Source organism: Coregonus lavaretus, assembly GCF_964263955.1.
Source record: "Coregonus lavaretus genome assembly, chromosome: 12".
Taxonomy (NCBI): domain Eukaryota; kingdom Metazoa; phylum Chordata; class Actinopteri; order Salmoniformes; family Salmonidae; genus Coregonus; species Coregonus lavaretus.
In genome coordinates, this window is record NC_139999.1 from 38,743,285 (window position 1) to 38,887,463 (window position 144,179).

General features: G+C 43.4%; 5 protein-coding genes across 6 annotated transcripts in view; 2 read left to right on the forward strand and 3 right to left on the reverse strand.

Moving 5' to 3' along the window:
- Positions 1-6,259: 6,259 nt before the first annotated feature.
- Positions 6,260-72,665, forward strand: LOC311138993 (lysyl oxidase homolog 2A-like). Its single transcript, XM_084173814.1, has 14 exons — positions 6,260-6,424; positions 20,549-20,888; positions 22,333-22,508; positions 51,255-51,463; positions 53,166-53,382; positions 54,007-54,190; positions 59,774-59,925; positions 62,346-62,513; positions 65,447-65,612; positions 67,092-67,332; positions 67,647-67,762; positions 67,866-68,002; positions 69,834-69,945; positions 72,205-72,665. The coding sequence occupies exons 2-14, from the start codon at positions 20,594-20,596 to the stop codon at positions 72,276-72,278; spliced, it is 2,247 nt and encodes a 748-aa protein (XP_084029940.1). The 5' UTR covers positions 6,260-6,424; positions 20,549-20,593; the 3' UTR covers positions 72,279-72,665.
- On the forward strand, positions 27,029-33,317 carry LOC311138278 (vesicle-trafficking protein SEC22b-B-like; the record flags this gene model as incomplete). Its single annotated transcript, XM_084172960.1, has 2 exons — positions 27,029-27,080; positions 32,740-33,317. The coding sequence occupies 2 exons, from the start codon at positions 27,029-27,031 to the stop codon at positions 33,315-33,317; spliced, it is 630 nt and encodes a 209-aa protein (XP_084029086.1).
- A 14,399-nt stretch (positions 72,666-87,064) lies between the features above and the next one.
- LOC311138408 (golgin subfamily A member 7-like) lies at positions 87,065-94,383 on the reverse strand. The gene is made up of 6 exons (XM_084173079.1): positions 94,294-94,383; positions 93,760-93,885; positions 89,857-90,009; positions 89,507-89,608; positions 89,250-89,309; positions 87,065-88,922 (listed from the first exon to the last, which is right to left on the reverse strand). Exons 1-5 carry the CDS (start codon positions 94,300-94,302, stop codon positions 89,262-89,264), a joined length of 438 nt encoding a protein of 145 aa, XP_084029205.1. The 5' UTR covers positions 94,303-94,383; the 3' UTR covers positions 87,065-88,922; positions 89,250-89,261.
- Positions 94,384-108,758: 14,375 nt separating this feature from the next.
- Positions 108,759-113,521, reverse strand: LOC311138738 (large ribosomal subunit protein uL10). 2 transcript variants are annotated; one of them, XM_084173541.1, is made up of 8 exons: positions 113,384-113,521; positions 112,757-112,863; positions 112,229-112,404; positions 111,277-111,364; positions 110,703-110,849; positions 110,054-110,239; positions 109,465-109,605; positions 108,759-108,998 (listed from the first exon to the last, which is right to left on the reverse strand). In XM_084173541.1, exons 2-8 carry the CDS (start codon positions 112,808-112,810, stop codon positions 108,843-108,845), a joined length of 948 nt encoding a protein of 315 aa, XP_084029667.1. In that variant the 5' UTR covers positions 112,811-112,863; positions 113,384-113,521; the 3' UTR covers positions 108,759-108,842. The 2 variants fall into 2 exon arrangements, with proteins under 2 accessions (XP_084029667.1, XP_084029668.1); XM_084173542.1 differs by having other exon boundaries at positions 112,727-112,863; positions 113,384-113,412.
- A 3,460-nt stretch (positions 113,522-116,981) lies between these two features.
- LOC311138409 (paxillin-like) overlaps positions 116,982-144,179 on the reverse strand; it is a 50,124-nt gene continuing 22,926 nt past the window's right edge. The window contains exons 2-11 of the mRNA XM_084173080.1: positions 134,771-134,961; positions 134,480-134,535; positions 134,240-134,370; positions 133,855-134,050; positions 132,885-133,029; positions 123,152-123,310; positions 122,283-122,456; positions 120,704-120,785; positions 120,357-120,505; positions 116,982-119,644 (exon numbers count right to left, since the gene is read on the reverse strand). Of these exons, the coding sequence (XP_084029206.1) occupies positions 119,378-119,644; positions 120,357-120,505; positions 120,704-120,785; positions 122,283-122,456; positions 123,152-123,310; positions 132,885-133,029; positions 133,855-134,050; positions 134,240-134,370; positions 134,480-134,535; positions 134,771-134,961 (1,550 nt within the window). The 3' untranslated portion in view covers positions 116,982-119,377. The remainder of the gene's footprint in view (positions 119,645-120,356; positions 120,506-120,703; positions 120,786-122,282; positions 122,457-123,151; positions 123,311-132,884; positions 133,030-133,854; positions 134,051-134,239; positions 134,371-134,479; positions 134,536-134,770; positions 134,962-144,179) is intronic.

Consider the following 144,179-nt stretch of genomic DNA (forward strand, 5'->3'; position numbering starts at 1 on the left):
GCTACCTTTCCAACAAGTCAGTTCGTCAAATTTCTGCCCTGCTAGAGCTGCCTCGGTCAACTGTAAGTGCTGTTATTGTGAAGTGGAAACGTCTAGGAGCAACAACGGCACAGCCGCGAAGTGGTAGGCCACACAAGCTCACAGAACGGAACCAGTGCTGAAGCGCATAGCGCGTAAAAATCGTCTGTCCTCAGTTGCAACGCTCACTACCGTGTTCAAAACTGCCTCTGGAGGCAACATCAGCACAAGAACTGTTCGTCAGGGGGGCTTCATGAAATGGGTTTCCATGGCCGAGCAGCCGCACACAAGCCTAAGATCACCATGCGCAATGCCATGCATCGGCCTGAGCGGTTTAAAGCTCGCCACCATTGGACAAATATGGGTTTGGCGGATGCCAGGAGAATGCTAACTGCCCCAATGCATAGTGCCAATTTTAAAGTTTGGTGGAGGAGGAATAATGGTCTGGGGCTGTTTTTCATGGTTCGGGCTAGGCCCCTTAGTTCCAGTGAAGGGAAATCTTAACACTACAGCATACAATGACATTCTAGATGATTCTGTGCTTCCAACGTTGTGGCAACAGTTTGGGGAAGGCCTTTTCCTGTTTCAGCAATGCAATGCCTCCGGGAACAAAGCGAGGTCCATACAGAAATGGTTTGTCGAGATCGGTGTGGAAGAACTTCACTGGCTTGCACAGAGCCCTGACCCCTAATCAGCCAACATCAGTGCCGACCTCACTAATGCTCTTGCGGCTGAATGGAAGCAAGTCCCCAACAATGGTCTCCCCAACAACAGCTAGTGGAAAGCCTTCCCAGAAGAGTGGAGGCTGTTATAGCAGCAATGGGGGGGACCAACTCCATATTAATGCCCATGATTTTGGAATGAGATGTTCGACAAGCAGGTGTCCACATACCTTTGGTCATGTAGTGTATTTTAGCATTAAACAATGTCTTACTGCAGTAACACGCAGTAAACACTCAATTTCAACAGTGCCACAAATGACTACTGAAAGTGTGAAATATACAGTACTGAGTACATAAACACAAAACCTATTATAAATGCTTAATTTTAATTTGACTAATTAATGTGCATGCTTAAGCTAAATCTGTGATGTAAATTCTACTTAGTTTAAATAAGTTCACTGAGAAGCAGAATTGTTGTGTCGACGTTTGACAAATAAACGTTCAACAAAGGGAAATATTTACATTACAAACTCCAAGCAATTAAAGCAGTAGCAAGAACATATCTGGGTCAGCGCCCGCAAGGTCCGTGGGCCTCCCGAGTGGCGCAGTGGTCTAAGGCACTGCATCGCAGTGCTAGCTGTGCCACTCGAATCCAGGCTCTGTCGTAGCTGGCCGGGAGACCCATGGGGCGGTGCACAATTGGCCCAGCGTCGTCCAGGGTAGGGGAGGGAATGGCCAGCAGGGATGTAATGTAGCTCAGTTGGTAGAGCATGGCGTTTGCAACGCCAGGGTTGTCGGTTCGTTTCCCACGGGGGGCCAGTATGTAATTTTTTTTTTAAAAAAGATTATGCAACTAACTGTAAGTTGCTCTGGATAAATGACTAAAATGTTTTTAAAAAAGGTCCCCCTGCTCAAGAAAGCACATATAAAGGGCCGTCTGAAGTTTGCCAATGAACATCTGAATGATTCAGAGGAGAACTGGGTGAAAGTGTTGTGGTCAGATGAGACCAAAATGGAGCTCTTTGGCATCAACTCAACTTGCCGTGTTTGGAGGAGGAGGAATGCTGCCTATGACCCCAAGAACACCATCCCCACCGTCAAACATGGAGGTGGAAACATTATGCTTTGGGGGTGTTTTTCTGCTAAGGGGACAGGACAACTTCACCGCATCAAAGGGACAATGGACGGGGCCATGTGAGAACCTCCTTCCCTCAGCCAGGGCATTGAAAATGGGTAGGGGATAAAATACTTTTTTCCCTCACTGTACATGTTACCAGAGATTTGATGTACTGTATTCAGGATTTCAAGCTGAAAGTCTGCACAAAACATTTTTCCAATTCTTGATTACCTTTACTGAGGTAATCAAGACCAATGTAAATCATCTCACCCTGACTATCTAGAGGCCAGGTGTGTGTGATGACTGGGCAGACTGACCACTGGGGATATCGGACTCTGATCTCTCCTGTTTGTCTCTGTGGACAAAACATGAGATTATACACCTTACTCTGTACATACAGTACCTGGACACACAAACAAACACACAGGTTTATAAATATCATATGGGCATATGATTATGTGCTGTATTTTAAGATATAGCTCTTGTATCTCTGTTTAGTAGATACGTCTTTCTTGCTGAATTTAAATGGACGTTTCATAGACTGGTTACTCTTCATGGGAACACAGCTGGGTGGAGGGGAGTCTCGTCTTTCCAGCTGGATTGGGCTTCAACACAGCAGAGACCTTCAGTCTCTAATCTATTCTGTCTACTGATGATGTAATATACAAACTCAGAGCATAAACGCTACAGTGTACTCACGCATGCACCCACCCACCCATGCATGCATGCACACACTCACTCACTCTCTTTCTACATTTCCTGCCACCTTTTAGCTTTTGTGTTAGTGTCATGTTCCCCAGAGAGATTCATCTTAGAGGCAGTGCACCGTCCTCTCTCAACCCCACAGAGACTCATCAGAGGCAGTGTCCCCCTTCTCTCTCTCCCTAGAGAGCCTATTTGAGCCTAACCAAAGACATGCAGCGTGTGTTAAAATGAATCAATAATACACACAGCCATAAAATAGTTATAAAACACAACAGCTGAAGCAAAGTACAATGAAGCACAATACAATTACCAATAAAAACGTGCTTATGGAACAGTCTTGATAGGGATCATTTGGGAATATGGATTACCTTTTGTGGGTGTCCATTTCTATTTCTATTGGAGATTTTTCTGTGTATTGTTCTGTTTCCTCTTCTCATGTTGTCACGCCCTGGCTCGGGGGACTCTTAAATGTTGAGCCAGGGTGTGGAGTTTCTGTTTCATTTTCTATGTTTTCGTTCTAGATCGTTTAGATCTATGTTGGCCAGGGTGGTTCCCAATCAGAAGCAGCTGTAGCTCGTTGTCTCTGATTGGAGACCATACTTAGGCAGCCTGTTTTCACTAGTTTAGTGTGGGATCTTGTTCCGGAAGGTTTTGTGTATAACCTAGGACTTCACGTATCGTTTGGTTTATTGTTTTGGTTCGTGTTGTGTACGCAATAAAGTTATCACGCTGCGCCTTGGTCCGCTTCTGTCGACGAGCGTGACAGAAGATCCCACCACCAGAGGACCAAGCAGCGTGCCCAGGAGGAGAAGTTGGCGATGTCCCAGGTGGGCGAATGGTGGTCTTGGGAGGACATATTCGCGGGCAGAGGGCCACGGGCAAAAGTAAATGCCCAGGCAGGAGAGGAGAAACGGCGCCAACCGTTCCGACGACGGACAAGCGAGAGGCAACCCCAAGTAATTTTTTTTTGGGGGGGGGCACACGGCGTGGACGACGGGGCTGCTGGAGGCAGCTACAGGGCGAATCGGCGGACTAGGAGAGGAGGCCACCAGGTTTGGGGGGCTGGAAGGGTGGTTGGCGGAGCCTAGAGGTAGAGCAGAGCCAACTCCCCGTACTCGGGCTAGGCAGCGTAAGACTGGGCAGGTTCCGTGTTATGCGGAGCCACGTACTGTGCCGCGAATGTTCCGACACAGTCCTGTACGTCCTGTGCTAGCACCACGCACGTGTCGTGCTAAGGTGGGCATGCAGCCAGGACGGAGTGTGCCGGCTCAACGCTCATGGCCTCCAGTACCCCTCCTCGGTCCCGGATATCCTGCGCCAGTGCCACGTGCTGTAGTGCCAGTACGAGTGCACAGCCCTGTACGTCCTGTGCTGATGGTCAGCTGCTCCACACCGGAGCCAGAGCAATCCGCTCCACCGGTGTCCAGTCCAGCTCCGTCCAGCGGGGCCAGAACAGGCGCTACGGGGGGGTAGAGAGAGAGTGGTGGTCACGCCCGGAGCCGGATCCGCCTCCGAGGCGGAATGCCCACCCGGCCCCTACCCCGTTGTGTTGGTGTGGTGCGGTCGCAGTCCGCGCCTTTGGTGGGGGGTACTGTCACGCCCTGGCTCAGGGGACTCTTAAATGTTGAGCCAGGGTGTGGAGTTTCTGTTTCATTTTCTATGTTTTCGTTCTAGATCGTTTAGATCTATGTTGGCCAGGGTGGTTCCCAATCAGAGGCAGCTGTAGCTCGTTGTCTCTGATTGGGGTCCATACTTAGGCAGCCTGTTTTCACTAGTTTAGTGTGGGATCTTGTTCCGGAAGGTTTTGTGTATAACCTAGGACTTCACGTATCGTTTGGTTTATTGTTTTGGTTCGTGTTGTGTACGCAATAAAGTATGTACGCTTATCACGCTGCGCCTTGGTCCGCTTCATCTGTCAGCGATCGTGACACATGTAGTGAATTCTTTATTTCTCTGATTCAAGCTCAATGATACAAACTGTTGCAAGTGAAGTGCTTTATCAATATTGTATCAATAAACCCAAGCCACAGTCCAGTGAAACAAACTGACACCTTGGCATAAGTACCACACCAGTGTTTATTATTTTAGCCTTTTCTTGTATTTACTTTACTAGAATAATTACTGTAAACTTTTTGTTTGTAGGTTGTGCTCTATCTAGGTAGAGAATGTGACAATGTTGCACTAGATAAAGTCCTTATCTCCATTGTGCTGAAAGCTTTCCTTCCTCTGCTACGTTACTAGAATCAGACAATACATTTCATATGTTTTCATCATTAGTTGGGTCCTTACCTTGTGGTCTGGAATCACAACCAGAACATCAGGACATCAAATCACTGAAATATCTTTATTTCTGTTTTGAAGGCAGCTTGAGAAAAGTTGTTTGTCCACCTCTGAAGTACAATGTAGCTCTTTGGCCTTTTAGGTGGCCTTCTCTGGTTTCTACAACTCAACTTTGGATTCCATGATACCAGCAATAAATGATGACAGGTAAAGTTCTGGGTGTACATTTATTTTGTTATGATAATTAATAACTGAAGTAAATATCCAAAATCCTTTACCCAGCATTTCCCAAACTCGGTCCTCGGGACCCCAAGGGGTGCACGTTTTTGTTTTTGCCCTAACACTACACAGCTGATTCAAATTATCAAAGCTTGATGATTAGTTGATTATTTGAATCAGCAGTGTAGTGCTAGGGCAAAAACCACAACGGTCACCCCTTGGGGTCCCGAGGACCGAGTTTGGGAAACCCTGCGTTTAACCTTTAAACACCAACCCAATATGCAGGCTGACTCCACTTAGATTGCTTGAGAAAATATTTTTGATAGTATTTTATTAATTTTTTTATTAAAAGGAATCCACAGAGCAGGTGTGAAGGCTCCAGCCAATGTATTGGGTATGATCACACTCCTGCAGTAGCTTACTCTCTGTTGGCCACTTGATGGGGGAACAGCACAGCAATATTAACTTCAGGATAGAGTAGGCTCAGTCTGTTTGAATACCATTTGAATATTTTCCTTCCTTGTAGAAATCACAAATCTGACATGGTAAAATGGTGAAAGCACTGGAGTGGAATACATGATATCACCTATTGACATACACACACACACATACATACACACACACACACACACACACACACACACACACACACAGGATCATTGACAGATCAGGATGAAATTATGTATTTTAAAGTTCCTGAAAGACACCATAGGACTGACACCTACGTGTCAGAGTCAGACACCTGAGAAACTCAACAAAGTGAGGTGCTGGGCAGCCAATCTATCTCAAGCATCGGGTCTTTATGTTAAAAACTTCCATCACATTTCCCAGATCTACATCCAGGGGTTGTCACTTCAGAAGCTTATTGTACACAGGATATTTTTTACACTTCTGGAATTGTTTTTGTTTTCAAGCAGCTGTAAATTATTTTAATATTAGGCTCATTGAGGTGAGAGAATGTGTTTGTAGCTGATGTAGCCTATGATGTAGGGCAGGCCTATGCCTACTAGTCTTTTATATTGGCTGGTGTAATGTAATGTCTATTTTGAGGGGATCCATTTAGCAAGCCTTTATGGAAATATAAACTATTTGTTTTCCCCTAGCAACTGGCAGAACTTCATACTAGTGCTACAACAAGCCAAGTTCAGTTGCTTTCGTAACCCTCCTGTGGACAAGGGGGCGGGAAGGATGCCGAATACGTCATGACTGCAGGACTCCGCTTCTATAGATATTAAGGGAGGAGAACGTTTCGAGGATTGACCGGAGTGAGAGCGGTTATAGGACTGAAGCAGAGGTTGGAGGGAGGCTTGACAACATCTTCAATAAAGGGACCAAGTCACTGCTGCAGCCTAGACACCGAGAAGCCCAATTCAATTGAAACGCTGCTCTTTTTGGCGCGAGGTCATCTTCTGCATTTCTTCAAGTAAGTGGGTCTTTTCTATGCATATTATAGTTGTTATATTTCAAGATGCAGAGCATTTTAATTAAATAACGGGAAAATCTTGAATTTATACGCGCATTATAATCGTCAACTTCATAGCCATGTTTGATCAGGCTATGGTTGTTGGTTCTGAATAACACAGTAACTTCGACTAAAGGTAGTTGAAGGGAATGATGTTCCATTATTCCCGTAGTTAGTAAAACTGCTCTGTATTTAAAATGTATACTTAACTTTTTTTTTTCAATTTGCTTAACCTTTTTCTTTAAAAGCCAATGTCAATTATTATATATTAAAAGACTAGACACATCAAAGAGCAGGTGTATACCAAATAGCCTACTTTATTAATTAAACATATATTTTGGTACTCTTGTTGTAGCCTAAAAGGGCTTTACATGTAGACTTTCAAGGCAGTTATGCCTCAAACTGCTTCCAAACGTGATTGACGTTGATTCTGGATTGTGAACAACCAAATCAAGTTTTCATATTAAGCCTGTAAGCCTAGCACCTTCTACAGTCATTAACTTTTTTTAAACTTCTTAAAGGTGGAGAAAAGAGAACATTTACTCACTTAAAGGTGGAGAAAAGAGAACATTTAATCATACCGATGAGATGTAGGGTACTAGGGGGTAACTAGCCCCCTGTGGCAACTGCCCCCCCCTGTAACTCACATTAAGACCACAAGATGTCACCAAATTATTTTTCCAACACTTTCCCTGGCTGGCACTGCTCTTGCTAAAAGAAAAGTCCTCTGTGTCATCTTGTGGTAAATTGATCAAATTTTGAAAAAGTTGTAGATATATTGCAATGAAGTTAGATCTATAATGTTTTTTTTTTATATACAAGTAGGAAAGCCTTTAGAGAAATAATCCACTTGTTTAGAAAGACAAATTTAGATAATTTTTGAGTAAAGTAGTAATATGTTGGATGAGTGTGTTGGCGGGGCTAGTTACCCCTTTATGGTTATGAATGTGTTTCTACCTGTCATTTAGACAATGACAAGCCCAGTTAGCGCTAGTTTATGCTAACTTGCTAGCTAGCAACTTCACTAGCAGTCAATGCTAGCCAGCTAGCTAGTTACCATAAGCTGCTAGGAGTGCTAGCTAGCACCTTACTACCAGATCGTCTGAGGTAAAATACATTACAAAGATAACGTAACTTAATTGTAGTTGTAAATGTTTCCACTAGTGACTGATAGCTTTACAGTTAATGTTACTTTATAGCCTTTTAGCTATTTTACACAGCATTTTATGTCATATAGCTAGAAAGCTAGCTACGTTTTTAAGAGAGAGCTTTTCCATTGGCATCTCTACCCCTGTTTTCAGTCACTGTCACGACTTCCTCCGAAGCTGCCTCCTCTCCTGGTTCGGGCAGGCTACGGTGTTCGTCATCACCAGCCTTCTAGCCACTGCCGCTCCTCATCTCATTCCATTTGTTTTGTCTTGTTTATTACACACACCTGGTTCATATCCCCTCATCAGTACCTGTATAAGTGTTCCCTCTGCCCCCTTGTATTTGTGTGTGATTGTTTATTGTGAGGAGAGTGAAGCTCGGTTGAGCTCATTGTATTTTGTATTGCCAGGTTATTTTCTGCGTGTGCCTAGTTGGTTCCAGTGCGGCTGTTTTGAGCACTGGACTGTTTTGACACATTACTGCGTAACTCTGTATTCCGGAATAAATCCTGTTATTCTGTGATTTATGAGTTGTGCTCCAATTTGACTGGGGATAGCTTTATTTGTGACCTACAGCATGTCACATGCGCCGAATACAAGAGGTGTAGACCTTACAGTGAAATGCTTACTTACAAGCCCTTAACCAACAATACAGTTTTAAGAAAAATAAGTGTTAAGTAAAAAATAGATAAGTCAAATATTTAAACAAAACAAATAATTAAAGAGCAGCAGTAAAATAAAATAACAGAAGGGAGGCTATATACAGGGGGTACCGGTAAGGAGACAATGTGCGGGGGCACAGGTTAGTCGAGGTAATTGAGGTAATATGTACATGTGGGTAGAGTTAAAGTGACTATGCATAGATAATAAACAGAGAGTAGCAGCAGCGTAAAAGAGGGTTGTGGCGGGGTGACTAAAACGGAGCTTTTTGGCCATCAAGGAAAACACTATGTCTGGCGAAAACCCAACACCTCTCATCACCCCGAAAACACCATCCCCACAGTGAAGCATGGTGGTGGCAGCATCATGCTGTGGGGAAGTTTTTCATCGGCAGGGACTGGGAAACTGGTCAGAATTGAAGGAATGATGGATGGCGCTAAATACAGGGAAATTATTAAGGGAAACCTGTTTCAGTCTTCCAGAGATTTGAGACTGGGACGGAGGTTCACCTTCCAGCAGGACAATGACCCTAGGCATACTGCTAAAGCAACACTCGAGTGGTTTAAGTGGAAACATCTAAATGTCTTGGAATGGCCTAATCAAAGCCCAGACCTCAATCCAATTGTGAATATGTGGTATGACTTAATGATTGCTGTACACCAGCGGAACCAATCCAACTTGAAGGAGCTGGAGCGGTTTTGACATACCCCAAGAGACTTACAGCTGTAATTGCTGCAAAAGGTGGCTCTACAAAGTATTGACTTTGGGGGTGGTGAATAGTTATGCACGCTCAAGTTTTCTGTTTTTTTGTCTTATTTCTTGTTTGTTTCACAACAAAAAATATTTTGCATCTTCAAAGTGGTAGGCATGTTGTGTAAATCAAATGATACAAACCCCCCAAAAATCCATTTTAGTTCCTGGTTGTAAGGCAACAAAATAGGAAAAATGCCAAGGGGGGTGAATACTTTCGCAAGCCATTGTAGGTGTTCCTTTTGTCCAGGTGGGAAAGGGCAGTGTGGAGTGCAATAGAGATTGCATCATCTGTGAATCTGTTGGGGCGGTATGCAAATTGGAGTGGGTCTAGGGTTTCTGGGATAATGGTGTTGATGTGAACCATGACCAGCCTTTCAAAGCACTTCATGGCTACAGACGTGAGTGCTACAGGTCGGTAGTCATTTAGGCAGATTACCTTAGTGTTATTGGGCACAGGGGCTATGGTGGTCTGCTTGAAACATGTTGGTATTACAGACTCAGTCAGGGACAGGTTGAAAATGTTAGTGAAGACACTTGCCAGTTGGTCAGCGGATCCTCGTAGTACACGTCCTGGTGATCCGTCTGGCCCTGCTGCCTTGTGAATGTTGACCTGTTTAAAGGTCTTACTCACATCGGCTACGGAGAGCGTGATCACACAGTCGTCCGGAACAGCTGTTGCTCTCATGCATGCTTCAGTGTTGCTTGCCTCGAAGCGAGCATATAAGTAATTTAGCTCGTCTGGTAGGCTCGTGTCACTGGGCTGCTCGTGGCTGTGCTTCCCTTTGTAGTCTGTAATAGTTTGCAAGCCCTGCCACATCCGATGCGCGTCAGAGCTGGTGTAGTATGATTCAATCTTAGTCCTGTATTGACACTTTGCCTGTTTGATGGTTTGTCAGAGGGCATAGCAGGATTTCTTATAAGCGTCCGGGTTAGAGTCCCTCTCCTTGAAAGCGGCAGCTCTACCCTTTAGCTCAGTGTGGATGTTGCCTGTAATCCATGGCTTCTGGTTGGGGTATGTACGTACAGTCACTGTTGGGACGACGTCATCGATGCACTTATTGATGAAGCCAGTGACTGATGTGGTGTACTCCTCAATGCCATCGGAAGAATCCCGGAACATATTCCAGTCTGTGCTAGCAAAACAGTCCTTTAGCTTAGCATCCGTGTCATCTGACCACTTCTTTATTGACCAAGTCACTGTTGCTTCCTGCTTTAGTTTTTGCTTGTAAGCAGGAATCAGGAGGATAGAGTTATGGTCAGATTTGCCAAATGGAGCGCGAGTTAGAGCTTTGTACGCGTCTCTGTGTTACCCCGGTACTTAAAATAAACACCCCTTTTCTAAAAACAACATTTCATGAAATAACTAAAAAAGTGTAAACTGTAGCAACTTATTTACATTTATAGTTTATTCGCCTAAGCATGACCTTCATCCACATAATTTATTTTTTCCAAATGTTGCTTTTTTGTGTCAGCAATTAGATATTGTTCTTAAATGGGGCTAGTTACCCACTAGTACCCTTATAGCTATCCAAGTCAACTTTAGAAAACGACCTACCCTTGCACTGACTTTGTGGAGTGGAGCAGGGGGGACTGGCCATCTGCCATTTCAGGCAAATGCCAGAAGGGCTGGTCTACTTTTAGTCTGGTGGGTGGGCCTGTCTAACTTGTTTTTATTTTTGGTCAAAATTTGCCAGATTTTTTTTATTTTTATCCTTGTCTTTTGCTGGGAAACGGTTGCCAGGGCTTTGATACAGTTGAAGTCGGAAGTTTACATACACCTTAGCCAAATACATTTAAACTCAGTTTTTCACAATTCCTGATATTTAATCCTAGTAAAAATTCTCTGTTTTAGGTCAGTTAGGATAACCACTTTATTTTAAGAATGTGAAATGTCAGAATAATAGTAGAGAGAATTATTTATTTCAGCTTTTATTTCTTTCATCACATTCCCAGTGGGTCAGAAGTTTACATACACTCAATTAGTATTTGGTAGCATTGCCTTTACATTGTTTAACTTGGGTCAAACGCTTCGGGTAGCCTTCCACAAGCTTCCCACAATAAGTTGGGTGAATTTTGGCCCATTCCTCCTGACAGAGCTGGTGTAACTGAGTCAGGTTTGTAGGCCTCCTTGCTCGCACACGCTTTTTCAGTTCTTCCCACACATTTTCTGTAGGATTGAGGTCAGGGCTTTGTGATGGACACTCCAATACCTTGACTTTGTTGTCCTTAAGCCATTTTTCCACAACTTTGGAAGTACGCTTGGGGTCATTGTCCATTTGGAAGACCCATTTGCGACCAAGCTTTAACTTCCTGACTGATGTCTTGAGATGTTGCTTCAATATATCCACATAATTTTCCTTCCTCATGATGCCATCTATTTTGTGAAGTGCACCAGTCCCTTCTGCAGCAAAGCACCCCCACAGCATGATGCTGCCACCCCTGTGCTTCACGGTTGGGATGGTGTTCTTCCGCTTGCAAGACCCCCCTTTTTCCTCCAAACATAACAATGGTCATTATGGCCAAACAGTTATATTTTTGTTTCATCTGACCAGAGGACATTTCTCCAAAAAGTACGATCTTTGTCCCAATGTGCAGTTGCAAACCGCAGTCTGGCTTTTTTATGGCAGTTTTGGAGCAGTGGCTTCTTCCTTGCTGAGCAGCCTTTTAGGTTATGTCGATATAGGACTAGTTTTAGTGTGGATATAGATACTTTTGTACATGGTTTCCTCCAGCATCTTCACAAGGTCCTTTGCTGTTGTTCTGGGATTGATTTGCACTTTTCAACCAAAGTACGTTCATCTGTAGGAGACAGAACGTGTCTCCTTCCTGAGCGGTATGACGGCTGCGTGGTCCCATGGTGTTTATACTTGCGTACTATTGTTTTACAGATGAATGTGGTACCTTCAGGCGTTTGGAAATTGCTCCCAAGGATGAACCAGACTTGTGGTCTACAAATTTTTTTCTGAGGTCTTGGCTGATTTCTTTTGATTTTCCCATAATGTCAAGCAAAGAGGCACTGAGTTTCAAGGTAGGCCTTGAAATACATCCACAGGTACACCTCTAATTGACTCAAATGATGTCAATTAGCCTATCAGAAGCTTCTGAAGCCATGACATCATTTTCTGGAATATTCCAAGCTGTTTAAAGGCACAGTCAACTTAGTGTATGTAAACTTCTGACCCACTGGAATTGTGATACAGTGAATTATAAGTGAAATAATGTTTGTAAACAATTGTTGGAAAAATTACTTGTGTCAGCTGTGTTTTTGGTGTCGAAAGAAGGATGGATGTGCAGGAAAGAACCTTATACCTACTGTAAAATATGGTGGTAGATCTTTGATGTAATGGGGCTGTTTTGTTTCCACTGATCCTAGGGCCCTTGTTAAGGTCAACTGCATCATGAACTCTACCAAGTACCAGGACATTTTAGCCAAAAACCTGCTTGCCTCTGACAGGAGGCTGAAACTATATCTTCCAGCAAGACAATGACCAAAGGATATCCATGATCTGGAAAGATTCTGTATGGAGGAATCGCCTAAGATCCCTTTCAATGTGTTTCTTAACTTGTTAAATAAAATCAATTTCTCTGAGCAATTGTACAGTGGGGAAAAAAAGTATTTAGTCAGCCACCAATTGTGCAAGTTCTCCCACTTAAAAAGATGAGAGAGGCCTGTAATTTTCATCATAGGTACACGTCAACTATGACAGACATAATGAGAGAAAAAAAATCCAGAAAATCACATTGTAGGATTTTTAATGAATTTATTTGCAAATTATGGTGGAAAATAAGTATTTGGTCAATAACAAAAGTTTCTCAATACTTTGTTATATACCCTTTGTTGGCAATGACACAGGTCAAACGTTTTCTGTAAGTCTTCACAAGGTTTTCACACACTGTTGCTGGTATTTTGGCCCATTCCTCCATGCTGATCTCCTCTAGAGCAGTGATGTTTTGGGGCTATCGCTGGGCAACACGGACTTTCAACTCCCTCCAAAGATTTTCTATGGGGTTGAGATCTGGAGACTGGCTAGGCCACTCCAGGACCTTGAAATGCTTTCTTACGAAGCCACTCCTTCGTTGCCCGGGCAGTGTGTTTGGGATCATTGTCATGCTGAAAGACCCAGCCACGTTTCATCTTCAATGCCCTTGCTGATGGAAGGAGGTTTTCATTCAAAATCTCACGATACATGGCCCCATTCATTCTTTCCTTTACACGGATCAGTCGTCCTGGTCCCTTTGCAGAAAAACAGCCCCAAAGCATGATGTTTCCACCACCATGCTTCACAGTAGGTATGGTGTTCTTTGGATGCAACTCAGCATTCTTTGTCCTCCAAACACGACGAGTTGAGTTTTTACCAAAAAGTTCTATTTTGGTTTCATCTGACCATATGACATTCTCCCAATCCTCTTCTGGATCATCCAAATGCACTCTAGCAAACTTCAGACGGGCCTGGACATGTACTGGCTTAAGCAGGGGGACACGTCTTGCACTGCAGGATTTGAGTCCCTGGCGGCGCAGTGTGTTACTGATGATAGGCTTTGTTACTTTGGTCCCAGCTCTCTGCAGGTCATTCACTAGGTCCCCCCATGTGGTTCTGGTATTTTTGCTCACCGTTCTTGTGATCATTTTGACCCCACGGGGTGAGATCTTGCGTGGAGCCCCAGATCGAGGGAGATTATCAGTGGTCTTCCTAATAATTGCTCCCACAGTTGATTTCTTCAAACCAAGCTGCTTACCTATTGCAGATTCAGTCTTCCCAGCCTGGTGCAGGTCTACAATTTTGTTTCTGGTGTCCTTTGACAGCTCTTTGGTCTTGGCCATAGTGGAGTTTAGAGTGTGACAGTTTGAGGTTGTGGACAGGTGTCTTTTATACTGATAACAAGTTCAAACAGGTGCCATTAATACAGGTAACGAGTGGAGGACAGAGGAGCCTCTTAAAGAAGAAGTTACAGGTCTGTGAGAGCCAGAAATCTTGCTTGTTTGTAGGTGACCAAATACTTATTTTCCACCATAATTTGCAAATAAATTCATTAAAAATCCTACAATGTGATTTTCTGGATATTTTTTTCTCAATTTGTCTGTCATAGTTGACGTGTACCTATGATGAAATTTACAGGCCTCTCTCATCTTTTTAAGTGGGAGAACTTGCACAATTGGTGGCTGACTAAATACTTTTTTCCCCCACTGTATCAGTATAAAATAATATAGTTTCCCCAAAAATAATTAGCATACAATATAGCTCAGTATTTGTATAATGTATTTTATACAGTCTTTTTTGCTTATCTTTATCAAGGGTGCCAATCATTTTTACTTCACTATTTCATGAAATCAAGTTCCTTGTTTTACTGCTGCTGAAGTGATTGCAGCTTGGGAATCTGAAATCAGAGCCACATTGTGGTTGCAGACAGTTACGGTAGGTAAGGGAAAGATTGAAAGCCAGTCAGAAATTTTGAAAAAGTGCTGACAAATCCCTTTTAATATGTTCCATATAAGAAACGTCTGGGTCAGGGCCGGTTCGTGTCGTTCTACCGCCCCCCCCCCCCCGCAAAACTAGAATAGTCCCAGTAAGCAAAATGATGTTGAAAAGACGTGTAAAAAGACGTATTTTCCAGACGTTGAAGTTAAGTTTAATTTAGGTTCTGAATGAAAGGTGAAAAGACACATTTTCTGTATGTTTAAAATACATACCCTACATGACCAAAAGTATGTGGACACCTGCTCGTCGAACATCTCATTCCAAAATCACGGGCATTAATATGGAGTTGGTCCCCCCTTTGCTGCTATAACAGCCTCCACTCTTCTGGGAAGGCTTTCCACTAGATGTTGGAACATTGCTTCCATTCAGCCACAAGAGCATTAGTGAGGTCGGGCACTGATGTTGGGCGATTAGGCCTGGCTCGCAGTTGGCGTTCCAATTCATCCCAAAGTTGTTTGATGGGGTTGAGGTCAGGGCTCTGTGCAGGCCAGTCAAGTTCTTCCACACCGATCTCTACAAACCATTTCGGTATGGACCTCGCGTTGTGCACGGGGGCACTTGTATTTATTATGAATCCCCATTAGCTGCTGCCAAGGCAGCAGCTACTCTTCCTGGGGTCCAGCAAAATTAAGGCAGCTATACATTTTAAAAACATCACAATACATTCATAACAGATTTCACAACATATTAAGTGTGTGCCCTCAGGCCTCTACTCTACTTCCACATACAGTGGGGAAAAAAAGTATTTAGTCAGCCACCAATTGTGCAAGTCCTCCCACTTACAAAGATGAGAGAGGCCTGTAATTTTCATCATAGGTACACGTCAACTGTGACAGACAAAATGAGGAAAAAAATCCAGAAAATCACATTGTAGGATTTTTAATGATTTTATTTGCAAATTATGGTGGAAAATAAGTATTTGGTCAATAACAAAAGTTTCTCAATACTTTGTTATATACCCTTTGTTGGCAATGACACAGGTCAAACGTTTTCTGTAAGTCTTCACAAGGTTTTCACACACTGTTGCTGGTATTTTGGCCCATTCCTCCATGCAGATCTCCTCTAGAGCAGTGATGTTTTGGGGCTGTCGCTGGACAACACGGAATTTCAACTCCCTCCAAAGATTTTCTATGGGGTTGAGATCTGGAGACTGGCTAGGCCACTCCAGGACCTTGAAATGCTTCTTACGAAGCCACTCCTTCGTTGCCCGGGCGGTGTGTTTGGGATCATTGTCATGCTGAAAGACCCAGCCACGTTTCATCTTCAATGCCCTTGCTGATGGAAGGAGGTTTTCACTCAAAATCTCACGATACATGGCCCCATTCATTATTTCCTTTACACGGATCAGTCGTCCTGGTCCCTTTGCAGAAGAACAGCCCCAAAGCATGATGTTTCCAATCCCATGCTTCACAGTAGGTATGGTGTCAGCATTCTTTGTCCTCCAAACACGACGAGTTGAGTTTTTACCAAAAAGTTCTATTTTGGTTTCATCTGACCATATGACATTCTCCCAATCCTCTTCTGGATCATCCAAATGCACTCTAGCAAACTTCAGACGGGCCTGGACATGTACTGGCTTAAGCAGGGGGACACGTCTTGCACTGCAGGATTTGAGTCCCTGGCGGCGTAGTGTGTTACTGATGGTAGGCTTTGTTACTTTGGTCCCAGCTCTCTGCAGGCCATTCACTAGGTCCCCCCGTGTGGTTCTGGGATTTTTGCTCACCGTTCTTGTGATCATTTTGACCCCACGGGGTGAGATCTTGCGTGGAGCCCCAGATCGAGGGAGATTATCAGTGGTCTTGTATGTCTTCCATTTCCGAATAATTGCTCCCACAGTTGATTTCTTCAAACCAAGCTGCTTACCTATTGCAGATTCAGTCTTCCCAGCCTGGTGCAGTTCTACAATTTTGTTTCTGGTGTCCTTTGACAGCTCTTTGGTCTTGGCCATAGTGGAGTTTGGAATGTGACTGTTTGAGGTTGTGGACAGGTGTATTTTATACTGATAACAAGTTCAAACAGGTGCCATTAATACAGGTAACGAGTGGAGGACAGAGGAGCCTCTTAAAGAAGAAGTTACAGGTCTGTGAGAGCCAGAAATCTTGCTTGTTTGTAGGTGACCAAATACTTATTTTCCACCATAATTTGCAAATAAATTCATTAAAAATCCTACAATGTGATTTTCTGGATTTTTTTTCCTCATTTTGTCTGTCATAGTTGACGTGTACCTATGATGAAAATTACAGGCCTCTCTCATCTTTGTAAGTGGGAGGACTTGCACAATTGGTGGCTGACTAAATACTTTTTTTCCCCACTGTATTCCTTGCCACCCATTCTGAAACTAACTGCAACTTTTTGTTAAGTGTTGCTGTCATTTCAGTCGCTGTGGTAGCAGACGTGTATAGTGTTGAGTCATCCGCATACATGGACACACTGGCTTAACAATCTTTGTCGTTAGTAAAGATTGAAAAAAGTAAGGGGCCTAAACAGCTGCCCTGGGGAATTCCTGATTCTACCTGGAGAGGCTTCCATTAAAGAACACCCTCTGTGTTCTGTTAGACAGGTAACTCTTTATCCACAATATAGCAGGAGGTGTAACGCCATAACACATTAGTATTTCCAGCAACAGACTATGATACATAATGTCAAAAGCTGCACTGAAGTCTAACAAAACAGCCCCCACAATCTTTTTATCATCAATTTCTCTCAGCCAATCATCAGTCATTTGTGTAGATGCTGTGCTTTTTGAAACAGGAAAGGGCCTTCCCCAAACTTGTGCCACAAAGTTGGAAGCACAGAATCGTCTAGAATGTCATTGTCATCAACTAAGTGGCCTAGCCCGAACCATGAAAAACAGCCCCAGACCATTATTCCTCCTCCACCAAACTTTACAGTTGGCACTATGCATTGGGGCAGGTAGCGTTGTCAAACCCAGATTCGTCCGTCGGAGTGTCAGATGGTGGAGCGTGATTCATCACTCCAGAGAACGCGTTTTTACTGCTCCAGAGTCCAATGGTGGCAAGCTTTACACCACTCCAGCCGACGCTTGGGATTGTGAATGGTGATCTTAGGCTTGTGTGTGGCTGCTCTGCCATAGAAACTCATTTCATGAAGCTCTCGACAAAAAGTTATTGTACTGACGTTGCTTCCAGAGGCCGTTTGGAATTCGGTATTGAGTGTTGCAACAGATTTTTATGCGCTACGCGCTTCAGCACTCAGCGGTCCTGTTCTGTGAGCTTGTGCGGCTGAGCCGTTGTTGCTCCTAGACGTTTCCACTTCACATTAACAGCACTTACAGTTGACCGGGGCAGCTCTAGCAGGGCAGAAATTTGACGAACTGACTTGTTGGAAAGGTGGCATCCTATGACGGTGCCACATTGAAAGTCACTGGGCTCTTTAGTAAGGGTATTCTACTGCCAATGTTTTAGCCTATGGAGATTGCATGGCTGTGTGCTCAATTTTATACACCTATCAGCAATGGGTATGGCTGAAATAGCCAAATCCACTAATTTGAAGGGGTGTCCACATACTTTTGTATTTTATACATTTTATGAATGCCCATCCATGTGGTAGGCCCACCATTTGTAAAAAAATATATATAATAATAATAAAAAGGCTGTTGCATTGGCTTTATTAGTCCTGATTCCTGTGACTAATCAATTTGGCTATTTAAGCTCTGAATATCAGCTACCCAACTTTATCAGGAGCTATTGTGAGCCTATTTACAATGTGTTTACACAGCGGGAAATGCAAAAGTATTTTCTTTTTCGCTATGATCAGCTTGTCAAAAATGGACGGATACAAACTTGAAGCCGCTGATCATGACAATGGTGTGAAACTCCTCGACAACAGTTGTGATTGTCCATTCCATATTGTCCATTTTACTTTGATCTGTCGTGTTTTTAGGATATGTTGTTTGTTAATATGACAGTTCATTTTTTATTTGATTGGGCGCCCTTTAGGTTAGGCTATTTGATCGGAGAAACCTGCATGATGTAAAAAGTGTCTGTCTCATTACAATGTCATACATTTGATCTCCAGTCTGTAGGCTACAGAAAAGGCAACATACTCTTTATACCATATCCTATATCTGCTACATGATTTATGTTATTAGATTTTTTTGACGGAACGTTGGTGGAGCGCCGCAGCGATGCGTCTCTCCAACAGCACCCTGGAGAGGCGCGCTGGGAATGGGCAAGCTAAATATAGTGGCTTGCGAAAGTATTCACCCCATTGGCATTTTTCCTATTTTGTTGCCTTACAAGCTGGAATTTTTGGGGGTTTGTATCATTTCATTTACACAACATGCCTACCACTTTGAAGATGCAAAATATATTTTTTTGTGAAACAAACAAGAAATAAGAAAAAGAAAACAGAAAACTTGAGCGTGCATAATTATTCACCCCCCCCAAAGTCAATACTTTGTTGAGCCACCTTTTGCAGCAATTACAGCTGCAAGTCTCTTGGGGTATGTCTCTATAAGCTTGGCACATCTAGCCACTGGGATTTTTGCCCATTCTTCAAGGCAAAACTGCTCCTTCAAGTTGGATGGGTTCCGCTGGTGTACAGCAATCTTTAAGTCATACCACAGATTCTCAATTGGATTGAGAGGGCTTTGACTAGGCCATTCCTATTTTGTGTATGTCCATTACATGAAATCCAAATAAAAATCCATTTAAATCACAGGTTGTAATGCAACAAAATAGGAAAAACGCCAAGGGGGATGAATACTTTTGCAAGGCACTGTATTTTGCGCCCCTGCCTTTGACAAAGTGGGCACTGTTTATCACAGGGCGCCATCAGTGCTCACCTAAAAAGCCCATATTCCAATGGTTGAGAGAAACTGTCATAGTTTTTGGGCATAATTATGTGATGTTTATGTGTTGTTGTTGGAGGTGTGTCTTGGTCAGTTTAGCTCAGAAAATGCTGCCTCGTCAATCTGCCGCCATAGGCGGCCACCTAATCCTGCCTAATGAGCAGGCCGGCTGTGGTCCGGGTTATATATAATATTAAGGAAAAACAAAGATATTTATGACTACTTGATTAATAAAGGGTGAACATTTTGATCATTGCCCCCTCACCCCATGACGTCAACAGGGAAAGTTGCCCCCTGGCTGGGGCTTACGTGCAGGGCTGTCTCCTCTCCCCCCTCAAAGACCTCTCGCCGTTGACACTTTCATGGCCTGGCTGAAAAGAGAAGTAAAGCAAACATTCCCTTTATCTGGTTCCACAGCCCTGAGGGCTAGTTGAGTCCCTGTCTGGGGCATGTTGTTCCCTTCCGCCCAGCAACAGGAGAAAAGCCTGCACTGCTGACAACCCTACACATACTGTACCTCTGTCAGTAAATGGTGAAGCAAAGCAGTAACATTTCCATAACATAGAGGCAGCAGTTGATTTATTTCTCTAAAATGTATTATGGTGTATTATGGACTTTGAACTGAATGGGGAAATCTTCCCATCCACCCATCTATCTTTCGATCAATCCACCCATCTATCTATCCATTAAACTAAAATCTCTCCTCTGCTGTAAACATTGCTCACCGTGAGATAGATTTGTTTTGCTCCCACCATCCCCAATCCTCCAACATTGCTCAGTCTACCCTGGCCTGGAATTGTGGAGAATTCTAGATTGTTAGAGAAGGCTGTGAGGCTGAATGTCTGCCAAATAGCCAGTCTCTAATGATTTGATGACTGACGACCACCCAAACTGTAGCGGTCCATTGAATACGTTTCTGTTTTCTGTTGGTATAGAATAGATGTTTTAGAATATATTTCAGAAATCCCTCAATTGTTAAAAGGTGTAAAAAGAAAAAGAAACTTTTGATACATGAATATCCCTTCATATTCAAGTTTGCATCCACATTTTTAATTTCTGCAACCCATAGCATAATACAATGGTCTTCAACTGGCGGCCTGTGGTCCAAGTCCGAGTCGATTTGATGTGGCCCGCAAAAGTTGCCTAAATGTAGTTAAATACCTATGTAATAATACATTACGTTGCTTATTCCAGTAATTCATTGGTCTCTCTGGTCTGTGTCTCCCTCCTCCAGGTGGTCTACAGTACAGTGTGGTGAGTTCCCTGCTCATTCCTAGCAATGCCGTCTCCTTGCTCTCTCCTGTGCCGACTGGCCACGCTTCTCTGTGTGTGGACACTATGCCAGGCCCAGTTGGACACCAAACCACCCCCTGGCACCCCCATCATCCAGCTGCGTCTGGCAGGGGACAAACACAAGCACTACGAGGGCCGGGTTGAAGTCTACTATAATGGAGAGTGGGGCACGGTGTGCGACGATGACTTCTCCATCCATGCGGCCAATGTCGTGTGCAGGGAGCTGGGCTACGTTGAGGCTGTGTCTTGGTCTCCTTCCTCCAAGTACGGCAAGGGAGAAGGTAAGGAACACAGGAAGAAGAGATAGTTCAGTAACATGTTGGAATCTGAAATCCACTCTGACCATTAAGACTTAATTAAAGGGATAGTTCAGAGAAATTATATATTTTGAAACAAATACATTGTATTTTTTTGTCATTTAGCAGACGCTCTTATCCAGAGTGACTTACAGGAGCAATTAGGGTTAAGTGCCTTGCTCAAGGGCACATCAACAGATTTTTCACCTAATGGGCTTGGGGATTCAAACCAGCGACCTTTCGGTTACTGGCCCAACGCTCTTAACCTGTTCTATTACAGCAGAAAGATACATAGGTGAGATACAGTATGTCCCTCTTTGCAGGAACTATGATTAGCATAGCAAGGAGACGATGTCTCAATGGGAACACATGAGTCATTAACAGGGGCCGGTTGTGTTAATAACATCAATCATCTAGCTTTTATAGAGAGCAGCTGGAGCTTCATACAGCTCCATACATACTGTTTCATTTACAACCTTCAATCAGAATTATGGAGTTGGGAAAGTAATTAGACATATGACAGTACTAGAGATCTTCAAGACAAGGGGGATGATGAGATTATGTCTATGCGTCTGGCTTAGTGTGTTTCCAGTTGCCAGTCGTTTTCCCCACGTAGGGTTTGATTGGTGTGTATCAGATAGACTGTAATGGGTAAAACATTGCTTTTTGAGGGATTAGGGTCCAAGACAGGGTAAACATTAGTCCCGGGATTTCCATAGAACATATCACTCTGTTCTGAGCTGCTGAGACAGAAGTCATATAATGTCAGTGGTGTCTAGTTCACTGCATGTGCCCAGATGATTTATTGATCTTGAAATATGTAGACTGAAGAGTTGTTAGCTGGGAAAGCTAGACTTATTTTTTCCAGGTAACATAGGAATAAGGTGTGGATATCCACCAGCATAGGGCCAACATCCCCAGAGCAATTCTGCAACATTTATCATCTCAAAAGGCTGAGTTAATATGCCCTATCAGAACCTGAATGGAACATTATCAGAATGTGAAGAGAACGTTAGACCATTTAGATTAGTCTAAAGAGCCATAAAACTTTTTTTGACAAGTGATGGCAACTGGAATTCTGTAACACTTATTTCTTGCACGAATGGTCAAATTTGGCCATTCTAACCTAAGCAATAGGTGAGTTGTCAGGAACTTAAAAATGGATTTGATCAATCTCATGGCCTGCTTTATGAAGGTCCCGGACCCAGATTAAGCCTAGTCCTGAATTTAAAATAATGTTAAATGGAGAATATACTGTACATTGAAAGTTGATAACTAGACAGGTCCAAATTGTTACCCAAAGGTGTTGTCTGTTGAAGCCTAAAATGGATATAGGGTGTTGCTGTTGAGAATGGAGAGGGTTCCCTTACCTTCATGTGTTTCATGTGTGGTCATCAGAGAATATGTCTCTGTCCCCCATTGTTCGTAGGTCGGATCTGGTTGGACAACGTCCACTGTTCGGGACGAGAGAGAACCCTGGCCCAGTGTGAGTCCAATGGCTTCGGAGTGTCTGACTGCAAACACTCTGAGGACGTGGGAGTGGTGTGTAGCCAGAGACGAATCCCCGGCTTCAAATTCATCAGCACCCTCACCAACAATGTGGAAGTAAGCCTAAAAACATACAGACACACGTGTGAGCACATAGAAATGCACACACGCACGTTCATACACACAATTATGTACGCATGGCTGCGCACACACACACATGCCATCTACATGATTGCATCATGTTATGTTGCTTGTGTAGCAATTTCACAGCAATGCAGGACAGATGAGAATATGTGTTTAAAGTTTGAATAAACAACAGAGTAATAATTCTAGTGTCGAAATGTCTTACAGTTAGGTCGGTTTCAGTGACCGTATAACCACCACACTGGCAGTCATGAGTCATGACCGCAGTGAAATTCCACTGGACATGCGTTGGTAGTACCTAACTCGCTAACGACCGTCAGGTCGCTAATGGCCTGGCACTCAGCGCTCTATTGTCCCTCTAACCACTCTGACATCAATGTAAATGCAATTGAAAATCACATCAAACACTTATCATCAAAACAGTATCATTCTTTAAAAATCACCTCACTGTGATGATCAATTTACATTTACATTTACATTTTAGTCATTTAGCAGACGCTCTTATCCAGAGCGACTTACAGTTAGTGAGTGCATTCATTATTTTTTTAAATATATTTTTTTCATACTGGCCCCCCGTGGGAATTTGAAGAAAGAAGTTTAAAAAACTGGTTGAAACTGAGTGGAATTTTTTTTTTGGCTACTTTCTCAAATCATCAATAGCCTATAGTCACACCATGCAGCCCATATATGTTTTGATTTCTAAGACAGTCTAAGGTTTGTATCATTCACAACTAAAGTTGCCAAATAACTCTAAATCTAGCATATAGGACCTGTTTCAAATGATCACTTCTACGCTCAACATAGGCACACTTGTTCCGGAATGGGAAAAATATCCTTTCTATTTTATTCAGCTAGGTTCAATTATATTCTTCTTACTATAAAATCATATAATATTAAATAATGAACGGGACTTATAAGCATACCTTATCTGCTAAATTAACTAGATAACATACAGTAGGCCAACTCATATTCTGTTCTTCTGAAATACATTTTCTTCATATCATGTTTATTTAGACCTGCCTAAAATAAATAATGGATTTATTGTGATGGTGTACAGGTATATTAAATGGATTTATTATACTTTTTTAAAGATGTAGATGTTCCAAAGGCGCACATCAGCGGCTTGTATGTGTGGAGGCCTGGAGATGCTAAACGTGTTTATGTTAATTAACGGTCAATTACTGCGAGACAATATTTTGCATGACAATACTCAGCTGACAAAATGTCATGACCGCCACAGCCCTACATACAGTAAACCCTTTCATTAAACCTAGTTTCCATGCTCTAACCTGTTGGAGGCAGGGAGGGAGGTGGAAGGGTAGAGCAGGGAGGGAGTTGTAAGGGTAGGAAACAGGAGGATGTCTGAGTTATCTTTAATGAGACATGAGAAATGATATCACATTCCATCCAAACAAGCAGAGGTGGTTCCCGCGGGTGGTTTTATTTCGCCCCCCATGTTTTCTGAGCAAAACAATTAAATATACAGTACCAGTCAAAAGTTTGGACACACCTACTCATTCAAGGGTTTTTCTTTATTTTGACTATTTTCTACATTGTAGAATAATAGTGAAGACATCAGAACTATGAAATAACACATATGGAATCATGTAGTAACCAAAAAAGTGTTAAACAAATCAAAATATATTTTAGATTTGAGATTCTTCAAAGTAGCCACCCTTTGCCTTGATGACAGCTTTGCACACTCTTGGCATTCTCTCAACCAGCTTCATGAGGAATGCTTTTCCAACAGTCTTGAAGGAGTTCCTACTTATGCTGAGCACTTGTTGGCTGCTTTTCCTTCACTCTGCGGTCCAACTCATCCCAAACCATCTCAATTGGGTTGAAGTCGGGGGATTGTGGAGGCCAGGTCATCTGATGCAGCACTCATCACTCTCCTTCTTGGTCAAATAGCCCTTACACAGCCTGGAGGTGTGTTGGGTCATTGTCCTGGTGAAAAACAAATGATAGTCCCACTAAGCGCAAACCAGATGGGATGGCGTATCGCTGCAGAATGGTGTGGTAGCCATGCTGGTTAAGTGTGCCTTGAATTCGAAATAAAATCACAGACAGTGTCACCAGCAAAGCACCCCCACACCATCACACCTCCTCCTCCATGCTTCACGGTGGGAACCACACATGCAGAGATCATCCTTTCACCTACTCTGCGTCTCACAAAGACACGATGGTTGGAACCAAAAATCTCAAATTTGGACTCATCAGACCAATGGACAGATTTCCACCGACCTAATATCCATTGCTCGTGTTTCTTGGCCCAAGCAAGTCTCTTCCTTTTATTGGTGTCCTTTAGTAGTGTTTTTTTTGCAGAAATTCGACCATGAAGGCCTGCTTCACGCAGTCTCCTCTGAACAGTTGATGTTAAGATGTGTCTGTTACTTGAACTATTTGAAGCATTTATTTGGGCTGCAATCTGAGTTGCAGTTAACTCTAATGAACTTATCCTCTGCGGCAGAGGTAACTCTGGGTCTTTCTTTCCTGTGGCGGTCCTCATGAGAGCCAGTTTCATCATAGCGCCTGATGGTTTTTGCGACTGCACTTGAAGAAACGTTCAAAGTTCTTGACATTTTCCGGATTGACTGACCTTCATGTCTTAAAGTAATGATGGACTTTCGTTTCTCTTTGCTTATTTGAGCTGTTCTTGCCATAATATGGACTTGGTCTTTTACCAAATAGGGCTATCTTCTATATACAACCCCTACCTTGTCACAACACAACTGATTGGCTCAAACGCATTAAGAAGGAAAGAAATTCCACAAATTAACTTTTAACAAGGCACACCTGTTAATAGAAAAGCATTCCAGGTGACTACCTCATGAAGCTGGTTGAGAGAATGCCAAGAGTGTGCAAAGCTGTCATCAAGGCAAATGGTGGCTACTTTGAAGAATCTCAAATATAATATCTATTTTGATTTGTTTAACACTTTTTTGGTTACTACATGATTCCATATGTGTTATTTCATAATGATGTCTTCACTATTATTCTACAATGTAAAAAAATAGTAAAAATAAAGAAAAACCCTTGAATGAGTAGGTGTGTCCAAACTTTTGACTGGTACTGTATATCTTTTTTTCGTTGTTGGCCATGAAAGACAAGGAAATCAGCTCCAGGTGATTTTAATTTAAGAAATCAAGTATTCCCATGCATAATAGAGAGACACGTGATCGTATACAAATGTAAGCATGGTTTGAAATGATTATGTTTTAGTCAAACATTATATCTGTTTGGGTTTCTTGCAGTTAATTTGCAGTCTACAAATTATTTGTAATTATGTTCCGGCCCCCCGACCATCCACTCAAGAAAAATTAGTCCCGTGGCTGAATCTAGTTCATGATCCCTGCCTTAAAAGGTCTGGACTGTGATTGTAAGGATGAATCAACCAAGAGTTCCTGTATGGAAAGTTTACTTAGCACCAACAGAGACACATTTAGTTGGCAATGTTTGTTCATTGAGAGGGTCTGTGTGACTTCAATCAGCATGTCCACAACACTAAAGCTCGAGTTTAGTTTAACTCAAGTTTGACTCTATCTGTATTGATTTTGGCAGTTCGCTGGGAGTTGAAAAACAGCCTTAGCTAAGTTTAGGGATCACACAAAGTTTTGACTTAGAGTGCCCTGAACACACAGAGAGAAGCAGGTTTTGCAGTGGGCCGGAAACGTGACATCATAGAATGTCAACAGATGTGACACAGGTGGGCCACATTTTAGATCTTCCACTAGTGCTCTCACATTCGCCTACAACAGTGTGCTATGGTCTGTCTGTGGCCTGATGACTTTCCCACAATAGGCCCTTCTTTCTGGCATCTGGGATGCTAACTAGGTGACTCACAGAGAACCAGACTCTGACTGGTGTGGAGGAGATAACGACAGTGTGGATGACACACACATTCACACACACACACACACGCACGCACGCACGTGCACACACACACACACACACACACACACACACACACACGCAAACACACACACATACATACACACATACGCACAGGGGGAATACCATCCCATTCCATCACGTTGATGAAAGCACTTCTGTGCCAGACGGAAAGTCTGCGTGGGATTTATATACCTAAAGGGAGGAGGGAGGCATTTCTGGTTTAACATGGAACACTTCAACACTAATCTAAAACTGCTGCCGTTCGACAGGAGCAAGGAAAAGCATGAGTATGGCCATTTATATTTATATGAGCCTAGCTCATCCAGGACTGTTTGTGTTTCCCTTGAATGTGTTTGGAATGAAATAAGAGTTTAAAGTCATCTAAAGCTGAGAGCCCAGTCTGTGGTTTATCTTTTAAACAGCAGTTGAGAGCAGCAGGATAGTGAAATGCAACAAACTGCGCTAGACTAAAGAATTGGCAGTGTTGCCCGGATTCAAATTCCAGTGGATTCTCCCTCAGTGTCTGTGTTTTCACTAGGCTTCATAAGATAACAAGGCTCTGGAGGATGTCTCCGATCCCTGTGTGTCTTTCTCATTAAATGACCAACTCCGTGAGAAAGGATGAGGTAAATGGAGAGTGGAGGAAGAGAGGTATTGAAATAGGACACGTGGTCATGACATGAACTACTACTTTCAAGGCTTAATGAAGCCTTCATACACCCTTTATAAGGCCTATATAGATGCTTCAGAAATCATTCATAAGCTTTAGCGTGGAATCTAAATGGGCAAAGCTAGTTCAATAGATGAATCCCTATCCTCAAACTTTACCCTCTTCTTTTAATACCTAGATGTCTGCTTTACAAGTACATGGCACCCTCCCGCTGTTTATTTGTGCCCTGTTTATATTTACCTCTCTATGGGTGTTATTACAGCTAACTGTCCCCACACTGTCAATATTTCCCTCGACTGGCCAGAGTCTTTCAACTAGCAGGGGAGTGGAATGGGAGTGGAATGGGAAAAGGTGTCGTTTCGCCCCTTCACCAGGCCTGACCTTGCGTCAGAAACAGGCACAAGCAGCTCCTGTGACTGACTGTCTTCCATTCATTCATGGGATGAAATGGTATTCTATTCAGGGTTTCCAACCAGGTCACGCCCTGACCCGACTGTGTCAATATGACTTTATGTAGCCTAGTTAGACCCAACCAGACAAAACTGTGCTACATGCTAATTCAGTTATTCATATTTCCTCAGAGATATTCCTATCTTGTAATGCTCTACCCTGTCCTGAAGTTTAAAAAACACTATTGAGAAAGGTATATGAGTGTTTTGGGGGTTCTCTGCTTGTCAAAGGCTTGTTTGTTGTGTGTGTGTGTATGTATCTGTGTTTACTTTACACTAGTTAGTTGTCAAAAAAGAACACAAGACCACACAGATCTGGCAATTAAATCAAGCCTTTACCACAAATGATAGGTTGTCCATATTGAAGACATGAATACTGCAGCTGACTAAAAGTTGTCTCTCCATCATTTCAGATAAATCAATGCTCTTTCGGTGGAAAGACACTGAATTATTGTCATCTTCTGATAATCGTTTCACAAACTCACAGACATATTTTTTGTTAGTTAAGCAACATTTTAATGTCATGATATAGTAACTAATGACCATTTCTTCCATCTCACTTTACACGGGGACTTTTAAGTGTCTCCTAGCATTTAGTCCTTCTCAGTTGTTTAGCTCTGGTCCAGGCAGATTCTCCTTGTATGTGTTCCCTATCCAAGCAGCGCATTCCAGACCCCGGTCATTTAGCTATTTCCTGTCAGTGATGCTAACCTTTCTTTAGTGCCGCCTCATATTGACCTTTTTTGGTCAGTGTCAGCCATGTTTTGACAATGGAACTAGATGGATAATGTGCAAGACTCCGCTCTGCTGTGCTATGTAGCTAATGAGAATCACTCTACTTATGCTTACGCTAGTGTTGTATATCTTAGTAGGAGTCGTTGTGTGATATTTGGTCTCTGCTTTGTATAGGCCTGTTTGTCCTCTGTTTGGTTCCTCCAAGAAGCCAAAGAATGAAGCCAAAGAATGAACTGAATGAAGTAATCTAATGGGGGCTTCTCTCTTCAGAACCAAACATTAGTAGGTAGGCAGAAAGCGTTGTTTATCATTAGCAAAGTAACGCCATGATTCAACAAGGACAGCGGCTCACGCAATAGTTCACATGCACGTGGGGATAATGGCTTGCCATACGTGGAACCAATCGCCAAAGGGGCCTAGGGAGTTGGCTCTCAGACAGTCAGCTGGGAGGTGCATCTCGATGTGGAGGGATATTCCATGGGTCTTATTATACACTGTATGGGCAATGTATCGTATGATGCTACAAAACAAAATCGTCAGTGTTCATATCCTGGTGAAAGCTGTTTTGGTGTTGATGTGGTGTTACTTTGTGTTATTTTGAACGACCTGAACGCCAGCTGGTGTTGCTTTTTAAGCTTTTGTTAAAAAATACTGTTGTTCAATCAGGGTGTCAAATTGGCCAGTGTTACCTAGTGTTGATTTTTCAGTTGAACATTTCTAGTGTTGATTCAGGTGTTAAATTAACTCTGTAAGTAATAAATAATTAGCACTCATTGGTGTAAAAGAACCCCAGTGTTGGTGTTAATAACTAGTGTTACACCAAAACCAGACCCATCATTGTCATATTTCCCAGCATGCTCTATTGCAGTTAGATCTTTTTTAATTGTTTGTTTCAATATCTATGTTTTTGCATGTACATTGATTGCACCCGTTACTGAAATGGTTGTTCCAGTTTAGATGCTTAACGTAGCATATCTTAGGCTTCCCAACCCGGCAGTCATTCTGAATGCAGGTTGCGGGTGAATTTCAAATTCCAAATGTTGGATATCCCCACTCTCGCTGGATTCCAATCGGAATTGCACATCACTTGGCAAGCCAGCATAATGTGACTTGCAAGTCTGATTTTGCCTGTAAACCATGAGTTTCAGGTCACTGTATTAGGGTAAAACTAGGCCCTGAAATAAGGCCTCATGAATTATGTGTTGTATTGTGTGTGTTAAAGAATGTAATTTTAATAATACATATGTGCTTAGGATCTCACTTGGTGAAGGCCAAGGACTGAAAATGGATGAATGCAACAACTCTGTCACTAACAAATATAGTCATGGGTGGTAACTCTACAATTCACTAGAAAGGCAAAGCACTATGGGAAATGCAAATAAGGCTTTACACTAAGCAGTGTGTTAATTTAAAACTGAAAAGTGTGGACCCGTATAGACACTGGATCAGTGTTAAATTTAACACTATCCGTGTTGATTTAACACTGGATAATTTGCTGTGAAGGTATCAGTGAACACCATAATAATGTACATTTAACACTGACCTAGTATAAACATTTAATTCTAAAGTGTTAAATACAAGGTATTAGTGAACACCATAACAGCATAACTTTAACACTGAGTTATTGTAACATTTTAATGCCACTGGTGTTGGAAAGTATCAATGTTCAAAGGACAACACTTTGAAAAGTGTAAATTCAACACTTTCTGATGGTTCTCACATAAACACTTCAAAAGTGTACCCACAGTGTTCAATTTACTGATATAATTTTGCTGTGTAAGTATAGGTTTATAATTTAATTAGGATGCACATTCGCTAACATTTTATTTTTCTTTGTGTTTTTTAAATTAGCCTACCAACAGTATCTACAACGTATTTGATTACGCTTCATGATCGTGTATGATGAATTTTCAGCAATGATCTTTTCAGAGACACACCAACACCCATGCAATATTAACTATTTTGAAGACTCTATGGTGTGTCAAAGCCTTAAGGGGGTTGTTTCCTGGACCCAGATTAAACCTAGTCCCGGACAGAAAATCATTCTCAATGGAGAATCTCAATTAAAAGTGCTTTTTAATCCAGGACTAGGCTTAATCTGTGTTTGGGAAATCATCCCTAAGAGTGTAAAGTCTTTGCAGGTTTTGATTAGTTCTTCTTTCCCCGAGTCATTGCAGGTCTTGACCGAGAGGTCTTCCCCAAAGTACTTATGAGTTATGACAACACATGATGTGAAGTCCTTCCATAAAAAGAGCGAAGCAGCAGCTGCTAACAGTCTCCAGATGTCGGTAACGATTGTGTCTGTTGCTCCCGGCCAAACATATTGTCAACAGACTGCCTAGCGGCAGACCTTTGAGGTCCATATACAGCTACGGGGGGGGGGGGGGGGGGCAAATGTTGCATTTTTCAACCAGGCAAACAAAGGTGTTTACAAAATTCAGATTTTTCACATGCTCCCTACAGTACAACAAATGGAAACTCAAGCTCTGTGTGACAAGATGGAGTTGGAGGGTTTGAGACAGGCTTCAGAGGAGCCTCATGAGTGAAGGGAGGAAGGAATGTTGCATATTTGGCTGAAGAACAAGGAACATGTATTAGATGGTTGTTTCCCTTGGTGGCAATCGGACTAGAATGTCCTCCCTTACTGCATTCGCTAACGTCTCACATGTTCGACAGCTGTACCAAATCATTCAAGTTGTAGTATTTCCTCCGAATTATGATGCGTAGCTAGCAGGCAATGGTGTTGTTTCCCATGTGTTCATCCATGCTTGGCACGTTGCACTCATAAACAACCCTGGCCTTATGTGCTGTTTTTATCATAGGAAAATGTGTAAATGAGATGAGGCAAAAGCAAGCTGTGGAAGTCAATGTGAAGGTTTTCAGCCTCAGTTTATCTACACTACAGGACTGCCTAGGCCTAAGGGGTAGAGGCTAGGGGTCAAATTGGAGTTCTTGGAAAGGCTTGCCAAGACGATGCTGCTGCTAGCTCTGAAGATTCTGTTGCTAACAAGACTCCCCTTAGTTAGATTCCTCCTGGTTTTTTGTGTGTGTACTATATAGAAATAATGATAATAAGACTAATAAAATATTTGATAACAGATTTTATATACAGTGGGGTCTGAAATTATTGACACCCTTAAAAAGATGAGCAAAAATGACTGTATGAAATAAATAATTCCAATACTGAGCTACAGTGCCTTGCAAAAGTATTCATCCCCCTTGGCATTTTTCCTATTTTGTTGCATTACAACCTGTAATTTAAATGGATTTTTATTTTGATTTAATGTAATGGACATACACAAAATAGTCAAAATTGGTGAAGTGAAATGAAAAAAATTACTTGTTTCAAAAAATTCTAAACAATAAATACCGGAAAAGTGGTGCGTGCATATGTATTCACCCACTTTGCTATGAAGCTCCTAAATAAGATCTGGTGTAACCAATTACTTTCAGAAGTTACATAATTAGTTAAATAAAGTCCACCTGTGTGCAATATAAGTGTCACATGATCTCAGTATATATACACCTGTTCTGAAAGGCCCCAGAGTCTGCAACACCACTAAGCAAAGGGCACCACCAAGCAAGCGGCACCATGAAGACCAAGGAGCTCTCCAAACAGGTCAGGGACAAAGTTGTTGAGAAGTATAGATCAGGGTTGGGTTATAAAAAAATATCAGAAACTTTGAACATCCCACAGAGCACCATTAAATCCATTATTAAAACATGGAAAGAATATGGCACCACAACAGACCTGCCAAGAGAGGGCCGCCCACCAAAACTCACGGACCAGGCAAGGAGGGCATTAATCAGAGAGGCAACAAAGAGACCAAAGATAACCCTGAAGGAGCTGAAAGCTCCACAGCGGAGATTATCTGTCCATAGGACCACTTTAAGCCATACACTCCACAGAGCTGGGCTTTACGGAAGAGTGGCATAGATAAAAGCCATTGCTTAAAGAAATGAATAAGCAAACACGTTTGGTGTTCGCCAAAAGACATGTGGGAGACTCCCCAAAATATGGAAGAAGGTACTCTGGTCAGATTAGACTAAAATTGAGCTTTTTGGCCATCAAGGAAAACGCTATGACTGGCGAAAACCCAACACCTCTCATCACCCCGAGAACACCATCCCCACAGTGAAGCATGGTGGTGGCAGCATCATGCTGTGGGGATGTTTTTCATCGGCAGGGACTGGGAAACTGGTCAGAATTGAAGGAATGATGAATGACGCTAAATACAGGGAAATTCTTGATGGAAACCTGTTTCAGTCTTCCAGAGATTTGAGACTGGGACAGAGGTTCACCTTCCAGCAGGACAATGACCCTAAGCATACTGTTAAAGCAACGCTCAAGTGGTTTGAGGGGAAACATTTTAATGTCTTGGAATGGCCTAGTCAAAGCCCAGACCTCAATCCAATTGAGAATCTGTGGTATGACTTAAAGATTGCTGTACACCAGCGGAACCCATCCAATTTACCAGAGATTACCAGAGCCAGGCTAAGCAGCTGTGCCGCAAACTAAATGCCCAGAGTCCCAATAGATGTACTCTGGAGGCTGGGGTTATGTCCTTCCACTATGTAATAGAACACGGCGTGTGCTACTTGGCCTTGTGTGAAGCTGTGTTTCCCAAGAAACTGGTCTTTGGATACCTGGAAGACCTCCAGACAGAATTCAATGAACAGCATGGAAAGAAAGTCTCCACAGTCTCCAGGCCATACTCTTTCATTGAGTTTGACATGTACATCCAGAAGACAAAGAAGAACTACATTGACAGCAGGGCGCGGAGGAACCTGGGCAGCATCAACACAGAACTGCAGGACGTCCAGCAGATCATGGTGGCAAACATTGAAGAGGTCCTGCAACGAGGAGAGGCCGTATCTGCTCTTGACACCAAAGCCAGCAATCTGTCCAGCCTTTCAAAGAAGTACCGCAGCGACGCCAAGTACCTCAACACCCGATCCAGCTATGCCAAGATAGCAGCCGGGGCAGTCTTCTTCATTACACTCATCGTCTATGTGCGTTTCTGGTGGATCTGATGGATTGGCATAAGGGCTTTGAAAGAGGAGAGTCTGGATTCCCTTTAAACAAATATTTAAACTCACTGGTACCTATTCATTATAGGCTACTATATTGGTGGTTTCTGTTAACAGCAAAGGTTAAGTTCCTACATGGATGCCTTAGGGAGAGACCTTGTGAGTATTGGATGAGTGTAAGTCGCTCTGGATAAGAGTGTCTGCTAAATGACTAAAATGTAAATGTAAAACTTGAATGAGCTGGAGCAGTTTTGCCTTGAAGAATGGGCAAAAATCCCAGTGGCTAGATGTGCGAAGCTTATAGAGACATACCCCAAGAGACTTGCAGCTGTAATTGTTGCAAAAGGTGGCTCTACAATGTATTGAATTTGGGGGGGGGGGGGGGTGAATAGTTATGCACGCTCAAGTTTTCTGTTTTTTGTCTTATTTCTTGTTTGTTTCACAATAACAAATATGTTGCATATTCAAAGTGGTAGACATGTTGTGTAAATCAATTCCAGGTTGTAAGGCAAAAAAATTGAAAAATGCCAAGGGGGGTGAATAGTTATGCACGCTCAAGTTTTCTGTTTTTTGTCTTATTTCTTGTTTGTTTCACAATAACAAATATGTTGCATATTCAAAGTGGTAGACATGTTGTGTAAATCAATTCCAGGTTGTAAGGCAAAAAAATTGAAAAATGCCAAGGGGGGTGAATACTTTCGCAAGCCACTGTATATTGTATGCTCAATAAAACTGGGAAATTATATTATTTTGTACTAATACAATTGCTCAGAGAAATAGATTTTTGTTTAACAAGTAATAAAACATATCTCAATAGGTAGATTATTGACACCCTTGTTTTCAATACCTTTCAAAACCTCACCTTGTGAGGATAACGACACTGAGCCTTTGTCTAAAATGTTTTATGAGTAGGAGAACACATTGGCAGTAGTGGAAAAAAGTACCCAATTGTCATACTTGAGTAAAAATAAAGATACCTTAATAGAAAATGACTCAAGTAAAAGTGAAAGTCACCCAGTAAAATACTACTTGAGTAAAAGTCTAAAAGTATTTGGTTTTAAATATACTTAAGTATCAAAAGTAAATGTAATTGCTAAAATATACTTACACTACCAGTCAAAAGTTTGGACACACCTACTCATTCAAGGGTTTTTCTTTATTTTGACAATTTTTTACATTGTAGAATAATAGCGAAGACATCAAAACTATGAAATAACACATATGGAATCATGTAGTAACCAAAAAAGTGTTAAACAAATCAAAATAGATTTTATATTTGAGATTCCTCAAATAGCCACCCTTTGCCTTGATGACAGCTTTGCACACTCTTGGCATTCTCTCAACCAGCTTCATGAGGTAGTCACCTGGAATGCATTTCAATTAACAGGTGTGCCTTCTTAAAAGTTAATTTGTGGAATTTCTTTCCTTCTTAATGCGTTTGAGCCAATCAGTTGTGTTGTGACAAGGTATACAGAAGATAGCCCTATTTGGTAAAAGACCAAGTCCATATTATGGCAAGAACAGCTCAAATAAGCAAAGAGAAATGACAGTCCATCATTACTTTAAGACATGAAGGTCAGTCAATACGGAACATTTCAAGAACTTTTAAAGTTTCTTCAAGTGCTGTCGTAAAAACCATCAAGCGCTATGATGAAACTGGCTCTCATGAGGACCGCCACAGGAATGGAAGACCCAGAGTTACCTCTGCTGCAGAGGATAAATTCATTAGAGTTACCAGCCTAAGAAATTGCAGCCCAAATAAATGCTTCACAGAGTTCAAGTCACAGACACATCGCAACATCAACTGTTCAGAGGGGACTGTGTGAATCAGGCCTTCATGGTCGAATTGCTGCAAAGAAACCACTACTAAAGGACACCAATAAGAAGAAGAGACCTGCTTGGGCCAAGAAACACGGGGAATGGACATTAGACCGGTGGAAATGTGTCCTTTGGTCTGGAGTCCAAATTGGAGATTTTTGGTTCCAACCGCCGTGTCTTTGTGAGACGCGGTGTGGGTGAACGGATGATCTCCGCATGTGTAGTTCCCACCATAAAGCATGGAGGAGGAGGTGTTATGGTGTGGGGGTGCTTTGCTGGTGACACTGTTGGTGATTTATTTAGAATTCAAGTCACACTTAACCAGCATGGCTACCACAGCATTCTGCAGTGATACACCATCCCATCTGGTTTGGGCTTAGGGGGACTATCATTTGTGTTTCAACAGGACAATGACCCAACACTCCTCCAGGCTGTTAAGGGCTATTTTACCAAGAATGAGAGTGATGGAGTGCTGCATCAGATGACCTGGCCTCCACAATCCCCCAACCTCAACCCAAATGAGATGGTTTGGGATGAGTCGGACCGCAGAGTGAAGGAAAAGCAGCCAACAAGTGCTCAGCATATGTGGGAACTCCTTCAAGACTGTTGGAAAAGCATTTCAGGTGAAGCTGGTTGAGAGAATGCCAAGAGTGAGCAAAGCTGTCATCAAGGCAAAGGGTGACTATTTGAAGAATCTCAAATACATTTATATGTAGTGAAGTAAAAGTAAAAGTAGTCAAAAATATAAATAGTAAAGTAAAGTACAGATACCCCCCAAAACTACTTAAGTAGTACTTTCAAGTATTTTTACTTAAGTACTTTACACCACTGCACATTGGGAGGGATCTTAGACCATTCCTCCATACAGAATCCTTCCAGATCCTTGATATCCTTCGTCTGCGCTTATGGACTGCCCTATTCAATTCAAACCACAGGTTTTCAATGTGTTTCAAGTCCGGAGATTGAGATGGCCATTGCAAAATATAGATTTTGTGGTCAATTAACCATTTATTTGTGGATTTGGATGTGTGCTTGGGGTTATTGTCTTGCTGGAAGATCCACTTGCGGCCAAGTCTCAGCCTCCTGGCAGAGGCAACCTGGTTTTTGGTTAAAATGTCCTGGTACTGGGTAAAGTTCATGATGCCGTTGACCGTAACAAGGGCTCAGGACCAATGGAAGCGAAATAGCCCCATAACATCAAAGATCCCCTACCATATTCACCCTGGTCTCATAGACTAGACATAAAATAGTACATGTAAATCCGGGACACTCAAATTAGTAAGATATGTTACATTTGGTATGCTTACATAAGACATAATTATACTAGTGGTTGGATGAATGGATAGGTGGGTCTATAACGCGAACGTCTATCAATTCAAAGGTTGCGTGTGCGAATCTCATCATGGACAACTTTAGAATTTTAGCTAATTAGCAACTTTGCAAGTACTTACTACTTTTTAGCTACACTGCAAATACTTAGTATGTTAGTTAACCCTTCCCCTAATCCTAACCGTAACCCTTTAACCTAACTCCTAACCCTAACCTTTAACCTAACTCCTAACACTAACTTTAACCCTAACCCCTAGCCAAGCTAAAGTTAGCCACATAGCTAACGTTAGCGTTAGCCACCTAGCTAACGTTAGCCACAACAAATTGCAAATTCGTAACATTTTGTACGAATTGTAATTTGTAACATATCATACGAAATGGATGATGGACATCCCCAATTTAATACATACCATATGAAAAATAACATATCATACTAAATGGAGTGTCTTGCATTTACGTACAGAATCATACGAAATGCTCTGAGACCAGGTTGCATACCGGCTTTATTTCTGTATTTTGAAAGTTATGTATCTTGAAAACTTGATTGCTGGCATGAAAATCATTTTGGGACTATATCTACAATGGACTAATGAAACAAATACCAAAATATACTTTTTGGGTGGGGTTTTCCTTTATGAACTTTAACCAGTACTTTGACATTTTAACCAAAAAACCTGGTTGCCTCTGCCAGGAGGCTGAAACTTGGCCACAAGTGGATCTTCAAGCAAGACAATAATAGCAACGGGAAGTAGGGGTGCTGAGTGTGCTACAGCACCCCCTTAAAGGTCTGAAAAACATCCCCTCCCCCCGTGGAAAATTTTTTCGCAGCACCCCCAAACTACTTCCCGTGGCTATGAAGACAATAACCCCAAGCACACAGCAAAATCCACAAATAAATTGTTAATTGACCACAAAATCAATATTTGGCAATGGCCATCTCAGTCTCTGGACGCATTGAAAACCTGTGGTTTGAACTGAAGATGGCAGCCCATAAGCACAGATGAAGGATATCAAGGATCTGGAAGGATTCTGTATGGAAGAATGGTCTAAGATCCCTCGCAATATGTTCTCCAATCTCATAAAACATTTTTGAAAAAGGCTCAGTGCCGTATATAAAAAAAAGGGGTGTCAATAATTTTGATCACTACCTTTTTGAGAAAAAAAATGATTACTTATTAAACAAAATCTCTTTCTCTGAGCAATTGTAGTCATATAAAATAATATAATTTCCACATTTTTTGAGCATACAATATACCTTGTTTTAATTATTTATTTTATACAGTCATTTTTGCTCATGTTTATCAAGGGTGTCAATCATTTTGGACCCCACTTTATGTGGCACAATTTTTTTCAGTACTACGTCTCCATTCACTCATCGAGGATCTAAGGGCTACCACTGTAAAAGCAGTGTCAGACTGGAATGTGACGACATGCTCTGTGTGTGTGGTGCTGTCCACTGACTGGACACAATGGTTTAGTCTGCTGCTAGAACTGATGGGACTTGGCTTTGCTGAGCTTGTCCATGTGTGTGTGGGGGTGATGGGTGGGGGGGGGGGGTTCCTTGTACATTCTGTCTTGGTGTTACACAATAATAGATATTCCAGATGCGAAACACACAAACGCATGAACGTAAGCACACACACACGCACACACACCGCCAGAGCCAGTCCTTCGTTCCAGTCATTTATGGGGGAAAGCCTTGGAAACGGCAGGGCTAGGGGCAGATGTGAAAGTCATTTCAAATAATTTATTTTCTCTGGCTTGGGCTCTTTTGCTACTAAACTGTTGCAGCATGATTAACATTAATTTCCCCCATGTTTAGTACAAGTAGACAGGCACGTGTAAGCCCAACGTGAAGCACAGTCGGGCAGTGGGGTGAATAAGAGGAAAGAAATGCACAGTAGTTTCAGGCTGAATTAGTCAATTACTGGAATGACTGTGGCCTGCCTCACGTTCACCTCCAGATGGATGGGGAACCCAGACAGATAAACATTCTGCCTTGTTCCAGGTGGCTGCTGTGGAAATGGTTGAGTAATCAGTAGGGTATTAAACACTCTAACTTACATAAGGACATGTCCATTCCAGTAGTAATACCATTTCAGAAGTCCATTGTACTGGAAATGACCATTTTTGGACATATTTACTTGTACGTAAGAGTTGTAAGATTTATATTGTTAGTGAATAGTCTTAGGATGAATCATACAAACAGGCTTGATGGGCCCTATCGGCGAAAGGTCAGTTCAGGTTAGCATTAGGTTACACAGATGAGAACTGAAAGGATAAACAGAAAAAGATTAATAGTTTATTTGCATATTTGTTTCCCGACACAAGTCTGTTGACCCAAGTGACTCCCACAAACACATACGTTTTTAGTTATTTTCTGTGATATTATTGAGTTCTGCTGGAAGGTCAACATGAAGCTTATGAATGTCTGCTGCTATTCCCATTAACCCTGAGGAGCTAAGGGACAGACACTGTTCATCCAATTTGTAAGTCGCTCTGGATAAGAGCGTCTGCTAAATGACTTAAATGTAAATGTAAATGTAGTTATGACCTAATAAGGGACAGTACGAAAGTTACTGGGGAGTGGGGGCTGGTCCAAAATAGGGGAGGATTGTGTGTTTTTTTATTGGGCACAGGGAAGGGTAGTGTGTTTTTCCTGATTTACATTCACCATTTTATATAATATGCCATTTAGCAGACGCTTTTATCCAAAGCGACTTACAGTCATGTGTGCATACATTTTTACGTATGGGTGGTCCCGGGGATCGAACCCACTACCCTGGCGTTACAAGCGCCATGCTCTACCAATTGAGCTACAGAGGACCACATCATGGTTACAGGTTTACTATACTGTATAATGTCTTCCATATAGCCACATTTCCTCATCTGCTTGCATGCACCTCCCCTATCAAGGTGTTTTAGTACTACCCTTATGCAGTACGCGTTTCCACAGGTCAGTATTGTCTATCAGTCAACTGTCTATCCTGCCCTCTATCAACCATTCATAGTGACAATAGTGGTAGGTGGGTCATTTGTCCAGATCTGCAATAGGCTAACTAGCAATTATACCACACATAAAATCAGTCACATCTGCACCAATTTTCAATATAAATCCACAAGATAGAGGAATAGCTGATAGGAAGCGAAGAGGCCATGGTGCGTCATTGCACATGAAAGAAAAGTGAAGACACGCAGGTCAAAAAGCTCCCCTATTGATCTTGTTTAGGGACAATAGAATTATCCTACATAGGCTGGCCTACAACACCACAATCCAATGAATATTTCCATTATTGTTTTCAAGGCAGTACAATTGAGTACAATTCTACTCTAGGCTATAAACTGCAGTCCATAAACTACAGACCGGTATCCCTTCTTTCTTTTCTTGAGCGTGCTGTCTCTGACCAACTCTCTCGCTATCCTTCTCAGAACGATCTTCTTGACCTTAACCAGTCAGGCTTCAAGACGGATCACTCATCCGAGGCTGCTCTTTTCTGTGTCACAGAGGTTCTCCGCACTGCCAAAGCTTACTTTCTCTTCTCTGTTTTCATCCACGTAGATCTATCCGCTGCCTTCGACACCGTGAACCCTCTCAGGGCTGGGCGTCTCAGGCTTTGCACACTCTTGGATTGCATCCTACCTGGCAAGCCGCTCCTATCAGGTGACGTGGAGAAGATCTGTGTCTGCACCATGTACTCTCACTACTGGTGTCCCCCAGGGCTCGGTTCTAGGCCCTCTCCTCTACTCTCTATACACCAAGTCACTCGGCTCCGTCATATCCTCACATGGTCTCTCCTATCATTGCTATGCGGATGACACTCAACTACTTTTCTCCTTCCCCCCTTCTGACACCCAGGTGTCGACACGCATCTCTGTGTGCATGGCAGATATCTCAGCTTGGATGTCGTCCCACCACCTCAAGCTCAACCTCGACAAGACGGAGCTGCTCTTCCTCCCGGGTAAGGCCTGCCCGCTACGAGACCTCTCCATCATGGTTGACAACTCCACGGTGTCCCACTCCCAGAGTGCAAATAACCTTTGCATTACCCTGGTCAACACCCTGTCATTCTCTGCAAACATCAAAGCAGTGACTCGCTCCTGCAGGTTCATGCTCTACAACATCCGTAGAGTACACAGGCGCAGGTCCTAATCCAGGCGCTTGTCATCTCCCGTCTGGACTACTGCAACTGTCTGTTGGCTGGGCTCCCTGCTTGTGCCATCAAACCCCCACAACTTATCTAGAACACTGCAGCCTGCCTGGTGTTCAACCTTCCCAAGTTCTCCCATGTCACCCCGCTCCTCCGCACACTCCACTGGCTCACATTCGAAGCTTTCATCCACTACAAGACCATGGTACTTGACTACGGAGCAGCAAGAGGAACTGCTCCCCCCCCCCCCCCCCCCCCACCTTCAGGCTATGCTCAAATCCTACACCCTAACCTGAGCACTCTGTTCTGCCACCCCTACAGGAGGGCAGCGCCCGCTCAGCCCAGTCAAAGCTATTCTCTGTCCTGGCACCCCAATGGTGGAACCAGCTTCCCCCTGAAGCTAGGACAGCAGAGTCCCTGCCCATCTTCCGAAAACATCTGAAACCCTACCTATTCAAAGAGTATCTTAAATAGTCCAACGTCACACCCCCTTGCACCACCTCCTCTCCTCCTCTTACTCGCACTTGACTTTTTTTTCCCACTTACTAGCTCTGACTTTGCTTATAGCTACTGTATTGTGGCAAAATGTACTTACTATGACTGTGATATGTGGTTGTCCCACCTACAGTGGGGAGAACAAGTATTTGATACACTGCCGATTTTGCAGGTTTTCCTACTTACAAAGCATGTAGAGGTCTGTAATTTTTATCATAGGTACACTTCAACTGTGAGAGACGGAATCTAAAACAAAAATCCAGAAAATCACATTGTATGATTTTTAAGTAATTAATTTGCATTTTATTGCATGACATAAGTATGTGATCACCTACCAACCAGTAAGAATTCCGGCTCTCACAGACCTGTTAGTTTTTCTTTAAGAAGCCCTCCTGTTCTCCACTCATTACTTGTATTAACTGCACCTGTTTGAACTCGTTACCTGTATAAAGGACACCTGTCCACACACTCAATCAAACAGACTCCAACCTCTCCACAATGGCCAAGACCAGAGAGCTGTGTAAGGACATCAGGGATAAAATTATAGATCTGCACAAGGCTGGGATGGTCTACAGGACAATAGGCAAGCAGCTTGGTGAGAAGGCAACAACTGTTGGCACAATTATTAGAAAATGGAAGAAGTTCAAGATGATGGTCAATCATCCTCGGTCTGGGGCTCCATGCAAGATCTCACCTCGTGGGGCATCAATGATCATGAGGAAGGTGAGGGATCAGCCCAGAACTACATGGCAGGACCTGGTCAATGACCTGAAGAGAGCTGGAACCACAGTCTCAAAGAAAACCATTAGTAACACACTACGCCATCATGGATTAAAATCCTGCAGCGCACGCAAGGTCCCCCTGCTCAAGCCAGCGCATGTCCAGGCCCATCTGAAGTTTGCCAATGACCATCTGGATGATCCAGAGGAGGAATGGGAGAAGGTCATGTGGTCTGATGAGACAAAAATAGAGCTTTTTGGTCTAACCCAACCGTGAAGCATGGAGGTGGAAAAATCATTCTTTGGAGATGCTTTTCTGCAAAGGGGACAGGACGACTGCACCGTATTGAGGGGAGGATGGATGGGGCCATGTATCGCGAGATCTTGGCCAACAACCTCCTTCCCTCAGTAAGAGCATTGAAGATTGGTCGTGGCTGGGTCTTCAAGCATGACAACGACCCGAAACACACAGCCAGGGCAACTAAGGAGTGGCTCCGTAAGAAGCATCTCAAGGTCCTGGAGTGGCCTAGCCAGTCTCCAGACCTGAACCCAATAGAAAATCTTTGGAGGGAGCTGAAAGTCCGTATTGCCCAGCGACAGCCCTGAAACCTGAAGGATCTGGAGAAAAAAATAAATAATTTTTTTTTTGTCATTTAGCAGACGCTCTTATCCAGAGCGACTTACAGTTAGTGCATACATTATATATTTATTTTTTCCCCCTGTGGGAAATGAACCCACAACCCTGGCGTTGCAAACGCCATGCTCTATCAACTGAGCTACATCCCTGCCGGCCATTCCCTCCCCTACCCTGGACAACACTGGGCCAATTGTGCGCCGCCCCATGGGTCTCCCGGTCGCGGCCGGCTACGACAGAGCCTGGATTTGAACCAGGATCTCTAGTAACACAGCTAGCACTGCGATGCAGTGCCTTAGACCACTGCGCCACTCGGGAGACTGGAGGAGTGGAGGAGGTCTGTATGGAGGAGTGAGCCAAAATCCCTGCTGCAGTGTGTGCAAGCCTGGTCAAGACCTACAGGAAACGTATGATCTCTGTAATTGCAAACAAAGGTTTCTGTACCAAATATTAAGTTCTGCTTTTCTGATGTATCAAATACTTATGTCATGCAATAAAATGCAAATTAATTACTTAAAATTCAGACAAATTGATTTTCTGGATTTTTGTTTTAGATTCCGTCTCTCACAGTTGAAGTGTACCTATGATAAAAATTCAGCTGTCGCTGGGCAATACGGACTTTCAGCTCCCTCCAAAGATGTTCTATTGGGTTCAGGTCTGGAGACTGGCTAGGCCACTCCAGGACCTTGAGATGCTTCTTACGGTGCCACTCCTTAGTTGCCCTGGCTGTGTGTTTTGGGTCGTTGTCATGCTTGAAGACCCAGCCACGACCCATCTTCAATGCTCTTACTGAGGGAAGGAGGTTGTTGGCCAAGATCTCGCGATACATGGCCCCATCCATCCTCCCCTCAATACGGTGCAGTCGTCCTGTCCCCTTTGCAGAAAAGCATCTCCAAAGAATGATTTTTCCACCTCCATGCTTCACGGTTGGGATGGTGTTCTTTGGGTTGTACTCATCCTTCTTCTTCCTCCAAACACGGCGAGTGGACTTCAGACCAAAAAGCTATATTTTTGTCTCATCAGACCACATGACCTTCTCCCATTCCTCCTCAGGATCATCCAGATGGTCATTGGCAAACTTCAGACGGGCCTGGACATGCGCTGGCTTGAGCAGGGGGACCTTGCGTGCGCTGCAGGATTTTAATCCATGATGGCGTAGTGTGTTACTAATGGTTTTCTTTGAGACTGTGGTCCCAGCTCTCTTCAGGTCATTGACCAGGTCCTGCCATGTAGTTCTGGGCTGATCCCTCACCTTCCTCATGATCATTGATGCCCCATGAGGTGAGATCTTGCATGGAGCCCCAGACCGAGGATGATTGACCATCATCTTGAACTTCTTCCATTTTCTAATAATTGTGCCAACAGTTGTTGCCTTCTCACCAAGCTGCTTGCCTATTGTCCTGTAGCCCATCCCAGCCTTGTGCAGATCTATAATTGTATCCCTGATTTCCTTACACAGCTCTCTGGTCTTGGCCATTGTGGAGAGGTTGGAGTCTGTTTGATTGAGTGTGTGGACAGGTGTCCTTTATACAGGTAACGAGTTCAAACAGGTGCAGTTAATACAGGTAATGAGTGGAGAACAGGAGGGCTTCTTAAAGAAAAACTAACAGGTCTGTGAGAGCCGGAATTCTTACTGGTTGGTAGGTGATCACATACTTATGTCATGCAATAAAATGCAAATTAATTACTTAAAAATCATACAATGTGATTTTCTGGATTTTTGTTTTAGATTCCGTCTCTCACAGTTGAAGTGTACCTATGATAAAAATTACAGACCTCTACATGCTTTGTAAGTAGGAAAACCTGCAAAATCGGCAGTGTATCAAATACTTGTTCTCCCCACTGTAGGGCTGTGGCGGTCACGAAATTTCGTCAGCCGGTGATTGTCAAGCAAATAACTGTCAGTCTCACGGTAATTGACCGTTAATTAACATAAACACATTTAGCATCTCCTGGATTCCACACATAGCCTACAAGCCACTGATGCAGACCTTTGGAACATCTACATTAAAAAAAAGTATAATAAATCCATGTAATATAGCCTACACCTTCACAATACATCCATTATTTATTTTAGACAGGTCTAAAGAAGCATGATATGAAGAAAATGTAGTCTATTTCAGAAGAACAGAATAGTGTACTCCGAGTTGTCCTTATGTTAGGTCCTGATCTGGCTATGCCAAATGGCTGTGGGCTACACTAGTTCATTTAGCAGACAAGATTTGCTTAGAATTATGTGGCATTATTTTATAGTATGAAGAAAACAACTGAACAAAGCTGAATAAAATAGAAAGGTTATTTTCTCCAAACGATTTGAGGGAGTGCGCACCTGCGGCTATTCTGTGTTGAGAAGTTAAAAAAGAAATAGTTATTCCTATATGCTTAATTTAGTGTTAATGTAACTTTAGTTGTACTACAAACGTTGGGCTATATGTTTTGAATTTTAATACATTGTAAGGCTGCATGATGCGACTCTAATGATGATTTGAAAAAAGTTGCTTGAAAGGCATGAGCTCTGCTTTGTTTTTTTACGCAGGCTGTAAACACTACATCAGTCACTCATTCACAATTTGACAAGCACTTGATAATGCCTAGAATTTCACGTCAGCATCCCCTTTGTGTGGCCGTAATGCACCCTAAAAGAATCCATGCCGTTTGCGGCCAGTGGCCGTTGTGCCCTTCTCATCTTGGTTTTTGTCAGGCATTACCGGGACCATGTCGTCCAAAAAGTTATATGCTTTTTTGGCAAACTTGAGTCAACTTTTCGGACGAGATGGGTCCCATTATGCCTGACGAAAACCAAACACTGCATTCCACAGTAAGAACATCATACCAAAGATCAAGCATGGTGGTGGTGGTGTGATGGTTTGGGGATGCTTTGCTGCCTCAGGACCTGGAGGACTTCCCTTAATAGAAGGAACCATGAATTCTGCTCTGTATCAGAGAATTCTACAGGAGAATGTCAGACCATCCGTCTGTGAGCTGAAGCTGAAGCGCAGCTGGGTCATGCAACAAGACAATGATCCAAAACACACAATCAAGTCTACATGAAAATTGCTAAAAAGCAACAAATTGGATGTTTTGGAATGGCCTAGTCAAAGTCCAGACCTAATCCCAATTGAGATGTTGTGGCAGGACTTGAAACGAGCAGTTCATGCTTGAAAACCCACACGTCACTGAGTTAAAGCAGTTCTGCATGGAAGAGTGGGCCAAAATTCCTCCACAGCGACGTGAGAGACTGATCAACAACTACAGGAAGCATTTGGTTGGAGTCATTGCAGCTAAAGGTGGCACAACCAGTTATTGAGTGTAAGGGGGCAATTACTTTTTCACACAGGGCAATTGGGTGTTGCATAACTTTGTTTATGAAATAAATGAAATAAATATGTAATTGTTGTGTTATTTGTTCACTTATGTTCCCTTTATCTAATATTAGGTTTTGGTTGAAGATCTGATAACATTCAGTATCACAAATATGCAAAAGTAGAGAAAATTAGAAAGGGGGAAAATACTTTTTCATAGCACTGTACTAAATAATATATCTGTGAAATTTGTTTTGATTTAGAATGGACCATTATCATGCACCTGTATCGAAACAGGGGCAGTGGATAAGTCACTCTGGATAAGAGCGTCTGCTAAATGACTCAAATGTAAATGTAAAATGTCATTTGAATAATGGCGCAAAAGCCCTGTTATTTGAACGTTTCATTCCATTTGGATCAGTTGTGGGTCTACTCTCGACAGATTATAGAAAGGCACAGTAGCAGGCCAGCCTGGCTGTTGCCGATCATCATTCTCCCAAGTTGTCCTATATGGCCACATACAGTGCCTATAGAAAGTCTACACCCTATTGAACTGGGATTGAAATAGATTTAATTACATGTTCTTGTCATTGATATACATCAAATACTCCCTAATGTCAAAGTGAAAATTCTACAAATTTTTACAAATTAATATATTTTTTATAACTAAAATATAGTGGTTGCATAAGTATTCACCCCTTTGTGTAGGCAAGGCTAAATTAGTTCAGAAGTACATTTTGGCTTAACAAATCACATAATAAGTTACAGTGAGGGAAAAAAGTATTTGATCCCCTGCTGATTTTGTACGTTTGCCCACTGACAAAGACATGATCAGTCGATAATTTTAATGGTAGGTTTATTTGAACAGTGAGAGACAGAATAACAACAAAAAAATCCAGAAAAACGCATGTCAAAAATGTTATAAATTCATTTGTATTTTAATGAGGGAAATAAGTATTTGACCCCTCTGCAAAACATGACTTAGTACTTGGTGGTAAAACCCTTGTTGGCAATCACAGAGGTCAGACGTTTCTTGTAGTTGGCCACCAGGTTTGCACACATCTCAGGAGGGATTTTGTTCCACTCCTCTTTGCAGATCTTCTCCAAGTCATTAAGGTTTCGAGGCTGACGTTTGGCAACTCAAACCTTCAGCTCCCTCCACAGATTTTCTATGGGATTAAGGTCTGGAGACTGGCTAGGCCACTCCAGGACCTTAATGTGCTTCTTCTTGAGCCACTCCTTTGTTGCCTTGGCCGTGTGTTTTGGGTCATTGTCATGCTGGAATACCCATCCACGACCCATTTTCAATGCCCTGGCTGAGGGAAGGAGGTTGTCACCCAAGATTTGACGGTACATGGCCCCGTCCATCGTCCCTTTGATGCGGTGAAGTTGTCCTGTCCCCTTAGCAGAAAAACACCCCCAAAGCATAATGTTTCCACCTCCATGTTTGAAGGTGGGGATGGTGTTCTTGGGGTCATAGGCAGCATTCCTCCTCCTCCAAACACGGCGAGTTGAGTTGATGCCATAGAACTTGATTTTGGTCTCATCTGACCACAACACTTTCACCCAGTTCTCCTCTGAATCATTCAGATGTTCATTGGCAAACTTCAGACGGGCCTGTATATGTGCTTTCTTGAGCAGGGGGACCTTGCGGGCGCTGCAGGATTTCAGTCCTTCACGGTGTAGTGTGTTACCAATTGTTTTCGTGGTGACTATGGTCCCAGCTGCCTTGAGATCATTGACAAGATCCTCCCGTGTAGTTCTGGGCTGATTCCTCACCGTTCTCATGATCATTGCAACTCCACAAGGTGAGATCTTGCATGGAGCCCCAGGCCGAGGGATATTGACAATTATTTTGTGTTTCTTCCATTTGCGAATAATCGCACCAACTGTTGTCACCTTCTCACCAAGCTGCTTGGCGATAGTCTTGTAGCCCATTCCAGCCTTGTGTAGGTCTACAATCTTGTCCCTGACATCCTTGGAGAGCTCTTTGGTCTTGGCCATGGTGGAGAGTTTGGAATCTGATTGATTGATTGCTTCTGTGGACAGGTGTCTTTTATACAGGTAACAAACTGAGATTAGGAGCACTCCCTTTAAGAGTGTGCTCCTAATCTCAGCTCATTACCTGTATAAAAGACACCTGGGAGCCAGAAATCTTTCTGATTGAGAGGGGGTCAAATACTTATGTCCCTCATTAAAATGCAAATCAATTTATAACATTTTTGACATGCGTTTTTCTGGATTTTTTTGTTTTTATTTTGTCTCTCACTGTTAAAATAAACCTACCATTAAAATTATAGACTGATCATTTCTTTGTCAGTGGGCAAATGTACAAAATCAGTAGGGGATCAAAAACTTTTTTCCCTCACTGTATATGGACTCACGCTGTGTGAAATAATAGGGGTTGACATGATTTTTGAATAACTACCCCTTCCTCTGTCCCCCATACATACAACATCTGTAAGGTCCCTCAGTCAAGTATTGAATTTTAAAAACAAATTCAACTACAAAGCCTTATAAAGAAGTGTAGTGATTGGTAGATGGGTAACAATAACAAATCAGACATTGAATATTAAGCATTAAGCATGGTCAAGTTAATAATTATACTGTGGATGATGTATTAAACCACCCAGACACATCAAAGATGCAGTCGTCCTTATGAACTGAGTTGCAGGACAGGAAGGAAACAGCTCAGGGATGTCACCATGAGGCCATTGGGGATTTTAAAACAGCTAGAGAGTTCAATGACTGTGATGGGAGAAAACGGAGGATGATCAACAACATTGTAGTGACTCCACAAAAATGACCTAAATGACAGAGTGAAAAGAAGAATACAAAAATACAGAATAAAAACATATGTATACAACAAGGCACTAAAGTAATACTGCAAAAAAACATGGCAAAGGAATACACTTTTTGGCCTAAATGCAAAGCCTTATGTTTGGGGCAAATCCAGCACAACACATCACTGAGTAACTGCCTCCTTATTTTCAAGCATGGTGGTGGCTGCATCATGGCATGGGTATGCTTGACATCGGCAAAGACTGGGGAGTTTTTCAAGATTAAAAGAAACGGGATGGAACTAAGCACAGGCTAAATCCTAGAGGAAAACCTGCTTCAGTCTGCTTTACACCAGACACTGAGAGAGGAATTCACCTTTCAGCAGGAAAATAACCTACAACACAAAGCCAAATCTACACTGGAATTGCTTACCAAGAAGACAGTGAATGTTCCTGAGTGGCCAAGTTACAGTTTTGACTTAAATCTGCTTGAAACTCTATGGGAAGACTTGGAAATTGCTGTCTAGCCATGATCCCTAACACTTTGACAGAGCTTGAGGAATTTTGAAAAGAATAATGGGCAAATATTGCACAATACAGGTGTGCAAAGCTCTTATGAGACTTACCCAAGAAGACTCACAGCTGTAATCGCTGCCAAAGGTGTTTCTAACATGTATTGATTCAGGGGGGTGAATACTTATTTAATCAAGGTCAATTTGTGTTTTATTTTTCATTAATCTTTACAAAAATATAATTTTGTTGAAAATCTGATTTCCCTCTAGCTGATCATTGTCTGCAGTCAGCTCTGATCGTAGTGTGTGAGTGAGCTCCTCTGTGGTGATCGGTGAACCCTCAACCTTGGCTAGGGTGATAACAATGAATTATTAATGAAGGTCACTAGTTCTGAGACATTTGTGTCTGAAACTTCCCAAAAGAGTGTTTCTACATTCCTAAACAAGGTGTAGTTTTAGGTGGGCCTTGAGCAAACTGGCTGATGCCGGTGTTATGTCTGGTGGTCTCGTTTCGGGGAAATTAGTGTATATGCATCCCAGCTGCAGGTCTCATGTGCCCCCCTTCCACCTCACATTCTCAGCCCTTTGCTTTCCTTTTGGCCATTCTGCCAAACCAAACACTGAGATGGTTTTAAGAGCCCCTACTTCAAACCGGCTTCCCCTCCTCCCGTCATGTATTTACATTAGAGAGAAACCTCGCCCATTTTGCGTCTAGAACATCAGAATCCTTTCAAGGCCCTCTTCCCATGACCACATGACCACGTTCATCCTGCCTTGCTCTGCTTTGCTGATGGAAACTCACAGTTATACCGTGACCGTCAGGATTTAAATTGATGAAAGACTGTCTTCTCTCTTGCCACTGTGGTCAATAGTCGGGTAACTGGGGTCACTGGGGTCACTGCAACAGTCTGACTCAGTCACGTCTTTCCCTTCACCGCTACATTTTTGGCGTCGAGGGAATCCGAACGTTCCAAGAGGCTGACGCCATTTCAGGAAACCACCCCCATTTTTACTAAACGCTAATGTTTCTGGATTCACACAGAAATGTTGGACTGTCTTTCTTAGCAGGCGAGATGACTGGCTGTTGAAGAAAAGGCTGAGCTCAGCATTCATGGTTTAGCAAAGCCGTTTTTAGAGGGTTGGCACTGAGCACTCCGTGTCCCCACAATACACATTACAGCCAGACCAGCCAGGAGTTAGACTGCTGGTCTATGGTTCTATGTGCTTATGGGGCTGAACAGAGTCAGAGGTCAGATGGATGAGTAAGGGAGCAGGGAGCAGTCTTCACACGCAACCTGGAGGTCAAAGATTCAGCGGGGTTAAATGTGGAAGACACATTTCAGTTGAATGCATTCAGTTGTACAACTGACTAGGTATCCCCCTTTCCCTTTCCCTCAAGGGTGAAGACGCCGCTCTCCTTTAAGGGTTCTTAGGACAGACAGAGGAGGGTAATTGAGGACCATGACCCCCCTACTGACTGGTTGGGTTTAGGGTTAGCCCCATACTTTAGGGTTAGAGTCAAGGGTTAGGGGAACACCCTCAGCCTACTTCAACCCTCAGGCAACAGCTTTTGTCTTGACTGTTATTGTAGCTTGGTGAAAAGGACACACAATTCTCATTTTTGTTGTGTTGGATCAAGATACCGTAAAACCGTGATTTGATACATGTGTTTTTGCAGCCCCACTTTGTATTTTACTGATTGATTTTAATTGAGAGAAGATCAATGGGAAAACATAATTTAATGATTGATTATGCAAATTGAAATCCCCTAGTCCCAATCACTTTTATTTTCAACGTCTCATTTACTTTCTCAAAAGTTGCGTAACATAGGCCTACAGGAAGTGAAAAGTCACCAAGTAAAACAGATTGATGATGCGTGTGGTTCAAAGGTTATCTCCCTGTTGAGAAGCCCATCTGTGCTGCCACTGTGTATCCCAACCTGGCCCTTGATACACCTTACCCTGAACTTACCTCTCTGGTCAAATTGGTGACAGATCACAACAAATTCCAGACATTCATATGGTTAACTAAGGCAGTGCAGTTTAAAGGCAAATATGCCCTAAAAAATGAAAAATAAGGTCTCAATAGGGCTCCATACCATGGCTGCACTGTCTTGAATCTTTCATTGATAATCTTCAAGTTAAATAATACCTGATTGAATGACTGTGGCTGATCCAGGGTCTCTGTATCTCTCTTTCTGCAGAGTCTGAATGTCCAGGTGGAAGAGGTGCGTATCCGGGCCATCTCGTCCCAGCGTAAAAGGGTCCCTCTGACGGAGGGCTACCTGGAGGTGAAGGACGGGGGGAAGTGGAGACAGATCTGTGACTTGGAGTGGACTGAGATGAACAGCCGGGTCATCTGTGGGATGTACGGTTTCCCTGGAGAGAAAGGATACAACACTAAAGTCTACAAGTGAGCAGCATAAGAGAAAAGAGGGAAAGATACATGTAGACTTCATGAAGTGCTCCCAAATGTGTGTGTCTCTCTCTCATCATATTCCATTTAGTTGGACTCGAGTGATAGCCCGTGCATGCGCACACGAAAAGTTTTGCTCAAGCCCAACAGAAAAATGTAATATAACGTTGCGATAAAGTTTGGAATTACACAATTTCATGTGTACAACATCTAAAGACCTGCACACTTCTATATCATGCCATTTACATCCAAAATACAGATTTAGTAAAATAAAATAAAAAAAGACAAAAAAATGGGAATCTCTCCTTTAAATGTGCCAGATTGTTTATTCCAGCAGGCAGCCATATCATTCTGGCCTGTATCCCTCTATTGGCTCTCTTCTAGGGGAGGGGGTCGGTCCTTGCACCACCAGATGCTGTTGGAAGTAGTGTGGGGGGCCAGTAGGGGCACTCATCCCATTTGGTGGCCCTACAAAGGGTCCTGTCCCTCACATGAGACATTAAACTAAAGCTCTGACTCTCAGTGGTCACTAAAACTCATGTGGCACTTGTGAGAGAAGTGGTGTTAACTGGAGCAGAAGAGAAAGTGGTTGGGCAACAATCACACTTTGTGTGTGTCCACTAATATTCCCACAAAAGTATTTTGTTTCACACTTGGACCATGAATGACTTGGACCATGAATGACTTGGACCATGAATGACTTGGACCATGAATGAGAAAACATCTCTACTGGGAAAACCTTACTATTACTGGTCCATTACTGTGGACTAGCCCCTTCATCTTTTACAGGCTATGAGAGCAGAGTCAGGAGGGTCAGCTTGTAAAGTTTAATATTAGCACTCCATCAACCCTTAAGACAAGATGATTATAACCTAAAATGTTATATCTTGTGTTCACTTCTGTTGGTCTGACTGCGTCTGTGCAGGATTTGATAGCTTGGACCTAAGGCTTTAAATGTAGGACATGCTGTTTTCATTAAATACTCTAGTTGACTGGAAGGAAGAAAAGCCCTGGGTTACGTCCCAAATGGCACCCTATTCCCTACATAATGTACTACTTTTGACCAGAGCCCTATAGACCTTGGTCAAAAGTAGTGCACTATAGGGTATAGGGTACCATTTGGGATTAAGCCCTGGCCTCTCTTCCTAGCCCACTATAGTTGAGCTGAGCCCCTCTGACCTCCTTGACAGATTACTTCCATTTGACTCTTAAAAGGACTGGTAATGGGAATCACAGGGGGTGGGACCTTAATTGGGGAGGACGGGCTCGTGGTAATGGAATCAGTGGAATGGTATCAAATACATCAAACATATGGTTTCCATGTGTTTGATGCCATTCCATTTGCTCCATTTCAGCCATTATTATGAGCCGTCTTCCCGTCATCAGCCTCCACTGTTGGGAATTGCATATCGTTTTGACTACAATACTGCCATTGTACTTTGTACTAAAACAGTCAATAAAAAAAGTTTACAATTCCCAAGTTGAACTGGGGAAATGTCTTAATTCATGAGGGGTAGGGTAGTGTTTTATGTATTAAAAAACAAAACATTTTGTATAATGTTTCCTCATCAGGTACTGTAGACAATATCATGTTTTCACAGCAGGCTAAAAGATGAAAATGTACCATTTCAATTCAGTGCATTTCAACTAAATTCTATTCAAATCGACTCAACTCAATCTCTTTGTTCTCCTGTCTCAGGCTGCTGGCTAAGCGCAGGAAGAAGAACTACTGGGGCTTCGGGGTGAACTGCACGGGGAACGAGGCTAGCCTGCACGGCTGTAAGCTGGGCCACAAGGTGGAGCTGAGGAATAATGCCACCTGTGAGAAGGGCTTGCCCGTGGTGGTCAGCTGTGTCCCAGGACGGGCCTTTGCGCCCAGCCACGCCCAGGGCTTCAGCGAGGCCTACAGGGTGGAGGTAGGTTGGATCATCTGGAACGAGAGAGAGCATAGAATTGTGATTCATAGGACCTCTATGCAAGAGACTGCTTATGATGGAGACGTCTCTGGCCTTTTATCTTGTATTGAAATTGAAAGCATTCAGAAGAGGAGAAAATTATGAAAGACAAACCTTAGTTGTTAATGTTAATTAATGAAACGAAGCAGTTACAATTACAGTTTGATTTAGTGATCTTTCCTATAAAATCCACTCTTTGATTTCTGCATTCTGCCTTGTGCTGTTTTGTATCACGTTGCATGTGATTCAACTTAGAGACTCCAGCTGCAGAACACTGTGTTCGAACACTTCACAGATGAGTCATGGGCTCTGGACAAAAGAAAAAATAGATACACTGGGATCTCAAACTCTCTCTCCCTTTCTCTGTCTGTGATTCACAATAAGCTCCGATGTATGGAACAATATGATACTGTTTATCTTTGTGTGGTTCTACTAACAAAATCCATATATGAGTTAATGGACTGTTTCAGTAAAAATACATACACACGTCTCGAAGTAATTGGATATTTTAAAAACTATGCCAAGTGATTGTAAACTATTGTTTCTCATTAACAGTAGGCCTAACACCATTAATTGTTTCCGCAGCAACCCCTGGTGCGTTTGAGAGGCGGGGCCAACTTAGGGGAGGGGCGAGTGGAAGTGCTGAAAAATGGTGAATGGGGCACCGTCTGCGATGACAGCTGGAACCTGAAGGCAGCCACCGTGGTGTGTCGAGAACTGGGCTTCGGTAGTGCCAAGGAGGCCCTCGCTGGAGGCAAGCTGGGACAAGGTAGGTCTCTACTCTCTCTCTCTGTCTCTCTCTCCCATTCAAGTACATGAATCTTCTGTAATGGAATATGGAAGCATTTATCCATAGTGATCCAAGTCTCAGACCAACCACCTCTGCCATCCACTATTCAGATACTGTATAATCACACAGTAACAGAGGATACTTTTCTGTTTTCTTGTGTGTTTTCTTGATCTGCTGTCAGTCTGTGTCTTGTACCACCTTGGCTCTAGTTACAGAGCAAACACTGCCAGAGAAATGTTCCTGTCCAGTCACATGCTGGAGACAGGACACAGCAGGAAAGGAGTGATCACATATTATTGTGGAAAATCCATTTTTGTTCACATGAATTATTTTGACTTGACAGTTTTAAAAAGAGAGAGGAGAGCAAGAACAGTTCAATGTTCCCACGTGCCCCTCTTGAATGGGTCAGAGTTGGCTTAACATTGGCAGGAGAGTTCATATCCACTCTCAGTGTGATTTCTACTCCTGTTAGGCATCATTGCTATGCAATTAAACATAGTGGGCCGGTTTCCCAGACACAGATTAAGCCTAGTCCTGAACTAAAAAGCTCTTTCATTGGAGGGCTCTCCATTGAGAATGCTTTTTAGTCCTGAACTACGTTAAATCATTATCTGGGAAACCAGTCCAGTGTCCTGGATTATTGAAAGCATTGTAGAAAAGGCTTATGGAGTTGGTGGAATCGTCCTTTAATTCATGGCCACTTGCGCAGCTGGGCCAGAGCGCTTTAATTAGATCAGGTGGAAATGTCAGACAGAGCTCAACTCATTAAAAGGAGGAAATCGCCACTGCCCGACCTCGCTGCTTTCTCTTCCCCAACTCTGTGCGTCCACGAATCAACGTAAATCCACCAAATCTGTTATCTTTCATCTGATCTATCTGTTGTGATCTGGAGGGCGGGCCATAAGTTATTGTTTATATTTATTACAGCGGAGCGCGGCTTGGAGCGCACACTTCAACCCTATTGTGTTATGTCAATGGACAATGATCACTGCCCTGCAGATAATCACAGGCCAATTATTCCATTGAAATCTGGTTATAATGTAATGAAATGACATGTACATATGAAGACAAACCTGGAAGGATGAAATATGAAACTTAATTATTATTTGCTACATTGATAAATCATGATATAAAATTGATTGAGATTATAGATTGAATAATTGATAACTGATAGATTTATTTGCATTATCATTCTCAAGTGTAGCTCAGCTGGTAGAGCATGGCGCTTACAACGCCAGGGTTGTGGGTTCGATTCCCACGGGGGGCCAGTATGAAAAATGTATGCACTCACTAACTGTAAGTCGCTCTGGATAAGAGCGTCTGCTAAATGACTAAAATGTAAAATGTAATGATCATGCTTCATATTAAATTACTGAATTACCTTGTTATGTTGAGAATGATTGTTATGATTTGACTTTTGTGATTATGAATTGATTGGATACATGTTATTATGTTTCCTTTGTTATGTAGCACAGACAAACTACCCAGTAAATATACCACTTTGTGGTTAAAGGAATTTCCGCCTCATTCTCCTCCATTCCTCTCAGTCACCTGACCCGTGACCACCTGTTCACCTTCACTATTGTCAGTCATCCTACCTGTCCAGCTACCCACACAGATTATAATAATATTTCAATGGTCCTTCGAGCCGGATGATGACTGAACCAAAGAAAAGGAAATGGAGGAGGAGAAGGAAGAATTGTCTCCACTGGAAGGAAGGAGAGAGGAAGAAATACCAGCTGAGGCTAAAGATGAGGGTAATGTCCTGGAACAAATAAAAGATCCAGGAACTAAGCTTAAAACACGAAAGAAGGCTTCATCTTCAACCACCAGCAGCACCAAGAGAACCAGACAACCACCTGTTTATCTTAAGGATGATGTGGTGGAGTTTCCCCCACCAAAGGGCAAGCCCACTAGGGCTTAAAGTAGCAATGGATCAACTGTACATTTCAGCCATCAACCATCCTGTCCAAGCCAAGGACCGGAAACTGCTTTGGAACGGGAGAGTGGTCTACAGGAAGAACCCATGGAAGAGGTATCTCCCACAGCACAGGTCGACCAGCTCCCCAAGGCGGGCTCCGCTCACCCCTTATGTAATGGGAAATCGTTCAGGCACTCTAGACGGAGTGAGAGTTTGACCGGTGGATACCCCTTTGGAGGTGGCCATGGCAGCCGCCATTCACTAGCCCTCAGCGATTCACAGACCGCTGTCCTACGAGAGAGGATGAAACTACTAGCGTTGGAGGAAATTGAGCGTCAGATTGAGGAGGAACGACAGGCTGATGAACGATGTCACCTATTGGATGTGCAGGCCCGTAGAGCTCTACAGGAATGGAAATTCATTGCCAAAGACCTGGCACAGCAGCGGCGCCGCCGTCAAGCAAGATGGGAATTGGAGGAGGCACGGATGGTCTCATCCTTCCTGGAGAGGAACGAACAGGGAGTTGACCTGACCACCACTCCACATGGACCTGACCTGTCTGCCTTTCTTTCCCAATCTGCTCCTCTGGTACAGCATGGCACACAGTCCCCGGAGGCTCCACGGTCAACAGCCAGCATGGACCACGGGGGACAGGCCGCTCTATGCCAGTGACACAAGTTAGCATTCCTCCTCCATCTAGCCAAAGCACCTTTCCTTCACCTTTCCGCCAATTACCAACAACGGCAAATCATTCCTCTCGTCCAGGGCCTGTACCAGGCCAGTCATCAACCATCAGGGGGGAGAGCTCTCACTCGATTCAGGCTGCCACCAATGGAGGGTCTGGGCTGGTAGGGGAAAAGACCAACGAGGCCACAGTGAGCTCCTCAGCAGTCCCGGGTTATCCTTCACGCAACCAGAAGAGGGAGCCAATATCATGAAACTGCTTGTAGCCTCAGCCTATGGAATTCCCAGACCCAGACTGCCATACTTTGAGAGCAGAAAGGAGAGTGATTTTGTCCTCTTGAAAATGGCATTGGAGAGTCTACTGGGTTTTCACAGTCATCTGTCAGAATGCCTCAAATGCCAAGTGCTGATGGATCACTTGCGGTTTCCCAGTGCATACAAGCTGGCCAAATCCTTTATGCACTCCGCAACACCATACACTGCCACTCTCCAGGCCCTGAAAGCGAGATATGGTGAGCCACGCCAGCTAGTCTAGAATGAACTAAACAACATCCTGAATACGTCTCCAATCAAAACAGTAGACCATGCTGCCTTCCAGGAGTTCTCCCTTGCTGTCCAATCCCTGACCTCGACGCTCCAATCCGTTGAAGGAGAGGACGGGAACGAGCTGAAATGTGGCTCCCACGTAGACAGGCTCCTTGGCAAGCATCCAGCCCAACTCAGAGACAGTTTCATCAAACATTGTTTGAACAAAGGCATCCTGAAAGAGGGCTCGAGAGGCACCTACGCCCTCAAAGACCTGGCAGTATGGTTGCAGGTGAAGGCGAGGGTGAAGAGCATCGCTCACCAGGCCACAATCTCAGCCCCAGCCTCTGGGGTAAGGAAGGAGTTTGAACGCTAGGAAGGTCATAAAAGGCAGAATCCCACTACCATGTACTTAAATAGTGAAGCCGGGGAGGAACCTGGAAGGGAGGAACCGGAAAGAAGACCTCTCTCAAGAACATCAAATAACTTCAGAAGCCCTGGATAACTTCAGGTGAGCGATGCTACAAGTGTGCCCGTAGCCATAAAGCCCAGACCTGCACATTGAGGAAACCCTGCAATCGCCGTAAGGAAATCCATCTCACAGTGTTGCATGATGTAATTCCCTAAGCAGTGAAGGAGCAGAGTATGCTCATGGTAGGAGCCGCAAAGGAGCTCAACCTCGAGCAGCAGAACCGGTCTCCAAGGGTCATGTTGAAGGTGGTAAAGGTCACTCTGCAAAGCGAAGGGAGGAGCATGGATACATTCTCCGTGCTAGATGATTGGTTTGAAAGAACAATCATTCTCCCAGCTGCCGCCTGGCAGCTTAACCTGGAGGGGACTCCCGAGATCCTTAACCTCAGAACGGTGCGACATGATGTTATCCAAGAGAAAGGCTCTTCCGTGACCTTCTGCGTTTCACCTTCAGGACAGAGGGACGTGGCTACAACATCACTAATGCCTTCACGGCAGATGGCCTGAATCTCGCAGAGCACTCCTGCCCGGTGAGTGTTCTACAGAAGCAATATCCTCACCTCAGAGGACTGCCTCTTCCTAACATGGCCAGGGTTGCACCACTCATCCTGATCGGGCAGACCACCCACACCTCGTTACCCCAACCGAGCCTATACGAGCTGGACCAGAAGGAGGGCCCATTGCTGTCCATACATCCTTGGGTTGGGCTGTGCAGGGTCCAGCCCATCTACTTATCTCTACCCAAGCTGTATAGTCACAGCAAGTCCTCTTTACCAGAAGCAGTCCAGCTTCATCTCCCTGTCCAGCTATTGACCTCCTTCGGAATGTGGAGATGCTCTGGAAGATGGACACCTTCTCCAACCGGAAGCTACAGGAGGTCACCCGTTCGAAACATGACTCCTATGCATTAGACCTCCTGGAGAAGCACACCACCACCACTGAAATGGATGGCGTTCAGAGGTACGCGACCCCACTGCTACGGGTGCCCAACCATCCTCCTCTGGCAACCACAACACGAGCTGTACTCCCAATACTCCGCTGAACGGAGCGGCAACTGGTGAAGAATCCTGAGCATGCTGAAGTTCAGAACTGAGAGATTCATAACCTTGTGAAGGCAGGCTATGTCACCATGTTATCCAGCACCTCCCGCCACAAGCCAGGTCCAGTAGCTGTGAATTATGGCTGTCGCAGTCTGGCGCTAACCCACAAGAGCCCACTCTAGGACTGAGATGGAGTTGCATACTGGATACCCTGGGGTACAAGCACCACTCAGCCCTGAGCACCGAAACCCCCACTCTGCGCATCATCTATCGGACCCTGGCCAATCAATACGATCCCCTCGGGTATATCCTGCCATACACAACCCGGGCCAAAGTCTTAGTCCAGGACCTGTGGCAGACCAAGAGGAACTGGGATGAACCAATCCACCCGGCTGACCTAATTAATATTTGCTACATTGATAAATCCTGATATCAAACTGATTGAGATTATAGACTGAATAATTGATAACTGATCGATTTATTTGGATGATCATTCTCATGATTATGATAAATGGTTATGATCCTAAGTGACTCAATCATGCTTCATATTGAATTCCTATTGAACTGAATTATTGAATTACCTCATTATGTTAATAATGAGAATGATTGTTATGATTTTACTTTTGTGATTATGAATTGATTGGATACATGTTATTCTCTTTCCTTTGTTATGTAGCACAGACAAACTACCCAGTAAATATACCACTTTGTGTTTAAAGGAATTCCTGCCTCATTCTCCTCCATTCCTCTCAGTCACCTGACCCGTGACCACCTGTTCACCTTCACTATAGTCAGTCATCCTACCTGTCCAGCTACCTACACAGATTATAATAATATTTCAAGCATAGAGATACATATTTCATTCTGTGATTGAGAGAGTGGGATGAATCTGACTCCCAGTGTGTCTTCTCTCCCCTGTAGGAATGGGACTGGTCCATATGAACGAGGTGAAGTGCTCTGGCTTTGAGAAATCCCTGACAGAGTGCTACTTCAACAGAGATGCCCTGGGCTGCAGTCACGAGGAGGATGCTGCAGTTAGATGTAATGTTCCTGCCATGGGCTTCCAGAACAGAGTGAGTAGGCATAGTACATGCCCACCACATGTTGTTGCTTACAGTGCATTCGGAAAGTATTCAGACCCATTCAGACCCCTTGACTTTTTCCACATTTTGTTACGTTACAGCCTTATTCGAAAATGGATAAAAGTAATTTTTTCCCTCATAAATCTACACACAATACCCCATAATGACAAAGCGAAAACAGGTTTTTGAAAAGTTTGCAAATGTATTAAAAATAAAAAACTGAAATACCTTTATTACATAAGTATTCAGACCCTTTGCTATGAGACTCGAAATTGAGCTCAGGTGCATCCTATTTCCATTGATCATCCTTGAGATGTTTCTACAACTTGATTGGAGTCCACCTGTGTTAAATTCAATTGATTGGACATGATTTGGAAAGGCACACACCTGTCTATTTAAAGTCCCACAGTTGACAGTGCATGTCAGAGCAAAAACCAAGCCCGTAGAGCTTCGAGACAGGATTGTGTCGAGGCACAGATCTGGGGAAGGGTACCGAAACATTTCTGCAGCATTGAAGGTCCACAAGAACACAGTTGCCCCCATCATTCTTAAATGGAAGAAGTTTGGAACCACCAAGACTCTTCCTAGAGCTGGCCGCCCGGCCAAACTGAGCAATTGGGAGAGAAGGGCCTTGGTCAGGGAGGTGACCAAGAAACCGATGGTCACTCTGACAGAGCTCCAGAGTTCCTCTGTGGAGATGGGAGAACCTTCCAGAAGGACAACCATCTCTGCAGCACTCCACCAATCAGGCCTTTATGGTAGAGTGGCCAGACGGAAGCCACTCCTCAGTAAAAGGCACATGACAGCCCGCTTGGAGTTTGCCAAAAGGCACCTAAAGGACTCTCAGACCATGAGAAAAAAGATTCTCTGGTCTGATGAAACCAAGATTGAACTCTTTGGCCTGAATGCCAAGTGTCACTTCTGGAGGAAACCAGGCACCGCTCATCACCTGGCCAATACCATCCCTACGGTGAAGCATGGTGGTGGCAGCATTATGCTGTGGGGATGTTTTTCAGCGGCAGAGACTGGGAGACTAGTCAGGATCGAGGCAACGATGAAGGGAGCAAAGTACAGAGAGATCCTTGATGAAAACCTGCTCCAGAGCGCTCAGGACCTCAGACTGGGGCGAAGGTTCACCTTCCAACAGGACAACAACCCTAAGCACACAGCCAAGACAAAGCAGGAGTGGCTACGGGACAAGTCTCTGAATGTCCTTGAGTGGCCCAGCCAGAACCCAATCCAACATCTCTGGAGAGACCTGAAAATAGCTGTGCAGCGACGCTCCCCATCCAACCTGACAGAGCTTGAGAGGATCTTTCCGAATACACTGTATGGGTATTACACAATGATTTATATAAACCCTGGATTGCTGATGCTATGTATTGACCATTGAGAGGCTTTGAAGCCACTGGTCGGCATAGCCGCGGGAAGTATGGGTGCTGAGGCTGCAGTACTTCTATAGTACTTGTATGTTACTTGTATATTACTAATATAAGTCATATAACTGTATTGCCAACCATTGCCATTTGCAAATGAACAAATCCACTCAATGTTAGTTTTATGTCATCCGTTTACATTTACGTCATTTAGCAGACGCTCTTATCCAGAGCGACTTACAAATTGGATGTGCACATTTTTTTTGTTATTGTGATTTCACTATTGACACCAAACACACATTTTTGCCAAACATTTTCATAATATAATAAATATTTAATGTTATATTGCCTCTGAAAATACTTTAGGTAAAGCCTTTCACAGCCAAAGATAGGATTTATGGCAAATCTTTGAGTTTTCTCTGCAGAACAGAATACTCAACACAGATGTGAGGGAATATACTACCTCTTTTGAATCAAGTGGATTTTTGGGCTCATAATAAACAGTTAATCTGTGGCCTAGCAGGTGGTCTAGCTGTCTAGCGGTCTAAGCCGCTGCCCCAGAACACATACATTTACATTTTAGTCATTTAGCAGACGCTCTTATCCAGAGCGACTTACAGTTAGTGAATACATATTTTTTTATACTGGCCCCCCGTGGGAATCGAACCCACAACCCTGGCGTTGCAAACGCCATGCTCTATCAACTGAGCTACATCCCTGCCGGCCATTCCCTCCCCTACCCTGGACGACGCTGGGCCAATTGTGCACCGCCCATGAGTCTCCCGGTCGCGGCCGGCTGCGACAGAGCCTGGATTCGAACCAGGATCTCTAGTGGCACAGTTAGCACTGCGATGCAGTGCCTTAGACCACTGCGCCACTCAGGAGTACTGCTGCAGCATGGGTTCGAATTCAACCCACTGCTATTTCAGCACTTTCTCCTCCTGTCTTCCCTCTCTATCTCTACCATGTCCAATAAACCCCCAAAATATGAGCAGAATGGGACTGCCTTTATAAACATCTAATCTCTGGTTGCAGCTGCGTCTGAGCGGTGGGCGGAACCCATTTGAGGGGCGCGTGGAGGTGCTGGCGGAGAAGAACGGCTCGTTGGTGTGGGGCACGGTGTGCAGTGACAGCTGGGGCACCATAGAGGCTACAGTCGTGTGCAGACAGCTGGGTCTCGGTTTTGCCAACAACGCCTTCCAGGTGAGTTTATACAAATCAAAATCTCATCACATTGGCTGTTCAGCCAGACAATCAAGAGCCTAACATTCTTTGACAAAGGGTACATTTCACACAAAAAAACATTATGTAGATATACTGTACAGTAAAACTATTACTATTTATCTGCTTCTGTGTAAGTATCAACAACATGTCATAATATTAAAGGGTTAATTATACCTTTTGTATGATTTTGTGATTGGACCACACAGATAAGCTTGGGTTTTCCCCCTAGTACGTAAAATCTGGTCTTCCTCTATTTCAAGTGGGCCTCAGTTATATACGTTAGAGCCACCAGCAAACCCCATTTATCCATTTGGCGCTTATATACGTCCTTTCGCTGTAAACAGCTGGAGATGTTCACTAAAGGAAAGTAAAAGGGGCTCCGACCTTAGAGGTTATAGTCTCCACACTGAAGGAGGTGATGGAGTGAGGAGAGGCTACAGGCTAGTCCGGGATACTATAAACTTCACATGTACAGGCCTGTGACTATATGGCATAGGTGAACAGTGTACATTTGGTGGTGGGGAGTTCATTCCTGCTCTTTGAAGTTTAATTGGCCCACCACAATCAGCAAACTGTATATAGGCTACGTACACTTATCTGCTGCTGATTAGTGCTGCCATTTTCATTATTTGTTGTATTTAAAGGGTGATTCAAGAGCTGTCTTTAGTCCCATGGTGTGTGATACACCACTCTAAGGAAAGCCCTCGACACACCACCGAAAGGAAAGCACTATCTGCGTTCTTTATTTTAAAAATCTTGCAGTTCGGACAAGTCTACAGTTTGAGACTTTCTCTAATTTGCAGTGTACTAAGAACTGCTGAATGCCACTGACAGTGGTGAAATAAGTCTGGAAAGTATTTATGAATCATGGAATAACTGGGTTTATGGGAGGGAGAGTTTTATGAGTGGAAATTGGACTGGGCTGATAGAGCTCTTCTGCACAGTAATTGCGTGATTGTGTGATTTTGATGATTGTGTACTAATGCTCGTTTTAATGGCAGTTTACATAAGTGTCATTATATGTTTGGGGATCCTTTAAATGTACTTGGACCTAGCACACACACACCCATGTGCACAGACAGACACTTTCCTGCAGAGATTCAGACATGTTATGTTAACAGAGAGGTTAGTCTGTTACAAAAGCCTGTTGGTGTGGATAGCAGAGCAGAGCAGAGCGAAGTAGCAGAGCCCATCCCAGAAGGTGGAGCAGCAGCAGCAGAGTAGAACAGTCCATCATCAAGCACACACAGCCTCCTGACAGCCTGCTCTGGTGCCTCTTTCCAGACAGCCTGCTCTGGTGCCTCTTTCCAGACAGCCTGCTCTGGTGCCTCTTTCCAGACAGCCTGCTCTAGTGCCTCTTTCCAGACAGCCTGCTCTGGTGCCTCTTTCCAGACAGCCTGCTCTGGTGCCTCTTTCCAGACAGCCTGCTCTGGTGCCTCTTTCCAGACAGCCTGCTCTGGTGCCTCTTTCCAGACAGCCTGCTCTGGTGCCTCTTTCCAGACAGCCTGCTCTGGTGCCACTTTCCTGACTGACAGCTCTGATGCCTCTTTCCTGACAGCCTGCTCTGCGCTCTAAGGTTGCTTCCCAAATGGCACCCGATTCCCTATATAGTGCACTGGTCAAAAGCAGTGCACTAAGGAAGATAGGGTACCATTTGTGACACAGGCTAAGTGTTTCTGCAGGCAGCGGAACAGACAGAAAATATGATACTAAAGTCTAAAACCATGTTCCTTCCGTAACCCCCCTCCGTCCCCCGCAACCCACCCACCCTTACTCCTTCCGTGGGAGATCCTGGAAATAATTAGTTTTGCAGGAGTATTCCTTTAGCTTTGGGCGTTGTCAGATACATACAGATGATAGCATAAAGAGGCTGAGTCAGATCCATGAGGACAGATGTAATACATTATCTCTCTCTCTCTCTCTCTCTCTCTCTCTCTCTCTCTCTCTCTCTCTCTCTCTCTCTCTCTCTCTCTCTCTCTCTCTCTCTCTCTCTCTCTCTCTCTCTCTCTCATGCTTCAGTGTTGCTTGCCTCGAAGCGAGCATATAAGTAATTTAGCTCGTCTGGTAGGCTCGTGTCACTGGGCAGCTCGTGGCTGTGCTTCCCTTTGTAGTCTGTAATAGTTAGCAAGCTCTGCCACATCTGACGAGCGTCGGAGCCGGTGTAGTACGATTCAATCTTAGTCCTGTATTGACGTTTTGCCCATTTGATGGTTCGTCGGAGGGCATAGCGGGATTTCTTATAAGCTTCCGGGTTAGAGTCCCGCTCCTTGAAAGCGTGAGCTCTTCCCTTTAGGTCAGTGTGGATGTTGCCTTTAATCCATGGCTTCTGGTTGGGGTATGTACGTATGGTTACTGTGGGGACGACAATGCACTTATTGATGAAGCCAGAGACTGATGTGGTGTACTCCTCAATGCCATCGGAAGAATCCCGGAACATATTCCAGTCTGTGCTAGCAAAATAGTCCTGTAGCTTAGCATCTGCATCATCTGACCACTTCTTTATTGACCGAGTCACTGGTGCTTCCTACTTTAGTTTTTGCTTGTAAGCAGGAATCAGGAGGATAGAGTTATGGTCCGATTTGCCAAATGGAGGGCGAGGGAGAGCTTTGTACGCGTCTCTGTGTGTGGAGTAAAGGTGGTCTAGAGTTCTTTTCCCCTCTGGTTGCACATTTAACATGCTGGTCTATCTTGTGAAGGGGTTTTGGACAATCACAATCAACTACATCTAGGCAGAAGTTACCATATCCCAACAATAGCTGTGCAGTCCCATGACTTGCAGGGATGGAAATGTAGATAGGGAAACCTCTTGTGGTAGGATGATGAAATTACAGTTTTCCATCTTGAGTTTGAAGAATTGAAGCTGGGCCTATGTTTGATCAGTTTGTCTGTGTGGTGTTATTTCTCACTACCAGGAGACGTGGTACTGGTCAGGAGATGTGAGTGCTGATGACGTGGTGATGAGCGGGGTCAGGTGCTCGGGGACGGAGATGACTCTGGCCCAGTGCCTCCATCATGGAAAACACCTCAACTGCCCCCGAGGGGGAGGACGCTTCGCTGCTGGAGTCTCCTGTTCTGAGAGTAAGTCACTGATAATAGCGGGGTCGCATTCATTATGGCACACCGTTGGAAAACGTAAAAAAAGATATATATACTCTACCAGTCAAAGGTTTGGACACACCTACTCATTCAAGGGTTTTTCTTTATTTTTACATTGTAGAATAATAGTGAAGACACCAAAACGATGAAATAACACATATGGAATCATGTAGTAACCAAAAAAGTGTTTAACAAATCAAAATATATTTTATATTTGAGATTCTTCAAATAGCCACCCTTTACCTTGATGGCAGCTTTGCACACTCTTGGCATTCTCTCAATCAGCTTCATGAGGTAGTCACCTGGAATGCATTTCAATTAACAGGTGTGCCTCCATAAAAGTTAATTTGTGGAATTTCTTTCCGTCTTAATGTGTTTGAGCCAATCAGTTGTGTTGTGACAAGGTAGGGGGGGTATACAGAAGACAGCCCTATTTGGTAAAATACCAAGTCCATATTATGGCAAAGAGAAACAACAGTCCATCATTACTTTAAGACATGAAGGTCAGAACATTTCAAGAACTTTGAAAGTTTCTTCAAGTGCAGTTGCAAAATGCGCTATGATGAAACTGGCTCTCATGAGGTCCGCCACAGGAATGGAAGACCCAGAGTTACCTCTGCTGCAGAGGATAAGTTCATTAGAGTTACCAGCCTCAGAAATTGCAGCCCAAATAAATGCTTCACAGAGTTCAAGTCACAGACACATCTCAACATCAACTGTTCAGAGGGGACTGTGTGAATCAGGCCTTCATGGTCGAATTTCTGCAAAGAAACCACTACTAAAGGACACCAATAAGAAGAAGAGACCTGCTTGGGCCAAGAAACACGAGCAATGGACATTAGACCGGTGGAAATGTGTCCTTTGGTCTGGAGTCCAAATTGAGATTTTTGGTTCCAACCGCCGTGTCTTTGTGAGATGCGGTGTGGGTGAACGGATGATCTCCGCTTGTGTATTTCCCACTGTAAAGCATGGAGGAAGAGGTGTTATGGTGTGGAGGTGCTTTGCTGATGACACTGTTTGTGATTTAGTTAGATTCCAGGTGAAGCTGGTTGAGAGAATGCCAAGAGTGTGCAAAGTTGTAATCAAGGTAAAGGGTGGATATTTGAAGAATCTCAAATATAACAAATATTTTGATTTGTTTAACACTTTTTTGGTTACTACATGATTCCATATGTGTTATTTCATAGTTTGTCTTCACTATTATTCTACAATGTACATTTTTTTTTTTAAAATAAAGAAAAACCCTTGAATGAGTAGGTGTGTCCAAACTTTTGACTGGTACTGTATATAATAATAATAATAATAATATTAATAATAATGTTGTTCTTGGACAAGTCCATTTTACCCCAAAAAAGTGTTGGTTGGCCATTTTGCTGTTGTTTGAATCCTTGATTGGGTCTCTATTCAAAGTGTGGGCTCTAAACTCTGTATTAACAACAACAACCTCTCTTCGGCATACAGCGGCCCCAGACTTGGTTCTAAACGCCCAAGTGGTGGAACACACCACGTACCTGGAGGACCGGCCAATGTACATACTGCAGTGTGCCAACGAGGAGCACTGTCTGTCCAGCAGCGCCGCCACCGCCACAACCTCCTCCTACCGCCGCCTGCTGCGCTTCTCTTCCCAGATACACAACAACGGACTGACAGACTTCCGCCCAAGGGCCGCACACCACTCCTGGGTCTGGCACGAGTGCCACAGGTAGAGTAACATGGGAGGATGAATTCCTGTGTCCTTCAGTTTAGTCATTGAGTTAAGTAGTGGAAGATATGATAAAGGGGGGTTGGACAATGGCATGCAAACGACCATCGTTGTGAGTGTTACATGAGTTGAGAACAATCACAGTGCTGCAAAAAAAGTCCTCTGGAGGTTGTCATTGTTGCAGTCTTGTGAGATCATAGATTTGTGGTCTATGATTTGTGGTACCTGCTGTGGTTGTACAGAGGCTGGTTATGGTGATGATAAGGAGGGTGGTGATGATGATGATGATTGACTGTCTCTGTCTCCCTGTCCAGGCACTACCACAGCATGGAGGTGTTCACCCACTATGACCTACTGAGCCTCAACGGCACCAAGGTGGCAGAGGGACACAAGGCCAGCTTCTGTTTGGAGGACACCCAATGTGAAGAGGGTAAAGAAGCTTTAATGTGAAAAACAAATTATGAATATTATCATGACAAACCTCTTGTCTATGTTCCTGATTCTCTGCTTTAGTACTGTTGTCTCTCTGGCAGGTATTGAGAAGAGGTACGAGTGTGCTAACTTCGGGCAGCAGGGCATCACTGTTGGCTGCTGGGATACGTACAGACACGACATCGACTGTCAGTGGATAGACGTGACAGACGTTGTGCCAGGAGACTACATCTTCCAGGTGAGAATCTTATTTAAAGTTGTCTTATTTCAAAACCGTCCCCCCCCCACCCCATAATTTAAAATAACAATTATGTTAGAATAGGCATGCGAGTCTCTACATCCAAATATGATATGGGAACAAGGTGCTTGTATAACATGAGAATCTTATACTCTGAACAAAAATGTAAAGTGTTGGTCCCATGTTTCATGAGCAGATATAAAAGATCCCAGAAATGTTCCATAAGCACAAAAGTCTGATTTCTCTCAAATTTTGTGCACAAATTTTTTTACATCCCTGTTAGTGAGCATTTCTCCTTTGCCAAGATAATCCATCGGCCTGACAGGTGTGACATATCAAGAAGCTGATTAAACAGCATGATCATTACACAGGTGAACCTTGTGCTGGGGACAATAAAAGGCCACTAAAATGTGCAGTTTTGTCACACGACACAATGCCACAGATGTCCCATTTTGAGGGAGCGTGCAATTTGCATTCTGACTGCAGGACTGTCCACCAGAGCTGTTGCCAGATAATGTAATGTTTATTTCTCTACAATAAGCCACATCCAACGTCATTTTAGAGAATTTGGCAGTACATCCAACTATCCTCACAACATAAGACCACGCCTAACCACGCCAGCCCAGGACATCCACATCCGACTTCTTCACCTGCGGGATCGTCTGAGCCCAGCCACCCGGACAGCTGATGAAGCTGTGGGTTTGCACAACCAAATTATTTCTGCACAAACTGTCAGAAACCGTCTCAGGGAAGCTCACCTGCGTGCTCATCGTCCTCACCAGGGTCTTGACCTGACTGCAGTTTGGCGTCGTAACCGACTTCAGTAGACAAATGCTCACCTTCGATGGCCTCTGGCACGCTGGAGAAGTGTGCTCTTAATGGATGAATCCCGGTTTAAACTGAGCGGTTTGCTGATGTCAACGTTGTGAACAGAGTGCCCCATGGTGGCGGTGGGTTTATGGTATGGGCAGGCATAAGCTACGGACAACAAACACACTAGCATTTTATCGATGACAATTTGAATGCACAGAGATACTGTGACGAGATCATGAGGCCCATTGTCGTGCCATTCATCCTCCCCCATCACCTCATGTTTCAGCACGATAATGCACTGCCCCATGTCGCAAGGTTCTGTACAAAATTCCTGGAAACTGAAAATGTCCCAGTTCTTCCATGGCCTCATACTTACCAGACAAGTCACCCATTGAGCATGTTTGGGACACTCTGGATCAACACGTACAACAGCGTGTTTCAGTTGTCGCCAATATCCAGCAAATTCACACAGCCATTGAAGAGGAGTGGGACAACATTCCACAGGCCACAATCAACAGTCTGATCAACTCTATGTGAAGGAGATCTGCCGCACTGCATGATGGTGGTCATACTAGATACTGACTGGTTTTCTGATCCACGCCCCTACCCTTTCTTTTTAAAAGGTATCTGTGACCAACAGATACATATCTGTATTCCCAGTCATGTGAAACCCATAGATTAGGGCCTAATGAATTTATTTCCAAAGACTGATTTCCTTATATGAACTGTAACTCAGTAAATCTTTGAAATTGTTGCATGTTGCGTTTATACTTTTGTTCAGTGTAATAAGCTTGGAGTAGTGACAGTTCTTCTTTCCACTTTTTGTTCCGTGGCGTTAACAGGAGTCGATTAATTTCAATGGAATCCACTGTTACTCATTCAGCTGGTCACTTTCCCAGCATTTTATAATTGTTACAATTTCACTAATGGTTGCTGCCAAAGCAGATCGGTCTTTTAGTCATAGCAAGAGTATGTGGGTGCTCTGATGACATCATCAATACGTTGTTTCTCTCCCTAGGTTGTGATCAACCCAAACTATGAGGTAGCAGAGTCCGACTACACCAACAACATTATGAAGTGCAGGTGTCGATATGACGGCCACAGGATATGGATGTACAACTGTCATATAGGTGAGAGACTGGAGATAACAGTGGAGATTACTGGCTACAGCCTTATTGAATGTGATGGACACTTGTCATGTTCAAAGCCATTGTCTATGGATGACCACATTCTGAAGACACTTAAATTCATAGAGTAAATAAATGCGTGAAAAGGCAATCGCAAAATTCAAATAAACGTTTTAATAGTATGGCATCCCGGTCTTGATCAAGGACAGACTTTTCACCTTGACGGTTCAGTTATTCAAACCAGCAACCTTTCGATTACTGGCCCAACGCTCTAACCGCTAGGCTACCTGCCTCATCAAGTGTAAAGCTCAACTTAAACGTTTCAGATGTTTGTGCGTGGCAGTTAACATTTAAAAAGAAAATCAACCATTTTATTCTGCCTGGAATTTCATATTTTGAGAAAATAACAGTGCTTATGAAAATAGATTTCACCCCTGTTATGATGAGGTTCTCGGGTATCAAGTAATTCATGATGTAAGAATATACTTAGACACTTTTGATGGGGAGTTCATATAAGTATTTAATAGGGATGTAGCTCAGTTGGTAGAGCATGGCATTTGCAACGCCAGGGTTGTGGGTTCGATTCCCACAGGGGGCCAGTATGAAAAATAAAATAAAATAAAATAATGTATGCACTCACTAACTGTAAGTCGCTCTGGATAAGAGCGTCTGCTAAATGACTAAAATGTCAAATGTAATAGGTACCATGGTTCAGGGCTCTGCCTCTTGCCATTTCGAACTACTGAACAAAGACCATATCTCACTTATATACCCTCTGTTACACGTTTCTTCAACCACATCTGTTAACCATCAGTCGGCACTCCCTTCTTTGATGTTATTACTCTTTACCCCAAGTCAGTATATCCTGTCCATCAATCATTCTAAGATCAACATCAGTAATCTCCTTTGACATAATGGAATGTAGACTCTGTGGCACCAAGTCACTTATCTACTAACTCTAACCTGGTCCACACAACACTATGAAAACATCATATCAACCCCTCAACACGTTTTTAGTTTATTGTTCTTCACAGTTGTTAATTGAACATTTCACATCATGAATGCCTAATGTACACCATAGGTACGTACGCAACGTAAGAGCACAATTAGTTGTGCAAAATGGTGATCCTGAAAAGTTGTGTCAAGTTACAAATTAAGTCGCTGCAGTTTTTTAAATCAAATCAAACTTTATTTACATAGACCGTTTTACAAAGTACATTAATCACCCATATATTTATCTGAAACCTATAACATGAATGATACAGAGTTGCTTTGCTTTCCTAACAGAATTGTCCATATCCTGCCTTTTTATTCCCATCTCCAGACAGAAGATCTGTGTTAATTTAATTATCTTTACGTTTTCTTAAGTCACTGCACATGTTTACGTATTTTTGCTATGCAAGTATGCAGGGTATAAATTAGACTTAATAGGAATCACAGGAGATTGGTGGCACCTTAACTGGGGAAGACGGGCTCGTGGTAATGGCTGGAGCGGAATAGTATCAACTACATCAAACATATGGTTTCCATGTGGTTGATACCATTCCATTAGCGCCGTTCCAGACATTATTATGAGCCGTCCTCCCCTCAGCAGCCTCCACTGATAGGAATTATACAACTGGTGCATCTGTTTGCGATGCATCACCAACTCTGAGTATTAACTTATCCATCTATGTATGGATGCATCCAGGGTGTTAAACTGACATGTTAAGTGTTTGGCATAGAACAAATGACAAAGTAAAATACAGTAATAACTGTCGACGCCCCCCACTCCATAGTAGAACACAATGCCCCATCCCCTTTAAAACACTATAGGGCCAAAAGGAGATAAACCAAGCTGTACTGAGTTGGCCTAGTTACAGATCCACCATAGTTGTTGGAACCATGCTAGAAAAGACTACGTGAAAATAAAATATCCAAGCCAGCATAGTATGGTTTCGGTTGGCCCTATAGTGTGAATCAGGCACTTGAGTACTACAATGGCATTAACAATAGGAACTTGAAAACAGGAACAATCCATAGGATGGAAGTGGTCTGCCAGTTATTTATCAGTGAGGACATCTGTAGTTGTGTAGTCCAGTTGTAGCCTGGCATTCCTGTAAAAGCTCATTAAAACAATCAGTTCAAGGCTTGTGAAGACTTCAGTGAGTTAAGTATTTCTACCATTGTAACTATATAGACTCATTTCTATTGCTATTCAAACTGTGCCCACTATTAAATGAGTGCAGTTCTTCACGTGTCCCGTTTGTCTCTCCTCTTCAGGTGGCTCAATGAGTTCTGAGTCAGAGGATTCCTCTTTCCGTGGCCTCATGAATAACCAGCTGGGACACAGGTAGTGTGGACGGACTCAATGGAAAGACCGGGAGGAACATTTTATTTTGCGAAACTGATGAGAATGTCCAGCAAGACTGTTGTGAAATTACCAACCACTAGAGAGAGAGCTGTACCGGCTTTTCCCTCCCTATTGGTGATGGATGAAAATTGAAAAGCATAGCTTACCTCAGTGTCAACGTTTTATATAAGGAAGTTGCAGACGAAAAAACCCTGTTTTAAAGATCCAGCTTGAAGAAGCAACTCTGTCTTTACTGATCTCACACATTTCTGTCACATGTACAGTGGAGTGCTGGTGCTATCCAATCAGAGCTATATATTTACATGTATCGAACCTTTCTGGTCCATCGTAAGGAAGAAATAAATATTTTTCAACACCTGCTGCACTTTGAGACAGTGTACTGTATTGTTGATTTTTATTTTTTAAGGACATTGTTGAGCAGGCAATTAGCTATGCACCTATGAACAATGGCATAACACAGTTTAACTTGACTCCCCCCACCCCGCAAGGTCATACTTCGGCCCTTTTTCTGTTCAAGCCCTCAAGAACTGTTGTCTGCTAAAGATGATAAACTGTTTGCATCTGTCAGTTTATTGGCTGTCCAGTATGCATACGACCTGTCCCCAGAGTAGTGCTGAGCGATTAACAGAATTTTGTTATTTTTCGGTTTTTAAACAACAAATTGACAGACGTCGGTTCAATTATTTGAATTTCATTTTATTCTGTTTTTTTCTGTGAGCTCAATGCACAAAGTTTCTCTAGAGATAAATCAGATATGTTCTGTTTCTTTGACGACTGCTACACAAGAGAGAAGAATGCGCGATCGTTAGGGGATATAGAGAGCAGCTGTTGCTTCGCGAGGTATCTCTACTTGAAAATACATGACCTAAGTGATTGATAGTTGGTATTCAGCAGTCATAAAAGTATGCCTTATTTAATTTGAAGAACTACAAAATAGTGATTTTGTCAGATAGCATAGGCAGCAATTATTTTTTCATAATTGAACAGAAACTGAACAGACTTCAAAAACACTAATCGCTCAGCACTACCTCAGAGCTTCCTATACAGTTAGTCTCTTTCCGTAATGTGTTGAGGCCGGCAATTAAGAAGAAAGAGAGGCTCAATTAAAGTTATGCTTCAAATACTTAAGTTCTGAAACAACTCCCTTCTGCCCAGTTTCCCTTATGTCGCTACGACAATCAAGCTTTTTTTTACCATCCCTGTAACTGTCACTTCTGCGGATATTATTTTCTCAACTAAAACTCATATAGAACTACCTAAGAAGCATTACTTGCTGACCACACCGTGCATGTTGATTTTGTCCACCCACACCAGATGCGATCAGGACACGCAGGTTGAAATCTCAAAACGAACTCTGAACCAACTATATTAATTTGGGGACAGCTTGCTGTTGCTAGCTAATGTGTCCTGGGATATATACATTGGGTTGTTATTTTAACTGAAATGCACAAGGCCCTCTACTTCGACAATTAATCCACAGATAAAAGGGTAAACCGAGTTCATTTCTAGTAATCTCTCCTCCTTCAGGCTTCTTCTTCTTCAGACTTTATATGGCGGTTGGCAACCAACTTTAAGGTGCATTACCACCACCAACTGGACTGGAGTGTGGACCTCAGTTCATCTTTCAATCACCCATGTGGGTATATGCTCCTAAAAACCAATGGGGAGAGGCGGGACTTGCAGCGCATCAAGCATCACAAATAGAACCAAGTTCTATTTTAGCGCCTGGCTACGCAGACGCTTGTTGACGCGCGCGAGCAGTGTGGGTGCAATCATTGAATAACATGTATGTGTACATTTATTTTGCAACGCGGGCGGTGTGGTCAGTATGTTAGGCTCTCGGTCTGATATGCGCTTTTGAACACCTGAGTAAAATCCACTCATTGCACTGGGGCCGTCGTAGCCTTGACCATGGCATTTGTTCACTGATATCCCCTCATACTCAGTTTATTTTGAATTTTTCACTTTTTCAGTCACATTCCTGAAGCCCAAGAAACAAACACTTAGCTTCCTAATACATATGGAAATTAAAAAAGGTTTATGAATGACTGAGGGTTACTGTCAAAATTATGTTAATTTAAATTTTAAAAAGTAGGACGTCGATGACGGACGCATGGGCCACCAGCCTTGCAGGGGCTGCCCGGTACGCCAGTGCCTATGAAGTGGGGGTGGGGAAAGTAGCGAAAGAGTCTTACTTCCTCTGAGAATATTATTTCAAAGTCTATGACGTGACAATGTGGCAGAAGCCATTGTGAATATAAATAGGAAGAACAGATTTATTATTTCTTGCTGTACAGTAATCACTAAGGATAAGGCAGTATTATTACAACCATACAGCTACCACTTAGGAGCAACTTTTTTCCCCCTCTTTGTTTTTCATTATCAAACCTGCATTTGTACATCTCTAAAGAGGCAATGAGCATTTAAGGCAGAATCCCAACTTAAAATGTACATAAACTCTTGTCCAAATCAGCCAAACAGCATGATTTAGGTAAAAGTGAGTTAGTTATTCATGCAATTTGTGTTGGGATTCTGACCCAAGTTAACATACTGTATCTTGCAATCACTTAATATAGGAACTCTGGTAATATATTTAATAACTTTAATCTTAGGATCCTAAGATAAACATACATTTTAGTCTTATCAGCATATTTTTGCTCAGCTTAGTTCATTTTTCAAACATCCATTTTATGAAATGACTACCGTCAGGGACTCTTTATCTGTTTGTTTTCTCAATTGTACAAGTCACAAATGACGTGAAAATGCATCTTTGCATTCTTTTGTCCTATTTTTGTGATACTGCAACTACAGGGCCCTTTATTTTACAAGGGTGCTCTTTACTAGATGGGTGATTATTCTATACTGTATACACATTTGAATGTTTTAAAGCATTTTGTGCTTGCATCATGTTTTCTCTAATAAAAAGAATTAAACAAGCAAACCATGACATGTTCTTGTATTGATTTCTTAAACAGAGACTCAGCAATATGACGTGATCATGAGCAGCAATGTGAACAAAATCTATTGCAGAGTAATGCAGTTTAGTCGTCCCGATACTGTGGCTTACTTTGTGTATCTCTGAGCCTACATCTCACCTGCTGTTGCGGTCAGAAACGTTGTGAGCGCGCTCTACCTCTCTGCAGCACCAAGGCTCTGGTCACCATTCTCCGGACTACCGCAGAGTCTGTCCGTGGCCTCTCCTTTAACGGCTGGATAAACTCTGGGAAATACAGAAGGACTTTACATTACAGCAAGGAAAGTGGTAATAACATGGTATTAATATGGTAATAAGTTAGTTACTCACAATGAAAACATGATTTACCCAGATAGCAGATACTTCTTAAATTTCAGTCTAATAATATTCTTGTTTCAGGGTAAAACACGACAGACCACATACTTTCTGTTCCAGTATAGAGGGATCAAAATACAAGAACAATACCTGCGCATCTAATGGCATTCCCTTAGGCCTTATTGCTACCCTCAGACAGAGTGCATGTCTTCAGGAGAGGGTGCAGAATCATTTTAATTTACAGTGTGACCTGATAATATATCATATGAATTTGCCAGTTGTTTATCCAGTAAGTCCGATTGAGGTCAGAATACTTATTTTACAAGGGTGACAGATGACTACCCTGCAGCTCCAGCCCTCCCCCACACAGAAGGTAGCGAGGTTAGGGTGGTTCTCTGTGGTTTTGTGAATCAGGTAGCGTAGTCTGCTTGGTAGAGGGGGGGAGGAGTAGGGCGCTGGGGAGGGAGAACACTCAAATCACACCTTATTCAGAATATGGTGGGTGACTTGCTACAGTTTGTACGCCAGATAATGTGATACAACCAAAAAATGTTGGTGTCCATTACTGGAAGTTACAGGTTTGCCGATACAAAAACGTTGCCATAAATATTCAACTAACCTGGTATTGACGATACTCTCTTCGTTCTGGAAAACAGTTTCCGTGTCCAGTTGCAGGTGGTTATACAAATACAGAAAGTTAGAAAATCCATGTTTTGTACCGCGCCTTGACATCTTAGCTGCTGCACATTTCCTAGCATCTTTGTGGGAAGTAGTCGTTTCTATGCAACGCAGTCGCGGCCGGGCCACCTGTAGAAGTAGATGACAGCTAGTCATACAGTGCGACCAAAACAAATATCTACACACCTGCAAGAGGCATATCTCACGCGATACAAAATATGGATTTACTATCTTTCTGAGTTCTCTGGTGTTTGTAGAACCACCTGCAACTGGACACGGACATTTATAAGATAACTATTTTCCAGAATCAAGAACGAAGAGAGTTTCACCAATACCAGGTTAGTTGAATAATCTCTAACGTCCAGTAATAATGCCAGACACCAAAAATCTTTGGTTATCACACATTATCTGGTGTACAAACTGTAGCAAGTGGGTGACATCAACTCACAGATAGACTTTGATCACCTGTAGGTGCATTATGATCTGCGACAGGTAGCTAAATGCCACTGGCATTTAAAGGCAATTAATGCTAAATGGCTTTGGCAGGGAATGTGTCCCACAAGGCAAATTAAATTAATTATACAAGCCCTCAATTTATGATTGTGACAGAATGCAGTAAATGTCAGCATACCTTTTCTGGTTCTCTCTGTAGGTAAGCGTTCAGTTCTTCCAGGAATGTGTGAAAAAATTAATTTTCTTGGTTGGGAAGACAACAGCCATCAAAACAAGGAAAGGCCAGGATGGCTAGAGGGGGTGATGTTGGTACTTGGCTGCAAAACAATAGTCTACTTTAGTGTTTCCCAACCCTGGTCCTCGAATACCCCCAACAGTACACATTTTCGTTGTAGCCCTTGAAAAACACAACTCATTCAGCTCATTGAGGCCTTGATGATTAGTTGACAAGTTGAATCAGGTGTGCTTGTCCAGGTTTATAATACAAATGTGTACTGTTGGGGCTACTCGAGGACTAGGGTTGGGAAACACTGGTCTACTTCACGACCAACGGTGGGGATACAGTTGACTCAGTGTGACAACTCAATGCTATAGTTAGCTAGCACACTTTGTTCAGAAAACGCAGTATTGGCTAGCTAGCAAGCCTACCGCCGTTTCTATGCTAATGCGCCTAACTAACTATACTTAACAAAAAACTTAAACGCAACATGCAACAATTTTACTGAGTTACAGTTCATATTAGGAAATCAGTCAATTGAAATCCATAGATTAGGGCCTAATGAATGTATTTCACATGACAGGGCAGGGGCGCAGCCATGAGTTCGGCCTGGGAGGGCATAGGCCCACCCACTGGGTATCAGGCCCAGCCAATCAGAATGAGTTTTTCCCCCACAAATGGCCTTTATTACAGACAGAAATACTCCTCAATTTCATCAGCTGTCCAGGTGGCTGGTCTCAGACGATCCCACAGGTGCAGAAGCCATTTGTGGAGGTCCTGGGCTGGTGTGGTTACACGTGGTCTGCGGTTGTGAGGCCGGTTGGAAAACGACTTTGGAGGCAGCTTATGGTAGAGAAATGAACATTCTCTGGCAACAGCTCTGGTGGACATTCGTGCAGTCAGCGTGCCAATTGCACGCTCCCTCAAAACTTGAGACATCTGTGGTATTGTGTTGTGACAATACTGCACATTTTAGAGTGGCCTTTTATTGTCCCCAGCACAAGGTGCATCTGTGTATTGATCATGCTGTTTAATCAGGTGGATGGATTATCTTGGCAAAGGAAAAATGCTGACTAACAGGGATGTAAACAAATGTGCGCACAAAATTGGAGAGAAATAAGCTTTTTGTGCATATGGAACATTTCTGGGATCTCTTATTTCAGCTCATGAAACATGGAACCAACACTTTACATGTTGCGTTTATATTTTTGTTCAGTATAAGTTAGCTATTAGCTAAATCACACATTTACAGTGGGCAGGAGGCTTTGTCCAGTACAGTACAGTGCCTAGTTGCTTAGGTTAGCTAGCTAGTTCTGATGCCAGTTGCAAACGTTAGCTAGCAAACGCTGAACTCAAGTTGTTCAATCAAGCCATTTCAATTATGCAACGCTGCTCTATGGATTCTAAATCAGACTTTATTCAAACGTTTAGTTTGTCAGTTGAAAAGATGGCTAAGTAATAGTGATGTTACGTTTGATACCGGAGCTCCGAGGCATGCGTGGAAATCGCTATGCAGTTTACTTCGAAGCCGTGTGCCGATGCTTGTATCACTTTATCAGAAGCACGTGATCAATGACGTCCGAAGCTTTGTTTTGTCGAACAACCACCTGATTGGTTTGCCCTACAATCCATAAATCTCTCATTAAGGGTTATTGAAAATGTAACTGATCTTCTTAAGGGATGAATCTCCCAATCTCAAACATTTTGGATTTGGTAACAAATGTATTGATACCATGAAAATGTTATATTGTAACATGGTCCTCTGTAACTCAATTGGTAGAGCATGGCGCTTGTAACGCCAGGGTAGCGGGTTCGATCCCCGGGACCACCCATACGTAAAAATGTATGCACACATGACTGTAAGTTACTTTGGATAAAAGCGTCTGCTAAATGGCTTATTATATTATTAACAGTTCAGTCTCCCTTCCTCATGGTACCTCTCCACAATTCAATTGTAATTGTGGAATTCGGCAAGGCTGTCCAAATCTAATTTTATTTGTCACATGCACCGAATACAACAGGTTTAGACCTTACCGTGAAATGCTTACTTACAAACTCTTAACCAACAATGCAGTTAAGAAAATATTTACTAAATAAACTAAAGTAAAAAAAAATAAAAAAAATAAGTAACACTAAATAACAATAATGAGGCTATATACAAGGGGTACCGAGTCAATGTGCAGGTTAGGTCGAGGTAATTTGTACATGTAGGTAGGGGTAAAGGGGGGGGGGGTCAATGCAAATCTTTGATTAATTGTTCAGCAGACTTATGGCTTGTGGGTAAAGCAATTTCACAATTTATTCAATTTCACAAAGTATTTATTGACCAAATACTTATTTTCCACCATAATTTGCAAATAAATTCATTAAAAATCCTACAATGTGATTTTCTGGAGAAAAAAAATCTCAATTTGTCTGTCATAGTTGACGTGTACCTATGATGAAAATTACAGGCCTCTCTCATCTTTTTAAGTGGGAGAACTTGCACAATTGGTGGCTGACTAAATACTTTTTTTCCCCCACTGTACATTTAAACTCAGTTTTTCACAATTCCTGACATTTCATCCTAGTAAAAATTCCCTGTTTTAGGTCAGTTAGGATCACCACTTTATTTTAAGAATGTGAAATGTCCGAATAATAGTAGAGAGAATTATTTATTTAAGCTTTTATTTCTTTCATCACATTCCCAGTGGGCCAGAAGTTTACATACACTCAATTAGTATTCGGTAGCATTGCCAACGTTTCGGGTAGCCTTCCACAAGCTTCCCACAATAAGTTGGGTGAATTTTGGCCCATTCCTCCTGACAGAGCTGGTGTAACTGAGTCAGGTTTGTAGGCCTCCTTGCTCGCACACGCTTTTTCAGTTCTGTCCACACATTTTCTATAGGATTGAGGTCAGGGCTTTGTGATGGCCACTCCAATACCTTGACTGTGTTGTCCTTAAACCATTTTGCCACAACTTTGGAAGTATGCTTGGGTTCATTGTCCATTTGGAAGACCCATTTGCGACCAAGCTTTAACTTCCTGACTGATGTCTTGAGATGTTGCTTCAATATATCCACATAATTTTCCTTCCTCATGATGTCATCTATTCTGTGAAGTGCACAAGTCCCTCCTGCAGCAAAGCACCCCCACAGCATGATGCTGCCACCCCCGTGCTTCACGGTTGGGATGGTGTTCTTCGGCTTGCAAGCCCCCCTTTTTCCTCCAAACATAACGATGGTCATTATGGCCAAACAGTTCAATTTTTGTTTCATAAGACCAGAGGACATTTCTCCAAAAAGTACAATCTTTGTCCCCATGTGCAGTTGCAAACCGTAGTCTGGCTTTTTTATGGAGGTTTTGGAGCAGTGGCTTCTTCCTTGCTGAGCAGCCTTTCAGGTTATGTCGATATAGGACTCGTTTTACTGTGGATATAGATCCTTTTGTACCCGTTTCCTCCAGTATCTTCACAAGGTCCTTTGCTGTTGTTCTGGGATTGATTTGCACTTTTCGCACCAAAGTACGTTCATCTCTAGGAGACAGAATGCGTCTCCTTCCTGAGTGGTATGACGGCTGCGTCGTCCCATGGAGTTTATACTTGCGTACTATTGTTTGTACAGATTAACGTAGTACCTTCAGGCGTTTTGAAATTGCTCCCAAGGATGAACCAGACTTGTGGATGTCTACAATTTTATTTCTGAGGTCTTGGCTGATTTCTTTTGATTTTCCCATGATGCCAAGCACAGAGGCACTGAGTTTGAAGGTAGGCCTTGAAATACATCCACAGGTACACCTCCAATTGACTCGAATGATGTCAATTAGCCTATCAGAAGCTTCTAAAGCCATGACATCATTTTCTGGAATTTTCCAAGCTGTTTAAAGGCACAGTCAACTTAGTGTATGTAAACTTCTGACCCACTGGAATTGTTATACAGTGAATTATAAGTGAAATAATCTGTTTGTAAACAATTGTTGGAAAAATTACGTGTGTCATGCACAAAGTAGATGTCCTAACCGACTTTCCAAAACTATAGTTTGTTAACAAGAAATTTGTGGAGTGGTTGAAAAAACGAATTTTAATGACTCCAACCTAAGTGTATGTAAACTTCCGACTTCAACTGTATATACACACAACCATTCAAAAGTTTGGGGTCACTTAGAAATGTCCTTTGTTTTTCTGTCCATTAAAATAACATCAAATTGATCAGAAATACAGTGTAGACATTGTTAATGTTGTAAATGGCTATTGTAGCTGGAAACAGCAGATTTTTAATGGAATATCTACATAGGCGTACAGAGGCCCATTATCAGCAACCATCAGTCCTGTGTTCCAATGGCACGTTGTGTTTGCTAATCCAAGTTTATCATTTTAAAAGGCTAATTTATCGTTAGATATCATTAGAAACAGACGCCTCACAGGTCCTCAACTGGCAGCTTCATTAAATAGTACCCGCAAAACACCAGTCTCAACATCAACAGTGAAGAGGCGACTCCAGGATGCTGAACTTCTAGGCAGAGTTGCAAAGAAAAAGCCATATCTCAGACTGTCCATCTTAATATTTTCTTTGTATTGGCTAGTCTGACATATGGCTTTTTCTTTGCAACTCTGGCTAGGTCAGCATCCCGGAGTCGCCTCTTCACTGTTGACATTGAGACTGGTGTTTTGCGGGTACTATTTAATGAAGCTGCCAGTTGAGGACCCGTGAGGCGTCTGTTTCTCAAACTAGACACGAATGTATTTGTCCTCTTGCTCCGTTGTGCACCGGGGCCTCCCACTCCTCTTTCTATTCTGGTTAGAGCTGTTCTGTGAAGGGAGTAGTACACAGCGTTGTACGAGATCTTCAGTTTCTTGGCAATTTCTCGCATGGAATAGGCTTCATTTCTCAGAACAAGAATAGACTGACGAGTTTCAGAAGAAAGTTATTTGTTTCTGGCCATTTTGAGCCTGTAATCGAACCCACAATTGCTGATGCTCCAGATACTCAACTAGTCTCAAGACGGCCAGTTTTATTGCTTCTTTAAAATCAGCACAACAGTTTTCAGCTGTGCTAACATAATTGCAAAAGGGTTTTCTAATGATCAATTAGTCTTTTAAAATGATAAACTTGGATTAGCAAACACAACGTGCCATTGGAACACAGGACTGATGGTTGCTGATAATGGGCCTCTGTACACCTATTCCATTAAAAATCAGCCGTTTCCAACATTAACAATGTCTACACTGTATTTCTGATCAATTTGATGTTATTTTAAAATGGACAAAAAAATTGCTTATCTCTCGAAAACAAGGACATTTCTAAGTGACCCCAATTTTATTGCATGACATAAGTATTTGATACATCAGAAAAGCAGAACTTAATATTTGGTACAGAAACCTGTTTGCAATTACAGAGATCATACGTTTCCTGTAGGTCTTGACCAGGTTTGCACACACTGCAGCAGGGATTTTGGCTCACTCCTCCATACAGACCTTCTCCAGATCCTTCAGGTTTCGGGGCTGTCGCTGGGCAATACGGACTTTCAGCTCCCTCCAAAGATTTTCTATTGGGTTCAGGTCTGGAGACTGGCTAGGCCACTCCGAGACCTTGAGATGCTTCTTACGGAGCCACTCCTTAGTTGCCCTGGCTGTGTGTTTCGGGTCGTTGTCATGCTGGAAGACCCAGCCACGACCCATCTTCAATGCTCTTACTGAGGGAAGGAGGTTGTTGGCCAAGATCTCGTGATACATGGCCCCATCCATCCTCCCCTCAATACGGTGCAGTCGTCCTGTCCCCTTTGCAGAAAAGCATGCCCAAAGAATGACGTTTCCACCTCCATGCTTCACGGTTGGGATGGTGTTCTTGGGGTTGTACTCATCCTTCTTCTTCCTCCAAAAACGGCGAGTGGAGTTTAGACCAAAAAGCTATATTTTTGTCTCATCAGACCACATGACCTTCTCCCATTCCTCCTCTGGATCATCCAGATGGTCATTGGCAAACTTCAGACGGGCCTGGACATGCGCTGGCTTGAGCAGGGGGACCTTGCGTGCGCTGCAGGATTTTAATCCATGACGGCGTAGTGTGTTACTAATGGTTCTTTGAGACTGTGGTCCCAGCTCTCTTCAGGTTATTGACCAGGTCCTGCCGTGTAGTTCTGGGCTGATCCCTCACCTTCCTCATGATCATTGATGCCCCACGAGGTGAGATCTTGCATGGAGCCCCAGACCGAGGGTGATTGACCGTCATCTTGAACTTCTTCCATTTTCTAATAATTGCGCCAACAGTTGTTGCCTTCTCACCAAGCTGCTTGCCTATTGTCCTGTAGCCCATCCCAGCCTTGTGCAGGTCTACAATTGTATCTTTGATGTCCTTACACAGCTCTCTGGTCTTGGCCATTGTGGAGAGGTTGGAGTCTGTTTGATTGAGTGTGTGGACAGGTGTCTTTTATACAGGTAACGAGTTCAAACAGGTGCAGTTAATACAGGTAATGAGTGGAGAACAGGAGGGCTTCTTAAAGAAAAACTAACAGGTCTGTGAGAGCTGGAATTCTTACTGGTTGGTAGGTGATCAAATACTTATGTCATGCAATAAAATGCAAATTAATTACTTCAAAATCATACAATGTGATTTTCTGGATTTTTGTTTTAGATTCCGTCTCTCACAGTTGAAGTGTACCTATGATAAAAATTACAGACCTCTACATGCTTTGTAAGTAGGAAAACCTGCAAAATCGGCAGTGTATCAAATACTTGTTCTCCCCACTGAGAGATATATATATATATATATATATATATACATAATTATATTTCCTTTTCTTAAAACTTGTGTGCTTGGTTATGTTCTTCGCTAAATATGCATTTTGAATGTAGAATTCAACTTCCGTATGTTTGTACAATTTGAAAAAGTTAATAAATAAAAAAATACACACATACTGAAAACATTTTTAAAAAATACGGATTCGTTTGGTAGAAGACGAAAAGGATACCCTGCACATGCGCCACGGCGTGTGCGCCGTCGTCTATAATAATTTGTCTGTTCTAAATTATTTTGACCAGCAGGTGCCACTAGTGTACAACGTGTTGATCAAAGCCTTGAGTAATGAACCTATAGAGTACCACAGTATGAGTCATAATACCCATAAAACTTAGCGGTAAAACAAGGAAATGGTTCCTATCATTCTTCCACCATTCATTTTTCCCATAGGGGATTTTAGAAACACTTAAAATAAGGGCTGTGTTTCGTGTAGGCTTACCCTGGTGTGACATTTTGATAACCGTGTAAATCTCTCTAGGACAAGATTACTTTTATCAATATATTCACCTGTATAAAAAAATAAAAAAACGAAATGCTAATTAGCTGCTAATGTGGCTATCATAAAGAACTACCAATGCCATGATGATCTGGACGAGTCTGCCGAATCAAGGCAAAGGTAAGAATCTCTGGATTAACTATCTAATGTTAGCTAAATTTAGTAATGAATATGTTGGCTACATTTCTTTTAAATTGACAATACCTGTTAGCAAAGGTGTCAGCTAGAGATGATGTGCAAGAACTTGTAGGGATGTGTAGTCTTGCATGTTGTCTACTTTGATGCTAATTTGCATTTTCGAATCAGAGTAAATAGAGCCGAAAATATTGATAAAAGTCACCTTGTCCTCGGCCTCCCGAGTGGCGCAGCGGTCTAAGGCACTGCATCGCAGTTGCGGCATCACTACAGCCTGACGTTCTACCGGGAGTCCCATAGGGCAGCGCACAATTGGCCCAGCGTTGTCCGGGTTAGGGGAGGGTTTGGCCACGGGGGCTTTACTTGGCTCATCGCGCTCTAGCGACTCCTGCAGGCGGACTTCAGTCGTCAGTTGAACGGTGTTTCCTCCGGCACATTGGTGCAGCTGGCTTCCGGGTTAAGCGAGCGGGTATTAAGAAGCGCGGCTTGGCGGGTCATGTTTTAGAGGACGCATGACTCGACCTTCGCATCTCCCGAGCCCGTTGGGGAGTTGCAGCGATGAGACAAGATCGTAGTCACGAAATTGGGGAGAAAAGGGGGTGAAAATGACAAAAATCACCTTGTCCGAGATACATTTCCATGGTTATCAAAACATCACGCCAGGGTAAGCCTACATCAAACACATCCCTTTAAGTGTTTCTACAATTCCCTATGGGAAACATTAATGGTGGAAAAACAATTGGAACCATTTAGCTGTTTTATGGGTATTATGACACCTCCACTGTGGGGCTCGATTTGACAATTGACTGGAAATTATCAATGCTTCACTACTAAGTAACCAAGCAATTTTTTGGGGTTGAAAGAATTCAAAAGGAATACAACAGACATCTAACACAGCAACCAACCATAGGCAACCAACGCTTAAACAGAAAATGTAGCCAGCCTCTTCCAAATAATGATTGCTGGTTCCATCTGTGTAAATGCACCCCCTTGTGAGCAGGCGCAGAATGCATCCATAAACTGTATTTCATTATATTGCTAATTAACGATTACGCCATTGACTGCAGAATATTGTTAACTGCTATTATAAATTGTAGTGATTAATTTGCCGTTTTTGTCTAGCTAGCTCCTTTCACAGGTTATATAGAAAAAACAAAACGTATGCAATGTGATGCATGCTATATTTAATTGAGTATGGCTTTTCAGATTTTTCAAGAAAATAGTTTATTAATAGATACAGTACATATAATAAGAACAAGAACAAACAATACAATAGATAGGAATTAACAGGCAGTCGTAAACTCCATTGAGAGTCAAAGTATGCTTAAGGTTTCTGTGGTGGTTTTGTGTTGTGGTCAATAATTATTTACACATATTGGACAACATCAAGGATATGGGGTAGTCTAAAACTCTTCATAATTATGTTGAACCACAGTCAGGGTTGGAGTCCCAATTCCTGTCAATTCACATTCAGTCAAGCTAAGCAGTGACAATATTGGAGGTCAGATCTAGGTAAGTTATTTTTAACCATTTCTTACACATTCATAAATTAAACTAGCCAATGTGAACCTGATTCATATTGGCAATAACTGGTAACCTGTGTGCTTAAAACACTGTGGTTAACTGTCACTACAGATAAGAGTCTGTAAATGACTTAAATGTAAATGTATGCAGACCCACACAAGATGTTTCATACGAAACAAGTTCATATTGAATAGCCTGCATCTAAAAAGGTGACCAAAAGTGCACCCACACCAAATCAATTAGTTATCTTCATGAACATTACATACAAAAATGACAGGAGGCTGAATAAAAGGTGCAGTATGTAACATTTAAGCATGAACTTAGTTGGTTTTTGAGGAGTAAAACTTAGAAATACCTAAAATAACAAATCATAAACTTAGCAGGGACTTGAAATGTTGTTCTTGGAGGTTGAAAACTTAAACAGTATCAAGAATCCACAAGTTTGGAACACGCTAGCACTGCCCCATTCCCTCTCATTGTTTTTGGTCATTAATGCTAAAGTTAGCAGTTGGGTGATTCTCATGAAACAAGATTTAACCATGGCAGTAACAAATTGCGTTAGAAAACCATGATGCATCTGCAACAATCAACAATCATTCTGAAGACTAGGATGCTTAGTGTATGGCACAGTGTCTTACATTTTCACCCCAAATTCTCATTACCGAAATGCGTCCGGATTAAACTCTTGGGTAATTTTATAAAATTGTACTATTTTTATTTTTTTTCTTAGTCATGCTCTTATCCAGAGCGACTTACAGGAGCAATTAGGGTTAAGTGCCTTGCTCAAGGGCACATTGACAGATTTTTCACCTAGTCGCCTAGGGGATTAGAACCAGCGACCTTTCGGTTACTGGCACAACGCTCTTAACCACTAAGCTACCTGCCGCCCCTAGAAAAACCTAACTTATTTGAATAAACACAATATGTTGCTGTAGTTTGTCGATAAATCATAAATTGTGTACTAGTTGAAGTTTACATTAAACTATAATATTTATTACATTAAAACAGTGTCTGTGGACATGTTTCTCATTACCGTAACACTTTCAAATTGCTGTAAAAACTCAAATTTTATTCACCCATGATGCATCATCTAGAAGAGTAGTCCTTAGATGAACACAAGTTCATTTAATATCTTTATTTATGTCTTCAGAATGAGAATCTTATTCTCAAACACCCCCTTTACGACACTTGACAACCTCATTACCAAAATTAGGAAAAAGCTCTAATTGGGAAAAACAGAACCATCACCTTACCAACATGGAGGCATGAATGGGCTTTAGTGATGTGGTCAATTGTTTGCTGTCTCCTATTACTTGCAGATTGAGCTAAGTGCCTCTCATTACCGCATCACTTTTAGGTATTTCGTTAATGAGAACCTTCATTTCTGTAATGATAATAAGCTGATTTTTTATTGTATAGTCAATGGGTGTGCTGTGCTGGTAACTTTAATTATTTACTAGGACTACTGCTTACACCTATTGTATAGATATTTGGTAAAACATAACTTATTCGATTAAGTAGGATCAAAGAAATATGGGTGTATAAACCCCATTGAATTTACTTAAAGCCACAATCTGGAGTTTGTTTCAACAATGAGCAGCCCTGCCACTTAAAGGAGGATATCCCCCATTTTTACATATGTACCTGTTTTACCACTTTTTTTGGTCCATATCCCACATATTTAAATACTTCATAGGCATATTGTGTTATGCCATTTGCGCATAGGAGGCTATTCAATTTAGAAATACATCTAAAATACCTTAGAACCACACATATCCACGTCCTTATACACCAATATTACTTGTAAAAAAAGTCACCTTTTTATGCTCAAGTCCACTTTCACTTTTGAAAATAAATGCACAGTACTTATGCTAAATTAAGGCATATTTTAGTAAATTGCATTAAGATCAGTGATTTTCATATTATTCAAATCATTTGGGATTAACAAATGACAGTTTGATTATGTATTGGGTTACTGAATCTAATAGAGCTCAGTACAGTTTTTAAATGGCAAACTATGCAACACTCATTACCGAAACATGCATTCTCATCTCCGGATCCATCTTATCATTACTGCAATACACCAATATTTAGGAAATATTACAAAAAGTAAAATGTACACTAGTCATTTTGGCTTAATCTGATAGTGTGCCTTTTGTTCTTTATTGTTAAAGTAAATAGGTTTACATAAAAACAAGTTATTATTCAAAAAAACTAGATGATTCAGCAAAGGTTGTGTGTTGCGGTAATGAGAAATTACAAAATACATTAAGAAACGAATTTTAAATATATTTGTTTTTAGTGTTATGTTTAACACAGGCCTTTTTATTAGGTGAGCAATGCTAAAAAATATATATAGAAATTGGTTGGTTTATTACTTTTTGGGACTTCGAAAACTATTGCGATAATGAGAATTTTTGCATTGGTAGTTGTGGAAATCGTGGTAAAATGCATAATATCTGATCAATAAACATAACAATAATGATGAAATAGATAACTATAGATCCTAATCTTAGTGATCCAAGAGGAATTATGGTGGAAAATGTAATGTGCCAGCTTCGTGAGAATCACCCAGTTGGTGTCAGTGACTTAGTAAACAAATATGAATTGTAGTGGATTACAGTTTCTCCTGGCCCATAGACTACTGTCAAGGTAAGGAACCATTTTGCTAATGTTGTGAACAAAAGAGGGTATATTAAACACAGGTTTAAAAACTGTGGGTGAACTATATCTTTAAGGGCTATTTGTATTTGGAGATATTACACAATGCACCTTTAATGAGTAAGAGTTTAAAATGGCAATATAAAACAAAACGGCACCATTCATACTAAAAGTGTGGTCTTGCTAAACTTGAATAAGACTTTTTCACGTTCAAATGAATAATCTCAATAAACATGTAAAAACAGGTAGTGTTTGTTTCAGCGGGATATAGGCTACTAGCACACATAGCCCATCCCTTTTGTGAAATAAATAAAAACAGAAAACAATGATCTCTACATCCAGAAGGAATTATTGATGTGTGTGGCGAGACAATTGGGATGCACCAGGTGAAATAGGCCATCCTGCATAAGAGCAAAAACAAACAAACTTCAAATTAAGAATACTGTGAAGGTAGTCTTGATAGCTTATAGCTTTAGGCCAGGAGCAGTGGTTGTGAAATAACATTGCTTGTAATTGCTGCTCGTTAACCAGAGGGAATTTAAGTCAGAACATGTCATTTGACAGTATCTACAAGTCAATATTCTTCTATTCTTTCTAGTTATATAGAAACCTTTGTGAGGTTGCTGTGAAACGTAGTACATATTTCCATTGAAATCCCCCGTTAGAGTTAACAGGGTGAGAAGAAAGCTCATTTCAATGAGGTGAATGTTTTCCCTGACAACACTCACCTTTGGTGTGGTTCATCTTCCAGAGCAAATACTTCTGTCCTCAAAAATTGTGATTTCAACCTGGTGAGGGGGTTAGTTAAGGAAACTGGGATCCAGCAAGAAATGAAAGAAGGGTACACAAGAAAGGTCTGAGTGTGTGTGTCCCAAATGGCATCCTATTCCCTACTTTTGACCAGACCCCCAGAAAATATAAAGGGAATAGGGTGCCATTTGGGATGAACCCTGTTTGTGTGAGCCTCCAAGACAGTAAAGGATACAACCCTGAGACCTCGCTCTATTGGGTCTGTCAGCAGCAGTCCCAGAGGAGCGTAGATCTTCTCATTCTGCTCCTTGATGAACCTAGCGATCTTCTTCAATACCTAGAGACAAAAAAAGTAAGCCCTTTCACCCATTCATGGCTTGGCCTCATAAAAAGACCACCCAATATGGCCACTGGTCAATGCGTCATTAAACATTGGTTGTCCCAAAAGACACCCTTTTCCCTAAATAGTAAGTGCACTACTTTTGACCAGGGCCCATAGCGTGACACTTGGGACCCAGATTGCTTTTATTTTGAATGTTATACCAACCCTTGGCCTATATACTTCTAGAAGACTGAGGGACCTACTTTCTCATAGTGGGTCTCCATACAGAGGAAGATCGTGTAGGCTGTCATGCAGGCCAAGCAGCCCTCCAGGTAAGACTTGCCACCAATTTTCTCGGCCTCAGCGTAAAGGTTGTTAAGCGTCTGCATCGTCTCCTCAAACTGCTGCTTATCAACCTGAAAAAAATAACGCCCACCGACCCCTCAGTAAAAAGGTCTGCACGGCCAAATACACTGAGTAATAATTATCCTTTCTTGGGGGTCTGGAGAAGTGGAAACCTCACTCCTTTGAAAAGGAAACAGGTGAGTAGATAGTTGTTTCCATACATTGGGCCTAATTCAGGTGCTAATAAGGGTGAACACTGTACACAATCTTAAAGAAACCAATTCACTGCTAAGTAGCTCTCTGTGTGTGTGTGTGTGTGTGTGTGTGTTAAAGTGCTGAGCAATTATCCCAAATTATTATTTTTCCGTTTTTAAACAACTGACCGGCATCGGTTCAATTATTTGAATTCCATTTCGTTCGTTTTTTTCTGTGAGCTCAATGCACACATCACACGGTTTCTCTAGAGATAAATCAGATCCAGCCTGAACTGTGCGATGTAGTAGGGAGTTGCAGTTTCCAACAGGCTAATATTTTTTGCATAGTTTAGCGCGTAATACGTGGTAATTAACTACAATGACCATAATCCATTGCGCAGCTACTTGTCTGGTCTGTTTCTTTAAAGCCTGCTACTGAAGAGAGAAGGATGTGCGATTGTGAGGTGATATATAGAGCCCCACAGTGGAGGTCATAATACCCATAAAACCTAGTGGTCAAACAGGGAAATGGTTCCAATTGTTTTTTCCACCATTCATTTTTCCCAAAGGGTATTTCAGAAACACTTCAAATAAGGGCTGTGTTTCGTGTAGGCTTACCCTGGCGTGACACTTTGATGTCAGAGTGAGATTTACATGGTTAAGGTGACTTATCAATATATTTGGCTCTACTTACTCTCAGATTTGAAAATGCTAATTAGCATCAAAGTAAACATGCAAAACTACAAATCCCTGCAAGCTCCTGCACGTCATCTCTAGCTGACACCTTTGCTAACAGGTAATGTGTCAATTCAAAACTTGCACAAGACAGTTCACAATTGTCCATTTAAAGAAATGTAGCCAATTTATTAATTACTACATTTAACTAACATTAGATAGTTAATCCAGAGATACACACTACCAGTCAAAAGTTTGGACACACCTACTCATTCAAGGGTTTTTCTTTATTTTTACATTGTAGAATAATAGTGACGACAAACTTCACTATTAAGGAATTAAGGAAAGAAATTCCACAAATGTACTTTAAGAAGGCACACCTGTTAATTGAAATGCATTCCAGGTGACTACTTCATGAAGCTGGTTGAGAGAATGCCAAGAGTGTGCAAAGCTATCATCAAGGCAAAGGGTGGCTATTTGAAGAATCTCAAATATAACATATTGTGATTTGTTTAACACTTTTTTGGTTACTACATGATTCCATATGTAGTATTCCATGTATTCCTTAATGCGGTTGAGACAATCAGTTGTATTGTGACAAGGTAGGGGGTGGGGGTATACAGAAGATAGCACTATTTGGTAAAAGACCAAGTCCATATTATGGCAAGAACAGCTCAAATAAGTAAAGAGAAACGACAGTCCATCATTACTTTAAGACATGAAGGTCAGTCAATACAGAACATTTCAAGAACTTTGAAAGTTTCTTCAAGTGCAGTCGCAAAAACCATCAAGTGCTATGATGAAACTGGCTCTCATGAGGACCGCCACAGGAATGGAAGACCAAGAGTTACCTCTGCTGCAGAGGATAAGTTCATTAGAGTTACCAGCCTCAGAAATTGCAGCCCAAATAAATGCTTCAGAGTTCAAGTAACAGACACATCTCAACATCAACTGTTCAGAGGGGACTGTGTGAATCAGGCTTTCATGGTTGAATTGCTGCAAAGAAACCACTACTAGAGGACACCTATAAGAAGAAGAGACTTGCTTGGACCAAGAAACACGAGCAATGGACATTAGACCGGTGGAAATGTGTCCTTTGGTCTGGACTCCAAATTTGAGATTTTTGGTTCCAACCGCTGTGTTTTTGTGAGACGCGGTGTGGGTGAACGGATGATCTCCGCATGTGTATTTCCCAACGTAAAGCATGGACGAGGTGGTGTTATGGCGTGGGGGTACTTTGCTGGTGACACTGTCTGTGATTTATTTAGAATTCAAGGCACACTTAACCAGCATGGCTACCACAGCATTCTGCAGCGATACGCCATCCCATCTGGTTTGGGCTTAGTGGGACTATCATTTGTTTTTCCACAGGACAATGACCTAACACACCTCCAGGCTGTGTAAGGGCTATTTTACCAAGAAGGAGAGTAATGGAGTGCTGCATCATATGACCTGGCCTCCACAATCCCCCGACCTCAACCCAATTGAGATGGTTTGGGATGAGTTGGACTGCAGAGTGAAGGAAAAGCAGCCAACAAGTGCTCAGCATATGTGGAAACTCCTTCAAGACTGTTGGAAAAGCATTCCAGGTGAAGCTGGTTGAGAGAATGCCAAGAGTGTACAAAGCTGTCATCAAGGCAAAGGGTGGCTATTTGAAGAATCTCAAATATAAAAATCTATTTTGATTTGTTTAACACTTTTTTGGTTACTACATGATCCCATTTGTGTTATTTCATAGTTTTGATGTCTTCACTATTATTATATAATGTAGAAATTAGTAAAAATAAAGAAAAACCTTTGAATGAGTAGGTGTCCAAACTTTTGACTGGTACTGTATATATCATTCTGTTGGTGGCAAGAATTTTTTTATAATAATTTAAATAGAAAAACTCAGTGTTGAATAAAGTGTTATTTTTTGTATCCGTTCATATACCATGGAATCAGTACATCGAAAATCTCTTCCCATTTATTTTGCAATCTGTATGGCGCAGCTGTCAACATTTTTGTCCTCAAATGAAAATGGTAGATTTGTCTATTTATGCCAATCCTTTTCAGCCTATTTGGATCTTTAGTAAATGGCAGACGAACATGTTCCCTACCTTCTCCCTCTTACACTTGCATCCTCCATTTTTGTGGTAATGCTGCAATCAGTTGGTTCTAACTTTGGATTGAGCAGACATTCCCATATATATTTCGATAGCTGCATATGTGACACAACTCCACCATTTCTATTCATAATATCATTAATAAATAATACAATCCAGAGATTCTTACCAGTGCCTCGATTCGGCAGTCTCGTCCAGATCATCATGGAGTTTGTAGTTCTTTATGATAGCCACATTAGCAGCTAATTAGCATTTAATTTAGAGATTTACACGGTTATCAAAACGTCACACCAGGGTAAGCCTACACAAAGCACAGTCCTTATTTGAAGTGTTTCTAAAATCCCCTATGGGAAAAATGAATGGTGGAAAAAAAATTGGAACCATTTCCCTGTTTGACCGCTTGGTTTTATGGGTATTATGACTCATACTGTGGTACTCTACAGAGTGCACTAGTGTTAAATGATTAGTGCTTTGAGGTCGTTTCGGTTCGATTATAAAAAGTAATCAGGGTTTATGATTATTTATTTATTTTACATTAAATGCACTATGCATTGTTGGTTGAATGCTGTAACACAGAATAAAATAATTATTAAAAGTCACATGATGGTATTGACTGCCCATACTGCTTATCACTTATTAACCATCATTTATACACGACTTTAATAAAATATTTCCGTTTTGTATATTACATTTGTTTTATAGAGCTGATGCCTATGCTGTCTGACTATTTTATAGTTCTTCAAATTAAATAAGGCATACTTTATGACAGCTGAATACCAACTACCAATCCCTTAGATCATGTATGTTCAGGCAGAGATACCTAACTAAGCAACAGCTGTTATCATACCCTAGACTCCAGCTCAGAGGGGAACTTGGTCTGGAACTTGCAGATTTTACCCGAGTTGTAGTCCCTCTGGACATACACTTTGGAGGCGACGGCTGCTTGTTGCTGCAGGTCCTGCAAGCTGTGCGTCTGGGTGGGGTAAAGCATGACTTGAATAAACATCTCATGGGGTCACTTGAATCCATCAGAATTCTAGTTATTGAGTTAATGGAAAAAGTTATCTAGCTAGCTACATACCTCTGCTTCAAACAGACTCTGGGCCTTAAGATTATTTTGGGAAACCGGGCCCTGGACAGGCAGAGCGCTAACTAACTTTAGCTAACGTTACGTTACCTAGCTAAATTAGCTAACGTTAGCTAGCTAGCCATACTTGTTGACTGCAGTTTGCTTGGCTAGTAGACCAAGCACCACAGTACAGGCAGCCACCAAATGGTGAAATATATATCCACAATATCTAATTTGGTCAGACACGGCTCATAACATATTTGTAAATGTCTCAATACACACAGTTAAAACACAAATATGAAGGACATTTACCTCCGCCATAGTGGACTGTGTTCCTTCCTCCAGCTAGCTCACTACTGCCGCGTTCAAACCAACTGGGAACTCGGAAAATTATGACTTCAGTGTGTTTAATAAAAACTGGGTTATCGGGGGGGGAAAACTAGCGGGGAAAATCGATTTGAACGGTCATCCAACTCGGAATTATCTTCTTCTTCTTCTTCTGTGGGTTTTATGGCGGACTACATCCAACATTTGTTTTCAACTCGGAATTCCAACACCAGAACTCGGGCCTCTTTCTAGTGCCGCGTTCAAAGTAACTGGGAACTTGGAAAAATACGAGGTCAAATCATGACGTTCATGATCATCAGGTCGGAAAATCGGAGCTCTAGAAAAAGTTGGATGACCGTTCAAATAGATTTTTCCCAATCGGACCTTCTGAGTTCCCAGTTGTTTTGAACGCTCGGAAGTAGGAGATTTCCGAGACCGAGTTCCGAACTCCCAGTTGTTTTGAACGCGGCATAAATTCCGACCTGAAGCTCACTGACGTCATGATATCACCTTTATTTTTCAGAGTTTCCAGTTTGTTTTGAACGCTGCATGACAGCGCTTTGAAGCGGCAAGAATAACTACACACTTCCGGGTCACGGATTTTTGGAATCCTTCATTTTACATTTTAGTCATTTAGCAGACGCTCTTATCCAGAGCGACTTACAGTTAGTGAGTGCATACATTTTTTTTTTATTTTTTTTTTTATACTGGCCCCCCGTGGGAATCGAACACACAACCCTGGCGTTGCAAGCGCCATGCTCTACCAACTGAGCTACACAGGATCAGAATAAGAGTTGTGTCCTGTATACATTCTAAATGAATAATTAGGGCGAAAATGATAAGACGTGCATAATTATCGATATATTTGATACTACTTATCATACAAAGAATGATTACAAGTATTTCTATAACATATTATGTGATTTATTTGTTAATTTTTTTAAGCCTAAATGGTCAACAATGTTTATTCATGTGTGTGTACATTTATTGCACCATACATAATTGCCTGTACGTTGTGTCACAGTAAAAGGGAGGTCCATTCTACTCAGGAGCAAAACATATTGATACAACAGTAGCTAAGATGGGGAGGAGTCTGTCCATAATAAAGCGCTTCTCTACCTTCCTAACAGCACTATCAACAAGGCAGGTCCTACAGGCCCTAGTTTTGTCGCACCTGGACTTCTGTTCAGTCATATGGTCAGGTGCCACAAAGAGGAGGGACTTAGGAAAATTGCAATTGGCTCAGAACAGGGCAGCACGGCTGGCCCTTGGATGTACACAGAGAGCTAACATTAATAACGTAATAATGGCTCAAAGTGGAGGAGAGATTGACTTCATCACTACTTGTATTTGTGAGAGGTATTGACATGTTGAATGCACCGAGCTGTCTGTTTGAACTACTGGCACACAGCTCGGACACCCATTCATACCCCACAAGACATGCCACCAGAGGTCTCTTCACAGCCCCCAAGTCCAGAACAGACTATGGGAGGCGCACAATACTACATAGAGCCATGACTACATGGAACTCTATTCCACATCAAGTAACTGATGCAAGCAGTAAAATTTGATTTAAAAAACAGATAAAAATACATCTTATGGAACAGCGGGGACTGTGAAGCAACACAAACACATGCATACACACACATGATAACATATGCACTATACACGCACGTACATATGGATGATGTGTTGTAGATATGTGGTAGTGGAGTGGCCTGAGGGCACACACTTAGTGTGTTGTGAATGTATTGTAATGTTTAAAAAATTGTATATCTGCCTTAATTTTGCTGGACCCCAGGAAGAGTAGCTGCTGCCTTGGCAGCAGCTAATGGGGATCCATAATAAATACAAATACTTCTGGTTTCCAAATCCACAGAGTTTACACCCAGAGGAGCTTCGATGCGTTGCGGCCAATCAGCATGAACGCAGTACGGTTTTTGCTATCGGGGTTCCCCAGGTAGCGAGCGGAATGGCATCCCTTGAGAGGGCAAGAACGAGATGTATGTTAGGGGAAGTACAATATTATCATAAGGAGACGTATACTTGGAATACAGAGGAGGAATGGAGAGAAAAAGAGATGCAGAGGAGGTCGAAGAGAGATGGGGAGGAAGAGGGTGAGCTTGAATTGGTTAAAAATAGCGGGAAAAAGGGAGATGGTTTGTTGAAGAATAATGGTAGAAAGTACAGTGACTTCGGAAAGTATTCAGACCCCTTGACTTTATCCACATTTAGTTACATTACAGACTTAATTTAAAATGGATTTAAAAAAAGAAATATCCTCAGCAATCTACACACAATACCCCATAATGACAAAGCGAAAACAGGTTTTTTATTACAAATAAAAAACAGAAATACTTTATTTACATAAGTATTCAGACCCTTTGCTATGAGACTCTAAATTGAGCTCAGGTCCATCCTGTTTCCATTGATCATCCTTGAGATTTTTCTACAACCTGATTGCAGTCCACCTGTGGAAATTCAATTAATTTGACATTATTTGGAAAGGCACACACCTGTCTATATAAGGTCCCACAGTTGACAGTGCATGTCAGAGCAAAAACCAAGCCATGAGGTCGAAGGAATCACAGATCTGGGGATGAGTACCAAAAATGTTTTGCAGCATTAAAGGTCCCAAAGAACACAGTGGCCTCCATCATTCTTAAATGGAAGAAGTTTGGAACCACCAAGACTCTTCCTAGAGCTGGCCGCCTGGCCAAACTGAGCAATCGGGGGAGAAGGGCCTTGGTCAGGGAGGTGACCAAGAACCCGATGGTCACTCTGACAGAGCTCCAGAGTTCCTCTGTGGAGATGGGCGAACCTTCCAGAAGGACAACCATCTCTGCGGCACTCCACCAATCAGGCCTTTATGGTAAAGTGGTCAGACTGATAAAGAAATGTGTGAGTAAGATATGACTAAAATGTCACACCCTCAGTTAAACTAATAATGTATGACTATTAGAAGACTAGAGCTTAGAGAGTTAATCATATGTGTTTATATAAGATGCATATTTGCCCAGCAACAGAGTATTTGTGTCTTGTACTGGACTTGGACTGGAACCTGTGCATTAGCTCAGCTGGTAATGCCTTTAACTCTCGTCAAACAATCTAACATGTTAGAGACTGGTGGGTTGTCGCGTAAAAAGCGAGACCTCCTTCCGGGATCTTTTGATGAGAGGATATATATCGATGGGATAGGAGTACCTCGAGGGGTTCCAGACGAATTCAAAGCTAGGAATCAGATCGCAGCTGGGTTTGAGTCAAATATTTTCTTGTAGTCAACAATTAATAAGAATGTGGATTGGATAAATTACATCTACTACAACCAACAGAGATTTATTAACCACACTCGTGATGCAATGAAGGGATTGGCTGAGCAGACAGCGGCAACGAGCTTAATGGCATGGCAGAATAGAATAGCTTTAGATATGCTTTTGGCTGAGAAGGGCGGGGTTTGTGTCATGTTTGGATCTATGTGTTGTACTTTCATCCCCAATAACACAGCGCCCGATGGGTCAGTGAACAAGGCTCTTCAGGGACTCACCACACTGGCAAACGAACTGGCTGAGAACTCTGGTATTGATAACTCGCTAACCAGTTGGTTCGATAACATGTTTGGAAAATGGAAGGCTATTGTAGCGACTGTATTGGGGGCGGATCTGGCTGGGGTGTTCATGTTGATGTTATGTGGATGTTGTTTAATTCCGAGTGTGAGAGGTCTTGTGTTTAGGACTCTGGAGAAAGCGGTGACCCAACAGATGGTGAGGTATGGACCAATTCCAGACTCAGACCAATGGGATGAACACTACATGCCACCCGCTCTGTTGGATGATGCAGACGATTTCAATCCTGCTCTGTTGGATGATGCAGATGATTTCAATCCTGATGAACCTGAATTGAATGAGACAATTTTTAATGTTTAGTATGCTATCTTTTCAATGAAGATCATAATGAAAATCCTAACAAGAAGAGTTAAAATTTGTTAGCATGTAAGACAAGTTGTATTTTTATTGTGTGTTTCATTTTATATGCAAGAAGAGTATATTTTTATTGTGTGTGACATTTAGTCAAAGGGTGGATTGATAAAGAAATGTGTGATTAAGATATGACTAAAATGTCACACCCTCAGTTAAACTAATAATGTATGACTATTAGAAGACTAGAGCTTAGAGAGTTAATCATATGTGTTAATCATATGCCCAGCAACAGAGTATTTGTGTCTTGTAATTAGGCAAGCAGAAGTGCAAAACGTTGAAACCAATAACAGGTGACCGGTTTCAAAAACAGATGTCCCCACACAGGGAAGGGGAGTGAGAGGCTTGCAGAATATTGTGAGAACAGCAATAACTATGTATGGGAATAGAGAAAAAATGCAGCCTGCCTGAGCAAGGAGTAGGCTATGATAAGAACATGTGTGTGTGACGTGTGTGTATAAAAAGACTGTGCGCCCATTTTGTGGCAGAGCGCTCTCTGAATAAATACTGATCATTGCAGAAAGGGGTCTTTGTTTAATTCATTATTTAACTAGAGATTTACAACCTCTGGGAATTATTCAAAGATTTGAGAAGTAGTTGACTTCAACCATTGAGATGACAAAATTCTCGTGACACAGACGGACGCCACTCCTCAGTAAAAGGCACATGACAGCGTGTTTGGAGTTTGCCAAAGGCACCTAAAGACTCTTCGACCATGAGAAACAAGATTCTCTGGTCTGATGAAACCAAGATTAAACTCTTTGGCCTGAATGCCAAGCGTCACGTCTGGAGGAAACCTGGCACCATCCCTACGTTGAAGCATGGTGGTGGCAGCATCATGCTGTGGGGATGTTTTCAAAGGCAGGGACTGGGAGACTAGTCAGGATCGAGGCAAAGATGAACGGAGCAAAGTACAGAGAGATCCTTGATGAAAGCCTGCTCCAGAGCACTCAGGACCTCAGACTGGGGCGAAGGTTCACCTTCCAACAGGACAACGAACCTAAGCACACAGCCAAGACAACGCAGGAGTGGCTTCGGGACAAGTCTCTGAATGTCCTTAAGTGGCCCAGCCAGAGCCCGGACTTGAACTCTATCGAACATCTCCGGAGAGACCTGAAAGTAGCTGTGCAGCAACGCTTCCCATCCAACCTGACAGAGCTTGAGAGGATCTGCAGAGAAGAATGTGAGAAACTCCCCAAATACAGGTGTGCCAAGCTTGTAACATCATACTCAAGAAGACTCAAGGCTGTAATCACTGTCAAAGTTGCTTCAACAAAGTACTGATTAAAGGGTCAGAATACTTTTTTTAATGGAATATTTCTAAATATAATTTAGCAAAAATGTTTTTGCTTTGTCATTTAGGGGGTATTGTGTGTAGATTGATGAGGGGGAAAAAACAATTTAATCAATTTTAGAATAAGGATGTAACCTATCAAAATGTTGAAAAAGTGAAGGGGTCTGAATACTTTCCAAAGGCACTGTATAAGCAAACTGTAAGCCGGATCGAAGACAGGAGGAGAAATGGAAGTGAGTGAGGGCGAATTGTCAGAGGTGGTAGGTGTGGTGAAGTTCTCAGGGCCGAGGAGACTTACACCGAGGGTCAGGATAAAGATGAGTCTGTGACGGTAGAGTGAAAAATAAAATCAAAAGTGGACCCTTGCGTTTTTGCTGATTAATTTGTGGTTTCAGGGTGGGTGAAAACAGAGTTGGGTGCTGTGGAATCGGTGAAGGTAACCAGAAGTGGTCTTGTGATAATTGTTTGTTTTTGTGCTGGTCAGAGGGAGCAGGCGCTCCGCCTCAAACAAATGGGAACAAGAGATGTGAATTGTTTTGCTCTCAAGAAAATGGTGCCATTGAAAGGAGTGATTACTGGGGTAGCGGTAAATGTGAAAGTTGACCAACTGAAGGGGAAGATTCCCGGTATTTGTGATGCTCGTCATTTGGTGCGACACAGACAGGGTGGCGTGAGTTGTGAAACAGAAGAGTCTTTGTCTGTTCTTTTGAGTTTTGATGTTGAGTCTTTGCCCGACGAAGTGATGTTAGGATGTATAAGTTATCCCGTACGAGCTTTTGTGCCGAATACATTACGTTGTTACAGTTGTCAAGCTTATGGGCATGTGGCAGCAGTGTGTAGGAGGGAGGTTCCTACATGTGAGAAGTGTGCAGAAGGGCATGAGACAAAGGAATGTGTAGCATTGAGGAAAGAAGCGCTATGTATTAATTGTAGGGGTGCCCATGGGGCTGGGGATCAGAAATGTCTGGTGCGAGAGAGGCAGGTTGAGGTTACCAGGGTTAGAGTAGTGCAGAAGTTGTCATATGCTGAGGTAGTGAAGAAAGTAGAGGAAGATGGGTCAAGGTGGAGGGATCCTGAGAGGAGTGGTGTGAGTAGTAGATCTGTACCAGTACAGAGGAATAGGCCAACAAGGGATATATGCTTCAGTAAGATTGGATTTTTAGCGTTTATAGCAATGGAAATCAACTGTACTGCAGGGATGGAATGTAAGTCGCAGAAACTTGAGGTTATGGTGGCAGCTGCAGAGAAGTATTTGGGTGTACGAGACGTGACGTCAGAAGAGTTACAGGATGTGTTGAGTGGTGGTGTCTCGTCCTTTCAGGCTGTTGCCCTGAGATAGATGGTATTTGTTGATTTATTTCCTCTTTTTTTTTTTATATATATATATTTTAAAACAAAGTATAAGGGAGTTATACTCTAGTGTAGTTAGTGGTGGTACTGCAAAATGTATTGGATGCCAACCGCCGTTAAACCTCATCGAAGAAGAAGAAGTAAATGCAGTACGAGTGGGCGGGATAAAAGTGACCAATGGAGGGGTCTGTGAATGAGTGCGTTGAGGCAGTAAAGTCTGTAATTATATCAGCTGCAGATATGACCATGCTAGTGTGTTCGCGGGGAGGAAGACGGCGGGTGGTGCCATGGTGGACAGATGAGAGCTCAAAGGTGGTGCAGGAAAGGGATATAGCTCTATCAAATCAAATCACATTTTATTGGTCACATACACATGTTTAGCAGATGTTATTGCGGGTGTAGCGAAATGTTTGTGTTTCTAGCTCCAACAGTGCAATAATATCTAACAATTCACAACAATACACACAATACGCACAAATCTAAAAGTAAAAGAAGGAATTAAGAAATATATAAAATATATTAGGATGAGCAATGTTGGAGTGGCATAGACTAAAATACAGTAGAATAGAATACGGTATATACATATGAGATGAGTAAAGCAAAAATATGTAAACATTATTAAAGTGACTAGTGTTCCATTATTAAAGTGGCCAGTGAAAAAAGTATTTAGTCAGCCACCAATTGTGCAAGTTCTCCCACTTAAAAAGATGAGAGAGGCCTGTAATCTTCATCATAGGTACACGTCAACTATGACAGACAAATTTAGAAAAAAAAATCCAGAAAATCACATGGTAGGATTTTTAATGAATATATTTGCAAATTATGGTGGAAAATAAGTATTTGGTCACCTACAAACAAGCAAGATTTCTGGCTCTCACAGACCTGTAACTTCTTCTTTAAGAGGCTCCTCTGTCCTCCACTCGTTACCTGTATTAATGGCACCTGTTTGAACTTGTTATCAGTATAAAAGACACCTGTCCACAACCTCAAACAGTCACACTCCAAACTGTCAAAGGACACCAGAAACAAAATTGTAGACCTGCACCAGGCTGGGAAGACTGAATCTGCAATAGGTAAGCAGCTTGGTTTGAAGAAATCAACTGTGGGAGCAATTATTAGGAAATGGAAGACATATAAGACCACTGATAATCTCCCTCGATCTGGGGCTCCACGCAAGATCTCACCACGTGGGGTCAAAATGATCACAAGAACGGTGAGCAAACGGGGGAACTTAGTGAATGACCTGCAGAGAGCTGGGACCAAAGTAACAAAGCCTACCATCAGTAACACACTATGCCGCCAGGGACTCAAATCCTGCAGTGCCAGACGTGTCCCCCTGCTTAAGCCAGTACATGTCCAGGCCCGTCTGAAGTTTGCTAGAGTGCATTTGGATGATCCAGAAGAGGATTGGGACAATGTCATATGGTCAGATGAAACTAAAATATAACTTTTTGGTAAAAACTCAACTCGTCGTGTTTGGAGGACAAAGAATGCTGAGTTGCATCCAAAGAACACCATACCTACTGTGAAGCATGGGGGTGGAAACATCATGCTTTGGGGCTGTTTTTCTGCAAAGGGACCAGGACGACTGATCCGTGTAAAGGAAAGAATGAATGGGGCCATGTATCGTGAGATTTTGAGTGAAAACCTCCTTCCATCAGCAAGGGCATTGAAGATGAAACGTGGCTGGGTCTTTCAGCATGACAATGATCCCAAACACACCGCCCGGACAACGAAGGAGTGGCTTCGTAAGAAGCATTTCAAGGTCCTGGAGTGGCCTAGCTAGTCTCCAGATCTCAACCCCATAGAAAATCTTTGGAGGGAGTTGAAAGTCTGTGTTGCCCAGCGACAGCCCCAAAACATCACTGCTCTAGAGGAGATCTGCATGGAGGAATGGGCCAAAATACCAGCAACAGTGTGTGAAAACCTTGTGAAGACTTACAGAAAACGTTTGACCTGTGTCATTGCCAACAAAGGGTATATAAAAGTATTGAGAAACTTTTGTTATTGACCAAATACTTATTTTCCACCATAATTTGCAAATAAATTCATAAAATATCCTACAATGTGATTTTCTAGATATTTTCCCCTCATTTTGTCTGTCATAGTTGACGTGTACCTATGATGAAAATTACAGGCCTCTCTCATCTTTTTAAGTGGGAGAACTTGCACAATTGGTGGCTGACTAAATACTTTTTTCCCCCACTGTATATAGGGCAGCAGCCTCTAAGGTGCAGGGTTACGTAACCGGGTGGAAGCCGCCTAGTGATGGCTATTTAACAGTCTGATGGCCTTGAGATAGAAGCTGTTTTTCAGTCTCTCGGTCCCAGCTTTGATGCACCTGTACTGACCTCGTCTTCTGGATGATAGCGGGGTGAACAGGCAGTGGCTCGGGTGGTTGTTGTCCTTGATGATCTTTTTGGCCTTTCTGTGACATCGGGTGCTGTAGGTGTCCTGGAGGGCAGGTAGTTTGCCCCCGGTGATGTGTTGGGCAGACCGCACCACCCTCTGGAGAGCCCTGCGGTTGCGGGCGGTGCAGTTGCCGTACCAGGCGGTGATACAGCCCGACAAAATGCTCTCAAGTGTGCATCTGTAAAAGTTTGTGAGGGTTTTAGGTGCAAAGCCAAATTTCTTCAGCCTCCTGAGTTTGAAGAGGCGCCTTCGTCACCACACTGTCTGTGTGGGTGGGTGGACCATTTCAGATCGTCAGTGATGTGTACGCCGAGGAACTTTCCACCTTCTCCACTGCAGTCCCGTCAATGTGGATAGGGGCGTGTTCCCTCTGCTGTTTCCTGAAGTCCACGATCAGCTCCTTTGTTTTGTTGACGTTTAGTGAGAGGTTATTTTCCTGGCACCACACTCCCAGGGCCCTCACCTCCTCCCTGTAGGCTGTCTCCTCATTGTTGGTAATCAGACCTACTATTGTTGTGTCGTTTGCAAACTTGATGATTGAGTTGGAGGCGTGCGTGGCCACGCAGTCATGGGTGAACAGGGAGTACAGGACGGGGCTGAGCACGCACCCTTGTGGGACCCCTGTGTTGAGGATCAGCGAATTGGAGGTGTTGTTTCCTACCTTCATCACCTGGGGGCGGCCCATCAGGAAGTCCAGGACCCAGTTGCACAGGGCGGGGTTCAGACCCAGGGCTCCGAGCTTAATGATGAGCTTGGAGGGTAATATGGTGTTGAATGCTGAGCTATAGTCAATGAACAGCATTCTTACATATGTATTCCTCTTGTCCAGATGGGATAGGGCAGTGTGCAGTGCGATGGCGATTGCATCGTCTGTGGATCTATTGGGGCGGTAATCAAATTGAAGTGGGTCTAGGGTGTCAGGTAAGGTAGAGGTGATATGATCCTTAACTAGCCTCTCAAAGCACTTCATGATGACAGAAGTGAGTGCAACGGGGCGATAGTCATTTAGTTAAGTTACCTTTGCTTTCTTGGGAACAGGAACAATGCTGGACATCTTGAAGGAAGTGGGGACAGCAGACTGGGATAGGGAGAGATTGAATATGTCCGTAAACACTCCAGCCAGCTGGTCTGAGCATGCTCTGAGGACGCGGCTAGCCTTGCGAGGGTTAACTAATAATGGCTTGCCTAAATGACTACCGCCCCGTAGCACTCACGTCGGTAGCCATGAAGCGCTTTGAAAGACTGGTCATGGCTAACACCATCATCCCGGAAACCCTAGACCCACTCCAATTTGCATACCGCCCAAACAGATCCACAGACGACGCAATCTCAATCGCACTCTACACTGCCCTTTCCCACCTGGACAAAAGCAACACCTATGTGAGAATGCTGTTCATTGACTACAGCTCAGCATTCAACACCATAGTGCCCACAAAGCTCATCACTAAGCTAAGGACCCTGGGACTAAACACTAAACTCCCTCTGCAACTGGATCCTGGACTTCCTGACGGGCGGCCCCCAGGTCATAAGGGTAGGTAACAACACATCTGCCACGCTGATCCTCAACACGTGTGCTTAGTCCCCTCCTGTACTCCCTGTTCACCCACGACTGCGTGGCCAAGCATGTCTCCAACACCATCATTAAGTTTGCTGACGACACAACAGTGGTAGGCCTGATCACCGACAACGATGAGACAGCCTATAGGGAGGAGGTCAGAGACCTGGCAGTGTGGTGCCAGGACAACAACCTCTCCCTCAACGTGAGCAAGACAAAGGAGCTGATCGTGGACTACAGGAAAAGGAGGGCCAAACACGCCCCCATTCACATCGACGGGGCTGTAGTGGAGCGGGTCGAGAGTTTCAAGTTCCTTGGTGTCCACATCACCAATAAACTATCATGGTCCAAATGCACCAAGACATTCGTGAAGAGGGCACGACAACACTTTTCCCCCTCAGGAGACTGAAAAGATTTGGCATGGGTCCCCAGATCTTCAAAAAGTTCTACAGCTGCACCATCGACAGCATCCTGACTGGTTGCATCACCGCCTGGTATGGCAACTGCTTGGCATCCGACCGTAAGGCGCTACAGAGGGTAGTGCGTACAGCCCAGTACATCACTGGAGCCAAGCTTCCTGCCATCCAGGACCTCTATACCAGGCAGTGTCAGAAGAAGGTCAAAAAAATTAAAGACTCCAGTCACCCAAGTCATAGATTGTTCTCTCTGCTACCGCACGGCAAGTGGTACCGGAGTGCCAAGTCTAGGTCCAAAAGGCTCCTTAACAGCTTCTACCCCCAAGCCATAAGACTGCTGAACAATTAATAAAATGGCCACCCGGACTATTTAGATTGACACCCCTTTGTTTTTTGCTGCCACTCGCTGTTTACTATCTATGCATAGTCACTTTACCCCTACCTACATGTACAAATTACCTCGACTAACCTGTACCCCCACACATTGACTCGGTACCGGTAGCCCCTGTATATAGCCTCATTATTGTTATTTTATTGTGTTACTTTTTATTTTTTACTTTATTTTATTTAGTAAATATTTTGTTGAACTGCATTTGTAAGTAAGCATTTCACGGTAAGGTCTACACCTGTTGTATTTGGCGCATGTAACAAATAAAACTTTATTTGATTTTAAATGCTTGTGTTCCTAGCTCCAACAGTGCAGTAGTGTCTGTGCATTGGGCATTCGGGAACGTCTGTATAACTGGATCATGGACTAAACTATGAGCCTATCATTATCTGATGTAGGCCAATTGGTGACTAAAAATGTTGTCATGGTACTTCACAGAAAATTGAATTTGCATGAATGGCTGAGGAGTGAAAGATGTGTTCAACTCCAATGAATGCACAATCAAAGGTTCTGCACATAAGATAGGGGACATCACAAGTGTTACCAGTTAAGAGTTCAGTACTTAAGAGTTTTACATCTGAAAACGGTGCCAAAATGAATGAAAAAACGACATTGAACAACTACCTCCTATAGTGTCCGTTTAAAAGCATAACTTATGATTGAATTGAGTTTACACCCCCAGGGTCGTATCTGCTAATTTTGTGTCCCATAAAAAGTCGGAAATCAGCTGTAATGCATTACATTTTGCATACTGAACTCAGAATATATCGCTTGTTTGTTGTGTTGCATTGTATTGCGTTGTAACATGCTGTTAGATACCTGCAAGGACTGGGAAGGGATAAGAGAGTTAGGCCTACACCAATCACCTGCGTATTATACAGTGCCTTCGGAAAGTATTCAGACCCCTTGACTTTTTCCACATTTTGTTACGTTACAGCCGATTTGTTGTTTTCAAAAACGTTTGACTCAATTTGGCATGAGGGTCTGCTATATAAATTGATGGAAAGCAGTGTTGGGGGGAAAACATGACAGAATCCATGTACACAAAAAAGTGTGCATTTAAAATAGGCAAAAAACAGTTCTTTCCTCAGGGCAGGGGGAGAGAGACAGGGATGCAGCTTGAGCCCCACCCTCTTCAACATATATCAATTAATTGGCGAGGGAACTAGAACAGTCTGCAGCACCCAGCCTCACCCTACTAGAGTGAAGTCAAATGTTTACAGTTTGCAGATCTGGTGCTTCTGTCCCCAACCAAGAAGGGCCTACATCAGCACCTATATCTACAAATTCCACCTAGACACTGTTGCCCTAGAGCAACTATACCTACCTCGGCATAAACATCAGCACCACAGGTAACTTCCACAAAGCTGTGAACGATGAGACAAGGCAAGAAGGGCATTCTACGCCATCAAAAGGAACAAAATCTGACATCCCAATTAGGACCTGGCTAAAAATACTTGAATCAGTTGTAGAACCCATTGCCCTCTATGGTTGGGAGGTCTGGGGTCCACTCATCAATAATTCACAAAATTGAGGCTCTGAATGCAGAACTCTGCAAAAACGTCAGTGTACAACGTAAAATACAAAATAATGCACGCAGAGCAGAATTACGATGTTTCCTGCTAATTATCAAAATCCAGAAACAAGCAATTAAATTCTACCACCTATAACTAAGCGATTCTCAAACCTTCCATAACAAAGCCCTCACCTACAGAGACATGAACCTGGAGAAAAGTCCCCTAAGCCAGCAGGTACAGGGACTCTATAAAAAAAAGAGCAAACTGGAATGCTATTTGGCCGTAAACAGAGTACAGTAGCAGAGCACCTTAACACTGACTGACCCAGCTGCATTCCTATCTGCCAAATGTATGACCATATTAAAACCACAAGAAAAACTATATTTAATGTTTATTTTCCCTTTCATACTTCAACTAGTTGCACATTGTTACACCTTACATAGCCCATAACATTTGAAATGTCTACACTCTTAACTTTGTGTAATGTTTATTTTCTGATTATTTCCCCTTGTCTAGTCCACTTTTTTTTATTTATAAATAATAATAATAATATAATATGCCATTTAGCAGACGCTTTTATCCAAAGCGACTTACAGTCATGCGTGCATACATTTTTTTTGTGTATGGGTGGTCCCGGGGATCGAACCCACTACCTTGGCGTTACAAGCGCCGTGCTCTACCAGCTGAGCAAGTCAGTTAAGAACAAATTCTTATTAAAAATGACAGCCTACACCGGCCCAATTGTGCACCACCCTATGGGACTCCCAATCACGGCCAGTTGTGATACAGCCTGGAATCTAACCAGGGGGTCTGTAGTAACGCCTCAAGCACTGAGATGCAGTGCCTTAGACCACTGCGCCACTCGGGGAGACACCTGCTTTGGCACTGTAACCATGTTTCCCAAGCCAATAAAGCCCTTTGAATATTTATCTTCAACGACAATTTGAATAATGCAATGGATGTTTCGTGCAGAGAAGTGATGACTAAAGTGACATGAATTTTTTTATCTGACTTCTCTATTGGCCGTGTTTGGAAATGGTTGTTCTGGGCCAGGCATCTTTTAAAAGTGCAGTACTGAAACAAAACCATGCCCTTTGAACAGAACTCTGGCCCCTTCTTGCTGGCTTCAGAGGTCCGACTAGCTTCTTCATGTACGACTTCCGTCACACTTGACGCGACATATGCTGCTTCTCACAGTTCAAATACTGTACCACACCCTAAATATCAGAGGTCAGTTCGCAAGCTGTGGAAGACATGTTCAGTTCTTTCTGATCATACAAGTCTACCCACAGCCACTACAGGTTGTATTTCTCTACCCATATAAATCTATTCTTGGGAACATTGACATCTTCCAGTCACAAGGCCCGCCTTCAGTTTGCGACTATTCAGAAGGTTTTCCATTAAATTCTCTTTACAATACAGTGTCCGACTTAAACTTGACAAGAACCTTCTCATTCAGGTGTGGCAGTCACACCAATCAGGTTGTGGCCCAAAACCTGACTTTATACCTAGCCACTTGGCTAAAACATGAACACAAAGGTGGATTGATTTTCTAGATGTTATTTATTTTAATTCAAATGATCTTCTTGAATTTGGATAGCAACCATAGGAGTGGAGTTGACTGCCGTCTAGTCAAACAGACCGAAGCCCATGTCGTCGTCCGAGCCCTCCTCAGACTCCTCCTTGGCCTCTTCTTTGGCGGCGGCTGGGGCAGCGGCAGTCTCTGCTGCAGCCACAGGAGCAGCGACAGCGAAGGCAGTGGGGTCAGCCAGGTAGGCCTTCACCTGGGAAAAAGGGGGTAGAGAAGCAATGTCAACTAAAATGTAGATATCTATGGATAAAACATGCTGATGGGCAACCTGGTGTCTGAGACCAAGGGTCCTTGCCAGCCGTGGGTTGCAGACACGGATAGTAGGAGACAGATCTGTGCAGGGTGAACGACAGCCCAGCACTTTAACAAGCTGCACTGTAACTTATCCTGCAGCTGGGAATCAAAACTGTGGCCTATTCAAAAACAAACAGCGCCCCCTATATCCCATGTACATGTTAGAACAAAGGATTTGATAGGCATAAGCAATGTGAACATTCCTAGCCTGGTGGGCAAGGTAGAGCTACAACCATTTACTTAAACAATTATTTTAGACCTAACGCAACTGCCTAGGGGCTAGGTTTTGTTTGTGGACTGTGCCAGTATTTGGTCTGTCATACATTTCAATACTATGTGGTCCAAATGTGGGTGGGACAACATACCTTGTCTGCCAGGGGGAAGGAGTAGTCAGTCTCCACGGCGACAGCCAGGACCCTCTTGTATCCGTTGATGATGGTGTGAGGGACAGAAGCCAGAGTGGGGTATCCGATCTCCAGACACACACTGGCTATGTTCCGCACACCCTGAAAGACAACAAGTTGGTCAGGTATGACAGCAACTTACAGCACTTCACTCAAGTCTATTCAACACATTTAGATTTGTCTGAGACCAAGCGTCCCTGTCAGCTGTGGGATGCAGACTAACAGGGATAGTAGGAGACAGGTTTCTGTGTGCAGGGGGAACGACAGAGTAGCACTGAACAAGCTGCACTGTAACTTATCCTGCTACCTCAAAGGCAAAAAAAAAGAAATCAAAATTTCCAGATTCTTCTTCCAATGGTTCAGTTGTCATTTTCAGAACATTAGATATGGAGAGAAGACTATGGAGGAAGGGGAACCAATTAAGACTTAATAGGACAGAGCTACACTTCAGTCAGTTTCATTTAGTACCCAGGGCACCAATAATAATACAATGGGTTTTGATCATGGACCCAAAGTGGCTTTACAAGGCATTGTGTATGTGCTTCCTCACCTCCAGGAACCTGGCGTGCAGAGCATCCTCAGTAATGTCGAGCACCTCAGGGCTGTAGACACTACCGTTGTCATAGACCTGCTGGATGAGCAGACCGAAGGAGAAGGGCGAGATGTTCAACATGTTGAGCAGCGTGGCCTCGCTGGCTCCCACCTTGTCTCCAGGCTTGATGAGCATCACATCGCTCTGTAGGGAGAAATTAAGGGATCAGATAGTCTAGTGTTTAATTTTCAGAAACACCTTTCATTGTTTTCTAGAGAAAAACTGATTACATACTAACCTAACCCTACCTGAATCAGTGCATTACACACACAATAGCCTAGCAACTTGCGCATGGTTACCTATTCAGCCAGCAACATATTTGATCAAATCAAGAAACCCTTCTCAGACAAATGCCTCGATGTCTTCAAGTGAAAAGACACACTGCTCTGGGGAGCTGAACCCAGAGACACAGAACGTGACCCTGACCCAGTGACCCCAGAGACAGACTTGTGTCCCATTCCGACTCGTCATCGTCTCATCACTGAAGAACCTCTTATTTTGATGACTGAACGCAATTCCACCATACCATTAGTCTATTGTAGAGCCCAATAAGCATAGACTGGCCGAGATATTGCCTAAGGACCAAGACCGCAGTCACCACACTCACCAGGATTTCAATAGTTCCTCTGGAGATCTTGGTGGTGATGCCCAGGGCCTGGAAGAAGGAAGTCTTCTCAGGACCCAGCCCAGTGTTCTGGGCTGGCACAGTCACATCACAGGGGGCAATAGCGCCGGCACGGGCAGCAGCTGGCACCTGAGGGGCAGAGGTTTGGAGGTTAGTGAACAATCAAGCTATGGCTCCCATTCAAACAAAAGTGCAGAGTCCATGGATGCATGCCAAATGACAGCTCATGAGACTGAGCAAAATCCATAGGAAAGTGTCAGTATGAAAAACGACTCAAATGTAAATGTGTCTGAGACCAAGCGTCCCTGTCAGCTGTGGGATGCAGACAGACAGGGATAGTAGGAAACTAGTTGATGTGTGCAGGGGGAACGACAGAGCAGCACTGAACAAACCGCACTGTAACTTATCCTGCATTGTCCTTCACCAAATGACACCATATCCCCTATATAATGCCCTGGTCAAAAGTAGTGTACTACAGAGCACCAAATTGGGATACACATGGACAATTCACTACTAGACCAGAGCACCAAACACTGCAGTCAGATAAAACATTCACCTTGTTGGCCAGTAGCATGTCCCTGATCTCAGCCAGGTCCTCCTTGGTGAAGACAAAGCCCACATTTCCCTTGATGTGGGGCAGCAACCTGTGAAGATAGCGACACTTAACATCTCAATCCAACCCCAACGGAAACATGAATAACAAGACTGAGAAAATACTTGTCTGAGACCAAGCGTCCCTGCCAGCTGTGGAATGCAGACAGACAGGGATAGTAGGAGACAGGTTTCCGTGTGCAGGGGGAACGACAGAGCAGCACTGCACACGCTGCACTGTAACTTATCCTGCTTTATAAATAGCCAATCCGGAGGCTTGAGATATCAAAGGCTAAAATTCTGCTAACTGTTGTATTCATGAATGCACACAGCAGTAAAACCTTTTGCAACAGATATCTATAACACGCTCATTTTACAACTTCAGGCTGTCCCTCATTTTACACAGATTATTTCCTTGTTGAATCAAATGTTATTTGCCACATGCGCCGACTACAACAGGTGTAGACAGTGAAATGCTTACAAGTGGTCCTCTGTAGCTCAGCTGGTAGAGTACGGCGCTTGTAAAGCCAAGGTAGTGGGTTCGATCCCCGGGACCACCCATACACAAAAAAAAAATATGTATGCACGCATGACTGTAAGTCGCTTTGGATAAAAGCGTCTGCTAAATGGCATATTATTATTATTATTATTATTATAAGCCCTTAACCAACAAAGCAGTTAAGAAAATAAAAAGTTACGTAAAAAAATAAAGCAAATAATTAAAGAGCAGCAGTAAAATAAAAGAACAGTAAGGAGGCTATATACAGGGGGTACCGGTACAGAGTCAATGTGCGGGGGAACAGGTTAGTCAAGGTAATATGTACATGTGGGTTGCGTTAAAGTGACTCATCACTTCACCTTGTAAATACGACCCTTGGTTAGCCTCTCAGGCCAAAATGTGTTTGCTGTGAACTTACTTCTCCAGGGCGGGGTTGTTCTCCAGGTGGCCGCGGATGGCTTTGCGCATCATGGTGTTTTTACCCATGAGCACCACAGCCTTCCCACGCAAGGACAGACGGATGGCCTGCATCTGCTTGGAGCCCACATTGTCGGCGCCGACGATGAAGCATTTGGGGTAGTCATCCAGCAATTGCTGCAAAGAGAATAGCAAAAGTGAGTCTAACAACCACTTCTAAATTCACTGTTTGAAGAAATGTAAACCCTCCCCCATGGGATAACAAGGAAGACTGTGCAAAATCTTTATTCAGTTGGCTACAATGCCGTACAAAAGTGTCTGAGACCATGCGTCCCTGTCAGCCGTGGGATGCAGGCAGACAGGGATAGCTAGGAAACTAGTTGATGTGTGCAGGGGGAACGACAGAGCAGTACTGAACAAAATGCACTGTAACTTATCCTGCTTTGTACATGGTCAAGCATAAGCTGGTTTATACACTTTCGGGCATCATTGTTCTTACAGTCAAAAGTGATCAATTGTTTCAACGTACGATGATTTTCATAAAATAGTTGGACTTCCACGTGGTCCTGTCTTCCCTCGGCATCTTTGCAGTGCTTCGAAGGATCGCTTAAAAAGCTGGTTTAAAGACAAGATTTTCTATGGAAAATAAAACTTTGTTAGACATGTAGCAGGTTCAAAACTAACGTTAAGTTACCATTACAGTAACCACCAACCTAGCTAGTAGCCATCTAGCTAAACTAGCAGTCACTACTCACCTAGCTAATACAATGCAAAATTGGACTAGCTTTAACTAGTAGCTAGCTGACATAGCAAATACCTATAATGTAGACTAGACATCTCTATACCTATATAACTAGTTAAGACTTGTTTTTGGACGTGACTTTAAAGTGAAAATATTGTACCGGTATGGGTAACAAGAAATGTAACTAGCTAAATGTTACGGAAATAATGGTCGCACATGGCAGTAACCCACACAGCGAATAGGCCGCACAGACGAAACACAATAAATTAAAAGGATAAGTAATCCTATTGATCTTTTAACATTATCACAGTACTGTATTGGAACGTAATCAACAAAGTATTTTATCAACCAATACAGCGAAACACATTTTAACATGTAATCACACATAGACTCAAGGCCGTAAAAATCCCTTACCTCGTACCAAGGACGCGTGAAAGAAAGAGAACCACATAGTAAGCGCACAAGCAATATACAGCACAAACAGCCAATCACAATCCACTACGACAACTATGGTCCACAGACATGATTGGCCATCTGTGTAAATCTTTTGTCGGTTGCTGGCCGTGGGTTCGTTCGTTTTATAACCCTGTCCACATCCGCAGAGCGAGCCAGGCAGGAAATGCAGACTAGATTGGGTACGTGAGTATGTCAAGATCAAAAGAAAAAAAGATGGAGCAAAACTAAAACTAAAGACCCATCCATACCTATCTGCTTATAGTCTTAGCATTCATTTTGTGTCGTGTGCATAGTAATTGAGACGAAACCAATGTGTCAGAAATAAAACAATGTATTTATTGGCATCAATCACATTTAATTAAAATTGATCAGCAATCAGGTACCATATAGCCATCCCAGAAACCATAACAGAGGTACATGGGCAAATAAAACAGGCAAGAAAGGAAAAAACAAAACCACATACAGTATTGGGGGGAAATAGTTCCTTTCAGATAAATTAAAGGGATCAAATGACAAGGTTAACTTGTAAATGTTTAAATAAAAAGGCTTTGATTTTCCAATAAAAGGCATAGAGTCGTCTGCGTAGGCAGACGGGTTGCTTCCCACATAGGTCTGGGATTTCTGAGTCAACAGAGAGGGCAGAGAATTAAAGCAAAGAAATGTAATAGGATAAATAAATGTAGCAACAATTTTTTTTAAACAAAATTACAATCCCACATAGGGTGTAGAAAAAAGAAGAAAAAAAACATACATATGGTGTAGAGATACACCAAAGTAAACATGCTCTCAAGCCTCTCTTTAAAGGGCCCCATTTGTTGCATTCCAACATTTGGGCTGGTGCCTAAACCTGTCGTCTTGGCTTCTCTCAAGGAATCTTTCCAGTAATTTCCCCTTGATTGAGGAACTGTACTGTCCAGGACTAGATTCAGGCAGCCTGGCAGCACTTACACCTGTTTTCATTGTCTGTGTCTCTGGTTTCCAAAGCATGGCTATAAAGGCTACCAGAGGGATATTTCACCAAGCTTGATCCATTATTTGGCACACTAACTTGAACATTCACTGAACAATTTAGGATTTAATGGCTTAGAAAGAGAGCCTGACTTAAAGCAGTCAATAAGAAGTAGTACTAACCCTTCTTCTGTTACACCTCAGTCTATGAATTCCAAAATTAAATTAGAATATTATGTTAGCAGCATTTCCTCATTAACCAGGCTAGGTGAAATGCCCCTCTGTAGATTCATCACGTTCATGTCAACACAGTTGCACTACTAGAGAAGCTCAAGGAATCTATGGCATAGCCAGGCTGAAAGTGCTTTAAAAACCCACATCTCAGGGGGTTGAAGAAACAAAACCGTTCCAAACATCACCAGAAATGGCACCCCAGCCTGAGGAGGGCAGACACAAAAATCACCCAATAGCAACATGTAGTAATTTTACATCAACAATTACTATACAACTTTAATCTGCCAACTATACTGTGCTGTGAGGCCAGCCTGTTTTACTGACACCCAATACCCAGAAGTGCATGTCAATAGTCTAAAATGGCTTCCCTATTTGTCTCTTCTTCATTTACACTTCATTGTAAGCTATATTGAGGTTGTATTCCAGGGGTTTGCCTTCAGCTGTCCAGTACTTTCACATCAGCGCATATGGAGGAAATAAGCAGAGGAGAGGAAGCCAATTTAGATGTTTGAGATCCACCCCAGGCCACTGGCTGGTCCAGCCATTGTTGTTCTACGATATCATAATGGCTTCACCAATCCGATCACAGCAAGGACTTGGAAGTCCGCCATATAACTCCACAGTGTTAAAGACATTGCATTGAACATTTGGCACTAGAAAAATTATCTTTATTCTCTCAAAGTGTTTAGAAATGAAAACTAAATGTATGCGTATATATACCACAACCAACATGCCAAGTGATGACAACTGGATTGGAAACCATTAAAACAAATATTTAGCATAAAAATATAAGCAACATGTGTAAAGTTAAAATCTCTGTTTCACAATGATTCACATATGCAACATTACAAGGTCACTTGAAAAAAATTAAACAGTGGATGATGAAATAAGTACAGTGGCTTGTGAAAGTGTTCACCCCCCTTGGCATTTTTCCTATTTTGTTGCCTTACAACCTGGAATTAAAATTGATTTTTTGGGGTTTGTATCATTTGATTTACACAACATGCCTACCACTTTGAAGATGCAAAATAGATTTTCTTGTGAAACAAACAAGAAATAAGACAAAAAAACAAAACTTGAGCGTATATAACTATTCACCCCCCCCAAAGTCAATACTTTGTAGAGCCACCTTTTGCAGCAATTACAGCTGCAAGTCTCTTGGGGTATGTATGTCTCTATAAGCTTGGCACATCTAGCCACTGGGATTTTTTCCCATTCTTCAAGGCAAAACTGCTCCAGCTCATTCAAGTTGGATTGGTTCCGCTGGTGTACAGCAATCTTTAAGTCATACCACAGACTCTCAATTGGATTGAGGTCTGGGCTTTGACTAGGTCATTCCAAGACATTTAAATGTTTCCCCTTAAACCACTTGAGTGTTGCTTTAGCAGTATGCTTAGGGTCATTGTCCTGCTGGAAAGTGAACCTCCGTCCCAGTCTCAAATCTCTGGAAGACTGAAACAGGTTTCCCTCAAGAATTTCCCTGTATTTAGCGCCATCCATCATTCCTTTAATTCTGACCAGTTTCCCAGTCCCTGCCGATGAAAAACATCCCCACAGCATGATGCTGCCACCACCATGCTTAACTGTGGGGATGGTATTTTCGGGGTGATGACAGGTGATGGGTTTGCGCCAGACATAGCATTTTCCATGATGGCCAAAAAGCTCAATTTTAGTCTTATCTGACCAGAGTACATTCTTCCATGTTTGGGGAGTCTCCCACATGGCTTTTGCTTATTTTTTTTCTTTAAGCAATGGCTTTTTTCTGTCCACTCGTCCGTAAAGCCCAGCTCTGTGGAGTGTACGGCTTAAAGTGGTCCTATGGACAGATACTCCAATCTCCGCTGTGGAGCTCTGCAGCTCCTTCAGGGTTATCTTTATAGTCTCTTTGTTGCCTCTCTGATTAATGCCCTCCCTGCCTGGTCTGTGAGTTTTGGTGGGCGACCCTCTCTTCGCAGGTTTGTTGTGGTGCCATATTCTTTCCATGTTTTAATAATGGATTTAATGGTGCTCTGTGGGATGTTCAAAGTTTTGGATATTTTTTTATAACCCAACACTGATCTGTACTTCTCCGCAACTTTGTCCCTGACCTGTTTGGAGAGCTCCTTGGTCTTCATGGTGCCACTTGCTTGGTGGTGCCCCTTGCTTAGTGGTGTTGCAGACTCTGGGGCCTTTCAGAAAAGGTGTATATATACACTGAGATCATGTGACAGATCATGTGACACTTAGATTGCACACAGGTGGACTTTATTTAACTAATTATGTGACTTCTGAAGGTAATTGGTTGCACCAGATCTTATTTAGGGGCTTCATAGCAAAGGGGGTGAATACATATGCACGCACCACTTTTCCGTTATTTATATTTTAGAGTTTTTTTGAAACAAGTTATTTTTTTTATTTCACTTCACCAATTTGGACTATTTTGTGTATGTCCATTACATGAAATCCAAATAAAAATCCATTTAAATTACAGATTGTAATGCAACAAAATAGGAAAAACACCAAGGGGGAAGAATAGTTTTGCAAGGCACTGTAAATCAATTACATATCAAAAACAAAAGCTCAAACCTGACCCACTGCAGTGATTTGGGATCAGGTAACAAGGAGATCTAGGTGCCATTATTGACCTGGTGTGCATCCCAAATGGCACCCTGTTCCCTATATAGTGCACTACTTTTGGCCAGAGCCCTATGGGCCTTAGTCAAAAGCAGTACACTTTATAGGGAATAGGGTGCCATTTGGGAATCACACTAGGTACTGACTGCAGATCAGTGTGTCCAGATTACCATGTGACTGAGGACATTTCGGGAACCCATGGTTAGAAAATGGCCCTGTTGCCTGAAATCCAACCTAGTGTGTGTGTGTGAATTAGGGTCCATTTATGTCTATGTCCATAGAGCCAGCTCTTTGCATATCAGCGTGAGCTACAGAGCTCAAAATCATACAGTGACAATACTGCTCCATGTCACTAAACCAAGTATGTTAAAGTCAATTTAATATTGTGATTGTAAGAACAATCAGCAGAAAATGCTGACAAAAATCTCTTCAACTTGTATTGCAGAATGTGTGTTGCTCATTAAGTCAATAAGCAGTGAGGTTAAAAACCAATCCACCCTGTACATTAAAAGGACCAAGTCTCTCTCTATTACTTACTCTTTAAGTATCTGAGGGAAAACACACACATTGTCAGTAGCTAAATGTACAACAAGACATTGCCCCAAGAAAAGCACTCCCCATTCACTCTGAATTAATTCATTTTAAGACTTGGATAAATGTGTGGGCAAATACAGTAGCAAATAAAGAGGCAAAATACACACAATGAACATGTTGTTTCTAAGCAACATGCTCCAGTATTTTGTCCTGTTTCCTTATAGAGGGAGAAGTCTAGCCTGGTTACACCAGACTGAACAACACTGTGCTCAGTTTGGTTGCCAGGCTAAGAGATGCCTCCCTACCCAAAGCTGATGAAAAGTAAGGGACGAGCAGAGATCCTCCGAGATGAGAGGTCCCCAACACTCACCCGAACACCCCCATCCCCTGTCCACATCAAGGGAAAGACAATATTCAAATGTACATTCTTTTAAAATCAGATGACATTAATGAGAATTCATATGAGATCGGTAGCGCAAAGACTGATCTACAGAAAATAGAAATGGAGAGTCCATAGCACATGGAAAAAAGCAGTAGTCTGGAGAGTAAGTGTGTGTGTCTCTAAACAACGTGTCTCATTTTGTACAAACACATTTGAGAGTTTTGTACAGTTCCATTGGAAAAATTAAGCAAACAGGGAAAATGAATTTGGATCTACTAAATCTATGCTGCTGAGCCGTCCTTGTTAGTCTATGAACATTTCCATAGGAAAAGTGTACAAAAATAGGACCCTGATATCTTGACCATACCAGGCTGTAAAATGGCCCCATGAGGGCCGCAGAGAGAGGAATCTGTGATTGAGTTGAGTGAGCACCAAGTGTTTGAACTGGTCTTAGAGAAGTGAAGAGAAAGGGAGGAGACGAGGAGGGAAAGAGGAGACGAGAGCTTTTCCTCTTCTCAGAGTTTAAAGTGTGTGTCTCTGTGTGTGTGTGTGTGTGTGTGTGTGTGTGTGTTTGAGATCAAGAGACAGTTTATAGGTGTGCATTTGTAATGGCACCGACATACCCCTATGACCTGACCTCCACGCGTCGGTCACATGATAACGCAGTCTACCATTATTAGGACAGGAAAATAAATCCTTTGCAGAGACCGTTGCTCCGAACAGGACATAAAAAAAGTCTCACACACAAATGGCTTCTCTCGCTCGTTATACATTTACAAAAATCTCTTTGGGCTCTCTTTAAACCTCATGCTTTCTGGAACTCTTAAAATATCAACCCCACGGCCCTCAAGGCTCTGTTACCTCCAGGTAACTGTAGGGGAGCTTTTCAAATGGCCAGTCTCATCTTAGCTACATGCACAGTAAGGAACAACTCTCTGCTTCCTCATCATAGCCACTGACTACCTTCTATCCCAGCCTCCACCTTTCGACACACACATCCACCCCGTGTCCTGATTCTCTTCCTGTGTACTTCTCCCCAGACATTTTAAAGCATTGGACTGGTGTAGAGATGGCTGGAGTTTCCACTATATTTCCTACACCTGTCATTTCCTTTTAAATTCATGAAGGGAGCAAGTGCCCACTTAGGGTAGAACGGTAGAGAATTGGGACACAGCATACACACACACACACACACGCAGGCACACGCAGGCACACACACGGCTGGGGAGTGGGTTAGCTCCCTAGCTGAAGAGCTTGATGAAGCAGCCCTGGCAGTAGGGCTTGTCGTTCTGCTCCTTGAAGGTGCCCTTATTGAGCTGCTTGAGGCAGAAGGCACAGACAAAGTGCTCCGGGTGGAACTTCTTGGTCATGGCTGTGATGCAGCGGCCCGTGATGGGCTTCTGGCAGCCGGAGCACAGGGAGCCGCGGCGCTCGTGGTAGTGGCCCTCGCAGTAGGGCTGACCCTCGTGCTCAAAGAAGCTCCCATTTACAAAGGGGGTGAAGCACTCCTGTAATGCACAGAGGTGGGAAGAGAAGGAAAGGAGGTTGTCACAAAATGGCTGAGGCAATCAATACTGTTTTTGGAAATACCTTTTTTTCAAGAACTATATGAAAGCTATAGGTAACTGCCAAAATAAAGGAAACATGAGTAAATGAGGGTTCTGGCGGCTCTGTTATGGTGTGGGGTGCATTTTCCTGGCATGGTTTAGGTCCACTCAAGCCCTTAGAGGGCAAGGTAAACGGCAATAATACACAGCCATTCTGAGTGATCACCTTCAACCTATGGTGAAGCATTTCTATCCTGATGGGAGTGGTCTCTTCCAGGATGACAATGCCCCCATCCACAGGGCAAGTGGTCACTAAATGGTTTAATGAGCATAACATTTGATGTAAATCATACGCCATGGCCGTCTCAGTCACCAGATCTCAACCCCATTGAACACTTATGGGAGATTCTGGAGCGGCGCCACCATCAACAAAACAACAAATTATGGAATTTCTCGTGGAAGAATGGTGTCGCATCCCTCCAACAGAGTTCCAGACACTTGTAGAATCTATGCCAAGGCGCATTAAAGCCGTTCTGGCGGCTCGTGGTGGCCCAACGCCCTATTAAGACACTATGTTGGTGTTTCATTTATTTTGTCCGTTACCTGTATGTCTCACCATATGTAGATGAGGGATAATACGCTTAGAATAGCACCACAGCACACACCCACTTACCCTGCAGACGAAGCACTCAGGGTGCCAGAGGGAGTTGAGGGCTGATATGTAGTTCTCCAGGATGGCACGGGCACAGCCTCCACATTTGGGCGCAAACATGTCAAAGTAGTCCTTCCGACAGTACGCCTTCCCATCCTTCTCATGGAAGCCTGTGGAGGAGGGGCAGAGAAGGACACTGCCTTAAGACGACAGAGAGAGAGAAAAGTGGAGAGGGGAGGAGAGAAAAGAAGAGAAGAACGACAGACAGAGGAGACTGAGGGCAAGAGAAGAGAAGCTAGAGAGAAAGGAATAGAGAAGAAAGATGGAAGAATAGAGGAGAGGAGAGAGAGGGGAGAGAGATAGCTTACCCTCTGGACCAAAGAAAGCTCCACACTGAGCACAGAAGAAGTGTTCTGGATGCCAGTTCCTGTCCAGTGCCGTCACCACTTTCTGTAGGGGACAAAAAAAGATCCATATTTTTCCTCAAATGCAGTTAGCATACAAAACATTAAGAACACCTGCTCTTTCCATGACAGACTGACCAGGTGAATCCAGGTGAAAGCTATGATCCCTTATTGATGTCATTTGTTAAATCCACTTCAGGAGACTTAAGCCTTGAGACAATTGAGACATGGATTGTGTATGTGTGCCATTCAGAGGGTGAATGGGCAAGACAAAATATTTAAGTGCATTTGAACGGGGTATGGTAGTAGGTGCCAGGCACACCGGTTTGTGCCAAGAACTGCAACGCTGCTTGATTTTTCACACTCAACAGTTTCCCATGTGTATCAAGAATGGTCCACCACCCAAAGGACATCCAGCCAATTTGACACAACTGTGGGAAGCACTGTAGTCAACATGTGCCAGCATCCCTGTGGAACGCTTTCGATACCTTGTAGAGTCCATGCCCCGACGAATTGAGGCTGTTCTGAGGGCAAAAGGGGGGTGTGCAACTCAATATTAGGACAGTGTTTTTCATGTTTCGTACACTAGTCTCTCTAGACAGACGGGTTGGCTCCCACAATGTACCAATGTTCCGGCTTACGCATCTGTATGGATGCAACGTCAGTTTGGCATAGAGGAACTACGTCACTGCCTACGTCACTGCTTTATCTGCTTGTTGCCCACATCCTCCCGTACACAAAATATTAGCTAGCAAGATGGAAATCACTGAGGTTATTTTTAATGAGTGCATTTTGCAAGTGGCTAGTTTGCATCAACTACTTTCACTTAAACCACTGCAAAGGTTTTGCCTGCAAATCGCGACGTTTTGACATGCCTGCCTCGTGATTTGTTGGGAGAGTTGTCTGTCTGAAGAGGTCCCTCCCCGGAACATATTTTTCCCCTTTTCGAAGTTAACAAGAGTCCGTTATTAATCCCAGACCCTAGTCACTGCTGTTGCCTAGGGTCTGGGTTTCCGAGGCTAGTTAGCAGCATATTGAATTCATAAAATCAAGGTTTTAGGCATTTTGCCTATAGCCAGCAGATGGCAGCACTACTATAGTGAGGCTGACGACAGAGTAGTAGAGAGCAGTCTGTCTAGTGAGGACAAAGTAGCGTGACGAGAGAGAGCAATAGAAAGAAAGGAGAGAGAAAGGAGTGATATGAATACACCACATTGGACCAATGAGGAAGCTTGTCTCCACTGTGACTAATCTGACCTATCCCGAGGCTAAAGTCCAGTCGCTGTACTCTTCCCCCTTCTGCTGTGGTGCCTCACCCCAGGCAGTGTGTGTGTTCATGTGTGTGTGTGTGTGTGTGTGTTCATGTGTGCAGTGGCTCATACACACGCTGCAGTGTGTCAGTGCAAGGATATGAGTGAGTGTTGACGTGCGGAGTGAGACAGAAACAGAGATAGGGTGTGGAGAAGAATGGCTCAAAGCTGGGTCTGTGGGATTCAGGGTGCCATAATGTGTGTGTGTGTGTGTGTGTGTGTGTAATACTAACGTCCAGGATAGGTCCGTTGCAGTAGTGGCAGCGTGGGGAGAACAGGCCGTGGTAGTCCTTCTCACAGTAGGGTGCTCCGTCCCGCTCAAAGAAGTTTCTGGAGCCAATCTCCTCTTGACAGTGGGTACACACAAAGTGCTCCGGGTGCCACGTGCGCCCCATGGCGGTCACCACCTGGGCACAGGGAGGGCACAAGACAGACGCAACACAAATCTAAACTAGGAGCCTCAACCTAGAATTTTGTGAATCTGGACATGTATTCATAAACTGTCTCAGAGTGGGATCAGGTCCCCCCATCCATGTAATCTTAACCATTAGGATCTAAAAGACCACACTGATCCTAGATCAGCGCTCCTACTAAGAGTCTTTACGAATATTGGCCCAAGGGTGAATCCTAATCAGAGATGTGCATATGACCATGCCAATGTCCCATTGACATCAATGCATGATTGATTTCCACCGGTTAATGGTGCATATCTCCAGTTCAGATTCAGCCCTCAGTGTGGAACAGTGACCTTCCTATTGTGGACAAAGTAATTAACCTTATTTCCATTACCAGCAAACATCGATTATATGGAAGAATGCAAACCATGCAAGCTGTGTAGGCAGCTCAGAACAACAGGGTGGATTAACCAATCATGACCACTGTTGTATTGACCACGAGCAGTCAAAATTGATCTAGGAATACATTCAACAGGGACCCAAAAATGTATGTAATAAGCACAGTAAAGGTGAATGTGAGTGTGTGCGTAAGTGTGAGTGCGTGAGTACGGCCTGTGTGTGTTGTGCATGTGTGCGTGTGTCTTCCTGTGTGTATGTGTGTGAGTGTGTGTGTGTGTGTGTGTGTGTGTGTGTGTGTGTAAGGTCACCTGTCCAACGATGGGCTTGTTGCAGGCCCCACACACTCCCTTGGCCACGGTCTGGACGCCCAGTTTATGGAGGTCTGACTGGAGGCTGCCCAGCATGTTGTCCAGCTTGTTGGCCTGTTTGGGGGGAGCCGTGGGCAAGCTCTTCCCCTGGGCCAGAATCTGTGGATGGGTCACACACAGACAGACATGTCAGAGAAAGAAACAGACGCACAGAAACACACACGCAGACATTAAGCATACACACTAACATATAGAAACGTACACATGCAAGCAACACAGTTCCACAAATAGAGATCCCTTCCCAATTAATGTTCTGCTCAATTCACAGAAAACCTAATTAAAGCGTAGAAGAGTCTCTCTTCAACAACTCTGCTGATTACATCTGAATGTAATTGCCCCTCTGGGATTAAGTATTTGGAATTTAACTGAGTCTTCATAGACAGCAGTAATTATTCTTGACGAAACAGAACACACTCTCCCTGGGCTTATGTGACGTGCCAAAGAAAGCAGTCTTTTTAATGGCTGAAATGGAGAATGCCACTGGCATGGCATGCCAGGCTAGAAAGAACATGTTCGACTCATCGCATAAAAGCTGACATTACATAGAGCACTGCAGTCCAACCCTGGAACTCTTTAATTGGACTACTGTCTCCAAGAGTAACTCCTCTTATTAGCTACCTATAGAGCCTATTGATTGTGTTGATGGGCAGAAGTAAGTTGGGAGGGAACTACACTTCTCAAATGGTTTGGTCATTGGAGCTTCCTGACCTAGTCAAATTCCACAGAGGGAAAAAATAGCCTGTCAGTGGGCCTACTGCTTACAAAAAAACGTGTGCGCACACACACCCACAGGGAAAAACAGTCACGTACAGGCAAATTTCACTGATGAAAGGCAACCCTCACTAAACATCCACCCTTCCATATGGAGTAAAATCAAATACCAACTTGGTTTAACCTTGATGAGTTTGTTAAAGAGGAAGGGAACGACATGGCCCAAGTTGCCGCCGCTAGATGTCATTCTCCAAAAACCGGGACAGTTCACTCGCCAGCCTGGATGTCATGCTCTTTAATCTCTACAGAATGGATTTCACACATCCTTAAAGAGTTCCTTCCTCATCACAACCCCTCTCCTAGACTCTTGGTGCAGCAGTGTTTAGCGATAGGGCCCAAAATAGATCTGTTTTCTCCACAAACACACACACACACACACACACAGTGAAGAGTTTTGGTTTTGACAACACGTCCACTGACACAGACCACTCAATACAAACCAAGAAATTGAGAAACAAAGTTGGTGATAGTGAGAAAATAAATAAGTGAGAGGCAGATTAGGCCAAAGAGAGAAAGGGAGAAATAGAGAAAACAGAAGGATAAACGAACAAAGTGGATTGAGTGTTCCATGCCTCCATTGGTGGGAAGATGGGATCGTACTCAGTCTGGCAGCCAATAGACACAAAGACCTTTGGGGGAGTGGGCGGGGTGGGCGGGGTGACAGACTTGGGCGGGGGGCTAGGGGTTTTGTGCGGGGCAGGTTCCCTGGGTGGAGGGGTGGGCTCTCTGGGGGTCGGCGTCCAGGAAGAGGTGGGCTGATGCTCCACAGGTGGGGGGGAAGGGGTGCGTGGCGGGGGAGGGATGGGGTCCTTGGGAGGAGGCGAGGGGGGTGGGGGCGGGGGAGGAGGCAGGGGCGGAGGGGTCTGCTTGACAGGGGATGGCTTTTTGGGTGCCGGGGGGGACTGCGGAGGGGGAATGACTTTTCTCCGAGGGACAGGCGAATCAGGAGGGATGACAATCTGGGTGCGGGAAGAGACAGAGAGCAAGAGAGAGACATCAAAGATGAGTGAAATTAAACCACAGGAAATAGAAAGCCTCAGTTGGGGCAAGAAAACATCAACAAGTGGTTACAGAAGAATACGGTTGAGAAACTGTTCGCTAGTCATAATCCATATGTGTGGTATAGAAAAGGGCCTTGGTAACGTTACTCTAGAATAACAGCACAAATCAAGAACAACGCTACTGGAAGGTGCTGCAATGAGAGGACTTAGTACTGGCTCCGGCCACATCACTGTACCTTGTCCACCACCGGCGAGGCCCGATCTTCCCGCGTGCGCTGCGGGTTGTTCATGACGATGACCCCTTCAGTGAGCCAGTCGTCTGACTGCTTCTTGCGTCGGCGCTCAACGGCGGATTCGATTCCCAGCTTACCCTGCAGCTCTGCGATGAGACAGTCCTGGGAACTGCTCTTGGTGAAGATGACAGGACCCAGTTTACGCCTCAACAAATGCCCGTCTCGGTACATGGGGTGCACGTTGGGCGTCTCTTTGGTGCGGCAGATAACCGACTTGAGCTACAGAGTTGGGTAGAAGGAAGTAAGGGGGGGGAGGGGGCATGGTGGTGCTTCCCCATACTTCCCATGACGACACACATATCAGGGGTGCTGCAGAGCCAGGCACGAAACACCAGGAAGCACAATCCTTCAGGCCAGGCCGGCTGATCGCAAAGGTCAAAGGGCACTCCACTCGACTCCATTCCATTCCACTATTTTCCGAGGCAGTCTATTTCACACCTGCTAGGCTGCAGTGTGTGAGCATGCTGGTTGATTGAAAACACGTAACAATGGTCCATTCTTCTCAGCGCAAAAACATACAGTGCAGCAGGTAGCCTAGCGGTTAAGAGCGTTGGGCCAATAACCGAACGGTCGCTGGTTAGAATCCTAGAGCCGACTAGAGGAAAAAAATCTGTCGATGTGTCCTTGAGCAAGGCACTTAAACCTAATTGCTACTGTAAGTCACTCTGGATAAGAGAATGACGTAAATGTAAAATACACGATGTGCAAAACAACGACTAGAAATGTAATGCTCCTGCAACACACAGGCGGACATAAAATGCAAGCAGCAAAACCGATGGTCTTAGATTCTTGCAGTAATGTCACTGTAGAGAAGCAGCTCAAGTCCTGCTAATGTCCTTGAAAACAGATTCTCAAACATGGTTCCACAGGCCTATATAAACATGTTTTAGGTTTGTCCCCTCTCCACTCAAACATTGCACAGAGAATGTGTGTAGTACCTAGCCCTGTGGAACACCAGTAGTGAGACCACATGGTGCAGATACAGACCTTCTTCACGTCACCTGGAAGAAGCGGTACTAGGTCAAATCAAATTATTCTCCCTTAACACCACTGGCTCTATTTTCGGCTGCCGCTAAGAGAGGCACAAGTGTCAAACACACGTTAGTTTGCAATTTCGTCATGTAAAAAACTGGCATTTTCCAACCTTTACACCAGGTTCGGCAATTTACCTGTCTAACATCAGCTTGCTGAGATGGGAGGGTGTGTTCATAAAAACAAGCGCAAAAGTGACAATTTTATGCAGAGCTGATGGTAAATTTGAAAACCCACCAAAAGCAGGTCTTAACGGTAACGCATGGATTTTGAGAGTGAAAGCGCAGCCTATCCAGCTATGACGCACAGTCCCCATGGAATGAGAGATGTGCCTTTTGTGCCGGTGAACCTTATATTTAGAAACATAAAAAAAACTATTGGTTTCCCTCCCATTTCATTTAATTTGATAAAAAAACATGCATAGCCTACCTTCCCCCTTAATCAAGGCTGGTTTAGCAGCTTCACATAGGTGTTTATTTTTATCCTGGCCTTGCATTAGCCAAGTAGCCTATGAATAAAGGGGTTTTAAATGGTATACTGAGAGTGCATTATCATCATCAACATATAATCCAGCATATTGACATGAGGTGGCAAGCTACACACGGCTGAGAGGTGAAGGTTTGCATCACTCTTGATTGTGCAAGTGACAAGCTCACAGATGCAAGTTGAGACGTGCAATATAGCTGTAAACAACACACAGCGGACATTTCCACATGGTAGGCAGTTATAACCCTCGTGACTTTTCGCTGACTTATATCCTTGTGCAGTTCACAATAGCCAACATTCTTCACAATGCAGACAATACAAACTCCATGCATCACTTCTCAGGTAAAACTTTGACAAGATGCCCTATATATTCAAGTCCTTGTGTCCTCATGTGTTCATGTGAGTCGCTCTCCCAAAATAAGAGCCCATCTCAATCACTTCAACTTGAAAATGACTAACAGATCATGAAGGAACTTGAATGAGCCTAGCCTGGTGGAAACAGTCTGATCGCTGCTTTCACCATTCTATTTCACTTCACTTATCAGTCTGTGCTTAATCCAATAGATGGGCACTTGGAATAAGCCAGAAAATGGACGGTCCAATCAGCATCCTCTCAGAAACAGTGGGTGGGTTTAGGACAAAAACCCACGTGGTCAAACTGTTCTTTTAATTAAGCCATCCTCTGATTGGTTGAAGGTGATCCCATCGCTGACAAGTTATTTTTGAATAATGCCCCATTACAGACAGACTCAAACAGTTTCCAAGATAAGAAATCCCAGACTTACACTAACTGTCAAAAGTTTGGACACAAGAAGTTTCTTCAAGTGCAGTTGCAAAAACCATCAAGCGCTATGATGAAACTGGCTCCCATGAGGACAGCCACAAGAATGGAAGACCCAGAGTTACCTCTGCTGCAGAGGATAAGTTCATTAGAATCGAATTGCTGCAAAGAAACCACTACTAAAGGACACCAATAATAAGAAGAGACCTGCTTGGGCCAAGAAACATGAGCAATGGACATTAGACCGGTGGAAATGTTCCCTTTGGTCTAGAGTCCAAATTTGAGATTTTTGGTTCCAACCGCTGTGTCTTTGTGTAGTTCCCACCGTAAAGCATGGAGGAGGAGGTGTTATGGTGTGGGGGTGCTTTGCTGGTGACACTGTCTGTGATTTATTTAGAATTCAAGGCACTTAACCAGCATGGCTACCACAGCATTCTGCAGCGATATGCCATCCCATCTGGTTTGGGCTTAGTGGGACTATCATTTGTTTTTCAACAGGACAATGACCCAACACACCTCCAGGCTGTGTAATGGCTATTTTACCAAGAAGGAGAGTGATGGAGTGCTGCATCAGATGACCTGGCCTCCACAATCCCCCGACCTCAACCCAACTGAGATGGTTTGGGATGAATCAGATGGCAGAGTGAAGGAAAAGCAGCCAACAAGTGCTCAGCATATGTGGGAACTCCTTCAAGACTGTTGGAAAAGCATTCCTCATAAAGCTGGTTGAGAGAATGCCAAGCGTGTGCAAAGCTGTCATCAAGGCAAAGGGTGGCTATTTGACGAATCTCAAATATAAAATATATTTAGATTTGTTTAACACTTTTCCGGTTACTACATGATTCCATTTGTGTTATTTCAAAGTTTTGATGTCTTCACTATTATTCTACAATGTAGAAAATTGTAAAAATAAAGAAAAACCCTTGAATGAGTAGGTGTGTCCAAACTTCTGACTGGTACTGTATAAGTGAAGTGAAAAATGATGGTGAACTTAGCGATCAGACTGATTCCACCAGGCTAGAATGAACCATCATCTGATAAAAAGCCAATGGCATTATATATATTAGTGATCATTTACATCTCTGTATTTTACTGTATCGGTTACACCTATCAGTGTGTGACACCACCAGTGCCAGGATACATGGGAAAGATGAAATGTGTCAAAGTGGGGATTTGGCCTCAAACTTGGCCTAATAAAAGATAAACCATATGGTGCCTTACAGCCTTCAAACTCGCGTGCCAGCTTATTTTGGGAGAGCGTTGTTGTGGATGGATGGCCTATTGGAAGAGAGCGTCGTACTTGGCCCGAGGTGGACAGCCTCTCCACGGCCGAAGGCTGGTTCAGGGGCAGGTCCAGGGTGGTCTCGGGGGTTCCCGGGCACGCCGACGGGGTCAAGCAGTCGTCCATCCAGCTGGCCTTGGTAAGGGGGGTCATCGTCCCCTCGCGCCCATCCAGGGGTGTGCTGTGCCTTGGGTAAGTCCTTTCCTCATCCTCCCAAGTCCTTTCCTTGTCTCCTGCCATGGCACAAAGCTCCACTTTGTCCTGATAAGTCATCTTGGCATGCTTCACTTCTCCCTCTGGCAGGGTAAAGTCGAAGGACAACAATCTGCCAAGAGTGTCCTCCAGCAAGGGCTCCCGACATGGCCATGTTATCCTCAAGTCAGGACATGCAGAAGGGGGCTCTGCTGGCTGAGCAGTGGTTTTGTCTGGCTGCTTCTCCTTCGGTGGGGAAGATTGATCAATGGGGGCTGACAGAGGAAGGGTGATTGTTTTATGAGTGGGACTCTTAGCAACACTAACAGGAATGGGGCTCTTAGCAACCAGAACTGGACTGGGGCTCTTAGCAACTGGAAGAGGACTGAGGCTTTTAGGAATTGGAACAGGACTGAGGCTCGTAGCAACCTTAACTGGAATGGGAGTCTTGGCAACAGTTATAGGACTAGGGGTCTTGACAACAGTCACAGGACTGAGGGTATTGGCAACAGGTACCAGACTAGGGGTCTTGTCAACAGTTACTGGACTAGGCGTCTTGGTGGTATTTGTATCCACTGCAGGACTGGGGTACTTTACAACTGGGGCAACAGGAGGATCGGGGGTCTTTGGCAAAGTGTGGCTTGTGGTGTTAGAGACCACAGTGAGGGACTCCATGTGGGAGGTCAGCGTAGTTCTCACGCTGGGATCAGTTTCTCTTCCCAGCTGTGTGTGGATCTGGGTGTACTGGAGGCTCTGGGATGAGGCCAACACAACGGTGGAGTCTGAAGCAGCTGAGAGGGGGGTGGAGGAGGGAGGGCAAGCGCAGGCATCTTCATCTATGTGGAGTTCTAAAGGAACAGGGGTACAGGAGGGGGACGTGTCACTGGGGGGCTCCAGCTGCAGATCCACAGGCCCAGTTGGGTCTCTGGTTACAACTACTGGGGAAGCAGGGGCTGCAGGTGACTTCGTCTCCAAGGAGGAGGGTTCTGATCCTTGACTGAGCAGGAGGGGATTCATACTGAGAGACAACTGAGAACCAGACTGGAGGACGGGCAGCAATGGAGCCGGAAGGGGAAAGAAACACACACACACACAGAAACAATAATAGAAGAGAGGAAAAAAAAGGGGAAATGGTTTGAGGAGAAAAGGGAAGTTGCCACAGCGGCAGAAATGCACCATGGCATATCAAATCATGACCACCTCCTCAATAAAGCTGTGTGAAAATTGGCATTATATATCATAGTGATGGATATAAAAATCATTCACATTCCACACTTATTAACTCACAGTGTAAATAACTTAGTATTGTGGGATCGATAAGGTGAATGGTAGTAAATGCCCGACACAGTCTAGACCACAGCAATCTACCTGTGTGAAGAACCCCCACATCAATGCCAAAAATCTAAATACAACCTACATTTTAAAAGTAACACATCCACCATTCATTTGACTGCACATTTCACCCTACAGTAAGTCCTTTTATCCCATCTGCATACCTCTCTTTCTCATCCATCTCTACACCCACCCATCCATCCATCCATCCAGCTGTCCATCCACCCATCCATCCATCCATCCATCCATCCATCCATCCATCCACAACCACCCACCCATCCATCGGTCAACCCACTCATCCATATAGCAGTTAGAGCGTTGGGACAGTAATTGAAAGGTTGCAGGTTCGAATACCTGAGTTCACAAGGTGAAAATCTGCGGATCTGCCCTTGAGCAGGGCACTTAACCCTAATTTGTTCCAGGGTGCCGTACTACTATGGCTGACCCTATAAAACAACACATTTCACTGCACCTATGCGAGAATAAAACATATATACACAAACACATATACACACACATATGTGTTTATGTATGTATATACAGTACCAGTCAAAGGTTTGGACACACCTACTCATTCCAGGGTTTTTCTTTATTTTTACTATTTTCTACATTGTAGAATAATAGTGAAGACATCAAAACTATGAAATAACACAAATGGAATCATGTAGTAACCAAAAAAGTGTTAAACAAATCAAAAAATATGTTATATTTGAGATTCTTCAAATAGCCACCCTTTGCCTTGATGACAGCTTTGCACACTCTTGTCATTCTCTCAACCAGCTTCATGAGGTAGTCACCTGGAATACATTTTAATTAACAGGTGTGCCTTCTTAAAAGTTAATTTGTGGAATTTCTTTCCTTCTTAATGCGTTTGAGCCAATCAGTTGTGTTGTGACAAGGTAGGGGTGGTATATAGAAGATAGCCCTATTTGGTAAAAGACCAAGTCCATATTATGGCAAGAACAGCTCAAATATGCAAAGAGAAACGACAGTCCATCAATACTTTAAGACATGAAGGTCAGTCAATACGGAACATTTCAAGAACTTTGAAAGTTTCTTCAAGTGCAGTCGCAAAAAACATCAATCGCTATGATGAAACTGGCTCTCATAAGTACCGCCACATTAATGGAAGACCCAGAGTTACCTCTGCTGCAGAGGATAAGTTCATTAGAGTTACCAGCCTCAGAAATTGCAGCCCAAATAAATGCTTCACAGAGTTCAAGTAACAGTAACATCTCAACATCAACTGTTCAGAGGGGACTGTGTGAATCAGGCTTTCATGGTCAAATTGCTGCAAAGAAACCACTACTAAAGGACACCAATAATAAGAAGAGACCTGCTTGGGCCAAGAAACATGAGCAATGGACATTAGACCGGTGGAAAGTTGTCCTTTGGTCTGGAGTCCAAATTGGAGATTTTTGGTTCCAACCGCTGTGTCTTTGTGAGACGCGGTGTGGGTGAACAGATGATCTCCGCATGTGTATTTCCCACCGTAAAGCATGGAGGAGGAGGTGTTATGGTGTGGGGGTGCTTTGCTGGTGACACTGTCTGTGATTTATTTAGAATTCAAGGCACACTTAACCAGCATGGCTACCACAGCATTCTGCAGCGATACGCCATCCCATCTGGTTTGGGCTTAGTGGGACTATCATTTGTTTTTCAACAGGACAATGACCCAACACACCTCCAGGCTGTGTAAGGGCTATTTTACCAAGAAGGAGAGTGATGGAGTGCTGCATCAGATGACCTGGCCTCCACAATCTCCTGACCTCAATCCAATTGAGATGGTTTGGGATGAGTCGGACGGCAGAGTGAAAGAAAAGCAGCCAACAAGTGCTCAGCATATGTGGGAACTCCTTCAAGACTGTTGGAAAAGTATTCCTCATAAAGCTGGTTGAGAGAATGCCAAGAGTGTGCAAAGCTGTCATCAAGGCAAAGGGTGGCTATTTGAAGAATCTCAAATATAAAATATATTTTGATTTGTTTAACACTTTTTTTGGTTACTACATGATTCCATATGTGTTATTTCATAGTTCTGATGTCTTCACTATTATTCTACAATGTAGAAAGTAGTCAAAATAAAGAAAAATCCTTGAATGAGTAGGTGTCCAAACTTTTGACTGGTAGTGTATATACAGTTGAAATCGGAAGTTTACATACACTTAGGTTGGAGGCATTAAAACTCGTTTTTCAACCACTCCACAAATTTCTTGTTAACAAACTATAGTTTTGGCAAGTCGGTTAGGACATCTACTTTGTGCATGACACAAGTAATTTTTCCAACAATTGTTTACAGACAGATTATTTCACTTATAATTCACTGTATCACAATTCCAGTGGGTCAGAAGTTTACTTGGGAGCAATTTCCAAACGCCTGAAGGTATAACGTTCATCTGTACAAACAATAGTACGCAAGTATACACACACACACACACACACACACACACACACACACACACACACACACACACCCTCGTAAAAATAATATTTCTGTAAAACTCACATTGCTCTGGACTTTGAAGTCAGACAGCGAGGCCATGAGCTCGTCGAGCTCCCGCGTGGCGGAGGAGGCAGAGATTCTGGCCTGCAGCTGGGAGGGTGTCTCCTCCTCCCCCTCCGTCAACTCCTCTACCACCAAGGCGGTGGGGCTAGAAATTAAATAAACAACAACAAACATTAGGTCATAAATTCCCACAGTCAAACATGAAAAACACACAGGAAAATAGCACAATCAGTGTACAAGATTAAACGGTCTTCCGGAACTTGAGGTGCAGTGCAATTGCGTCGCTGTCAATTTTCCCCCATTTCTGGGGATAGGAACGTTTTTGACCAGCACTAAAGCCTTCTGCATGCTTCAGTTCGGCTGGCGCCTAGCCGAACCGAACGAGTGTGCTCGCATATTTCTCAAAAGACCTTCTCTTGAAAAACGATAGTACAGTTTGTCCATCTTGAGACGCCGTAGCCAGTATACAATTCCTCAAAATAGTCAGAATTAATCTAAGATAACTCAAGAACTCTGTCATAAAATTTGACGTTTTTGTCGAGGAGATCTTAGTCGCGCAATTTTACATTACATTATAGTCATTTAGCAGACGCTCTTATCCAGAGCGACTTACAGTTAGTGAGTGCATACATTTTCATACTGGCCCCCCGTGGGAAACGAACCCACAACCCTGGCGTTGCAAGTGCCATGCTCTAGCAACTGAGCTACAGGGGACATCCAACTAAGATGTTTGGTGCAGTATTTCTCAAGTGAAATTACAAAAACTTAATTGAAGAATCCCTCCTGCTGACTAATCACCGACGAAGGGGCGTAGACTTCGGCTCCCCACTTCAACAATTTTTGTGTGTGCACGAACAGAGGAAAAACCCCTCGCCGAAGAACAAAAACGTCATAAAATGTCGTCATAATATATGCACAAACTGTTCCGAATTGATTCGGATGGGAAGCATGCGGACGCCTTAATCCTTACGTGGGGGAGGGCACAGAATTTTCTAGCTCGTCCAGAAGGCTTTCAACGCTGGGGCGTACATCTTCAATGACCCTGGTGGCCACGCTGCGCTTGGGCTTCTCCATGGTTGGGGGAGGCACCTTGCCGGCCACCGAAACCCCGTTCTCCTGCACATAGTGGGTGGTGCTGCTAGAGGGGAGGGGCGGGGCTGTCTCCTCTGCAACACAGAAGGAAAAAAAAACATCTTTACATACAGTATTCCCAAGTTTCAACAACAAAGACATAGTGCCTGTTAAATGATTTATGTACCAAACAGGGTTTTCTACCCGTGAGCCCTGGTCAAAAGCAGTGCCCTATATAGGGAATAGGGTGCCATTTGGGATGCACACATAAGGGTATAGCGTACCCTCAGTGGGGAAGGAGGGCGTGTTGTGCTGCACGGCGTTGAGCTCAAGAAGCAGCCGGTCCAACTCCGACAGGTTGCTGCCCAGGAAGGAGCTCATGGCAGCCTCCGCACTCTTTTGCTTGTTGGGGAAGCTGAAGGAACCAAAAGAGAGACACAAACATCAGTAACAGACATCTGATGTTCATTTTGTCTTGTGATGCTACACAAACAAAAGTGTAATGTTATTATTATCATTATTACCTGTAGACGTGGTCGTCTTCGCTTTGGGGTAAGGAGGGGGAGCTACTGCTGTAGGACTAAGAAAGGGTAGGTACATATTTAGAAGTGTAGTATTTGAGTGCTCTAGATGGGTAATGTGGTAAATGGGTGTTTGTCAGGGGTGTCCAACTTTACCCTCAATAGGGTCATGTGGGTACAGGCTTTCGATCATCCATTCATAGTCTTCACCAAGACTATTAGTTTAATCAGGTATGTAACTTACTGCCCACACCTTCCGTTTGGGTATGTACAAAGGTGTATATGAGTATGTACCTGTGTGGACGACCGGGTGGATTCTAGGGGGTTGAGCGCGGTTCCGTTCAGGGCCTCAGCAGAGGGAGGTGGGGGTACAGGGGGAGGAGCCTGTCCTCCCGTGAGGAAAGAGTAGGGCGTCTCGTCCGGCAGAAACACCGGCCGCTTGGAGATGTGGGAGGTTGTCGACTCCAAGTCCGCCAGCAAAGCATCTAGGAACATAAAGATTAAGATCCTTATTTTTTTTTTTATGCAGTAAGTGGCAATCTTAAAACCAACAGTTGACCTGGTGTAAACAGAAAATCATTGACAAGATTGACAAAACTCATAGGGAAATCCCCTTTGCTTGTTTGAATGCATCTCTCAAGGCGAGGTTTCGTTTTAAAACGTATGCTATCCTGTCCCTAGATCTCTCATCATCTAATATACCACAATGTTGCGCAGGACAGTAAGCCACTAATCTACTGTAGTCTCAAACGTAATTGTTGTGGAAGTTTATTTCCTCAACTGCAAACATGAGTTATGACCTTTGACCATTCATCATCCTCCTCCTCCTCCTATTGGTCATCAATAAGTACACCTGACAGTGTGAGGTCCAGACCCTTTCCCAACGTGTCCAAACAGCCAGATGGGAATAACATTTAGACTGTACAGGAGGAGCAGCAGAGTAGTAAGTAATCCACTTCACTGAATCATCTGGACTATGTCACCACTCAGCACCACTCCTTTGGTTACTCATTTACCCTGCTGTAGTACACTTACTCTGTTTTACCGCTCTGCTGCTCCCAGACTTCCACTGCCAAGAATAGAGTGTGAAGTGAACAGCAGCGACACGTGAAAGCTTTGGTAACTTAACATTAAAATGTATACTTTATTAAGGATTTATGGTAACGCTTTACATTAAGGTAACCTTTAAACAAACTATAAATAAACAGTTTATATACTACTTATAAACCTTTCATAAATCATGTGAAGTATACCTTAATCTAAAGAGTTTGCCTACTACCAAAACGTTCTCTGCCCAGGTTGTATTCACTGCCAACCAATTGTTGCTTTCCACCTTTGATTGAAGTGGTTAATCTAGATCATGTTCATTCAATGCCTAGGAAACATGGACCAACCCCAATTTGTGATTCAACACCACACCTCCCCAGCTACCCTCTAAATGCAGCCATTATATCGGAGTTAACAAAACAGCAAGCCAGTTAGCCTCCCAGACAGTTTGTGGGTATTGAAGAGAGCGAGGAAGACTACATCATCCACACCAACTCTGTTAACCACCTCTACTGTTACACACCCATGTCCCTACACAGAGATCACTTCTCTTAAACTCTTAAATCGATGCCTCTGATTTCACAAGTGTGAGAAACTGTGTGCAATGCAATCCCCCTTCTTCACTAATAATACTTACCCTACTGTCTCAATAGACTCTGCTTCAGTCAGAACATGAAAACAAACACATCCATAAATGAACTGTGAACGATATGCACCTAAACTTTAAGAAGTCAACAACACACTGCCACACTGAACCAAATATCTGATAAGATGATCGAAACATAATGCGCTGAAAACTGACGACGGCAAAAGTTGAGAAATAAAAGGAAACCATGAGACTCACATCAGTGGAAATGACATACCTGAGGCGATAAAGACTAGCACATACACACCCCAGGAGGACCAAAAGAGGAATGCAGAGGAAGACAGGGAGGAAGAACGCAACCAACACACTGGCTGACAGGCAGGAACTGCTAATCTTAACTACCATCAGAGACTGGTAATGAGAGACTGAGATGGGAGGGAGGGAAGAGGGGAGGCGTCACTTTGGTGGCAGCGGGAGGATTAGGTTTACCCCTAGCAATGCAAGTTTGAAGTTTCAGTCTTCTTGGCTCTCTGAAGGCTGAGGTAATAACTCACACGACTGCTGCAGAGAACAGTCGACTAACTAGGCAAGTAGAGCCAACTCGACAACTTATTACGACAAAGCCTGGGAAAAACAACGTTGTGAAAAAGTTGTGAAAGTGCTGGAAGATATGTTGTGAAAGAGGGGAGGAGGGGTAGAAAAGAAAGACCCTTATTAGAGTGCCGTACCCACAGAGGGAGTGGTGTGAGAGGGGTAATTCAATTGAGCCTTTCTTCACTCTGTCTCTTGTTCTGTCGGTCTCAAGGTTCAGTCCAAGTGCACTTGACTTCAGTGACCAAGTCATTTAATAACATAACACACTCCCTCATCAGTACAGAGAGGCTGAGACAGACAGAGTATCCCATGGCACAAGGAATCATGGATGCCAGTGGTGATCTGTCACGACTTCCTCCGAAGCTGCCTCCTCTCCTTGTTCGGGCAGGCTTCGGCGTTCGTCATCACCGGCCTTCTAGCCACTGCCGCTCATCATCTCATTTGTTTTGTCTTGTTTATTACACACACCTGGTTCATATCCCCTCATCAGTACATGTATAAGTATACCATCTGCCCCCCTTGTCTATGTGTGTGATTGTTTATCATGGAGGTTACATTAGCTCGGTGGAGCTACATTGTATTTTATATCGCCAGGATATTCACCCGTGCCTTGTTTTAAGCATTGCTGCGTACCGCTGTCTTACCGAATAAACCATTTATTTTGTGATTTACCCTCCTGCGCCTGACTCTGTCCAAATCACCCGCCACAGAATCACACACCCAACAACATGGAGTCAGCAGGAAACGGGAATACAGTGGCTTACGATAGAAAAATGCCAAGGGTGGTGAATACTATTTTGTTGCCTTACAACCTGGAATTAAAATTGATTTTTGGGGGGGTTTGTATCATTTGATTTACACAACATGCCTACCATTTTGAAGATGGATTTTTTTTTTGTTGGGGTGAAACAAACAAGAAATAAGCCAAAAGAAACTGCAAACTTGAGCGTGCATAACTATTCACCCCCCCAAATGTAATACTTTGTAGACATTTACATTTTTACATTTTATTCATTTAGCAGAGGCTCTTATCCAGAGCGACTTACAGTTAGTGAGTGCATACATTTTGCATACATACAATTGCCACCTTTTGCAGCAATTACAGCTGCAAGTCTCTTGGGAAATGTCTCTATAAGCTTGGCACATCTAGCCACTGGGATTTTTGCCCATTCTTCAAGGCAAAACTGCTCCAGCTCCTTCAAGTTGGATGGGTTCCGCTGGTGTACAGCAATCTTTAAGTCATACCACAGACTCTCAATTGGATTGAGGTCTGGGCTTTGACTAGGCCATTCCAAGACATTTAAATGTTTCCCCTTAAAACAACTCTTGTTGCTTTAGCATTATGCTTAGGGTCATTGTCCTGCTGGAAGGTGAACCTCCGTCCCAGTCTCAAATCTTTGGAAGACTGAAACAGTGTTCCCTTAAGAATTTCCCTGTATTTAGCGCCATCCATCATTCCTTCAATTCTGACCAGTTTCCCAGTCCCTGCTGATGAAAAACATCCCCACAGCATGATGCTGCCACCACCATGCTTCACGGATGGTGTTCTCGGGGTGATAAGAGGTGTTGGGTTTGCGCCAGACATAGCGTTTTCCTTGATGGCCAAAAAGCTCAATTTTAGTCTCATCTGACCAGAGTACCTTCTTCCATATGTTTGGGGAGTCTCCCACATGGCTTTTGCTTATTTTTTTCTTTAAGCAATGGCTTTTTTCTGGCCTCTCTGATTAATGCCCTCCTTGCGTGGTCCGTGAGTTTTGGTGGGCGGTCCTCTCTTGGCAGGTTTGTTGTGGTGCCATATTATTTCCATTTTTTAATAATGGATTTAATGGTGCTCCGTGGGATGTTCAAAGTGTCCGATATTTTTTATAACCCAACCCTGATCTGTAGTTCTCCACAACTTTGTCCCTGACCTGTTTGGAGAGCTCCTTGGTCTTCATGGTGTCGCTTCCTTGGTGGTGGCCTTTGCTTAGTGGTGTTGCAGACTCTGGGGCCTTTAAGAACAGGTGTATATATACTGAGATCATATGACAGATCATGTGCCACTTAGTTAAATAAAGTCCACCTGTGTGCAATCTAATTATGTGAATGTCCATTACATGAAATCCAAATAAAAATCCATTTAAATTACAGGTTGTAATGCAACAAAATAGGAAAAACACCAAGGGGGATGAATACTTTTGCAAGGCACTGTATATGCCTGGAGTTGTGGAGCGGGTCCGGGAGCATTCCAACATGCTAGCCAGCTTGGGCGAAGCGATGGATCGGGTTCTCCAGGTCGTCCAACACCTGGAGAGGACCCGACCCGTCGGGACCAGCTGAGCGACCGGATCCAGCCACCCACACCCCAGCACCCAGAGGGATTCACCTATCCCGACCGAGGGAGTACGACGGGACAGCGGCCCGCTGCCAGGGATTCCTCCTGCAGCTGGACCTCTATTTTTCAAACATCAGCCCGGCTCCCTCGGGTGGAACGAGCGGGCCCTCATCGACCACTTCCGGTGCAGCCTGCGGGAGGACGTCCGAAGGGAGCTAGCCTGCCGGGATACCACGTTGACTTTCAACCAGCTGGTGGACATGGCCATCCAGTTGGACAACCTGCTGGCTTCCAGAGGACGTCCTGGAAGGGGCCTGCCCGTTTCACCCCCCTGCAACCCGGATTACTTGCCGATGGAGCTGGGTGAGGCAGCAATCCAGGAGAACGACAGATCCAGGTCACTCTTGCTCCGCCCTTTTGCCTTCTTCTCTAAGAAGCTCAGCACACCAGAGCAGAACTACGACATTGGTGATCGGGAGCTGTTGGCTGTTGTCAGAGCCCTGACCGCGTGGAGGCACTGGCTCGAGGGGGCGAAACACCCTTTCCTCGTCTGGACTGACCACCGTAACCTGGAGTACATCTGGGCAGCGAGGAGGCTGAACACTCGCCAGGCCAGGTGGGCCTTGTTCTTCACCCAGTTTGATTTCACGTTGTCATACGTACCAGGTACTAAGAACATGAAGGCAGACGCACTGTCACGGCTGTACGACACAGAGGAGAGGCCCATAGACAACACCCCCATACTCCCGGCCTCCTGCATTGTGGCGCTGGTAGTGTGGGCAGTGCACGTGGACATAGAGCGGGCGTTACGCACAGAGCCATCTCCACCTCAGTGCCCAGCTGGGCTGCGGTACGTGCCGTCTCTTGTCCGCGATCGTCTGATCAATTGGGCACACACGTCCCCCTCCTCTGGTCACCCAGGCATCGGCCGTACAGTGTGCTGCCTGACCGGGAAGTACTGGTGGCCTACATTTCTTTACATTTGAGTCATTTAGCAGACGCTCTTATCCAGAGCGACTTACAGTTAGTGAGTGCATACATGCCTACCTTGGCTAAGGACGTGACGGTGTATGTCTCCTCCTGCTTGGTGTGCGCCCAGAGTAAGGCACCTAGGCACCACCCAGCGGGTAAATTACATCCCTTACCAGTTCCATAACGGCCATGGTCTCACTTGTCAATTGACTTTCTCACTGATCTTCCCCTCTATCAGGGTAACACCACCATCCTGGTCGTTGTGGACCGCTTTTCTAAAGCCTGCCGCCTCCTTCCTCTGCTCGGTCTCCCCACGGCTCTGCAAACAGCGGAAGCACTGTTTACTCACGTCTTCTGGCACTACAGGGTGCCAGAGGACATAGTGTCTGACCGGGGTGCCCAGTTTATATCCAGGGTCTGGAAGGCGTTCATGTAACGTCTGGGGGTCTCGGTCAGCCTGACCTCTGGGTTTCACCCCAAGTCTAATGGGCAGGTGGAACGGGTAAATCAGGATGTGGGTAGGTTCCTGCGGTCCTATTGCCAGGACCGGCCGGGGGAGTGGTCGGTGTTCTTGCCATGGGCCGAATATGCCCAGAACTCTCTCCGCCACTCCTCCACTAACCAAACTCCCTTTCAATGTGTCTTAGGGTATCAGCCGGTTCTGGCACCGTGGCATCAGAGCCAGACTGAAGCTCCTGCGGTGGACGACTGGTTTCGGCGCGCAGAGGAGACGTGGAACGCTGCCCATGTCCACCTCCAGTGCGTTGTGCGTCGCCTGAAAGCCGACGCTGACCGCCACCGTAGTGAGGCCCCGGTGACCTGGTGATCATGTCTGGCTCTCGACCCGGAATCTGCCCCTCCGCCTGCCCTGCTGGAAGCTGAGCCCGCGGTTTGTGGGGCCGTTCAAAGTCCTGAGGAGAATAAATGAGGTTACGTTTAGGTTACTACTCCCTCCTGATTACCGTATTAACCCCTCGTTCCATGTGTCTCTCCTCAGGCCGGTGGTGGCTGGTCCGCTCCAGTAGTCTGAGGTGCGGGAGGTCCCTCCGCCCCCTCTGGACATCGAGGGGGCCCCGGCGTACTCCGTCCGTTCCATCCTGGATTGGAGGCGTCAGGTGGGGGGCCCTTCAGTACCTCGTGGAGTGGGAGGGGAACGGTCCGGAGGAGCGGTGCAGGGTCCCGGTGAGGGATGTCCTCGATCCGTCGCTGTTGCGGGATTTCCACCGTCGCCATCCGGCTCGCTCTGCTCCGCGTCCCCCTGGCCGTCCCCGAGGCCGGTGTCGGCGCGGGAGGGGGGGGGGGGGGTGGGTGGTACTGTCACGAAGCTGCCTCCTCTCCTTGTTCGGGCATGCTTCTGCGTTCTTCGTCACAGTATAAATATTCCCTCCGCCCCCCTGGTCTTTGTGTGTGATTGTTTATCGTGGAGGTTACATTAGCTCAGTGGAGCTACATTGTATTTTGTATCGCCTTGTTTTCTCCAGTGCGTCGTATTTAACATCATTAGCATGCCAGATAACGACAGGGTTTCCGAAGCAGAGGGGTTTGCTCACCAACTCTGAGACAGTGTAGACATTCCAGAGGATTTGATTCTGGATACAGTAGAGCCGGGTGTTTATTCAACTACAGCCAGATACTCCCTCTCAGGGGTAGACAGTCTAACAACAAACCAACTGCCCAGAGGGAAGTGAGAGAAAAGTCAAAAACCTCAGCATCCAACAAAAACGCTCAAAGATCCATTACCTTTTATTTCCAGTAAAAGGGGTTTCTATAAGGTTTTTGTGGGGAAGGTTGTGTGCTAGTACACCTGCCAGCAAAGAAGTGGAAGAGGGACAGTCTTTTGGCCAACGCCAGCCTCCAGTTATTTTTTCTGGTAGTTCTCAGGGCTCAGAACATGAAGGAAACAGATTGCAACGAGTTGTGCAATACGGAGGCAGTTTTTATTTATTTATTGCTGTAGACATTAGCATTTGTGTGGAGGCCTACAAAAAGGCCTGTGTCAGTCCTCCCTGCCAAAGGATTGAGGGGAACATGCCATAACACATCAGCTCATAGCCAGCCATTCACATGGCTCTCTTCCAATATCCAAACTCAAATATCACTCAGAATGAAGCAAAGTACTCATATCCCTTGACTTATTCCACATTTAGTTGTGTTCCAGCTTGAATTTAAAATGGAGAAGAAAAAATATATAAATCTCACCTCACCCATCTACACACAATACCCCATAATGACAAAGTAAAAACATGTTTAGAAATGTTTGCAAATGTATTTAAAATTAAATACAAAAATATATAATTTACATAAGTATTCACACCCGAGTCAATACATGTTAGAATCACCTTTGGCAGCAATTACAGTTGAGTCTTTCTGTGTAAGTCTAAGAGCTTTGCACACCTGGATTGTACAAAATTCTTTAAGCTCTGTCAAGTTGGTTGTTGATCATTGCTAGATGTCCATTTTCAAGTCTTGCCATAGATGTTCAAGCAGATTTAAGTCAGAACTGTAACTACGCCACTCAGGAACATCCATTGTCATCTTGGTAAGAAACTCCAGTGTACAGTGCATTCGGAAAGTATTCACAGTGGTGGAAAAAGTACTCAATTGTCATACTTGAGTAAAAGTAAAGATACCTTAATAGAAAAAGACAAGTAAAAGTGAAAGTCACCCAGTAAAATATTACTTCAGTAAAAGTCTAAAAGTATTTGGTTTTAAATATACTTAAGTATCAAAAGTAAAAAGTATAAACCACTTCAAATTCCTTATATTAAGCAAACCAGATGGCACAATTCTTGTGACGGATAGCCAGGGGAACACTCCAAGACTGAGACATAATTTACAAACAAAGCACTTGTCTCCTGAGTGGCGCAGTGGTCTAAGACACTGCATCGCAGTGTTAACTGTGTCACTAGAGATCCTGGTTCGAATCCAGGCTCTGTCGCAGCCGGCCGCGACCGGGAGACTCATGGGCGGCGCACAATTGGCCCAGCGTCGTCCAGGGTAGGGGAGGGAATGGCCGGCAGGGATGTTGATAGAGCATGGCGTTTGCAACGCCAGGGTTGTGGGTTCGATTCCCACGGGGGGCCAGTATTAAAAAAAAAAAAAAAAAACTGTAAGTCGCTCTGGATAAGAGCGTCTGCTAAATGACTAAAATGTAAATGTAAATGTAAATGTTTAGTGAGTCCGACAGATCAGACGCAGTAGGGATGACCAGGGATGTTCTCTTGATAAGTGTGTGAATTGGACCATTTTCCTGTCAAAATGTAACAAGTACTTTTGGGTGTCAGGGAAAATGTATGGAGTAAACAATACATTATTTTCTTTAGGAATGTAGTGAAGTAAAAGTACGTACAAATATAAATAGAAAAGTAAAGTACAGCTACCCCAAAAAACTACTTAAGTAATACATTCAAGTATTTTTACACCACTGAGTATTCAGACCCTGTAACTTTTTCCACATTTTGTTACGTTACAGCCTTATTCTAAAATTTATTAAATAAATCATTTTCCTCATCAATCTACACACAACACATAATGACAAAGCGAAAACTGGTTTTAATAAAGTTTTGCAAATTTTAAAAACATTTCAAACAGAATACATAAGTATTCAGGCGCTTTGCTATGAGACTCAAAATTGAGCTCAGGTGCATCCTATTTCCACTGATCATCCTTGAGATGTTTCTACAACTTGATTGGAGTCCACCTGTGGTAAATTCAATTGATTGGACATGATTTGGAAAGGCACACCTGTCTATATAAGGTCCCACAGTTGACAGTGCATGTCAGAGCAAAAACCAAGCCATGAGGTCGAAGGAATTGTTCGTAGAGCTCAGAGACAGGATTGTGTCGAGGCACAGATCTGGGGATGGGTACCAAAACATTTCTGCAGCATTGAAGATCCCCAAGAACACAGTGGCCTCCATCATTCTTAAATAGAAGAAGTTTGGAACCACCAAGACTCTTCCTAGTGCTGGTCACCCGGCTAAACTGAGCAATCGGGGGAGAAGGGCCTTGGTCAGGGAGGTGATTGTGATTCTCTGGTCATTTTGACAGAGCTCCAGAGTTCCTCTGTAGAAATGGGAGAACCTTCCAGAAGGACAACAATCTCTGCAGCACTCCACCAATCAGGCCTTTATGGTAAAGTGGTCAGACGGAAGCCACTCCTCAGTAAACCGCACATGACTGCCCGCTTG

Coding starts and splice junctions, on each gene's coding strand:
- LOC311138993 (XM_084173814.1), top strand. CDS start 20,594: ATGCCGTCTCCTTGCTCTCTCCTGTGCCGACTGGCCACGCTTCTCTGT. Junction 22,509..51,254: donor CCCTCACCAACAATGTGGAA/GTAAGCCTAAAA, acceptor CTCTTTCTGCAG/AGTCTGAATGTCCAGGTGGA. Junction 67,763..67,865: donor GGACACCCAATGTGAAGAGG/GTAAAGAAGCTT, acceptor TCTCTCTGGCAG/GTATTGAGAAGAGGTACGAG.
- LOC311138408 (XM_084173079.1), bottom strand. Junction 90,010..93,759: donor CCTCTGAGCTGGAGTCTAGG/GTATGATAACAG, acceptor TATTTTTTTCAG/GTTGATAAGCAGCAGTTTGA. Junction 89,310..89,506: donor TAGAGCGAGGTCTCAGGGTT/GTATCCTTTACT, acceptor CCCCCTCACCAG/GTTGAAATCACAATTTTTGA.
- LOC311138738 (XM_084173541.1), bottom strand. CDS start 112,810: ATGCCGAGGGAAGACAGGACCACGTGGAAGTCCAACTATTTTATGAAA. Junction 110,240..110,702: donor GAGGAACTATTGAAATCCTG/GTGAGTGTGGTG, acceptor TTCTCCCTACAG/AGCGATGTGATGCTCATCAA. Junction 108,999..109,464: donor CCTTCCCCCTGGCAGACAAG/GTATGTTGTCCC, acceptor CCTTTTTCCCAG/GTGAAGGCCTACCTGGCTGA.